Below are 133,410 nucleotides of genomic sequence, written 5' to 3'. Positions count from 1 at the left end.
CTGCATGTTTCATTTCCCTGTGAAAGCTCCTCTGGCCGTGAGGGCGTTGCGAAGTTGCGACATCTGAAGACCGTGCAGAGGTTCACTTATGACGTCATAGGTCGGTGACCTGACCTGACCTGAAAATGCGGTTGGTGTAAGAAGATCTGGCTTGAATTAAAGGTCAGCTATGCCAAGTTTCAGCTCTCTATCGCCAGCGTGTTCGGAGCTATCGCGAAAAAACCCTATGGGGGTGCGGCACCCGCACCCTCTCGGCCGGCGAGGGTTAACCTAAAAATATTTGACTTACCTTTGCCTGTACTCTCTCCTAAGGCATTGCCGTCGGCACTGCACTGCTTCGCCACGAGCAATTTGATATTTATTTCCACATGGTATTGGTGCTTTTAAACTTGCTTGTGCCATGAATAATTATTAGTTATGAAATCAGGAGGTCAAAGCAGGGCTACGGAGTCGGAGTTGGAGTCGGAGTCGGAGTCGGAGTCGGTTGGAGTCGACAGTGGTGACCGGAGTCGGAGTCGGAGTCGATTTTAGAAACCCGAGCCGGAGTCGGAGTCGGAGTCACCGAAAATCTGTCGACTCCGCAGCCCTGCTAGGTCTCCGGAGTCGGAGTCGGGAGTTGGAGTCGGTCGGAGTCGACAATTCTGCCCGGAGTCGGAGTCCGAGTCGGAGCTCGTTTTTGAAAGCCAGAGTCGGAGTCGGAGTCGGAGTCGCCGAAAATCCATCGACTCCGCAGCCCTGGGTCAAAGGATACCTATCATGTGATTTGCTTCTTACTTGGGGATTGCACCAAAAGTAAATTGGTGATCGGTGCTACATAAGTATATAAACACCACCTAACCTAACCTAAACCTAACCTAGGTTTGCAGATTGATATTTCGGTAAAGTTATATTTCAACTAATTGACATTTCGGCAAACTGTCAATTCGGCAGATTGACATTTTGGCAAATTTACATTTCGGCAAATTTACATTTCGGCAAATTTACATTTCGGCAAATTTACATTTCGGCAAAAGTACATTTCGACTAATTGACATTTCGACTAATCGAAATTTCGGCAAATCGCATTTCGGCAAATTTACATTTCGACTAATAAGCATTTCGGCAAATTGGCATTTCGGCAAAAAGGCTTGTCGGCAAATGGCATTTCGACTTTTAGCATTTCGACTTTTTGACACGTCGGCAAAAAGCACATCGGCAAAATGACATTCGGCGAAATGCATTCGGCAAAATGACATTCGGTAAATCGCCTTTCGGCAATTTGTCCGGACACCCTTATGAACTGGAAACTGCATCAACTATCACTATGTTTGCCAAAGCATAAAAGATATTAATTTAATATTTACCATAAAGCACAGGGAAATGATAGGACCCGGTTGGACCCGGCCAAATATTTTGGGGGACCCGGTCTGGACCCATCCGGGTCCAGACCGGTTCCATAGACCGGGTCCCCGGGTCCACATTTTGCCATTTTGCCATTTTGAGGTGGCAAAACTAGAAAATTTTGGGACCCGGACCCGGACCCGGTCTGCCTGGCACATTTCCGGAACCGGTCAGACCCGGTCTAAGTCAGCGTTGGAACCAGATGGACCCGTTCCCGAAATTCATTATGAAAATTGTGTACAGTTGTAGGTATAGCAAGAAGAAAATAGTTTCTTTCCAATTGGGCATACTTGTGTTGCAAAGTAAAAAACTCATGTCATGGTCATTTCATTTCGCTTCACAGTTCACAGTTTGTATTTTAGAACCAGATTCAGGTCATATTTAAGAATATAAGAAGTAAGTAGACCAATGAATTTCATGCTAACCTAAGCCACTTTTACTACAGCTGCTAAAAATGATGTGAACTGGGGATCCATGGAGCAGTGCCTTCACCAGAGTCAGAACTTAGAACCAAACATCAACATGGAACAAGATAACCATAGGTACTGATACATACCTTTCTAATATTCTTGGTAAAAGTTATTCGTTTTTAGAATTGAATTAATTAGTCCTTACAAATATTATCAACTATCCAAGGCCCCAAACGAGAAAACATTCAAAATCAAAATAGAAACATCAAAACTTTGTGAGGTCCGCCAGAAATGTCGACACGATAGCAATGCGAGGACAAAACAGGCGTTAAATCACTGCAAAATTTTGTTGGGGTTAAAGTACTGCAAAATCGTAATGGCAATAAACTTTTAAGCACTGCAAGGTTGCGATCATGACTTAAGTGCCAATTCATTAACGTAGAAAACAAACTACATTTTGTTGTTAGTTCTAGATAAAGAATAAATACCAAGGATTCTGAGACTTACCTGATTTCTTCCCGAACGTGTTCCAAAATTGTAACCTTTATGCAGTAGATTAGCGTGCGTAAGGCATAGCATATATGACGCTCAAATGCGCCATTTTCACATCAACACGGAATCATTGGCCTTGGAGAAGGGCATTGGTATTGACTCAGTTTTTGCCAGCTGCTGCCGTATGATGGCGCTAGTAGAATGCGCGTATAGTTGCATCATATTCACATTCAGATTCACATTCAGATTCGTTCCGAATATCGATCATTTTCATCGACATTCAGATTCGTCCCGAATATCGATCATTTTCATCGATATTCGCGGCGCGCATGCGCACTGCGAATATCGATGACCTTGAATGCACATTCACATTCGTTCCGAATATCGATAAGTTTCATTGACATTCACATTCGCGGCGCGCATGCGCACTGTGAATATCGATGACCTTGAATGCACATTCACATTCGTTCCGAATATCGATCAGTTTCATCGACATTCAGATTGGCGGCGCGCATGCGCACTGCGAATATCGATGACCTTGAATGCCTGGCAGCCAAGGTGTTTACGCCTGTGGTCGCCGGGCGCCCCTCCCCAGCACGGGGCCGTCATTATCCCTTCCCTTTTACCTCCTACACATTAGATTAAACAACTGTAGGGGTTTTTTCCCCGCGCTCTTTGGCTTCAGCGCGGGGTTTTCCCCTTTGCAATAGGCGTCAGGTTTTTTGTTATTTAGGACTTTTTCCCTGACCAATACACCCCACACCAGTACACTGACACCTTACACAAGTGTATGCATATGTGATGTAAATAAATGTTACCGTTTCTTCATCTGTGTTTTGTTCCGGCTTTTTCGGCACTTCGGCAAAAGTAAGTTCCCCCATTAGATTTGCTCACACACACTAAGGATAGGCTCCCACGTTGCTATTGCTTCCGGGTTCACATAAACCGGCTTAACGTAAAACTTTGTTCCTGGCCAAAATTGCCAGATGTAATGACCCCCGGCTCCAGACTGGCTTTAGGCTGGCGGAGCAAAAAAAAAAAAAACATTCAGGTTCGCTGGTCACTGCCTTTCATCAGTGACAGCCTGACCCGGAAAGTAGATGCGGCCAGTGGCGTAGACAGGGGGGGGCCATGGGGGCCATGGCCCCCCCTTTCCGCCCAGCCGCCCAAATGGCGCCCCAATTAGCGCCGACTAGGCTGATGCCGTTTTACAGAGAGAACATGAATTAAAAAGTGATGTGCAGGCAGGGATCGAACTCAATATCTTTTTGGGGGTGCCTGGACACCTAAATAATCTCCAGGGCACCCCCAAATACGACCTGAGCCCCCAAATGTTGAAGGGCGCCCCTCCGGAAACCAGAATATTCCGAACCCCCAGGGTCGATGGCGCCCCTGAAGAGCCGCTGGCACCCACCTAAACGGAACAGTCGCCCCATTAAAGCTTGATGGCGCCCCTCTAAAGCACCCGGCGCCCCTCTGAAGTTAACAGCTGCCCCAATCGGCCCATCCAAGATCGATCCCTGAAACCACTGGCGCCCCTCTAAAGCACCCGCATTCTTCTCAAGATCACAGTCGCCCTATCCGAGATCAATAGCGCCCTCAAGAGCCACTAGCGCCCCACCCCCTGGAGACTGAAGTCGTCCCGCTTGAGACTAAAGTCGCCCCATTCAAGCCCAATGACGCCCCTCCAGAGCGTCCGGCGCGCTTCTGAAGATCACGCCCATCTATGTAAACGAAGGTTACAGCTGCCCCATCTTAAGATCGATGGCAGCCCTCTGAAACCAATGGCGCCCTTCTAGACTACCCGGCACCCCTCTGAAAATCACATTCACCCCATTCGAGACAACGCCCCTGGAGACTACAGTCGGTCCACCCAAGCTCAGGCCCCTCCAGAGCCTCCCTGCGGCGCCCTGCTGAAGGCAACAGTGGCCCCATCCATGCCCAATGGCGCCCCTCAACGCTGTTCTAAAGATCACAGTCGCCCGAGGTCGCTGGCGCCCCTCAAGAGCCACTGGCGCCCACCTGAACCGGGGCTTCAGTCGGCCCATCCTTAATCAATGGCGCCCCTCTGAAACCACTGATACTACTCTGAAAATCCCAGTCAGACCATCCGAGATCAATGGCGCCCCTCCAGAGCGTCCGACGCCCTACTGAAGGCAGCAGTGACCCCATCCAAGCATTGCACCCCTCTAGAGCACCCGGTGCCCTTCTGAAGATCACATTCGCCCTATCCGAGGTCGTTGACGCCCTCCAGTAGTCACTGACGCGAAACTGCATGGGATACTTCGGTCGCCTCCCCCCCGAAACCACTGACACTAGGCAATGATTTGACAATGGGGCTTTCTCATCGACACCAAGGGCCCTTTTCAAGATGCAGCAGCTAGGCGGGGCGCCGAGCTGGGCTTGGACGTGCCAAGCGTTCCTTATTAGGCAGCCTTGTAAGTGCCACCCTCGTTGCGATACCGCCCCTCAACGCGACGCTGCCCCTTCACCGTACAATGCCACCCCTCAATGCAAGTTGCGCCCCTCAGCGCTGTGCCGCCCATTATTGCGATACCGACAGCGCCTAGCAGTGCGGTGCCGCCCCCAGCGAAAGCGTTTTTTATTGAACTTGCTGGGGGTGTTTGAACACCCACTTCTAACTCAGCTTGTGGGCCACGTCGAGACACGCAGTAGGCGGCGTTCGAAAGAACGTCAAAAACTATTACAAAACTACTAAGATCATTTTAAGGTTAGGTCGAACTGGTCGAAGGTCAGGTCACCAGCGACAACCGAAAATCAAATGTCGCCGATGTTGACATTTTTCGACAAAGCGGCGCATAAGTCAGGATTCAGAAAGAGATTGAGCTACAGCGCCGCAGCAAAGCGCATATTCGATGGCTCTTTTATGCTCTCTCTTATTGATTATCTCAGATTTGACCAAAGGTAAACGTTTGAGAATTTGACCTAAGGTAAAGGTCATAACCTAACCGGTAAAGGTCATATTGCATATTAGTCGATCCATATTTTCGAGAAGGAAAATGATTATATAGGGTGTTTCATTGCTCTACCATACCTCTATCAAAAGTTTTTGTCCAAAATCTACTGGAGACCTTTCATGACCTGAGATGACCTCAGTAACATAAAAGTGGTCACATCACGAGTGACATTTACCGATTAAATGTGTCATATTTACCTGCATCCCGATGGTTGAGGTTTTCGTTCAGAAGAAGAGCATTTTAATTGTCTCCCATTAATCCGCGCCGTGCTGGAAGGGGGGGGGGTTACGCCCCCCTTAGGTTTTTTCTCACGAATATCTCGAAAACGGCGTCGCGCAGCGCCTGCGCTGTCTTTGGTACACCTGTTCATACATCTTTTCTACACAGCTTGTTAAATTTCAGATGAGGGTCGTTCAAGGTCGGGTCACTAGGGCACGTCAAGTGACCTTGCCTAAAAAAAGTTAAAAGACCCGCTAGGCGCTATAGCTACACCGACTGAACGATCACTTTTGAAGATTTCAGAGGTTGATAAGACTAACAATATGCATAAAATGCTCATCTCGGACTTTTTATTTCTGTGACCTAAGGTCAGGTCAATTTTGGGACCTTAAGTCGGTGGGAGAAAAGTGAAATGCGCCTCTTTTGGACGAATGTGTTTAAAACCCCCTTAAACATCGGTTCATAGGTAAACATAACACACTGAATCGTAAAAATGCACCTGTGTCCTTTTATGCGCCCTTGAGGTCATCTCAAGTCATAAACGGTCACCTATTTTATCACCATAAACGGTTTTTTGGCTTCAACTTTTGATAGAGACGTGCTAGAGCGGTGAAAACACGTCAGATGTGGTCAGCTCGACGATACGGATCGACTGCTCTGCAGAATGACCCTTTCCGGTCAGGTCATGACCTTGACCTGCGGTCAAATTTTTAAAATAACCTTTCAAGGTCAACGTATAGTTCATTCGACGCGTCTCAACGAGAGGAACACGAGGCAGGCAAAATAAATATCGTCACTGTCTTGAACCAAATGTTATTGCAGACAAACGCTTTTCATAAAAACTGCTATTTTTGGAATTTTTGCCCTAGTGGAGGCTAAACCATTGACCTGAGATCAAATCCAAGAGCAATATTCAGAAAACCCTGTAAAAGGGCTATCGAATGCGCTTTTCCGCGGCGCTGTAGCTCTATTGGTTCCCGAGTTAGCCGTTGGCAGTTTCCAAAATTGTTGAAATGGACTAAATTTTACCTTTGATGACCTCTGGTGACCTGACCTTTGACCTGACCTAAAAATTGATACGAAGCCTTTCCGTCATTATTTTTGACGCTCTTTCGATTTTCCCTTACCGCGTGTCGCTACGTGGCCCAGGAGCCGAGTTAGAGGGGGGGGCGTGAAAACATCCCCCCCCCCAGCACGACACGGAAAGCACAGGCCACCAGCACGGCGCGGGTTAACTTATAGGTAATCGGTAACTTATAGGTACTTATAGAGAGGTCGCAAAATTGACCTGGCCCTCAATGAAGATATTAGGTCTGGGGATTACGCAAGGCGAATGTTCGGTGAGATCAGCAGGTTTCTATGGCACTTATTCAAAGTCGACCATGCACACTCACATCATCAAAAGTCGTCTTCTATACTACGCCGGCCGAAGACATTCTTAACCTTCGTGCCACTATATGGGACAGTCTTACGCCTCACCCATCTGGCACTCATGCAGTCATGAGTGTCTGAGATTCTAAGCACGGCCACCCCGGTTGACCAGAGGCTGCAGTTCACAGGTCACTTTGGTTCAGTGAGTGAACCTTAGGGTGGTCCACATTTACATGGTAAAAAATAAAGTTCGTCAGATTCATCGGGCCGGGTCGGAATTCTTGTCGATACTATAGCACAAGCTTCTGTGCAAAATTTCATTAAGATTGGATGATTTTATCCCGTCCCGCAAAGCGGTCAAAGTTTCCATTATATGTACCAGCCTTCAGTATAGGGCGAATACTTGTCTTTCAACATTGCCCAGTCGCGCCAGCGGCTATCTACCAAAGAGCTTGCATGCTCAACGCACCAACTCTCTCTAGCCTTCTCAATGATAGATCTAGTCTTCCTATCAGCCATAGGCAGGAACGATAATCCACAGTTCCTGTTGCAGTTCCTGTTCTCAGTGCCAGGAGCAAGGCCCTGTATGCCAGGAGGTGCGAATGCATTACGCTAGTTATGAATTTGCCTGCGTCTGGGATGGCCGCTGAAGCTGCAAAAGGCACACGCTCAATCACCGAAATGTAGCTTGTTTTGGCAGCCAGAAGCAAATCCTTGCTGGGTGAAACAGCCTCTTACGAAATGCATGACGAATCTTTTCACTTTTCACACCATCCGCCTTCCGGCCCGGGACTCCCGAGATCCCGTCCTTCAAGCGGTTTGTAAAGTGGTGGCAGCTCACGGACCGAGTGTCGTTCAAACCGCTCAATGACTTCATTGACTTCGCCGACAAGATGATCGTCACCTGACGCGCGTTGCTGATGAAGCAACGGCCCCGTGATGACTACCGCAATGTGGTGTACTTCACCACCGCCGTGATGGACGGTGACTTGGAAGCGAGCATCCTGAAACCGGTTGCCCTACAACGCGCTCGTTGGATGGCAAAGTTGATCAACACGTAAGATCTCTCAAGTTAAGAACACTCTCAAGAACACTCTTCTGTCAGCCTCAGCTTGCGCTCACCGAGCACGAAAAGAGGACAATGGTCCGGTTCACCACCTTCATCGTCACAAGGTAAGTAGCACCGTGGCTGTCTGCCCACTGATCGACCTCAGCATCGTGAACTGACATCGCCCTCCGCAAAGGCTCCTACCGCTTACCACAGAGATATCGGACGGTAACCGGGCAAGGTGATGGGCAAGGCCATCGGTCTCTCCTTCTTCAACGACGGGACGACGGTCGAGGAAAAGAGGCGATCGCCACCTCCATGCAGCAGCGGCTGAGAGAGAAGAACCCTGCCGCGCCAAAGTCGCCCTCGACGCAGTGGGGCAGCGCTCGCTGGCGTCGTTTGCATCTGTCGGTCGGTACATCCCTCGGGGCCAGCCACGATTTCCTCAAAGTCGACTCCGCCGAGTGGTCAGACAATGACGACTTGACCACTGCTCATCGGCGACCGGCACATATACGGGTGGTGAACGACTTTGCGAGAGCTGGGTATTGCACTGTTGCCCTCACCAGTGGGAAATTTTTAGCGCCATCGCGCACGGCAAGGAATAGTGATTAGTGAAAGCACTTCCTTCAGGTCGAGGAGCACCACTGCACCGGGCGTTGCATCCGAGAGGGATATTATTGGTGCTATTGGTCTCAAGATAGGGGCCCAGGCGACCTGTAGTTCGGATGCGGTGAATACCCTCACCCTCGCCACAATTCGAGTGGGGGTTGCGCTGGGTGGGAGGAGGGATGCACTCGGCCCGACCTGTGGGGAGGGTAAGGGTATTCACCGCATTAAAACTACAGGTCGCCTGGGCCCTTATATTGAGACCAATAGTACATGATGGCATGCACGGTGGATTTTGTTCTTTTATCTATACCAGATATGCTATTTTCACGGATGCCCATTCCACTCTGATGTGTTTCTCTCCTTTGCTGTTCTTTTTTAATGACTGCCAGTGCGTATTGAGCGAAAAATGTGGACTGAGTGCGAAAATTCGTATTATCGCTCATCCCGTTATTGATAACATAGGGAAAACTTTGGTCGCTTTGCGGGACGGGATAAATTTATCCGATCGGAATAAAATTTTGCACACAACCTTGTATCATGGTATCGACAAGAATTCCGACCCGGCCCGAAAGATCCTAGAAACTTTTGCAAAATGGACCACCCTAGTGAACCTGTATGTTTTTTTTTTTGCAAAGAATAAAGATTGTGCCTATCGATCAGCGCATATTTTACCGTTTCAAATTCGAATGGGTGTGTATTTTGAGAATAACATGTCCGTAGCCTGAGCTCGTTTTCTATATCGTGCTAAATATGCATAAAGATAAAGGCTTTTGATAAAAAACACTGGGCAGCAAATTGCATTAATTGGATTTTATGAAAAATCAGCGAAACCTGGTTCTGATACTCGTGCCGGTTCCGTAGTAACACCTAATAAATCATGCATGAATATATGACGTTACATTTTAGACTGACCCCCTGTCACTAGCTCACAATGGCGCCCCTTTCAAGAGAAAAAGTCGCCCCCTCGAGCACCATGGCCCCCCCTTTCGCTGATTTCTGGCTACGCCACTGGATGCGGCCCTGAAATCTGTTAACCCGCGCCCTGCTGGGGGGGGGGGCAGAATCTGCCCCCTCCCGTTTTTCGCCAATAACTTATAAACGCGTTATGACAGCGACGTCAAACTTTCGGTACCTTATCATACAATAATTTGACACGTTCCCTGAAAATTTGAGCGAAATCCGTTGGAAATTTTTTGAGAAATTGACGTTTTAGTGACGTCATGTTCGCCATTTTCGCCTCAAAAACGGCAAAATTTCAAACGCCGCTAACATCTCCATTTTTAAAGGAATCAAGACGTAACAAAAACGGTTATACGTGATTCTTCTTTGTCTATCAAATGGCTATCTCGTTTTTTGAAAATTTTGGATTTTGGCCAAATTTTTCCAAAAAACTGATTTTTTTCGGAAAATAATTTTAAAATCAAAAATTTTGAGTGTATCGAAAAAAAACCGGAATATAAGTCAGAGAAGTCGTCTATGTGCACCTACATACCAATTTTTAGAAGAATCGGTTAAAAAATGCGAGAATTATTCAAAATTTTATGACGTCACGACACACAAAATTTTTGAAAAATGATTTTTTTTTTAAGTTCTAGACCTGGAACGGAAACAAACATAGCACCATTCGATTCCCCGTGAAAAACTGCATCAGATAGACACCTTTTTAGGCCTTAACAACCAACTTCAAAATTTGACCTCACTTGACCTGACCTTGACCTGACCTCGACCTGAAATTCATCCAGAGGTGGTCCATATCACTTATTGAGTGTGCCTATTGAATTATATCAGTAAAATGACCCATAAAACATGTGTAGCACATGCCCTTTTCTATATTTTGTTTTTGGTGACCTGACCTGACCTGACCTGACCTTGACCTTGACCTTCGAATTACATTGTATGCAACGAATATTATCTTGGTAGTCTAAGAACACGTTTTGGGCAATCAGTCTCAGTCCATTCTTCGGCAACTACGGTGTAGGCCGATACTGTAGAAACTTGCATTTTGTACCCTTGACCTGACCTTGACCTGACCTCTGACCTACTTAAGCAAAAAAATTGGGCTCTTAAGATCCGCCTTGTTGAGAGCTTTCGATTGCCGTTTTCCCCGTCTTTCTACGACCATCGGTTCAGAAGTTAGACAGGGGGCAGAATCTGCCCCCCCCCCCCCCCAGCAAGGCGCGTATGGCTGAATAGCCCAGCGGGGTGCGGGTTAATCCCAGCTTAACAGCATCGTGGAAAAATGGCAACACCCTCGCCAAACGCCTGGTACATTCGGCTTTAGAGCCCCCACCCGTCGCGCAGGGAAACAGTTCTGCCGTACGTTTAACAATGGACTACTATGGACGTCAAACCCCTTGAGACCCCACTTTTTTGCGATAATTTTTAAATGCGTCAACTCTCGTTGACAATATTCTGGAAATGTGTGTTTCAGAACCTGCCGAAACTTTTATTACTAAGGTATTTTGACGCCAAACGATTATGAAAGGTACTTCTCATTCACTCGTAATGTTAAATTTTACGGAACAAATCTGCTGTTTGGGTAGAGGCTACGCGCTCATGGGGCGGAGCCACGTAATGACGTCAGCGCTAAGCTCCGCCCTACCCCTCCGGCGCTCCTTGCCCGGCGACCGGTCACTCGCGACTTTCGCTCTCATCAGGCTTGATGGTGGGCGGTAGCTGGTAGCGGTAGCGGGCGCTGGTAGCTGACATTAAGAGCAGATGGCGCTGGTGGCGGGGCTCGAGTGTGGCCGAGCGCAAGCCTCTACCCGGGCCTGAATTGACCTTAGCATTACGAGTGAATGAGAAGTACCTTTCATAATCGTTTGGCGTCAAAATACCTTAGTAATATGTAAAAGTTTCGGCAGGTTCTGAAACACACATTGCCAGAATATTGTCAACGAGAGTTGACGCATTTAACCCGCGCCCCGTTGGGCTCTGCCGAGCAACGCGCCCGGTTGGGGGGGGGGGCCATTTTGGCCCCCCCTAAGATCTCGAGAACCACGCAACATAGCGACAAGCGGTAAACGGCGTTGGATAGCCCCAACGGGGAACTACCTTGTGACCCAATTTTATTGACCTAGGTCAAACCGATGACGTCACAGGTCAGGTCAAAGGTTCAATTTTCACCGTTTACAGGCACTTCAAGAAATGCGTTGTAAAATCGAGTAAAATGCATTTCATTGAAAATCATCGATGGGGAAATGTTCTTCAAACACATATTTTGCTATTTGAGGTCACTGATACCAGGTCAGGTCACAGAGGTCAGGTCACGGGGGGGGGGTCACAATATGAAAGTGTCGTGTGATACATGTTTTATGGTCCATTTTACATGACAAATGCGATTATATGGGTCAGGCAGCCTTTGGGGCCAGCTTAGATCACGTTTTGGTCAAGGTCAGGTCAAGGTCAGGTCAAGGTCAGGTCAAATTAGGTCAAATTTCAAAGTTAATATTTTTGCATAAAATGGGTATCGAATCGATGCAGCTCGTCACGGGGAGTTCAATGGTGGTCTTTGTTTTGCCGTACGAGGTCTAGAATTGCTAAAAATTGAGTTCAAAAATTTGACGTCATCATTTTTGAACAGTTTTTTCGCTATAACTTGGCCAAAAAACGAGATATCGATCTGAAATTTGGTATGTATATAGAAGAGCGCTGAGACTATCACATATATTCCGGTTTTTTCGAAATTCGGAAAATTTTTGGATTTTTTCAAAGTTTTTCTAAAAAAATCAATTTTTTGACTTTTTTGGGGTCAAAAACCAAAAATTTTGAAAATCCGAGATAGCAGTTTTGTAGCGCCGCCTTTTGTCTACTAGACCATATAAAGAACTTTGAAATTGCTTGATAACTGTAGATTTGGTGAGCGTTTCAAGATTGCATGTTTTTTGCTCATTTTTGCTCGAACATGACCTCAGTTTGACCTCAATAACTCCTGACCTAAGGTGACCTAAGACTTGAAATTTGGTGTGAAGGTGTCAAATTGATGCCCGGGAAGGTACTGAAAATTTGGCGGCGCTGCGCGCCGCCGTTTTCTTGCTATTCAGGAAAAACCACAGGGGGGGGCCAAAATGGCCCCCCCCAACGGGGCGAGGGTTAAAAACCAGTAAAACGCCTTTTGGGGCGAAGAACGAGCGAGCGAGATAGTGAGCCCTGCACGTGCGGAAGGGCGAGAGGGTGCTTCCAACGGGCTTGCGCAAAACACCCTTCTAACCGGTCGCTAGCGGTGTGCCAAATTTGAACGTAATCGGCCCAGCCGTTCCTGAGATCTGGAAGCGGCATTCTGCACGTGCGCACGTGCAAACGGGGTCCAAAATGACTTTTGCACGGCACCCTACTAACTGCTCTCCAACCGTGTACCAAATTTGAGCGCAATCGGCCCAGCCGTTCTCGAGATATGGAAACGCCCCCTGCACGTGCGCACGTGCAGTAGCACCCTAACCGCAACACATGGGAATGCATTGCCTGGTGGGTGCCTACCTGTATGCCAAGTTTCAGCGAAATCGCCCCAGTAATTACCGAGTTACTGAAATGGGAACAAATTTGGCACCTCTTATTGTTGTATTTTGCACGTGCACTGGAGGTGACCCACATACATCGAGAGTATCCTATTTTGGGTAGAAGGGATGCTGCTACCCTACAAAAATTACCGCAAGTCAATCGCCCAAGCGGATGCTGAGATATGAGCCTCTCAAAATCACTACTTTTGCAAAACAGCTTGAACACCCTTGACTTTTCACGTGGCACGTGCCACGACGGTCACTGAGATGTATCAAAAGTAGTCAATTACGGGGTAGAAGGGATGGGGCTACCCAACAAAAAAAAACCGCAGGCCAATCGGTCCAGCGGTTGCTGAGATATAAGCCTCTCAAAAGCGTTACAGGCCGGGCCGGGCCGGGCCGGGCCGGGCCGCTCATACTGAGATTTTTCCGTTATATTGAAAAGACTCACTTCGCTCGCTGCGCTCGCTCGCTCGTAATTATCGCAAAAAAGTGGGGTCTCACGGGGTTTGACGTCCATAGTAGGTACATGGGCGATGCACAACGAAAAATGTCGTCTATCAGATCACATGTATGATGTGCGCAGCTGCCGACGGGCCTCCTCAGACGTACATTGGAGAAACAAAGCGCTGTGTCAGATACAGGTTCGATCTTGGGTTCGATGAGCATTTTAGAGACGGCACCAATCGTACGAGGCAGACTCCCTTTGGAGCGAGTTCATACTGAATTAAGGGAAAATCCTGAGTATGAGCGGCCGGCCGGCCGTGGGGACGCTATTCAAAAGCTAATATCTTAGGAACGGGACATCTGATTGACAAGCGGTCTTCTTCACTGAATGTCACTTGGACGTAAAAGTTCTGTGGTGTGATGGCCACCATGCGTTCTTGCCAACCACCGCACGTGGCGCGTGGTAAAGTTGGACATTTTTTAAGAACCCCAAAATTGCAACCTCAATAACGGCACAACGGTTGGGCCGATTGAATTGAAACTCGGTACACAGGTCTCCATCAGATAATTCATCTGCATGTGTTAAAGGGACCCTCCCACCTTAACATTAGTTTTGAGTTGAGATAGCCAAATTGGTGGCCATGGCCTGAAAATACCGGTTTGGGCACTCACAACATCGAAAAATGCTTTAATTCGGAGATATGGAATTTCAAACTTGCAGTTTTCGGATTCTAAGGGGCTAGTGCATTGGTATGCCCCCTTAGAATTTGTGACGTCAGCGGAGATCTAACGATTTTTAAATCTTTTACTAAAACGTTTGGTAGCACGCGGTGGTATATGCTGCTTTGCGCGCAACAAATGCCGCACTTTCAAATAAAGTCGCTAGGAACAGCGGAGATCCCAAAAAGTAAACAAAAGTAAAAGTCTAATATCTTGAAAACCGGTGAATATTTTTCGATGAAATTTGGTAGATATTCGTTTTCGCTCTTTCTGAACCGAGCGACATCACTTTCGTGCCAATTCATTAACTTTTTTGAAGGTGGGAGGGTCCCTTTAAGGTTGGGGTGCTACAGCACGTGCGCGCGTGTAGGGGGCGCTCCCAGATCTCGAGAACGGCTGGGCCGATTGCGCTCAAATTTGGTACACGGCTGGGGACCAGTTAGTAGGGTGCCGTGCAAAAGTCAGTTTGGACCCCGCTTGCACGTGCGCACGTGCAGAATGCCGCTTCCAGATCTCAGGAACGGCTGGGCCGATTGCGTTCAAATTTGGCACACCGCTAGCGACCGGTTAGAAGGGTGCTTTGCACAAGCCCGTTGGAAGTACCCTCTCGCCCTTGCGCACGTGCAGGGCTCACTATCTCGCTCGCTCGTTCTTCGCCCAAAAGGCGTTTTACTGGTTGTTATTTATGGTAGCAACAACTTATGATCGGTTTTTCAAAGAATATTATCCGCACGTTCGCCATCTCTGCTTCAAATAGAATGTTTTAAATGCTCAATCTGAAGAAGCCACAAGGGCGAAATATCAGTCTCTTTATATATATTTTGTTTTTTTCGTCATTTTTCGATTAAGTATGAGCAAAGGCTATTTCATCATCACTACAACTATAATACAAGCAATGCTCATCACAGCCATCAACCATATATGTTACCACCATCGTGTTCCTAAGCTCACACTGCATCTGATAAGCACATATTTTGTTGAAAAATTTCATTTTCAAAATTTGACCTTTTATGACCTGAAAGTGACCTGACCTCCGGTAAATTCAGCTGAAAATGACCTCAAATGACATAGACGACATTTTTTTTCGAAATCTACGAGTAAAATGGACCATAAACATGCGTCACGTGACCGATACATGATGTACAATTTTCGTGACCTAGGACGACCTGGCCTTGACCTGAGAAATTCCAAGTAAAAGTTCGGTACCCTCAGGTATATCTAAGGCATAAATCAAGGAGTGCGTAAACCAAAAATGAGCCTGATCGAACTTGTCAGCCGGCGGCCAGAGCCTAAATGGTGAACAAGCAAAAATGCCGATAATTTTTACTTTGACCTGACCTTTGACGTTATCGGTGACCTCGAGGTCAATGAAAATAGGTTTCACTCAACAGTTTCTCCAGGTCTATCAGGCAAATTTGACGATCGACCCAGTAGTTTCGGAGATAGGAGGGGGGCTCTGGAGAACCCCCCTCAGTCACTCGCGTTATGGAAAATACCCCAGTCATGCACGGGTTAAAGTTTAAACACCGGGATACTAACGATCTCTCTAGTGGGAATATACACGTACTTAGGTACTTTTGGTCAATGCGACTATTGGTATTTGGTAACGCAAACGCCACGCTATCAGCGACACGGCCGCTGGGAGCGCTGAGCTAGTTCCCGTCTTTTCTCATAGATGTCGCTAGTTGGTACTTAGCGGAGCGGCGACCTCGCTCGCCGGCCCCGGCGCGGCCACCGCGGAGCGACCTCACACGAGGCACCACCACATTTGAACAAATCAGCGAGCTCAGGGATTCGGCGGCCCAGCTGATAGCTGTGCTGCTTATTATCGACATTCTCCATACATCTATCCGCACAAACCATCGAACAATTTTTCCAGGTCATTCCAGGTCAGGTCACCAGAGGTCACACCTCACCAATATCTAACTACACGCTCGCCCTAGCCACACCGACTGAATGATTGCTTTAAAAGTTTCAGCGATTAAATAAGCTGGTAATCAACCCACGCCCCACTGGAGAGGGGGGGGGGGGGCGTACTATACTATACAGAGCCCCCTCCCGTTTTTCTGCAATACCTTCTAAACTACGAGGCGTAGCAACACGAAACTTTCAGTACCTTCGGCTGCATCAATTTAACACCTTAAACCTAAACAAAAATTTCGTACCTACCATAGGTCGGCCTGAAATGACGTCAGAGTGACGTCATGTTCGGCCTATTTTGCTGCAAACCATTGAGCTATAACGCCAATCGCTCTCAGCTCAGTTTTTAAGCTACATCCACTTTCTTTTCATGAGAGAACTCAACATACATTGGGCCTTCAAATTGTTATCTCGGATTTTTATTCTTTGAAATCTTTCCTATGAGTTTTTGACATTTCGAAAAATAAACGGAATAGGCACTTGACAAAGCTAGAACACATATCGATTAAAGGGACCCTCCCACCTTCAAAAAAGTTAATGAATTGGCATGAAAGTGATGTCCCTTGGTTCAGAAAGAGCGAAAACGAATATCTACCAAATTTCACCGAAAAATATTCACTGGTTTTCAAGATATTAGGCTTTTACTTTTGTTTACTTTTTGGGATCTCCCCTGTTACTAGCGACTTTATTTGGAAGCAATAATTTGGCAGCCTTAAAGTGCGGCAGACGTTGCGCGCAAAGCAGCGTATACCACCACGTGTTAACGATGGTTTTAGTCTAAGATTTAAAAATTGTTAGATCTCCGCTGACGTCACAAATTCTAAGGGGGCATTCCAATGCATTAGCCCCTTAGAATCCGAAAACTGCAAGTTTGAAATTCCATATCTTCGAATTAAAGCATTTTTCGATGTTGTGAGTGCCCAAACCGGCATTTGCAGGCCATGGCCACCAATTTGGCTATCTCAACTCAAAACTAATGTTAAGGTGGGAGTGTCCCTTTAACTAGTCTGGCACATTTTAGCTCGATATATAAAAAAGCTAAGTTATGCGCTTTGTGGTCAATATTTCAGCATTATCAGAAATCAAAATCCATTTTTCAGTACGTAGGTATTCGACATTGTATAAGACATTAAGTAGCATCATCGTGTTCCTGAGCTGAAACTGCTTCTATAGACACTTTTTTGTTGAAGTATCACGCGCCCCGTAGGGGGTGGGGCCGAAACGGCCCCCCTGTCCTTTTCCGTCGATATATCCTAAACGGCTAGAGATATCGCCACCAAACTTTCAGGACCCCTCCGGGCATCAGTTTGACACATTGTGGCCAAACATTTTTCCAGAGGCTATGATAGGTTGGCCACAAATGACGTCAGAATGACGTCATGTTCTGCCATTTTCGACCGAAAAAAGACCTTCGCGAGAAGAGCTGTCAGGCCTACAGCTTTGAAGATACAGAAAAATGATCAAGACATAAAAGGTGTAGAATTGACAGGGCTACAAAACTGCGATCTCGGATTTTTGAATTTTTTGAGTTTTGACCCCCAAAATCAAAAAAGCAATTTTTTGGATATATTTGCCAAAAAATCCAAAAAGTTTATTGAGTTTCGAAAAAACGGAATATATGTGTTAGTAACTATCATCTTATATCTACATACCAAATTTCATATCAATATCTTGTTTTTTGGCCAAGTTATAGCGAAAAAACTTCAAAAATGATGACGTTAAATTTTCAAACTCAATTTTTGGTAATTCTAGACCACGTAGAGCAAAACAAAGACCACCATTAGACTCCCCGTGACGATCTGCATCGAATTGATACCCATTTTATGCAAAAATATCAACTTTGAAATTTGACCTAATTTGACCTGACCTTGACCTGACCTTCACCAAAACGTGACCTAAGCTGTCCCCAAAGGCTGCCTGACCCACATAATCGCATTTGTCATGTAAAATGGACCATAAAACATGTATCACACGACACTTCCATATTGTGACCCCCAGGTGACCCCCAGTGACCTGACCTCTGTGACCTGACCTAGTATCAGTGACCTCAGATAGTGAAGTATGTGTTTGACGAACAATGTACCATCGATGGTTTTCAATAGCTTACCAATTTACTCGATTTCACAACACATTTCTTGAAATGCTTGTGAACGGTGAAAATCTGACCTTTGACATGACCTGTGACGTCATCGGTTTGACCTAGGTCAATGAAATTTGGTCACAAGGTAGTTCCCTTGTGGGGCTATCAAACACCGTTTGAATTTTGAAAACCGGCCGGTAAATTTCCGAGATCTTAGGGGGGGCCGTACCCCCCCCCCCCTACGGGTGGTGGTAGGGTCCGCCGATAGCCCTACGGGGCGCGGGTTAAAGTTCAAAATTGGACCATTCTGACCTGAAATTAGTGACCTGACCTCAGCTATATGCAGCTGAAAATGTCCTCAAATAACACAAACGACACTTATTCCAAAACATATGACAAAAATGGACCATAAAAACATGGGTCACGTGATCGATATATGCTATAGAATTTCTGTGACCTAGGATGACCTGGCCTTGACCTAAAAAATTCGAAGTACAAGTTCGGTATCCTCAGGGCATCTTTGCCATATATTCACGAGCGTGTAAAGCAAAACTGAGTCTGATCTGGCTCGTAATCTGACCGGTCAGAGCCAAACTTGTGAACAAGCCAAAACGTTGATAAGTTTTACTTTGACTTGACCTGTGACGTTGTTTGTGACCTCGAGGTCAATAAAATTAGATTTCCTTCGACAGTTTTTCAAGGGCTTTAGGACGCCTATCGAATTTTGAATATTAGTCAATGGTTTCTGAGTTAGAAGGGGGAGGGCCATGAATACCTTCCCCGTGGGGTGCGTTATATATAGAAATACCCTATATTATATATATCGCAATTTTTATATCGATGACCCTAAGTCAGTCCAACTGTGATTTCTCCATTATACGTCAACGGAGAAAATGAAAAAATGCGCCTACTTTTGACGAAAGCCATTGCCAATGCTCGAACATTAGCCGCGCTTACATAGGGATTGTTGCAAGCTTATAACTCCACCCGTAGGTAATGTTGCAATATATGCCAATGGTGCTTTACAATTTACAAAATGATGCTTTCTAAATCTACCAAGAGCACCGCATCGAAAATATCGCAAAATAAATGAGCTGAAGCCTCCTCAAAAATGCCATGTAACCAGGCATAATATTTTATGCGTTTCTTTTCGCTGCTGAATACGATTTTACCTGAATTTGCATTAACCCGCGCACCGACGGGGGTCTGCGCCAACTTCGCACCGACGGGGGGGGGGGGCGGATGACCGCCCCCCCTGAGATCTCGAGAACGAAGTAAGATAGCGACAAGCGGTAAACGGCATCGGATACGCACGGTCAAGATCTACAATTTTTACAAAGGTCATTTTCAGGTCAGGTCAAAGATGACGTCACATGGGTCGAAAAAGTCAAAATGGCGGCGCTAGATATGGAGAGTTTTTCTCGAATAACTTTCGAATTAGTCAAGCTAGGAACAAACTAAGGGCATACTCGTAATCCTCTCGTCAATCCGCATCGAATGATATATATGTTGACCTCGAAAGGTCAAGGTCAAAGGTTGACCTCATGTCACGTGACCTCGAGGTCATCATGTATATCATTCGATGCGTCTTGACGAGCTGAACACAATGAGACCATCCACGCGGCTGTATCTTGTTCCTGTACGGAGTTATTAGCCAAAAACCTTTGGTGACCTTTGATGACGTCACATGACCTCACAGCTGTCCAACAGCAAAACAGACCTCAAGGTAGTGAAGGTTGATCGTATATGAAGTCATGTATGGTATATGGGGCCAGTCCGACCCGTTTTAGTGGTAAAAACAGGGAGTTGATTTTCCCCAATTGACTTATAATGGGGAGGTCTCGAAATTGACCTGACCTTAGGTCACCGATATCAAAATTCCGAGATAAACAAATTGTAGCTACTAATGACCTTATAACATCCTGCGACTTTCAAAGGCCTCCGACATCTACTGTAGCTCTGGCACGGTGACAAAGTTGCAAAAAAGAGACTTGAGGTTGGGTCATTCAAAGTGACCTGGTGACCTCACCTTAAAAGGTAGGAGGTTCAAACTTGCACACCATGTGTAAAATTGATGAGGGAATAGTCATACCAAATTTCGCGGCGCGTAGCACCGCGGTTTTCCCGCTATTTGCGAAAAACCTCAGGGGGGGGGGGCGGATATCCGCCCCCCGTCGTTGCGCGTGTTGAACGTCTAAGGCGGTCATACGACATCATAAGGTTACCAGTATACGCCAGTAGTGATTACCAGGGTATCCTGGGCCCAGTTTCACCAAGTGCGGTAAACTCAATTTGGGGTAAAATACCAAACTACCCCACTCCATAACTACAAAAATACTGCCCCGAAATTAGTTAAACTAACGTGGTGAGGTTGGGCACTTGGCCCAATCTCACCAAGTTATGTAAATTTAATTTTGGGACAGTATTTTTGTAGTTACGGAGTGGGTTAGTTTGGTATTTTACCCCAAATTGAGTTTACCGCACTTGGTGAGATTGGGCCCTGAGGTGTGTCAAGCTCAGGAATACTGGTAATTCTGAGCTTACTGGTAATTCTGAGCTACTGGTAATTCTGAGCCAACGTCACGTTTATAAGTTTTTTTATGGCCGTTTCACAGTTCTGACGGGTCTTGACGTGGGCGAAACTATGTTGGTACCTTAAAGCAATTCCATGCAACGCGAAAATTTCATCAGAAGTTTTTGCAGAGCCTTTGCAGTCAAAGCGTCTGTTTTGACGTTGCTTGCCCTCTGTCTGGAGGCCAAATTGTTGGCATGGGGGCAAATCTGGGTACCTATTTTCAGTATTTTGTAACGAAAGAACTTTAACCCTCCTAGGCCGAGAGAGGACGGCTGCCACCCATTCCCCACTTTACCCAAAAGCCATACACTTTTTTCGCGATTGCGTGGAAAGGTCTGGCCGCAGAGAGCTGAAAGTTGGCGAGCCTGACCGTTGGCTCAAGCCGGATCTTGTGACACCAACCACATTTCAGGGCATATTAGGTCACTGCCAAACAAGCCATATGTAAGTGAAACTTTGCATTGTTCTGTTGTGTCGCAACTTCGGAACGCCTTCCGTGCCAGGATATCTTTCACAGAGAGATGAGACTTACATACATGACAATACAATACAATACAATACAATTTTACTTACTACTTAATTACTACTTACTACTTTACTTACTACTTTAATTTTACTTACTAGACTTAGTAAACTCCTGAGCCCTCACAACTTCTACCAGTATCTCCGATTTTCCATGTAGGTCACCTGAGTTCGGGTCAGTCACGTCACCTCACCTTTATGCCCAAACCATGCCTAAGCCAATGGGGAAAATATGGAAAGATTTATTTTGGCGCTAGCCGCTAGGATTTATCTAAGCATACTTAAGAGATATCAAACGGATGGAGTCGTGATTTTATTCACTCATTGCAATGCCAGATGCTTAATGTTTGCGTTGTTGAATATGAACGACGTCATATGTGACGGCAATAAGGTCAACGAAGCTTTTTATCAATTACTTCCAATCAAATTGAGCTAGTGAACTTTCTGTCATCTTTTACTCCACGAATTATGCTTTTGTAAGAAAATCTCGAAGCAGAACTAGACTTCGGTGATGCGAACGTTTAGTCGCCCTCCTCCGCGGCAGAACGTGAAAAGCTAGATGGCGCAGGTCAAACGCCCTTTCTCTAACTGGTTATGGAATATTTTCTCTCGATTTTGCTAACCCTCTCGTTATCGTTTGTCGCAGCCAGAAAAAAATGACATTCAACCGGCTTTGGACATGACGTACCCCTGGATCAGCCTTGTCGACAGTCAATCAATAATAAACAGGCAGTGGCACGCGATAGGGCTGCCTCCACTTTGCTTCGATTGTGTCAGCAGTTCGGCTCCCAGAGACAGCTTGTAGCCGGACAGTCGGCGCCCAAAAGTGACACTTGTCGCCAGCGCCCATAAGGCCAGTTTTCCAGCGGAGGCGGACGGCCGATCGCCTCTGTCGCCGTTGCGACACGGCCGTCGGTGAAAGCTCCACCGCCGGGGGAATGCAGCGATACGAGCAGCCCGGTCGTGACACGATCATTTGGAGGATGGTGGTCCCAACTGGCCGCGCTTGCACCACCGCGTTTGTACCGTTACCGTGCACCCAGTGACCTAATATCTTCTTGGGCGTAAATGCATGGCATAGTGATAGTTGCTAACCCTAAATTATTAATTCACCTCTGGCAAATAGCCAGGTGAAACATCGAGGATCATTGAAAACGAAGAGGAATGAATAAGTGAAGAGCAATGAGAATTTCAGTATGGAAATTTTTGAATGAAATGATTCAGCCGTGACACAATGATTAGTGGAATGTTTGGACTTGGAAACGTCCAGTTGCCTGCATCTGTAGTGGCTGAGCGAAGCTCCTGGACAAAGATAAAAAAACGTCGGGCTCCGGCTACTTGCTCCGTGGAGGGTCTTGCCGGGACTGGTCACTGCAGTGTGTAATTGAATAGGAGCCGTGCTGAGTTAATCTCCCATTGGTGCCGTGCTCGTTCAATTGAACCAACAAAAAGCCCGGTTCAAAATTACCGCGTCATCTAATGGGGAGCAATTAGACAAACTACCCTGTCAGACAAAAGCCCAATTAACTGGGGCGCCCTCACGACGCCGTCCTTGTGATAATTGTGAGTAATGTGAGAATCTAGCTTGGTGTGAGTAAGGGGAGTGCGCAAGGAATCGTTTTAAGGAGAAACTGCAGTTTCTGCTTAAGGAGAAACTGCTTCGATGTCGTTCAGCTATACCTAACGCGAAACTAAGGCGAGGACTGAAAACAGAGCATCAAGAATATATGGCTTTGGAATTGGGGACTTTCGTGACGTGCTCAGAGTCCGGCTCCCGCGGCGAGCACAGCCTATCCATGGTGTTTTGGCGGGGCTACCGTGTGACAACATGTGCATCAGAGCTGTACCAATAGACGGAACTTGCGCATAATCGATCTACCGCACGAATTCATTGAACGGACAAAGATTCGTAGATTTGCGAGTCAAAGAAATGCCAGGAGAAACTTTGTCCAGATACTAATTTGTTGGTTCTCGCTTTGGTTTCGGACCTTTTCACACGTCAATTCTGCATCAAGACTTGGGACTTTTGCCATAGCTTCATAAATTTTCTTTTAAACTGAAGCGCCACAAGGATTGTACGTCGAAATAAGGTGATAAGCTCGCATATTATATATTATATCGGCAATCTCGCAAGTTATCAAATAATTGTAATTTGTACTGGCTGCTAGTTATTGGTGACACCTTCTAAAGCCATAAAGATGACACATGACCTAAATCTGGCAGCTCAAGCCAACTTTTGTTGTGATGATTACTGCAATCAAGCAGGGAGAGCATTGACGCCCAAGATATGACTCAAGCTGTCACCCAGATTATACATGCCTAGAAAGTTCCTAAATCACCTCATTGTCTTTTACGTTCGGTGCTCTACATTTCATTAATAAATAAGCTTGCAATATTTATTTATTCCCATTTCCAGTGAACCATGGAACCATTCGCTGAGTTCAAACATTGATTAAGGGTCATTTGCCTCCAACACTAAGGTTGCTGTAGCAAGAACGGTCGCGTTACTTTACATTGAATCGTATTTCGACGTAATTCGCGGAGTAAATCAACTTAAAGTTCATTCAGCCAATTATGTAGTGAATCACCGTATTATCATCACAGCAATCTCACCCCCATCCCCACTTCAACCCTCATTCACAGCCATCCATTGACCTAAATACATTTCCCATACAAATCCCGCGCAGTATCCCAGCGGGCTCCTTCACCGGACAGTAACAGACGTAAACTGTAACATTCTCCCCCCGGTGAAATGACAATTTCACTCAATCCGTTCCGATAGAACACAGTGGCACGTCCTCCTAGAACCCATCCAAATATGGTTTCCCACGCCATCGGGCCACTCTCTCCGGTCTTCACCTGCCCGTTCACGACATCTTGATAGTGATCCATACCGATCAGTATGTCGATATCTCCTGATTGCCACCTAGACGGACAGTCGGCTAGGGTCAGGTGCTTCAGATGTGGATAGTCGTTCAAGTCCACTGACTTGACGTTGACGGGGCCACATATTTGCTCAGTTTCCGCCGCTGTCAGAGTCACAGACTTGGTCGGGTCACTGCAGTTCATCAGTTTGATGGAAACAGAGTTCATCGTTTTGTGGGTTATGCGATCACCACCGAATGTTGAGATCGTTCTGCGCTGGGTTCCAAGCCGCTGACATTTCAAATCCCGAGAGAGAGATGTTGATATAAATGACTGGTTTGAACCAGTATCAAGGATAATTCTTACGTTCCTTTTGCCAGCGGGTCCGACTGCCACCGCTCTAGCTGTTTGGAAAAGAACTTGTTCCTTCTCTTCAACCTGAGACTGAGCAGTCACGATGGGTGCAGCTTCCTCTTCGGTGCACAGCAGGCGGTGATGTCGCTTTCCGCACCTTTCGCAGCATTTCACGTTGTTACATGTTCGTGCAATGTGATGAGGACCTAAGCAGATGAAGCAAGCTCCGACAGCGAGAAGCCGACGGCGCCGCTCGTCCACCGAGAGTGCTTCTGCCTTTCTGCATTGTGCCGTCTCATGCCCGAGCGTGCAGAACGCGCATTTTTGCGCTCTTGCCGATACCTGAAGGGCCGCTGCAGAAGGCAGCATGGTCGTCGTTGGCTGTGTCGAAGTTTTCCAGCTGCGCTTCTGGATAGCCTCCTTTTCCGTTGCGCGCAGTCCGTGCAGGGTTTGTCCACTGGCCGTTAGATATTGTTCGGCAGCGCTGGATATTTCTTCTAGTGTTTTATGGCCGTTTCGTTTCAAGAACAGCTCGAGTTCCTTTGGGCAGCTCGATAGAAACTGTTCAATTAGGGTCAACTGTTTGAGACCATCGAAAGATGTCGGAAACTCACTCAGGGACATCCATTTATCCAAGTATGTCGACAAACGTGTTATGTACTGCTCCGGTGTCTCGTCTTCTTCCGGAGGCGATTCCCGCAGACGTCTGCGAAAACCGTCAGCAGTAAGACCATACCGCTTTAGCAGTGCTTCCTTGAGGATCTCATAGTCATCAGCCTCGTCTGCACTCAAACGATGATAGACTTCCAGAGCCTTTCCAGTGAGCAGAGCGCTCAATGATACCGCCCAATCCTCTCTGTTCCAGTTGTTAGACTGGGCGATTCTTTCAAATCTTGTCAGGTATATGTCCATGTCACCATTTTCTTCAAATGGAGGGAGCTTTGGAAGCTTCTTACTCGTTCTTGTACCATTGCTGGCCATCGAACCATCCAAAAGTCGCAGCTTTTCTATTTCAAACTGTCTTTCCTTCTCTCTTTCCTCACGCTCTAGTTCCTTTTCTTCACGCTCCCTTTCCCTTGTTAGCTTTCTTTCTTCCCGCTCCTGATCCTTCTCATATTGCTTCGATGCGAATTCTAGAGCTTCCAGTCCGGATAAGCCTTGTCTTGTCGCTAATTCTACGTATTTATCCATTTCGGTTTGCCCAGTGTCCTGTCACGGTCGCCAAATATGTAGCAAGAACGGTCGCGTTACTTTACATTGAATCGTATTTCGACGTAATTCGCGGAGTAAATCAACTTAAAGTTCATTCAGCCAATTATGTAGTGAATCACCGTATTATCATCACAGCAATCTCACCCCCATCCCCACTTCAACCCTCATTCACAGCCATCCATTGACCTAAATACATTTCCCATACAAATCCCGCGCAGTATCCCAGCGGGCTCCTTCACCGGACAGTAACAGACGTAAACTGTAACATTTGCAATAGACTACAAAGCCATTCTCCCACCAGGTTTATCAACTATGCGGTAAGGTGTTTCATTGATCAAATAACTAACCATAAACACCACGGGCTATCTTTGGTGTATATTTCGAATGTGGAGACATGGCTTAAATATGGATGCGTCATCGTGCACAGTTTTTGCGTTATACAAAGTATCTCGGCAAACTTCTTGCCGGAAACGCATTCAACACACACTACCCACATTCAATCGTTACAGCTACAAATCGCTTTGGCCATAAAGAGCGCTGAAGAATGCATCAACAGGACATCCGACATTGTGTTAACATTGTGTGTTTACCAAAAATGCCATTGCACAAGGTGTGCTCACCCGACATATTGGGTTGAAAATGTCAAGTGACCGAATATAGGCGATTTGTCAGACCAGAAAATACTTCGAGTGGCTTTAGACTATCAAGTGCATTGCGCAGTCAGAAATGGGACGTCAGCAAAATGTGCTTGGCACTATTTTCACTCGATGAATGTTTGGCAACACATTGAACACGCATTTGTCTCAACAGCGCACAAATGACTTCATCCGCACGGTAACATTAGAAACCGAAAATACGCATCTTGGGACACAGCCTTTTCAATGTCACATTCATGGGACCTGATAGGCATATTTCTAATTATTCTATGCATCATTCCTAGCACCGACGTCAGCCTTTAAAAGGTATCGGTGTAAGCGTGACCGAGTGTCTCTCAGAGTCCTTCCTCTTCCCAACGGTTCTGGTGAGGTCTTCCATGTGCTGGATTGAGGCCGACGTCAGTGCCGTCGGAGTCCGCAGCGGCGGTGCCGTGGTGCCCGCCGTCGGAGACGCCTTCTTGGCGGAGGCCCCCATCCTGGCCTCGGACTGACGCCGAAGCAGGGAAGGGTCCGACATCGGGTGGAACTCGTGACCCTTGTGCAGCGGAGGGAACATGGGATGCGTGGGGAACATGTGAGATGGCGGTCTGACCATGCCGCCCTGGGCCATGGCCATGTGGGAAAGCGTCAGGAGGTTCCGCATCGCCATGTCGTAGCTCAGGCGGCTGGCAAGGCTGGTGTCTACGTGCAGGGGAGGGCTGCAGAGACCACCTGGAGGGAAGCAGCAGGAGGCAGACTCCGGCATCGGAAGGGACATCGGCAGAGGTCGGTGCGGGGACATGGGCGACGAAACTGAGACCGGGGGTGTGGAAGGATAAGGAGGCTTTGTGACAGTCCCAGGATGTCTCCTTCCACTTTGCGGTGCCACCTTTCTCGGGATATTCGACGCCTTGGGGTAAGAGGGAATGGATTTCGTTGTTGTGGCACAAGTCTTCGCCTCAGAGGAATGCTTGGCTGGAGTTTGTGTTTGACCGGACGCTTTAGATGAAATCGCAGTGAGAGAGATGTGCTCCCGATTTGCGAGACTATCAACGATGGAATGAATGTCCTGGTTCTTCCCAGACTTCATTTTGAGCACACTTGACTTCGGTGATGCCACAGGCGAGCCGTACAGCATGGACGTTGAGTCGGCGGCGACAGTCTTCTTCGATGGATTGGAGAGATCCAGAGGAGTAGTCCCTCCCGCGGCATCTTGACTGACTTGAGCGCGCTTGAATTGCACGGCAGACCCCTCGTGGCTCCGCTTCAATGAAGCACTTGGCTTTGTTTCAGCGACATGAGCATTGAGAGTACGATTCCTTTGCTCGATCATAGCATGACCACGATGGTGACTCGGATTTGGGAGCTGGGTGAGCGACGGATTGGTTATGTTGTGAATAGTGTGCTGAACCTTTGGCACGTCCAACATCCTGTAGGACATTGTGTTGGATTGGAGTGGCGGCGAGGGGATGTGGAGCTTCAGTGAATAAGGCAAATTTGCCATACGTCCTGTTGAAGCCGGTCCTGCCTCCTTCCGCATGCCTTTGTCGCTGGCTTCTGAAGGCTTTGTGGAAGGTTCCGACAAAAACTCCTTTACGGTTGAAGTCGTTGACATCTTTGTGGCTGCTTGTAACTGTGCACCACTATGGATGTGTTTGCTCGGAACTTTTTGACCCGCACCATTTAACAACGAGGGCGCTTGACCAGAACCGATGACTGAAGGAGTGGGGATAGTCGGCGACTGTGGAGTGCTGCTGTTAGCCCTGGGAGTATTCAAGCTCGCTCTGGCATTGAGCTCCTTCTCAAGGCAACCTTTGGTCGTGTCGCACCGGCGTTCGTCTACTCCACTGTGGCATTGTGTCCGCCCCGATACCTCTCCATTGAATGGATGACGTGGAACGCTAAAGCTCATTGTGCCACTTGGGCTTGGGATCGAACCACCAACAGAGCTTTTGCTTGTAGCATGTCCATTGCATGGGACGCTTGGTTGATCTGTTTTCACGCTGACAGCATCGGCGATGGGTTTGCTGCCGTTATTTTTGTTTAGCACGTTAGACTCACTGTTAACTGGAGCTTGTTCAGTCAGTTTGCTTTTGACTGGTGTTGCTGTTGAGTTACCAGCAGTCTTTGTCGATTTTTTGTTTGGCACATCATACTTCGAACACGTCTGAATCTGGACCTCATCGTTATCGTTCCGTTTTCTCGGCAAGCCATCTTCTTTAATAGGTTCCTGTGGTTTTCCGTTCGAGATATTCGTTTCAACGTTCTGCACATTGGTCGTGTTCTTCTTTCCCTCTTCCACAGCCTGGTCCTCCGCCTCTTTGTCGGGTTTCCTCCTGGCGGCTTCCTCAGTCGAGCTCTGCGCTCCAGCTGCTCCCGACCTCGAACTCCCGTTCTGACATATTACCACTTCTGTGCGTCCGACTGACGGACCCTCCTCCTCAGCATCCAGGCTGGCGATGATGTCTTGGACCACCCCAGGGGAAGTCGGCTCCTCATCGTCAGGGTCAAACATCGCTTCTGGGCGGACCACAACTGAGAGTGCTGGTAAAGTGTTCGCTGATGTCAGTGAACCCGAAGAGGTGTGCTCGAGTGATGGCTTTACGGCGGCAGAAGTGAAGACCGGTGACGTGACTGCAGGCGGTAAAGGAACACTAGCCGCCGGCAGAGGAAGCTTGTCCGTAGGAGTTGGGGGAGGCATGGAACTGGACGCAGGTAATAACTGCTTGTTCGCTGATGGAGGAGATGGCAACATGATCTTTGTGTCAGCAGGTGTCGTCTCTGGCTGAATATTTGCGAGGCAAGTCACGCCTCTGAGCGTAATGTCATTGGTCAGTGAGGCTGGCGCTATTTGATGCTTGGTAACTGAGTCTAGCAGTCGGGCATCCTGGCATGCTGAACTCAGCGCAGTCGGATCTGGTGATGATGCTTCCAGTCGGGGACACTTCACTGAAAGCGTTTCGCTCGGCTCTGACGGCGCAGGGGGCCGTTTTCGTCCTCGAACCAGCCGGAACGATAAGTTCGTGATGTTCTGAAATGAGAAAAGACGACGTGGTTGTAACAGGATGGCAGCATCGCAACCGGATACGGCTGCACTATGATAAATATCGTTAGGCTGCGGTGCACAAACCTTTAATTAAAATAGCTGCCACTACTTTCCTCGTGATAGTATCCATACCGCCATCAATGTGGCGGTCATTAGCCGACAACACAAACCGGCTTCACCGCCTGCACGTTACCCATACCACTCACTGTCCAAACAAGAAACCTGCTAATCTACAACCACGGCTTTCCCAAAAAGACAGTAACAGCAGAAACGCTACATGATCAAACGTTGCTCAAATTGTTTCGCCCAGCTCCTATCACAACATGGAGTTGTTGATTACTTCAGGATAAGCTTCCGGGTTGGGAAAGTTACTCAAACTACCGCAATACTGCTATCAACAATGTCGGCTGCAGTTTTCCTTACCTGACCGAGGTAGCCCATGTATCCAAGGTCCAGCAGAGTGACGTCATCAGGTAGAACGTGCCGTCCACTGATCAGCTGCACCTGAAAAGGACAGAACATGCCAGTGACACCGGACGACCAGGGCGGGTCGACACGGGATGCGATCCTCGCCATGTGACGGTATCAGACGTGGTGATGCCATCAAACGGAAGGGGCGACCAAAGCTCTCATGGGAGATGACATATCCGCAACTTTCGACTATCCACAACTAATGCGGCCAGGATCTGAGCCGTCAGGTCCTCACTGCCGGTTGTAATCCACTCTAGGAACATGGGGCTGGTGTCTATCGGACACCTTAACCTACAGGGACGTACTACTGGCTGTCGCCACCGTCCATAAATTACTGCCGATCGTTGCTAATCGCTGTGATCGGCCGCGAAATTTAACTACTCAGCAGTGCAAAAGGTAGGCGATTACGGCCCGGAAGATTCAGCACTGCACCACTGCAGCTCGGCAGGATTATCATTCACACGGGCGATTGTCGGCGGCGTGACGTGGCATGGTCGTGCAGCGGCGGCCTTGGCAGCCGGCGCGTGCACACCCTATTAGCTACGTTAGATGGTGACCATTGCTCTGCTTTGTTGGAGACCGGACCCGGACGGCTATCCTTCCTCATGGCCACAAAACCTGACATCTGCGCCATTTCGCGAATGAATCACAGGGTGGATGGAGAAGTTTCTCGAGTTGGAGATATCCGTACCTGGATGCTAGGCGGCAGCTGATATTTGTTTCGGATGAGCTTCTGCAGCACGGTGAGGGGTGTTCCAGCCTGGCAGCGCAGGTACCGGACCGGAGGTACACCACCTGGTACGCCAGCGGTACTTGGGCTCTCCTCGTCGTCCCTGAAGAAAAGAAAGGTCATTGGAATTACCTGCGAACTTCACCGTTACAAATCAATGCTAGTTAGCGTCGCGAGGCCGTGCTTCCGCACGAGGCTCATGACACGGAACTTGTCCCAGAGTGACCTCAGGGCTGCGGCGGGGTGCTGCGGCGCGGAACAGAGCTGGCACGTCTCACGGTGAGGTCACGTACCGCGTGACGGGACGCACCAAGGACAGTGCAGCTCACGGCACGGCGCTGTACCGGGCCGAGTGGGGTGCCGACGGGTGACACGGTTTAGGTTGGCCCGCACCGCCCCGGCTGAGTGCAAGACATGGGTATATCGGCAAAGCTTTGTTGTGTTGGTGGATGCAGCTGGCTTACGGAGCTTTATACAATATACGCAATATATCCAAATAAACTCTTAGTCTAAATGTTGTTGCATGAAGTAGCATTGGAACGTTAAAAATCGGAACCTTTCCATTAACTTACTTATTTATTAAGCCACCGAAAGGATTACGTTTCTGACATATACACACTTCATAAAGTGCCACGAATAATCCCTTAAACACGGCCAAAATTAAATAATAACCGCCTCAAGAAGCTTTCCAATGTCAATGTGTCAACTTTTCTGAACCAGTTGGAGGCCTCCACCTCACATCAATGACGATCTAACCAGCTGCAGCGGAGACCGAACCCTACGACCCGGCCGTCTGCACGCCAACCGCACGGGTCGATAGGTCCGTAGTGTTTACCGTGACCGATGCGCAGCACCCAGAATGTCAGCTGTCACCGTGTGAACAGGACTCTGCGGAGCTAGAAAACTCGATACACGAAGCTACCATGGGACGGTAGCCAGGTCCAAGAGACGCCTCTGTTATAGTAGCTATAAGCTAACTAGCTGACGGTTGAAGGAGCCAAATGAAGGCATGCGGAAGTGTGGTGTACTTGTGAATGGCGTGCTTCATGGTCACGGTATAGCGTGATGTGTCGAATGAGGGCACTCGGGATTGTAGGGCTGCTCTGAGTTTATGTTTCGAAAAACGTTTCGATTAATATATACGGAATATTATGTCAGAGAGCTGTCGCAGGATATCGAAAACAAATTGCATATAGCTATCATTGGTGTATGATACTACGATAGCCGTCCCAATTAAATGACTGATTTAAAAAAAAAAATGTTTCCATTGGTGTAATCGCTCCCGACATCCACAAGGCTAAGTACTCGTTCAAATAGCATTCCTTGAACTGAGTCGTTTTCTGCTTCTGTATGGCATCAAAGCATATAGCGGCGGAACGGGGAGGGCACCGGGGCACCGTGCCCCCTTTGATTTTGGCATTTTAACATTAGCCCTATGGGCGTTGCATGGAAAGAATGGGACCAAAAGTCGGCAGTGCCCCCTTACTTGAAGGTGTTCCGCCGCTACTGCATCAAAGCACATCCATTCGTTTTATGCCGTACATTTGCTACATATTTTGTGTTACAAATGGTGTGTATTTTTTACTTTCTTCGAAAATTTAAAAAAAAACAGTCAAACTACTCACCTGTTAGCGTCGAACATGGCCAGTCGCAGCTGGAGGGGCTCGTCGGGGGTGAAGACGTGAGGCACGTAGGAGGAAACGTCTCCCTTGGCCCAGCTCGGCAGCTCCGGGTCTGGAAACACACACAAAACACACCACGGTAAAGGGCCTGAGACACATGAGAAAGTGCGAACGCTTGCAGCAGCTAAGAAACTTCGTGTGTGGTACAGTTTAGCAAGCCACTCAGCGAACAGAACACCATCATACAACATAGTTTTTGCAGTGGCGACCGTTTGTGGATGCACTGCCAGCTCCGTGGAGAGCAGTTCCTGATGGAACCAAATTTTCTTCAAAATATGATTTTAAAATCCAGCAAGTCGCGATGCATTAAGATGAAAAATGACAGTAGCGTACCCCTCTTCTCTCACTCCGGCTTGACACGTATTCTGTGCTCGCACAGCGATACGCATTTCGTATCGTGTATTCAATATTGCATCGCCTCTCCCCTCTTACGTGGCAGGGAGTTACTCGTTCCGTTCCGGCCGTGGCTATTTCACGGGTGAGTGGCCATTCGTTCAGCAGACCCTCGGGTGGACACGCCCATTCCTCCGTCGGAGGGGCGCGGCGCCACGCACACGCTATTATCGGCCCTGCTGCCAGTTATTGCTTATCGATCGGAACACCTCGCGTTCCCAGGAAGGCGAGGGGCAAGGACCGCCCAGGACGGGACTGCAATCAAAAGTGACGTGTTGTGGCGGCATCACAATCCAGGAGGTCTCTTCTCTACTATCCTACCGTCTGCGGCTTGTGTCAGTTCGAGCGCGGAGAAACATATACATACCAGAACATCGTGCTACATTGCAGGTTGATACATTTACTGCTGACTAAGCCGCTGCCGCCATCGGAGATAGACGTGTACACAGCGTCATCTCAGGCGGTTTATGCAAGACCACCGTCTACAGGACATGCCGGAGACCTCTCACAAATACCGCCCCTGTTCCCCGCTGTGCACGTGCGGTCTACTCAAGCAGCGGTGCCCCTGTATTTATTCTGAGCGCGGTCTTGCCGGTCTTGTTCACGTATCAGATCGACCGATAAGTGCGCGCTCAGCCGAGACATATGGTGTGGTCAGAGAGTTTAAATGACAGTTGTCGTTGGAAAGGGGGGTTAGCAGTATGTAGAGTGGGGTGCAACATTATGTAGTTCCAACAGACAATATCGGCGCATGTAGATGAAGGAACCATAGAAGGATCTCGCTGAGTATTGGGGCGATATTTGGATGCATAAGGAATTTGGGGACCTGGCGAAACGTGTTTGAGGAACTATGTATTTTTTAGATAATACCAATAACTTTATTTGTCAGAAGTTTTGGAACTGAGATCGAACGAGCTACTGAGTACTGAGCACCATCTATGAAGCTGTATTTTCCTCCCCCGAGTCAGCAAGCGCAGTGGATCTGTGCAGGAGGGCAATACGGCGAAGTCGTGTCAAGGGATGTCCATTGAAGGGATGGGATGCGCCAGGGATGCCCCTGGCGTCTCGTGAAGTTCGGTCCTATGTATACCCTCACAACAAGTCGCGCCAAGAAAGCGGCTAACGACATGCTCTCGAAGCTAAGAAGTGGAAAATCAACTAAGAAGTGGAAAATATCACATACACATAGAGGAGACCCCGATGAGCCAATTAGCACATGACAGTTACGAGAAATGCGCCACCGGAGAAAATGCGTCTTGGAGAAGGTGTGCCTAAGTTATTGACTGAATTGTCTGTACCGCAACATGACGGCTGTCTTGGCAGCACCTTCAACACAGACGGCAGCCCCCCGCAGCCGCCGGTCGCCATTCCGAGGCCTCAGTCGGCTCCGACAGCTCATAAATTGGCCATTGGTGAGATAGCCATCTGAAGGGTGTGAGTGCCAGAGGTCGTGGGTGGCCTCCCTGGACACGCGCGCGCCGCGCCTGCGCCTTTCACGCCGCGCCAGGCTCCTGCAGCGGCAGCGGGACGTGACCTCGACACGGACCCCAGCAGCCGTCACAAACGTACCGCTATCGCAGTTAGACCTATTGCCAGGCATGACGAGCGGATTGTGCGGTGACGGCAGACCTGCGGCGGACAGCCACCCCTTCATCCGGGCCGAACTCACCTGCGTAGGGCCTCTGCTCGTAGAAGTCCCTCCTCTGTTGCATCTCTTGGGTGAAGAGGTCCGGCACCATCTTGTAAACCAGCGTCTGCAGGATGCCGTCGGCCCTGGAATCCACAATACATAGAGTCAGTGGTCAGTGCAACCTGCTCAGGAACTGGTTTTGGGCTCACCGTGTTTGGCTGGTGCCCCAGTTTCCCGAACATGAAGGCTTCCATGAGTTTAAAGGCACATACGTCAACGACTTAACAAGCAAACATTGCAGCCAAAACTGGTATCGGTGAATGCACTGCGGCACAACGACGTCCTTCAGGGAATTCAGCAAAGGGTGCCTCGCTGACTTTACTGTGCTGATTGTATTTTCCGAGTAACTTGTGAACAGCTCATGATGAATGCACTACACAACCTCTAACAATCTCCATGCACATGTTGCATATGCATTTGAATTCCGGCTGTGGGCGGACTCCTCACGAGTTGCATGCAGTGGCACGCGCCTCGCTCTGCAGTCCGGCCGTACTCGGCCTGCCGCCGCCGCCCCGACCAGCCGCTTCCTAGACGAGCGTGACCCAGTCTCGTGAGACCGACTGTGGTATACGGACCGGCCGGCCCGTCACTCGGCCGCTAACCAGTCACCTCGACGGCTTTTTTTTTTTTTGCCTGTCACGCGAGCTGGGAGCACTGCGGCTGCCCGGAGAGGTATCGACGGCACATGTAGGTAATTCTCTCAGTAGTTGGACATGGTGTGAAGCAATTCGTTGTTGCTCATTATTAGACAACTGTTCCTGCTTTTAGATTCCTTATTTATCTTGATATGTTGCAGTCGTGGCGTTACGGTACCCCAACGTTAAATTAGCCGAAATAATGCGAGTGGTGATTCAATACGTATTGTGCAATGCATGACGACTAACGAGCGCCAGGAATCAGTTTAACCCTATTAGTGGCAGGCTCCTGGCTACCCCCTATTATAGTCTGTTCCATTCCAAGTTTGCAGCCGAAGCGCCGCACTCATAACAGCACGTGAACAACGCTAGTGCAACTTTTTATGCAAATGCGCCAACGGATTGGAAAGCTGCGCATTTGAGACTTGATTTGACGCTCTTCAACAGTCACAATGTCGTCAATTTTGTCGGCTATTATATTATCAATTAATATGTACTTAATTGTTAATATGTAAATTTTGTATTTAATATTTATTCTTTTCAAAATGTTCTAAAATCAGTACGCACTTCAGGGCGGTGCGGTCACCAGATAGCAAACAAGTCGGACAGGCACACAGGCACACGATGTGCTCGTATTTTTCCGCAAGAAGTGGAGGCGACGGGCGTCTGAAAATTGGCCTAGGTGCAAAGTCCGCCTAGGTATTGCCGTCGCCTATGCGCCACCGGACCGGAGCAGCGGAGCAATCAGAAGAAAAAAAATATTGAGATGGTGATGACATCTCCAAGAGAGCTGATAACCCGAGGTCGGTCTGCGGACGGATTGCAAGAAAACAAAAGCGGATGAAATAAAAATATCAGCACTAAATATTGTCAGTGGTGTGCTGTTTATGGCAAAGTGTTCAAACGACCTGATCTATCATAGCCGTAAACGAAATAAAAATGTTTACGCCAAGCAGAGGCTAGCACGTAATACAACTGGATTGGCAGATTTTAATGCTGCTCGACAGGATGATGCCTTGCGAGATCACTTTTTTGTTCAAATATACAGTTTCAATTTTGTTTTGCGTTTCAGGGTTAACCCGCGCCCAGATGGGGTCTGCCGAGCAACGCGGTCTGATGGGGGGGGGGCCATTTTGGCCCCCCCTCAGATCTCGAGAACCACGCAACATAGCGACAAGCGGTAAACGGTGTTGGATAGCCCCAACAGGGAACTACCTTGTGACCCAATTTCATTGACCTCGGTCAAACCGATGACGTCACAGGTCAGGTCAAAGGTCGAATTTTCACCGTTTACAGGCATTTCAAGAAATGCGTTGTAAAATCGTGTAAAATGCATTTCATTGAAAATCATCGATGGGGAAATGTTCTTCAAACACATATTTTGCTATTTGAGGTCACTGATACCAGGTCAGGTCACAGAGGTCAGGTCACTGGGGGGTCACAATATGAAAGTGTCGTGTGATACATGTTTTATGGTCCATTTTACATGACAAATGCGATTATGTGGGTCAGACAGACTTTAGGGCCAGCTTAGGTCATGTTTTGGTCAAGGTCAGGTCAAGGTCAGGTCAAGGTCAGGTCAAATTAGGTCAAATTTCAAAGTTGATATTTTTGCATAAAATGGGTATCGATTCGATGCAGCTCGTCACGGGGAGTTCAATGGTGGTCTCCGTTTTGCGCTACGAGGTCTAGAATTGCTAAAAATTGAGTTCAAAAATTTGACGTCATCAATTTTTAACAGTTTTTTCGCTATAACTTGGCCAAAAAAAGAGATATCGATCTAAAATTTGGTATGTATATCAAAGAGCGCAGGGACTATCACATATATTCCGGTTTTTTCGAAATTCGAAAATTTTTTGGAAATTTTTAGAGTTTTTCTAAAAAAATCAATTTTTTTGATTTTTGGGGGTCAAAATCCAAAAATTTCAAAAATCCGAGATAGCAGTTTTGTAGCGCCGTTTTTTCTCTACACAACCACATAAAGAACTTTAAAATTGCTTGTGAACTGTAGAATTGGTGAGCGTTTCAAGATGTCATGTTTTTTTGCTCATTTTTACTCGAACATGACCTCAGTTTGACCTCAATAACTCCTGACCTGAGGTGACCTGTGACTTGAAATTTTGTGTGAAGGTGTCAAATTGATGTCCGGTAAGGTACCCAAAATTTGGCGGCGCTGCGCGCCGCCGTTTTCTCGCTATTTAAGAAAAACCACAGGGGGGGGGGCAAAATGGCCCCCCCCATCAGGGCGCGGGTTAACACAAAATACGGAAAACGTTGGGCACACGTGTCTTCAAAATATTCTGGGGTAAGGCCCTGTAAATATCGCCGGGTATTTTCGCCGCAGGAACTCCGCAAAAGTCCTCCTTGATTTTTCATTGCTCCCCACGTGCGAATGGCGGGCAGCGCTTCGGCTGCAAACTTGGAATGGAACAGACTATAGTGGCAGGGGGGGGGGGCTGTTTACGACCCCCCCCCTTGATATCTCGAGATCTAACGGGCCGATTTTCAAAATTCAAACGGCATTCGAATTCGCTCAACGTGATCTACATTTCTAAAAAATAAAAATTAAAAATGTCAATAGGGGGGGGGGGGTAGAGGGGGGTAAAAACGGGCAAATTGCAGATACATTTTAGACTGTTTATCACGGCCAGGTTTCTGAACCAATCTTAACGCAACTTTTGCCGATCGATAGAGAATGAACCAAGAATTCACATGGATGCTAAAAATATGCATTTTCAAAAATCATAGGCGGATACAGATAATTGAGATTGGGGGTACACAAAAAGTATAGTAAATAAGGTTTTTGTTGGTACTGTTTCTAAAAAGGGTGGCAATGGTCTTGTTATGTTACAATTTTCTTATGAGAAAACGACTACAATTGTATTATTCATGCATAGGCGGTGTCAGGGCACCTATGCTGGGAGGTAAAACATAACCCCCCTTTTTGGACGCCTGGATCCGCCTATTATAGCAAAAACGTGTCAAAAAAGAGGATGCACAATAACTTTGTATATGTTATCACATGATACCTTTCATTCAATGTTCGTAAAAATGGTGTATACAGTTATAATACATCAGCATCGTGATCTTCGCCCTAAATGACTTGCTTCACGAATAGGACCCCCCAATTCCCAGTGCTCTGGAGCCGCCCCTGGTAAAGGTATGAACTTGAAACTTTCAGGGAATGTGCCCAATTTAGTTTTAGGAAAAGTCAGAAAATTTCAGCATCGTACGAGTAGCTTCAGCGGTTTCGGAGATATTCCCGAAAAACCTGAGGGGTGGATAAAAACAACCCCCCCCCCCTGCCACTGATAGGGTTAAACTTTACACCTGAGGTTGAGAACACATTTTGCAGCACCTCTGCTTATTGTCAAGACCGCTACAATTTTTCAGTAGCATCGAATTAATTGCAAATTCCATACACGCGGCTTTGTATGGAATTATATAAGGTCCTAACCAAGCGACTGGAGACATTAAGCAGCGTTTCTCAACTCATCCGGTTGTTTTTACTCAGTCCCATCACGGCCTTTCCCCTGCCGGGAGCCCTCTTTCCGCCAGACGCGCTGTCAGTCGAACGTCCAATCAACAGCGGCGCAAAAACTCTGCCCTCTGCTGATTGGTCGGTCGACGCTCGTGAAGATCCGGTGTCTGATAAAGGTTTCGTTTTAGAACAGATGTGTCACAGGACTGGTTGGTTGTGCACCGTTACGCGTAACGTGACTGTGAGGACACAACCCGTGACAGAATGTGAAACATGAGCCGTAACGTATAGGGCTTAATTTGGAACGAAAATTTCGAGGATTTAGCTACATCATTGTGTGCAACGAGAAGCAAATGAAACCTTCAAATCATAAATAGCATGTTTCGATGGTTGACTTAAACCGTGACTCATGAGCCAGGGCCCCACATCACTAACAATGCCGAAAAACTCAGATTCAACCTGTGAGTTTAAGCACCGCTTTCTTGAGCAGGGCCATTGCGACCGGATCAGATGATCGTGCATCACTGAGAGCTTAACGTGGGAAACGTTCCAAGGCCGCGTCTTTCTTCGCCTTTATCTCCTATAACATTAATGGCTTTGATGTAAGACACGGAAAGTAAGAACTATAAAAAAGAAAATTATCGCTTTAATCATGCGGAAAAACACCCTTTGTGAGAACCAACCGATTCATCGGTTCGCCGCTCGTATATCACGTACAGCGCTTCTAATAAAAAACTCGCCATGAACACTGGTCTCTTTCCAGTAATTATTTTTGTAATTATCAATTTTTGGCAAATCGTTATAAGAGGCGAGTGCTAAACCAATTTACCATTACCTCGTCAGCATCTGTCACATGCCTGCCAATGCTTCAACTGTTACTGAAACGGCATCCGTCACTTTTAAGTTTTATCCACCTTTCCGAGACCGCTACATTTTCAGCGTGATATCTCCTTTGCACCAGTCTGCAGACCTCACAACATATTTTGCGGTTATGTGAGGTGGCTTTCATAGTTCAGAAATGATAAACGGTCGTATGATACCGATCATCGGTCAGGAAAACAGCTCCTGTTGCTGAGTGGACCAATCTTTGTAACTGACAGTGAAATTGACAGTCGTGATGTCAGTTGTCAATCAGGCGTTGGTTTGACAGATCACCGACAATCAGGAATGATCACGGCAGCACTTAAACTGCCTCGGCGCGCGGGTCAGCGGAGCTTACAGCTGATCGATTGCGCAGCACGAGCCTATGCGCCAATTAACGACCCTGTCGGAAATGGCACCGGTGGCTCACGAACGCACATATTTCAGACTCGGCCGCGACGGCTCAATAGACAATGGCAAAACTTTGGAGACACCTCAGCTGAAAACTGAGAGGATTTTACGAAAGTCAGGCTCAACGGTTAGACAATGAAACAACTTTGAGGGCGATGTTTGAAAGTTAAAACTAAGATTAAGAAGATGGCTCAACAGGGTGGCGGAATGGCGGATGGTGCCTTTGACAGAAGCTGTTAGCTGTGCACTTATGCTGATACATTTTTTTTCGCCCCTTCTTCGACAAAGAGGCGAAGCTTTGCGATAGTAAATACTATTATTTACTCCATGTCTCTTTGTACTCATAGCTGGGGATTCCTGAGTAGGTAATCTACTTTTCGTATTTAGGCCAACCAATGTGGTCGAATTAGCCATCTGACGTTTTCTCAGCAAACGATAATTCAATCAACAAAGCTGTTCCGGTAAGCTCTAAGCCATGTCTGAAAGCCGTGTGTTTCGGTCCAATAGTCCGCCCACTCGCCCGCCTCTATAAGCTGTGCCAATTCAGTCGGTGATCCGGTTAGCCCCCCCCCCCCCCCCCCCGACAGCGGAGGGTGTGGGGGAGGCTTTTTCCCAACCGTCAGCCAGTGACGATCATAATAATCACCCTCCCTTCTCCCCACATACATCCCTTCCTGTCTGACCCATAGTAATCATGAGTGACGCCTACCACGTCGTTTTAAATGTAGCGGTCGGCCATGAAGACGAAGTGCTGGGGCAATAAAACGTCTTCTCTGTCGGTATTAGGGCGTTCTATGTCGCAATTTGTAAATCGTGATATGGACATTAAATGATCCTCATTCATAGCTAGTCTGTCGCCAAGAAGCTGGACAAAAAGAATAGTTGCATTGAATGCATTGCAATGCAAACCATAGGGGAAGTTGGGGCAATGCCGGAGTTGGGGCAAAGCCGAAATTCGAGATATTTCTAAAACCGTACGACATAGATGCCACGTCTCAGTGATGCTCTGAAGCTTAAGTGACTACAATTATCGCATGTTTGTTACGAGTCGTCATTTGGAATACTTCGGCTGTGAGGGCGCCAAAAGCGTTTTCAAGGTACGTTTCCCTTGTACTACATGCGCCTTTGAAGCTGCATTTCTTACTCATTATGCTACCGTTTGTCTGGCCAATTCGGTCAAGTAATCTTCAGCATGTCTTTGCATAAGTGTGCTGCCTATTTGAAATTTATACAGCACGTTTAGAAGTTATGGGCCTGCAAATGAAAGTATGGATGGCTGGGGTAATGCCGAAAACGTGCAATTACGCACGTTAAAGCACGCTACGTGGACTTCACTGCTGTAGAATAGCAACGCGTATTTTTAGTCAAACAAATTACACTTTCAGCCGGCACAACGGCCTGTTACCATTAAGGAATGATTTACCTGGCATTTTCTTATTATATCACACAATTATAACTTCCAGTGTGCACCAAGCGTCCTAAAGCTCTTAAAGGGACCCTCTCACCTTCAAAAAAGTTAATGAATTGGCATGAAAGTGATGTCGCTCGGTTCAGAAAGAGCAAAAACGAATATCTACCAAATTCCATCGAAAAATATTCACCGGTTTTCAAGATATTAGACTTTTACTTCTGTTTACTTTTTGGGATCTCCGCTGTTCCTAGCGACTTTATTTGAATGTGCGGCATTTGTTGCGCGCAAAGCAGCATATACCACCGCGTGCTACAAAACGTTTTAGTCAAACATTTAAAAATCGTTAGATATCTGCGATGACGTCACACATTCAGAGGGGTATTCCTATGCATTAGCCCCTCTGAATCAAAATGCTGCAATTTTGAAATTCAATATTTCCGATTTAAGGCATTTCTCGATGTTGTGAGTGCCGAAACCGGTAATTGTGAGCCAGGGACCCCATTTTGGCTATCTCAACTCAAATCTAATGTTAAGGTGGGAGGGTCCCTTTAAAACGCGTGTCAGCTTTGATGAATTTTGGATAAAGTTTGAGATAAATTGGCAAAACATCAATGTCGGCATTCCTCGTAGATCATTTATCCCATTTTCGGCTTTCCCGCAGTCCGGGGCAATGCCGAAAAAGTCAGTTCTTTGATATTTTTAGTTTTTGCGCTTAACGGTATGCGAATTCATCAAATGCGCCTGGTATGTTTGAAAGACAAAAGACTGGCCTCTCGAATGACGCCAACAAGAATAGCTTATGTTGTCTACCTTGCGTGCTATGGGCGTCAGAAAAAAAGTATTCGGCGTTCCCCCAACTTCCCCTAATTTGTAACCATTCCAGTGCCATGATCACTATCACCCGTCTTTTGTCCTTACCTGAGACTGGAGGCGCCTTTCGTCCTGTGAATCTTCACCTCGCAGATTGGACAGTACGCGCTGGCCTCCAGATGTCGCAGAATACACGATCGACAAACTGAAACCAGACACAGGCCGTCACATATCACCAGCTCAGCGCGCGTCAAAGTTCAGCCGGAGCTGAAAATAGAGCCTGGTGACCCAGACCCGCCCGGACATCAGCTATTTCCTGGTGGGTTGCGACATGCCGGAAAGTCCTTCAGTCGACCGCCGTGCTGCCGGGTGCACAGAGGAGGTCTCTATCCTCTCAGAGAGTGGGGCGGGATAATTGGTCGCAGCTAGCCACTGCAGCTGGAACGGCTAATCGGTCAGCAGACGCGCCGGTCTAACATTAGACGCGGCGCCCGGACCAAATTGATGGCGCGCCCCGCCTGCCACGTGCTAACACACGTGTCACCAGCACGTGCCTGAAGGTGAACCTACGGCAAACACGTGCCGCTGATGGCAGGCAGCCGGCGGCCATGGCGCTAACAGAGAGGAACATACGTGGCGAAGCCGTGTTTGACGAAATCCCTTGCTGATACACCTTAACGCGGTGTTTAAAAATGAGCGCCGATTTCATTAGAACTATGATTTGCTCGCATTAGGAATAAACTTTATCAGAGTCTTAACCAGTACATTTTGAAGCACCATCAAGCCCGATGAGGTACTCACATGTGTGTAGACATTCGACGATGGTGGTCGCATCGATGAAGTACCCGGCACAGAGGACACAGGTGATGTGTGACCTCAGGTCACCCAGACGGGGTCGATCACCCTCCTGCCGCTCCGAGCCGTCCTCTGACGAACCGAGCACCGATGACGTCATGGTGCCGTGACCTGCAACAACGGATAGACGTTATCAGCAACGGCACGACGTTTCTCATAATGAGGGTGCGTTTTAACAAGTGAGGAAATTCTACATGTATGAACAACAATGCAACGTAATTATAAATTGAGAGGGCGCTATTGAGCAGTGACCAATGACTACTGACCAGCAACTAGTGACGGAGCCATTCGTCCGTATGTACATGACATGTCACAGCGGCGCGTTGAGGGACAATCAATGGTCACCTACCCCGGACTCTCCGGTCAAGTCTGCCCCAAGTGAGTCGCGTGGGACACACCGACACCAAATGGAAGCAAATGCGTCGCAGTCGACGTGCCCAAATCGACGCAGCGTCGGCGCGGCCAGCCGGGAAGCTTCTGGCACGACCGACTCGGTCGAATGACGCCGTAAATGTTGCTACGGGCTGCGCTGCGCAAAAGCGTGGCAAAACGAACGACGCAGCTCTGAACAATCTAGAGCTTCGCTCGACGGGTGATGGAAGATTTTATGGTCCGAGTCCAGCCAGAAAAAAAGTCGCATCAGAAGTCTTACCGCCAGAGACTCGAGAGGGAGACCATCAGTCATCAGTCATGGGTTCTGTGACAGGTGGCGGTGATAGCGCGGCGCGTGTGTTGTCTGATCTGTCAACCAGAGGCTGACATACGCGGCAGGTGATCCGTCAACAGACGAGGTGGGCGGGGGGGGGGGGCACTCGAGGTGAATCTCACACACTACCCAGATACGGGAGAGAGCCGATCCAGCCACCGCCGTCATCTCGCAGACTTCTAACGCCTTTTCTCGATTGCATAAGAGCATCTGCATTTGCCTAAGCCCTACGATGAGAGTACGTTTAGCTCATTGAGGCTTCAATAATGGACGAACAATTCCCAATCTGATTTAGTCCGCTTCTATCGGGCCATTTTTTCGCTTCGGCAGAGTCGATCTGATCCGTGAGGAAATGTATCAAACATGTATGAAAGCCTAGTTTATTTATAACATAACACCACCCTGCCGGTACGGCACCGACCAACACAAATTGGCAGTGTGTACGGCTGCAATTAAAGTCGGTCCGTGCCGCCAGTAATGGCGCCGTCAACCCATAAACGCCGCCGTATCGAGCGCCAGCAGTCGCGGCGGCGGCCGCTTTACGGCGAGGTAACGGTTCGGTCCGCCGTCAACGGCTCGCACGTGACGGCTCCGACGGGGATAGGCGAGGTGCCTCGTAGGTGGTTACTGGAGATATGACCGACGACGAGCGGTGTCATCAGTTCGTTTGGCCCGATCGAGAGGACGACGATGGCAGCAGAGTGTGATGTCATGGTTTGTTGATGTTGCAACTGTTGCCCACGAACAGTTTGTTAGGCCTGTGTTTCATGAAACGGTCGGCGCGCAGTCAATGCCGTGATGTCAAAAGTAAGAGGGAGAGAGAAAGAGGGCAGAGAAAGAGGGCAGGTAAAGAGAAAGAGACAGACAGACTGACAGACAGACAGACAGACAGACAGACAGACAGACAGACAGACAGACAGACAGACAGACAGACAGACAGACAGACAGACAGACAGACGGTCGGGCAGTCAGACAATGAAATTATGGCATACCACGGAGTTGACCCGGCGATTGGTTCGATAGCCGGCCGAGACATGAAACTCCTATTGACCTTATGACTGACACACTGCTGTCTTGCTACATCTGCCACTTAGAGAGGCAGGCGCACCTCCGACAACTGACCACTGCACGGCAGATGGCCAGCGGACCACACATCCAAAGTACTTGATTGAGATTCAAATGTATGTAGAACGGGAGGCGGAAGTCGTTTGTTTCACGGCGCCCGCCGCTGTTTAAACGGAGGCCCATTGTCGACATTGTGTTCGGTGGCGTGGACACGGGTGGAGCTTTTTGTTCCGCCCTGTGTCCGTCTTTATGGGGCGGTGCTGTGATTTATCATATCGTTTGTGTATCTTGCCAGCCAAATGAAAGCCGCTCGATCCTAGAGCTAATTGTTAATGGGATCCATAACTGCATTCTCCTATCGCTATCGCCGTCCGACAAATATCTACGAATCTGTTAAATTAATATATGTTAAATATATCGCAACATCTCTAAAAGGAAGCTGATGTTTACATCTGCTCGGAAACAGCCTCGACAGATGTCCCTTCTTCTCTGCGAGGCCACCGTAAAACTCAGCGAGCTCCTCTCGTGAAGATGAGTTGAGCGTCCCTCTCAGCCCCGCCGCGGTTGCCACACTGCGCGCTCTCTGGGCCACGTGGGGTCATTCGTCTGTCAGCACACCTGTCTTTAGTGGCGCAACACGACTGCGGCTAACGGGTCAGCGGCGGCCGGCGCTGCGCACCACACTGCGTCGCTGTGCGGCATTACGCACTGCGCTGCGATCGCCGCAGAGCGTCAACAGAGTGACGCAGTCCGGAGTGACGTGACCCAGGGACGTGAGGCAGTCCCGCCGAAGCTAGACGCATTACACCACACGGCACGCAGTCGACAGTAACCATCACACATAACATCCGCCAGTCGCCACCCCAAGACGCAGTTCTGTCGTGTCACTAGCAAAACACACGAAGCTTGACTTCGTTACTCCTAACCAGTTGTATCCAGAAAGAGACATTGATGGCTGGGTGGTGGCCAGTGCAGCTTGTTCACCAAGGATGATAATCACCTATAATGTGGAGCAGTCACATTATGGTGGAGAGTCATGGATCAGCTGGCTGCTGGTGAGTGCTGTGAGAGTTTGATCGGGGAGTGACCAGGCGACGCGATATGAATATTGGCTACATAGAAAAATGATATAGCAGGACAATGCCGTGGAAAGTTGGAATTAACCATGTAGATGACATATGTAATGTGAGTCATAGATAACGTAATAGTGAACCGCCAAGTTGTTACCTCGTCCTCGTCACACCCAGACGCCGCAGTTCGACCCTGACCCAACGGGTGCTAACTACTGGGATGTCCTCGCGGCGAGAACCGAAACCCATTGAAGCCAGTCTGCACGAGTTCGCTTCGCCCCCACCAGCCCGTCGTTCCGCCTTCGCCAGCCTTGACTGGAGCGTCACGACCTCTAAGCCGGAGCTGGTGAATGGAGAATGGAGACTATAAGGTTCCCCAGGAGGGTGGGAGGTGCCTCTGAAAGAAGGGGATGGTGTCCCCAGGGTGGCGAGATCCGCCAGCACCGATCGCCACGACCCGACCAGAGATCACGAAGAGCGAGAAAGAAAAGCTGCAAACCGTGAAGACTTCGCGTGGGTGGAGGCGAGACTCCGCCAAAGCCGTGACGAGTGTTCCGGACTCCGGATCCATGTCGATTGTCCCAGAACCTTGGGAGTATCCCGGAGCTAGTGCCGCTCCCCGGGTGTGTCGCCTGGGGTGTGGGCAGGCCCGGACACTCTCAGAGACATGCGACCTGTCTGTATTCATAACAGCACGGCCGCATCATCTGTTACGCCGCCGAGGCGTGGCAATTTACATGCGACCGGGCCCGCCAGCCGGGCGTGCCATTATTTATGATATCGCCCCGACGCGGCGGCGTGAGGCTGTCCCTGTCGCGGTGACTGCTGCCATGACACATTGTTCGTCGCTCGACTGCCGACGTCAGCAGTTGGGGGACGTCGCCAGCACTCACAGCTAGGCAATGCCTGCCCTCGGCTCGGCCGACAGACAAACACAGAGGCCGTGATGGGGAAGATACGGTGTGTCGGGACTCAAGAGTCTTGAGCAGTGAAAGGAGATTGTGTGAGGAGCTCACGTTGAGCGTATACGATAACTCATTTCACAACCCGAACACGGAGCGTATACAATAACTCAGTTCACTACCTGAACGTGAACACCCGCAGAGGAGGACCAACCAAATATCCATTGCTCAACCAGAATCATCAGTGGTAGCACCAATAGGATACCAACTGTAGATGCCGTTTCTATGTCGGCGGCGTCATTCGTGACGGGCACGAGCTACACCAAATAAAATTTTGCTGAAGTAGAAAAGTAGGACAGAAATAATTTTGAACAAGTAAAATAGGTTTAGAACAAAGGTTTTGAAAATAAGTATCGAAACCGCAAGGCAAGGAAGGAAGAAGTTAAGTGATATTGAAGTTTAATTAGTGTAGAATAAGATAAGCCTTTCATGTAGCCGCGGACCAAAAATCGCTTTTGACGGTGGTTGTGGTTGAGAATGTGTGCGTAAAAGAAGAACCTGTGAGAAAGACGGTGATAAGAACCGGTGTGAAGTGTGCTATTTTGTGCCTGAGTTTATATTTTATTTTAATGCCGAAATATTACGACATCCCGATCAACTTTAGTTTGAAATAAATCAGAGTAAAATCACTCAGCTCAAGCCACCCGTAAAGCATTATCCAGCGCCTACATTTAGTCAAAAGCGGTTTTGCATCATTTAACGTAAACGACGCAAGTGTAAGTCAAAGTACATAAGAAGATGGGAGCTGACTCTCCAAACGACCTGCCGTTACGTACGGCAAAGTCCCTACGGGAAGAACTCAGAAAAAGAGGCCTGTCGACAAGCGGCAACAAGGCTGTTCTGATAGAAAGACTGGAGAAAGCTCTAGCTGCCGAAGAGCCAGCGGAGGCAATTGAATGCAGAAGCTCAGTGTCACATACGTCTCTCCTTTCAAGTTCCTCTACCTCAAGCCAAAGAGCCCAAGAAACTCTTAAGAGGGCAGAGCTAGAGGCCAAAGTAGCTCTACTCGAAGAAAAAGAACGACTTCTTCGTGAAGAAATGGAGCTTAAGATGAAACGAGAGAGGCTACAGCTGCGAGAAGAAATTGCGCTTGCTGAAGCAAGAGAAAAGGCACTTGAGATGAGCGCGAGTGTCTTCAATGAAGAGACAATGCCAAGACAAGGCTCAGCTGCGAACGCCGATGACGATTCGCAACGAGAACTGACAGCTATTCAAGCACTGTTAACTCAACAGAAGAGAACTCTGCTACCCCAGTCGCAGATTCAGACTTTCCGAGGCGATCCTTTGGAGTATAAAGGATTCATCCGCGCATTTGAAAGCAGGATAGTCAAAAGGACAGAAGACTGCGCGGAGCACCTGCACTTTCTGGATCAATACACAGACGGAAAGCCCAACACCATAGTGCGGAGCTACATGCACATTGATCCAGTAAAGGGCTACGCTGAGGCTTGGAAGGCTCTCGACCGAAAATACGGCGATGACTACAAAATATCTAAGGCGTACGTGGAGACGCTGCTCACCTGGCCCGCGATCAGAGCCACAGATACAGACGGTCTGGAAGACTTCGCTATCAAACTGAGAGGCTGTTTGAATGCTATGGAAGACATCAGCAGTCTAACTGAGGTAAACCACCCAAAGAACCTGCAGAAGATTGTTGGCAAGCTGCCAGCCGCCCTTCAAGAGGGCTGGCGCCGGTTAGCCTTCTCTTTGACAAGACAGGACGCGAAGCCCAGCTTTCAAGATGTCGTGGAGTTCGTGGAGAAGGAAGTGGAAGTGGCGGCCGATCCCGTGTTTGGAACCGCTGAGATGGCTGCTATCTCCAGTGGAACAAAGTCATCACCTGTAAACAAAAGAGAAGAAGCTGTAAAAGTAAAGAAATCGAAAATTCATGTGACGAAAACAACGGAAGATGCAGCAAACGGCGAACTCTGTCCGTGTTGCAAGGAAGGTCACGACCTGGAAGCGTGCCAGAAGATGCTGCATAAAAGTACCAGCGAGAGACTGGAGCTGGTCAAGAAAAGTGGCCTATGCTTTGGATGCCTCCGATACGGGCACAGCTCTAGACAGTGTCGCAAAAGGAAGACATGCTCGAAGTGCGGCTCTCGTCACCCAACTCTGCTTCACATGGACCCAAGAAATTCAGAAGAAGGAAGACTCGGTCCGTTGCCCGAGCCAAGAAGTGAAGTATGCGGCGGAACGACGACGGACCGAGCCGGACCTGTCATGTCCATACTACCCGTGCTGGTCACGGGCCGGAACGGAAAAACAAGCCAAACGTACGCCTTTCTTGACAGTGGCAGCTCGGCAACATTCATCACCAACGCTCTCGCTGAGAAGCTGAAGCTAAAGGGAGAAGAAACGTCACTGGCGATAACGACCGTGGAGCAAGACGAGCTAAAAATCAGCAGCCAAGCCCTAACCGGACTTCAAGTATCAAGCCTGGACGGGAGCGGCAGCGTAAAACTGCCGTGTACATACACAATCAAGAAGATCCCTGTCACGAGCAGCGATATACCGGACGCATCTGTCGTGCAGCAGTGGCCTCACCTCGCTGGCATCAAGATTCCGGTCGTGGAAGCAGAAGACGTCGGCCTGCTGATCGGATGTAACTGTCCTCTGGCCATGGAGCCCTGGGACGTCGTACACTGCAAAGACGGCGGACCATACGCCATCAAGACCCGCCTCGGCTGGACCATAGTGGGCCCCAGCGACCAAAGAACCAACATCACCAGCAGCAGCTCCGTCAAACTGAACCGAGTCGGCGCCAGCGCTAAAGAAGATATAGCTAAAATGCTGACTGATATGTACAACAGTGACTTCACGGAGAAGGTAGGCAGCGAACCAAGTCTGTCAGTCGAAGATAAGCTTTGGCAAAAACAAGTGAATGACAGCATCACACTGCGCGACGGAAAGTATGAAATAGCTCTACCACTGAAGTACGAAGACACTAGCCTACCGAATAATCGCAAGATGGCTGAAAGACGAGCCGAAGGGCTCAAGAAAAGACTCGAGAGGGACGAAGGTCTACATCAGCGCTACACTGAGTGTGTGGAAGAACTCATCCGAGAAGGTCACGCTGAAGTTGTCCCTCCCGACCAGCTCCATCGACTTAGCAAGACATGGTATCTGCCCCACCATGCCGTCAGCCATCCTGCAAAGCCAGAAAAGACACGAGTCGTCTTCGATTGCTCAGCAAAGTACGGCGGCGTGTCACTGAACGATCAGCTGCTACAAGGACCTGATCTGACAAACAGTCTGCTCGGTGTACTGATAAGATTCCGACACGAAGAAGTCGGATTCGCCGCTGACATCAGAAGCATGTTTCACATGGTCAGAGTGCCTGAGAAAGATGCAGATTTACTGCGGTTCCTGTGGTGGCCCAAAGGTGACACATCCCAGGAGCCACAGGACTACCGGATGAGGGTGCATCTTTTTGGAGCCAAGTCATCGCCAGCGTGCTCAAACTTTGCCCTCAAGAAAACTGCAGAAGACATAGGTACCGAAGACCACTCGGAAGTGAAGAACACGATAGAACGTAACTTCTACGTAGACGACTGCTTGAAGTCCGTGCCAGACGTAGATTCAGCTGTGAAGCTAACCGAGTCGCTCCGCTCAGCATGCCAGAAGGGGGGTTTTCACCTCACGAAGTTCGTTTCGAATGACAAGTCAGTCATGGAACACATCCCAGAAGAAGACAGAGCAGTAGAAGCAGCCAGTAAAAGCTTACTGGAGACGGACTCAGCCGAAAAACGTGTTCTGGGTATCCTCTGGAACGTCTCATCAGACACGATCGGAGTTCAAGTTCAGGACATGAGAAAACGTGCAACAAGAAGAGGCATCTTATCGGCAACCAGCTCGCTCTTTGACCCTTTGGGGTTCGTAGCACCCGTTCTGATGGCTCCGAAGATCCTGTTACAGCAGCTCTGTCAGCTGGACCTGGGATGGGACGACCCCATTCCTCAGCACCTGGAACAGAAGTGGATAGAGTGGACGCAGGCTCTTCATCACCTTCAGGACTTCAAGATAAGACGGTGTTACAAGCCCCCAGGCTTCAAGTCCATCACTTCCTGCCAGGCTCACTATTTTGCCGATGCAAGTGAGACAGGATACGGCGCAGTAGCCTACTTGCGGATGACAGATATCGAAGGGAAGACCCACTGCTCATTCTTGGCTGGAAAGGCAAGAGTAGCACCCTTGAAGACTGTCACGATTCCGCGCCTCGAGCTGACAGCTGCCACGGTAGCAGTACGCCTAGACGCAGAGCTCAAGAGGGAGCTAGAAGTAGCTGTAGACAGCACTACATTCTGGACGGACAGCTCGACCGTTCTCCGTTACATCAAGAACAGAACTAGCCGTTTTCATACATACGTGGCCAACAGAGTCCAGGTCATACAGCAGCACTCAGACCCAAGTCAGTGGCGATTCGTCGATGGCAAGTCGAATCCGGCTGATGAAGCCTCCCGTGGGGTTTCTGTGGAGAAGTTTCTCCATCGTTCGAGATGGACATCAGCACCGGAGTTCCTGTGGAAAAAAGAAGAGCACTGGCCTGTGGATCTGAACTTACCTGTCCAACTGGACCAGAATGACGCAGAAGTGAAGCGACCTGCGATAGTTTCGGTCACAAGCACCTCAGAGAAGAACCCCACAGACAGACTTCTACTGCAGTACTCATCATGGTACCGACTGAAGCGAGCGGTGGCGTTCTTCCTGCGGCTGAGACGCCTCCTGAAGGCCAAGGCAGAGCGGGCGCTCTCGGCTCTGCAGACGAGGACAGCAGCACACGACGGGAGCAGATCGAGTGCCTCGAGTACATCGGCCAACGAAAAGAAGAAGCCGAACAAGAAGGGGACAGCTGCTCGCGCTGATCAGCCGACCACACCAGCTCTCCTGTCTGTGGAAGAAACTGACGACGCAGAGACGGCCGTGATCAGCTATGTTCAATCACAAAGCTACAAAGAAGACATAAGCAGACTGAGAGGGATGCAAAATGTCAAGCGCTCCAGCCCGATAAGCCGCCTCGATCCCGTTCTAGACCAGAACGTGTTACGAGTCGGAGGGCGTCTCGGTCGGTCTACACAAGCATTTGAAAGCAAGCATCCGGCTATTATGCCGGCCAAGTCACACGTAACGGATCTCATCATTCAAGACGTGCATCAATCAGTGGGTCATCAAGGCCGTCAGCATGTCCTAGCTTCACTCAGAGAGAAGTTCTGGGTGGTGCGTGCAAACGCAGCTGTTCGGCGGGTCCTATCCCGCTGTCTCACATGCCGACGACTTCAAGGAAGACCGCTGACGCAAAAGATGGCCGACCTGCCGGTGGATCGCGTTACGCCCGACCGGCCGCCGTTCACGTTCTCGGCGGTAGACCTGTTTGGCCCCCTGCTCGTGAAGAAGGGAAGAAGTATGGTCAAACGGTATGGCGTGCTGTTCACCTGTCTAACGACCCGAGCGGTTCACATTGAAGTGGCTCACACCCTCTCAACGGACTCGTTCATTAATGCCTTGCGCCGATTCGTATCCAGGAGAGGTCAAGCTGAAGAGATACGGTCGGACAATGGAACGAACCTCGTCGGGGCCGAAAGAGAGCTGCGTGAAGAGATAGACAAGTGGAACCTGCAGCAGATCCATGAAGCAATGCTTCAGCATCACGTGAAGTGGAAGTTTAACCCACCTGGCGCTTCTCACCATGGTGGAGTATGGGAGCGACAGATTCGCTCTGTCAGGAAGATACTGAGCTCACTACTGCTCAGTCAAGTCGTGGACGAAGAAGGCCTATCGACACTGCTATGTGAAGTTGAGTCGATTCTCAATAGCCGTCCACTGACACCAGCGTCTGACGATCCACTGGATCTCGACCCTCTGACAGCGACAACTACACCAGAAGAAGATGGCGGCAGGTTCAGCACCTGGCAACAGAGTTCTGGAGAAGATGGAGCCAAGAATATCTGCAGACTCTGCAGCACAGGCAGAAGTGGACGAGGGAAGAAAGAAACCTACAAGTCGGAGACGTAGTTATCATCGCAGACAAGAACGCTCCTAGGAGCACATGGAGCATCGGGCGCGTGACACGCGTCTTTCCAGATGCGGGCGGAGCCGTTCGTGCGGCGGACGTGCAGACGAAAAGCACAGTGCTGAAGCGTCCGGTGACTAAGCTGGTTCTCCTCGCGGAAGCAGGAGAATAACAACCGTCGAAGCGAACACTAAGTGACGCTCGGGCTAACGTGCGCCGACGGGGGCGGGGGTGTAGATGCCGTTTCTATGTCGGCGGCGTCATTCGTGACGGGCACGAGCTACACCAAATAAAATTTTGCTGAAGTAGAAAAGTAGGACAGAAATAATTTTGAACAAGTAAAATAGGTTTAGAACAAAGGTTTTGAAAATAAGTATCGAAACCGCAAGGCAAGGAAGGAAGAAGTTAAGTGATATTGAAGTTTAATTAGTGTAGAATAAGATAAGCCTTTCATGTAGCCGCGGACCAAAAATCGCTTTTGACGGTGGTTGTGGTTGAGAATGTGTGCGTAAAAGAAGAACCTGTGAGAAAGACGGTGATAAGAACCGGTGTGAAGTGTGCTATTTTGTGCCTGAGTTTATATTTTATTTTAATGCCGAAATATTACGACATCCCGATCAACTTTAGTTTGAAATAAATCAGATTAATACATACTTTACGGTGCGTTCACTGGAGATTAACCGTGCGTTAATTCGAAGGTAGCCGTGCACCAATTTAAATTGGTGCACGCGCGTGCAGTGATGACTTTCTCAACTGAAGTTTTCCGAAGGGTCATTGACTTTGTTCTAAGAATTCCCATAAAAGACCCTTTTAGTGTCATGGACTAAGTTTAATTTTAATTCAAACTCGCACCGTTAAGCATGTATTAATTAGTTTAACACATGGTTTCCGTGCATAAATGGTTTTAACGCACTCGTGGATGGAATGGAGCACTTGTGCGTTAATGCACTCGTTTCACTCGTGCATTAACACACTCGTGCTCCAATCCATCCACGTCGTGCGTTAAAACCATTTACACACGGGAAACCATGTGTTAATATTATGTAAAATCACTCAGCTCAAGCCACCCGTAAAGCATTATCCAGCGCCTACACCAACATTTTTCATCGTACCGGATTGCTAACTCAATCACGCAGACATGTTTATCAACTCACTTGACAGCGAAACAGCCCGTGCAAATGCACTTGACTGACATAAGAGGATCTGTATCAAACGTTCAAAGTACAGCGAGCTATCCCAGCAAAGGGGAATATTTGTTTCTGGTCCCTAAAAAGCTGTTTCTGGCACCTAATTGCTGATCAGCCCCAAAATGCTTATTCGACTCTAACCTTCGCCCTGGTGGGGGGGGGGCCATTTTGGCCCCCCCCTGTGGTTTTTCAGCGATAACTCAGAAACCACTTGAGTTAGCGCCCTGAAACTTTGTATAGCTGTTTATTCAACATTTTTACATCATGTCCTTTTTTGGGGGGTTCGGGTCAGGTCAGGTCAGGTCACAAGGTCACCAAAACTGACACCACCTCTAAAAAAGTTCAAAGCTCTCTCAAAGGCACAGCTTTTATCCGATCGATGTAAAATTTACAGTACTTGAAGATGTCACCCAGCTCTACAAAATGGCTATCTCGGATTTTTTATAAATGTGACCTAAGGTCAGGTCAGGTCATCGCTGCTCCCCATTATAAGTCAATGGGAGAATCGAAAAGTAGTTGTTTTTCAGCTAAATCGGGCGTGATTGTTCCTATATTTCGTTATTGAAGTGTCTTGGGTCAGCAAATCACAGCCCATGTGAAACCATTTGCTTGTGACCTCGCTGAGGTCACGCTAGGTCATCTCCCTGGTCACCAGAGGTCACCAGCGGTTTTTCTGCACTTACTTGTTATTGAATAGAGATAGAGACTCCGTTCGACGTTTATCGTGTTTGTCTCGTCAATGCGGATCGAATGATATGCAGCATGACCTATTTCGGTAAGGTCATGACCTTGACCTGAGGTCAAATTTTCAAAATGACCTTTCGAGGTCAAACTATATATCATTCGACGCGTCTCGACGAGCCAAGCACGATGGTGCATGAATCGTTTCTCTATTTTCTCGTGAATGCATGCTATAGTTAAAAACATTTTCAACGAAATTTGCCAAGTTGACCTTGCATGACCTCTGTGGGCCAAACCGTTGAGCTGAGGTCAAATCTGACGAACCTTGGCGAAAGAGCTTGAAAAGAGCTATCGATTGCTTTTTTCCGCGGCTCTCTAGCTCTTCTAGTTTCCGAGCTACAGCGGAATATGTCCGGCAACACCGAAAACACTGAAATTTGACCTATGATGACCTCTAGCGACCTCAATATTGACCTTAGCGAAAAAATGACTGAAATACTTTCGAACGTACTTGTTATGGGCTTTCGTTTGCTTTTTTCCGCGTCTTCCTAGCCCTCTTCGTTTTCGAGTTAGACGGGGGGGGGTCATTTTGGCCCCCCCCCACCAGGGCGAAGGTGGCTCAGACCCACACCAGGGCGCGGGCTAATATCTGAATCTGGCACCTAATTGCTTCCACACAGCCTAAAGTTGCCAGATCGTCTAGTTGAACTCCGTATTTGCTGTTTGCTGATTCAGCACCAAAACCAAAACATCCAGCACCTATTTTATTCCACGTTTGCCTACCTAATTCGCGTAATCTTCCTGATTTTATGTATCCTAACAAACATGAACGTTGCATTCTGTGATGTCAAGTGCCATTTTCGCCAGTGGAGATAATGATTAATGCCATTTCTAGCCAGAAGAGAATCACTAGCCAGCTATGGTGCAGCATAGCAAGACGCTCCTATACCAGCCCGCTATGTATAGAAGACTAGAGATTATTGCACCCTCAGCCATTTTAACGTGAAAAGTTTGGATCCGTCACTTCCAGCCAGGCTCTCAGGTCATAAACTGGAGTAAAGCAAAATGTCAACTCTGAACAGACATGCCACGCAACCGGCTCTCTTTTCAATATTATTAGCTTTCTGCAATCATCGTCTGACTCCATCTCTATCAAACGCAGCATCCGGTTTCTACAGGGGCGTTTGACTGACCGGCCACACAATAACCAAAAACAAAATCAAAGCTTCATGCACACATATGACATAAGTAAGAAACGGATGAAAAAGGCACAACCACGGCACAACTCTGCGCGGCAAACAACGGACAATGTCCCACGCAAGATCCCGCGTTTCTTCAGCGGCCTTGAACGGAATGAAAACATTACATTTCTTTTTTGGAGCTATTTGATGACGTCAAAAAATACAATACCCGTTTTAATGGTCAAAATCGAGACAATTACTCACAAAAATGTTTGCCTTTAAGTATTACAAATAAATGCTTTTAAATATTTAAATGACATTGTATTTTTTCAAACAAATCAATATTATTTGCTTACTTAAACGTCATATACAATGCTGAGATCACTACGGGGCTGTCTTAGAGTGTAGCTGCACTGGCAACCTTTAGGCTAGACTCCAGGGGTCATTATACCAGAACAACATGATTCTACCAGCCAGTAGTTCATTTTTCTGCTAGATTGGTGCTACGTTCAGCAGTTAGGTGCCAGATTCAGAAAAAAGAGTAAGGCGTACCGATGAATAGGTGCCAGAAACAGCTAATTAAGGTCATTTTCCATGATTGGTGCTGGTATCCACCAAATAGGTGCTGAGGACCAATTTTGGGGCGAGTCAGCTTTTAGGTGCCAGAAATAGCTTCTCTGGGACGCATTTAAATGGCGTCCCCCAGCAAATACGGCCCGGAGTTCCGACTTTGTAACATAATACAGACATAGAAAGGTGTGAAGTTCAGGTGAAAACGACCCGACAGTAAATGGTCGAAGATGACGGGAAGAGGCAGTTTAACGACGATTGGGTGATGGTGGGCGCCGCCGAGCCGGTGGCCGGGCGGGTCGTTTGCGGTCAGCCGCGAACGACCGGCCGACTGCGTGGGTCATTACGGGCTGACTGAGAGAGCGCCCGGCTCAGTGACGAGACAAGGCGCCGTGATGGGGATGGCGTAGTAATGGGGCAAGACTCTGTGGCGGCGACGTGGTACAGTGATGGGGTACGGCGCCGCAGCTAGCCTTGGAGGCCGCCAACCGCGCCGCGCCACTGGTATTAGACACAGGAGATTGTGACATACTATGTGACCCTCCGCCATGCTCCTAAGCGCCCGAGCTCCGCTACAACGCGCTGCCCCCTCTACGTGTGACGAGGAGACCTTTCTGCGACGTGAAGCTGCGAGTGGAAATCAGAGTAGAAATCAGAGCTAGCGTGGTGACGTGCTGGGAGAAACAGCGGGCGAAAACAGCGACGGCAACCGCAGAAATAACGTGTATCCTTAAATGCCGAGTCTCGTCAACCAACAGAGAATGTCACATCTATCTAACTTATGAGAAAGCTGGATGGAAATAAAACATTCCGCAGCGTAGAAACAGGCATGGATCAAATGTATAGTTAAACATATCTGGATCCAGTGAGTGTGTGTTCAACATTGAACGCCTTCGTGCATGGGCAGTTTGATGCTCAAACAAAACGTTGTCACTACTCGAAAGTCACACAGGCTGCGATACGACACATTTTCACCGATTGTGAGAGTGACAGTATCCAACGTTACGAAAGTGACGCCCCGATGATTGATTGGACAGCGAAAGGCGACAATGACTAATGCTCCGAGAGCATTGTCGTTCCGCCAGCCTGATGAGCGATGCATGAGCTACTTTCAGGGTGCGCTAGCGCCCGCGCACGCGTGGGCGCTACTTTGGGCTCATCAGCTGCTGCGTGGCTGCTGTCATTTGAAAGGTAGTTGAGGGTAGTAAAAATTCCTGAATGAAAAAAGAACTCCATAAAAAGTGACTGCATAACCAAGGTTTCTTAAGAGCTACCTCCATAAGAATGACGATCACATTTCACGCTTCCGCAGCAAAACATACAAAACTGGAAGTCAGCATCAGCCTCAGACCTTCCCATCCTTGCTGTCCTGCGTTCCCATGATTGTGTCACATTTCATCCTCCGCCCACTTCAGACTGCTTTATTTTGTAGTAGTGCGTCGATTAGGATCTTTCATACCTAACCTGAGGCGATGGTGGCGGCGGCGGCGGCGGCGGCGGTGCCGGTGGCGGCGTTGACCACAGCGGCGGTGGCGATGCCGGTGGTGGACATCCGTCACCATTACTCGAGCCGCCTTCAGTTGCCGGACAGCGGCCGGCGCCGGTTCAGTGGGGGAGGGCGAGTGTAAAGGACCGCCGCCACCGCCCCGGGCGCAGCCGTGATGAATCGCCGCGCTGAGGAGCGCGGCGCTGAGCGTTATGGGACTGCGGGAGGGATGGCACCAACCGCGCCGCTGTCGGATAAATAAAACATGACATGGTCGATCGAGCGGAGAGCCAGCGGCGGCGGCGGCTCTGACCAGCCCTACAGCGTGGGCGGACGGACTACCGGTCCACAGTAGGCCGGCCGGCCGCCAGGAGCGCTAGAAATGCCGAAAAATGAAACGTGCTCAGGGTGCAAAAAATTAATACCCACAGACTCGAAATTGATCATAGGATACGATGCCGTGCCGTGAATAAGTATGAGTCCGATGTCACGGCCAATATTCAGCTCCGAACACAGTCTAACTGACGGTTAGGGAATGAAGCGGCTATCTGAACGATTTCGACTAGATTTTGAATTGCTCTTTTCTCATGAATGAACATCTTATTGGTGAAAATAAACGACTGCACATGATGCACACGGTTATTGTGATCATGTTCATAACCAATTTCATTGGGCTCACTCATCTGATTGCACTCTAAATAGTGAGTTTGCAACATGTTGCAGACATCTACATAAGCTTATATTCAATTAGACTTATATAAAAACGTTATTTTTGGCACCTAATTCAGACGGCATAATAAGATTGGGCAAGTGTTGTACTTTCGAACCGTTGTCGATTTTTTCTGCTTTTCGCTGCTAGTTTAGGAGCTATACTGGCATTTGCTGGGGTATTTTTATACCATCTGGTTGGGAGAGGGGTAGTGAACGTCCTTAGCCTATAACTTGCGAACAAATGGTCGCAGCGAGATGCGCATGGCAGCGATCGAAAGGTCTCAACAAGATGTGTTCGATTAGCATTTAAAACTTGTTTTAACCCGGCATTTGCTGGGGTATTTTCATAACACCACTTGCTGGGGGGGGGGGGGGGGGCCGTCAGACGTCCCCAGCCCATAACTCGAGAACGGTTAGTCGCAGCGGGACAGGCGAGGCGGCAAACGAAAGCTCTAAACAAGACGCATCTGATGAGTACTTAAAATTGGTTCTCAGGTCAAACTTAAGGTCAAGGTCAGGTCAAAGGTAAAAAATAGGGGTTTTCATTTTGGGCCCCAGAGACCGAACTACCGACAGCAGCGAGCTCAAAATTTCTTGGCATGTGCCCAAAAGATGTAAGAAAAGTCTCATTGTGTCTAAAGCGAATTGGAGCACAGGTCAAGGTCAAGGTCAGGTCACCAAAGGTCACACAAAGTCGAATTTTCAAAATAACATTTAAATACCGTGTGACACATGTTTTTGGGGTAGTTTTGGACGTAGAACACGATGGTGGCAAGAATTTGGAGATTTGACCCCCGCAAAATGGTGAAAAAGTGAAAAAAGGGGTTAAAAATTCGAAATTTTCAAAATTCAAAATTTTGAATTCAAAACATGCTATCTGATGCAGTTTTATCTCAGGATTCCAAAAATGTCTTTTGTTTTGCTCTACGACCCCTATAAGTACCAAAAATTTGAGTTTGAAAAATAAAATTGGATATTTTGTTACTTTTTGCGCCCTCTATAGCAACCAAATATTGAGCTACGGACTTGAAATTTTGCATGCTGATTCTTCTTTTGATGCCCGAGGACAACTTGTCTCATTTTTTTGAAAAAATTCAAATTTTTGAAAAAATCAAATTTTTCTCAAAATTTGGTTTGACATTTTGGACCCCTAAAACTCAAAATTTTGAAAATCCGAGATAGCCATCTTGTAGAAAATTCAATTTTCTATCGTTTGAGCCCTGAAAATTGCAAATTGCTTCATTTATATATCCTACAATAGGCAGGGGAGGGTCGATGCGAAGCCTTATATTCGCGATGGTGCAAAAACGGGGATGCGCATCGCGCTGAACTTTACAATAGCTTCTACAGGGGCATATTGTGATCGTATTCATAACCAAATTCATTGGGATCACTCACTTGATCCTATATATAGTAAGCTTGCAGCTTGCAGCATGTTTCAAAAATATTAGAGGAAATATTAAAGATGTATTAAATTGTACGTTTATAAAAATGTAACTTCGGGCACCTAATTTTGACGGTATAAAAAGATTGGGCTAGTGTTGCACTTTCCAACCGTAGTCGATTTTGTATTCTTTTCCCTGCTAGTTTAAGAAATATAGCCTTCAATATGAGAGGTTCTATATCCTACAACAGGCAGGGGAGGGTCGATGCGAAGCCTTATTTTCGCGATAGTGCAAAAACGGGGATGCGCAGCGCGCTAAACTTTACAATAGTTTCTACAGGGGCATATTGTGATCGTATTCATAACCGAATTCATTGGGATCACTCACTTGATCCTATATATAGTAAGCTTGCAGCATGTTTCAAAAATATCAGAGGACATATTAAGGATACATTGAATTATATTTTTTTCAAACATGTGATTTCGTGCACCTAATTCTGACGGCATAATAAGATTGCGCTGGTGTTGTAGTTTCCAACCGTAGTCGATTTCTTCTGCTTTTCCCTGCTAGTTTAAGAAATATAGCCTTCAATTTGAGGGGTTCTATATCCTACAACAGGCAGGGGAGGGTCGATGCGAAACCTTATTTTCGCGACAGTGCAAAAACGGGGTTGCCCAGCGCGCTGAACTTTACAATAGCTTCTACAGGGGCATGTTGTGATCGTATTCATAAACGAATTCATTGGGATCACTCACTTGATCCTATAAAAAGTGAGCTTGCAGCATTTTTCAAAAATATTAGAGGAAATACTAAGGATACATTGAGTTACATTTCTTTCAAACATGTGATTTCGGGCACCTAATTATGACGGCATAGTAAGATTGGGCTAGTGTTGTACTTTCCAACCGTAGTCGATTTTTTCTGCTTTTCCCTGCTAGTTTAAGAAATATAGCCTTCAATATTAGGGTTTCTATATCCTACAACAGGCAGGGGAGGGTCGATGCGAAACCTTATTTTCGCGACAGTGCAAAAACGGGATGCCCAGCGCTCTGAACTTTACAATACCTTCTACAGGGGCATATTGTGATCGTATTCATAACCGAATTCATTGGGATCACTCACTTGATCCTATATATAGTAAGCTTGCAGCAGGTTTCAAAAATATTAGAGGAAATATTAAAGATGTATTAAATTATACGTTTATAAAAATGTAACTTCGGGCACCTAATTTTGACGGTATAAAAAGATTGGGCTAGTGTTACACTTTCCAACCGTAGTCGATTTTGTATGCTTTTCCCTGCTAGTTTAAGAAAGATATCCTTCAATATGAGGGGTTCTATATCCTACAACAGGCAGGGGAGAGACAGAGAGACAGAGAGACAGAGAGACAGAGAGACAGAGAGACAGAGAGACAGAGAGACAGAGAGACAGAGAGACAGAGAGGCAGAGAGACAGAGAGACAGAGAGACAGAGAGACAGAGAGACAGAGAGACAGAGAGACAGAGAGACAGACAGAGAGACAGAGAGAGAGAGAGAGAGAGAGAGAGAGAGAGAGAGAGAGAGAGAGAGAGAGAGAGAGAGAGAGAGAAAGAGAGAGAGAGAGAGAGAGAGAGAGAGAGAGAGAGAGAGAGAGAGAGAAGATTGTATCCTTGACCAATTCATGTGTCGGTCATTAATGGAGAAACTGTGAGTGCCGGGAAGTGTGTTAAAATCTTACCAGGAATGACGCCTTTTGAACTCCTCAGTAAACTAAGTGCAGTGTATGCAAATTGCAACATGCATGCATGCATGGTATTAGAAGTCTTGAATTTACATCTTATTGGTGTGGTATCTCGCTAAACGTTGTAAATGAAATGTTTTCACAGTCAGTTGAACGATAACTCGAGCGCAAATAATTTCCAGCGCTCCTGGCGGCCGCCCGGCCCACTGTGCGGTCCCGCGGACAGGTCTGCCGACGCTCACCACCCATCGGTCACCGCTCATCGGCCAAGTGGCACACCGGGTCAGACGACCGGTCCGGTGACCCGACCGGCCGCCACCGGTAGCCAGGGAGCGTCAACAATGCACCATGAGTGCCGCGCCGCCCTGCACAGCGTGTGTGAAAACTGAGAGGCCACCGCTGCAGGTTACGCCTCCGGTTATGTGCCGAGGTAACGCCAGCCGGCGGTTCCGCGGTCTTCACAATGGACGATAAGCGCGCGTCACATTTACCGTCATGTGAGCTCGTCACGCGCCCAGGCACACTGCCGGCTCCTTTTCACCAGCGCACGCGGCGCGGCAAATGAGCTCACTGCCGCATGAAAGCGTATCCTCATCCTTGGCGGCGTCATCTACCCTTCCCATCTTCCTTCCCGAATGGCTTAATAACCGGCTGCAGATTAAAAATCGCCAAATTATACGGGGGCGCACGGCGAGGCCGGCCTGGCCGGCAGCCAGCGGCCGGTGATGGAGAGCTCTGAACGCGTCCCGACTGCCGACACTGTGACCTCGCCAGGCCTCAGAGTCGGTCACGACAGAGAAGCGCCCCCGGCGACCGCTGTCTGCGGGGCCGCGGCGCTTCGGGCGAGAGGGAGATAGGAGGAGAGGGTGCAGCGTGGTGCGGAAGGGTGCAGTAAGGGTGGAGGAAGCAGCGCCTCCGTCGGCCAAGTCACGCCACAGTCATCAGTCTCCCCTTTCCCCGGTCAGAAACTTGGTGACCTCGAAGTGTTCAAGGCTCGATCAGCTCATAGGCAGCGTCAGCCCTTTCGCCATTAGCCAAGCATGAAGGGAGCAGCCGTTCCACTTGTATCCCTGTAAGGACCTTTCAACTTCATGAATAAGGAGATGCTCAGCTCCCAGGAGAGACCGTCTTGCTTCCTATGCTGCTTTGTAGAGAGGCCATGGTCATTGGTCATTACTCCCTGAAGCAAGTTGGCCATCTTCCTCCCGCTTCGGTCCATGTCTAAAGCGGACTCCGCGGTCCGTTCCTGCCCCAACCTCACGGCACTTCCCAGTGCCCGGTCCGATCGCATGGCAATCAATCAGCGGTATCGGCCGCGTGGGACCCTTTCCTCCTCGGCCCCCGGCCGCCGTAATCACTATCATCACAGCGATCTACTATCGCCGGCTCTAAAACCATCAACTATAATGGCGCACGTAAGCGAACCGTGCCCACTTTCGGTCGAACCGCGCGCCCGGTGCCGTATGCTCCTTCGTCGGGCTTTCGCCCCTGCCATGTTGTCGTAAACGCTGTTCGGGGTCACGAGCCGTTGCATCCGCATTGTTTGAGCTGACGATCACATCGTAAGCGTACTGGAGCAATTCGCTCCACAAATCGTGGAATATCAACTCGTTTATGCATTTTGTAATTGAAACGATAAACTCTATATTTCACTGGAGCGAATAACGACCACTCGCATGCTTTCATTGGCAACACATTATTCATATTTCTGGCAAAACACGGTTTCAGTTCCGAGGCCTCATGCCAAGTTTTGACATCGTCCGGTTGAGTCCCAGGCGCGCAGGACTGCCCCAGACGTCTCAGAACCAGCCGGTGAGGATAAACAGTAGGACAGGCGGGCGGACACTGAAGGCATGCCGCCTGTATACCGTGTGCCGTAACCAGGCCTGCAGCGCGTGGCGAGGTCTCATGGCCAGACGGGGTCGGCGCCAGTCACAACCAGCCTTGGAGCCGACACGAGCGACCATGGCCGCTCTCCACGGCTGGGGTGTGTTGTGTGTCGCCAGTCCCGTCTGCTCAACCCGTACCAGGCAGACAGGACTCCATGGCCAGTTCGACCTCTGCACTGTGTGTGCTACCCATCCAGGCCGCTAAACACTCCTGCCTTGCCGACGGGTGACTGCAATCCTGCTGGCAAGCTCAGTGGAGACCGCAGACGGACCGAGATGCAACCTTCACAATCGACCTCGTCGCTGAGCCGCACCCCGGCCGGGATGGGTCGGGACGGCCGTTTGGTAGTGCAGTCGTGCCGTTCCCCTGCCCGTCCCCCGGCCGGGCTTTGACAGCCCACTTCCGTGCCGCCCACTGCACCGGCCAGGATGCGACGGCTGTCGGCCTCACGGCAATATCGTTCCACCCTGCCTGTTCTGGAAAAGTCTGCTACCAGTATAAGTATGATTTTCGTCGAAATAACGTGAGACATTCACTGATCAATGATCATATGCTTCCAGCCCTGCTGCAGTCCCTTTCGTTACGGTTACGGGAGAACAAGGACCATTTGATGCGGATATGGGGGCATTTAATGTGTATAATCTAATGTAATCCGGGGCGCCATATCTGCTGCCCCCAGAACTTGGCCCATGAACTAACGGGCCGGCACTGACGGACCGAATGTTCACCATGATGGAGAGAATGGTTCCCTGAAGGCTGCAGCAGCTTCCGCGAGCTGCCACGGCTACTGGGGGGGGGGGGGGTATAAACACGGCGAGGGACGGGCAACGGGCACGGCCAAGGCTGCCAGCTGAGTCATCGCTTCCACGAGGCCGGGCGTCATGGTTCCTGAAGGGCGTCGGCTGATTATCAGGGTTAATGAACGCCGGTTCGCCGCCCACAATAGTTTCCCGTCCATTTGTTTGTTGTGGTTTTTAGTTCACAGAGTTTCCCGGTGACAGTTATGGAGTTTATTTCTCCACACCAGGGCGCCACTCGAGGGCTCTCATCAGTGAAATGGTCTGGAATCGGGCCGAGCGGCCGAGTAAACACCTTCTTCTCGGTCTGCCTCCTCCGACCCACATCTCGCGGCACTCCAGCGGCACCCAGCTGCTGAGCCGCTCCGCATGGCTGGGTCCGGCACGGAATCCCCGGCATTTAATTAAACCTCCGCGCCGCCGCCGCCGCCGCCGCCCTGCCGCTGCCGCTGCGATACCGCCGCGCCGCCGCCGCCGCCGCCGCCCCGCTGCCGCCGCCACCGCCGGGGGTTGAGTCGCTGTTGTCAGCGCTGGGTTCCGGCCCCGCGGCGCATGTGGGAGTTACAGCAATCGTGGTGCTGATGAGACTGTCAACCACAATGACGGTGACGAAAGAGAAGCCCGCGCTTTGTGCACTTATGCGCCTACCAGCGATGACGCAGAGAAAACGGCAGCTAAAATTTAACCCGATAGTGTTGAACAGAAGCCGGGACCGGTCCTGCCGTTGGTATGTGCATAGATGCATAGCAAGAGCCCACGCTGGGCGACGAACAGAAGAATTGGCATGCGAACAGTTTTCACCGGCACCATGACAGGACTCTGAGCAGGCGATTGGGGACGCGTTTGGTGTGAAAGCTGCCGAGAAGGGGCTTAATGAGTTCGTCCAGCACCGGTTTCTCAGAGAGCTGACGAGGTAGGCGATTTTATTTCATGAATATATCAATGTTCATATCAGTTTCGTTGCTAAATCGTACACGTGCACACATATTCTGAAAGTCGTATTCAGGCATGCTGAATCGGCGTACGGGTTATTGGGTTTGCTGGCAACGGAGAGGTCCAGGCATTCTACGCCGAGGAATATGAAAAATAGCAAGGATTGAAAGTCCAAAAAACGTACCGACCGGGTTCACTTTTGTGCTAAAAGTCGCTCTTAACCTTGTGTTAATCGAGCTTTTCAGTAAAAGCTGCGTCCTGCGAACCAGTTCATTCGTAGCCCATTGAACACGGTACACGGACACGGCCCATAACAGTCATCCCATTGAAAGTCTGCTTGCCAAGTTATCACTCCATTTCCAGCGTTATCTGCAAAACAAAACGAAAACCCACCGAACCTGACCCAGACTAATATTTCAGCCCGCACGTCGGGATTGTGACACTAACGGGCTAAGCCATGATTGGAAAACGCTAATACCAGAGGGAAACGGGACCATCTCATCCATCATCAGAGAATAGGAAAGAAGCGTGCCGAAGGTTGACTCTGAAAGCACCGCACCCATAAATCACGGGGTGAGCCGCGGAATGGCGCCGTCTCTTTCGGGCTACAGGCGCGGCCGAGCTCATTTACAGACAGCCGAGAATTTATTGAGCCGGCGATTGGACACCGTCACTTGCGAGGGAATGGGGAATGTCATCGTCCCACTGATACAAAGCGCTTGCCACTCACTACGCCAATAAAGGCCGGGGTGGCGGCGCGCTCCTGCTTGTGAAACCAAAGAGCTGAGCGACTGCAAGATTGAGCCGGCCCGAAATTGATGGTCGTATTATTCGACTAGCCGACACCACCTGGTCGATGTTCGCTGAAGAGCGCAGAATAATTACCATATCTGTGGGTCCACGAAACCATCTGTGCGTGGTGTATAACTGATCTTCGGAGGTGGATCTTCTAGAATGACCTTCCAGCTTCTGTCTCTTTCAAGTTCATTACGCGCCTCCGACTACATTGGAATATTCTGCCTTTGTCGCTAGTTCTTGGAATCGGAACTTGACAATCGATTGCATTATCTGCTAGGTTACAGCTCCCTTGGCATAGGAATGCATACTGCATAGTTACGTTATGTACTTATACGGGCAAAGGACTAAGGGAGCTCTTTTCAACAGGTATGCAGATTGTACGGAGCTCCTCTCAAAACAGCTTTTTGCCGCTGTTCCTTCGAACGAAAGTCGACGAGATAGGCAGGCGACTTGAACCGTCGGCGCCGACATTCTCTATCTCAGAACGCCGACGCAAAGCAGCTCTGCGTTACAGGCTACAGCACGCCGACGCTCGACTCTGCCGTACCCTCCGACCGACATCCGACGAGTGGCGACGGCTGGGCAGATTAAATCAGGGCCCTGGGGCGTCAGTCGAGCCGACAGCGGCGAGTGAAGGGTGCAGGGGAGCGCCGCAGGGTATAAATGAGGGACCAATGGCAGCAGAGGGGCGGTATGACTCTCCGCAGTGGCTCCGAGCGGGGAGTGCCGCGGGGAGTCGGGAGGGAGCGGGGAGGGAGCGGACGCAGAGGGACCACCGGCCAGATAACAATGCCACTGATGAGCACAGCCACCTACGGGTGCACGTCGGTACAAAGTGGCCCTGTCACGGACAGCCACAGCCATTTGCATGTAATTAGCGTGAAGGACATCAATGGGCACGGCCGGGTGCGTCCAGCGGCAGCGGCGGCCCTGGATCAGGTGGCCGAGGTCGGGGGCCGTAGGCAGGTGAAATGTGGAAACGGCCCAGCTGTGGTGCGCTTCACATTGCCACCTGGAAATCAGGTGTAATGAATGGCGTACGTGACGATATAAACGTGGCATTAGCATAACTACGGCCTAATCGAAGTGTCGGGCTCGGTAACTATTCTGCCTCCGGTGAAATTACGCCGAGATGGCATGCCAGTCTGCCTCCAGACACAGGTCTGGAATTGCGGCGACCTGTTTCCACAGTCCTGGAGCCCAATGGTGCTGACGCAACGCCGGCTTTGGTGCCCAGGGTGCGGGAAACAGCTCCACACATTACAGCACCGCAGTACCTCACTAATGAACCGCGTGACCTCCCGTGAGATCGCCCCCCCCCCCCCCCGCGGCCGACTGGCTACACACTGCACAGCCCCGACCGGCCGCCTCATTACTGGAGAGTCTCGCGGTGCGCGGTGCACCAGAAGGCGGGGCTGGTCCGGCAATCAACGAGAAAAACGACAGCCTTATCGAAGGACGACTGTCTGAGGCCTATATATGGCCTTGATCTGAGGCCGGTATTTCCGCTGAGAATTGTGGATGTTTATGTTGGGGGAATCGTCTCGAGAACAGATTGCCGGCGCGTCCAGATTGCATCAAATTAAAACATAAGCGATTATGTTGATCAAAGGGATGTCAAGTTTTTGTAGCATGCGGCATGCTTTTGCGTCAGATAATAAAGCTTCTAAAGCATTTCAATCAATGAGGACATAACCGACATAACAGTCATTCAGCTGAGACGATTCAGTCCGTATAGAATTGATAAACATTATACAACCTATAATAAAGTGAGCCTTTGATTCTTCAGAACGAAGCAAACCACGTCCAACGACTGTCCACAGACATCTTTTACAGCTCGCCATAATACCAGTGAAGGGTGTGGAAGACCCGCTCATCAGGGCTGAGGACACCCGCGGGAGCCCCTCACAGTCCGCCGTCTATAAACTCGCCGAAATCAGCTGTTTTACGGTCGCGCGCCGGCTCCGACACGTCCGCCGCGCCGTCCCGTGCAGTGCCGGCACACGATGAGCGGCGCGCTCTCATTGGCGCGGCGCCATGTAACAACGCGTCCGATTGGACGGCTGATGATGACAAACGAGCCCTAATGACGCTCATTACCGCCAATATACAGTCACGAACGAAGCGACGGTCGGCGGTGACGATGCCACTCTATCGACGTACGACATGTGCGCTCGTACGGCGCCGTCGGTTACGACAGAGCGCGATCGATCGATGGAGAAACGCCCGGTGGACGGGGAGGGACGGGTGAGACCGAGCTCGAATCGCTCAGCTGGTGGTCATTTTTGAGAGACTGCCGATTGTCTCAGTTGACGACAGATGGACGCTGTACAGAGACTGATGAGTTGCAGGCGCCGCGCCGTGCCCGGCGTTGCGTCACGGTTTGAGCTGAACACTTAACAGCGAAGACGACTCGCAAAAATGCCACCGGAATATATTGTGCAAATGAAATGGAAATGTGCAATCGTATGTCAGTACCAGGGAATGGATGATAGAATGTGGACAGCGTGCCGCATTAACATAGTCGCTGGAACAGAAGCTGTCCAATCAAAGGATTCGGGATGTATTTGAAACATCAATTCGGGGAAATCGTAGACACGTGTGCTGACTGAGCTGCACAAAGGCCAAGTGAATCGCCAGATAGAACTAAATGTTGGTGGCAAAGACAGCACATGCGCCGCTTTAGAACAGCATGCAACAATAAAACAATCAACTGTGGTGTTAGTGTTTAACGACACAACACAGCGGATACAGCAACCACAGACACAGAGAATAAGAATCATGATTACTTGCAGGTAGTTCGAAGCTTTTATTATAGGCGAGCGATGAGGACGCGAGGCGGCTTGCGAATTGCGGCCCATGCGAAGTGTCCAACAAACATTGTTGTTCATTTTCGCGAACTTGGAATGCCATAACAATGTGATGTGATTCCGTTTTCTACGGCAATTTCATGCATCTCTATTCTTATAGCATGGCTATTTCCTCTAATTTACCTACCCGATTGTCACCGTGTTATTTCCATCACGTTCCGCGTGCTCGCGACTTCCTGCCCTTTCTCACCGTTCGCCTCTTCCCGTCCCGGCCAACGTCGACCTTAGCATTTCATAAATGTTCCGACAGCAATAAATCATCCGAGGGCATATTTGTCCGGCTACTTTCTAATTCAATCGCCGCGTCGGACTGGGGGCCCCGGGCGGTCACTGTTGGACACTAATTGTAGCGTGTGGGATCCGCGGTGAGCGCATTGTGCTGCCCGTGCGCCCGGCCAGACATGCGATGATGCCGTGAATTCCTCCGTAATTGTGGGAGATATAAATGGCCAACAAAAGAGGAATTCCTCTAAGATAGTAGAGGATCTGCAGTGTACGTTGGAAGAAGGACTACCCACGTGGGAAAATAGAGGGCGCAATCAGGAAGCTAAATAACTACCAGAGCGGCCGCGCAGGCCTGTATCTGCTGACATATTTACGTGGGCCGCTCGGTGGTTTGCAGCCCGTGGGAACGTTAAATGCTGCTTGTGGCGATAAGCGGCTGCTAAATAAACATCAGACGACCGTTAGTAAGTCGAAACGACCGGCCAACACACGGCTGGCCATGTCGGCACACAAGGCGGAACGACATGCCTGGCCATTCATCCACGCAAACACCAGTTTTGGAGCGAAGGGCCGAATTCCATAAAATCCCAGCAGTATGAAAGCTTTGATTTATATAAGCTGGTAATTAAAGTTGAACTAATATATTGCCAAATAACTCATGTTTGCCACAAGTATTATTGCGTTGGATCATGAACTAAACACAAATGTCTACACCATATCAATTACATATAACTCGCTGCTGCAGTTACGCCGTAGCCCGTTGCGGGGCTCGTTGTGGCACCATCAGTACCATTAGAAGAGGTGAACTTCTCCTCTGCAGTCGAAGCAGCGCACCTGTCAACAGTCATTCACTGCTGACCAATCACGCTCATCAAAACCACCTCGGCGGTGCACGTTTCGTGAGGTGTCCCCTCTGTGGCTGACACGGTTCGACACGGTAGTCTATCACAATACTCAGCGGTACCAACCGGTCCTGTCAGCTGGATGCCGGCTGGGTCGTCGGGTCCTTCGCGTGCCTTCTCAGGAAGCCAGAGAACCGCTGACACCTTGGGACCACTCGGTCAGAGCCACACGGGTGTGCCCTGCCGCTTCCGACGCTTTTACAGCCGGTGGACCGACGTCGCCTCCTCGGTAAGACTATACGAAGGACCGACCACCGACCCACTGTCAACTTTTACCGACAAATCATCGGCTGATCACTGACTGACCATCGACCAATCACCGGCTAATCGCCCTGCAACGGACTATCGATCAGGATAGTAACCACTCGCCAGCTTTGCGCCTAGCAACATCGACGATGAGACGCGCCTACGACGACGATAGCGGCGGCGGGGTCGGGGCGGCGGCGGTCGTGGGGGGGGGGGGGGGTGTGGTCCGCCAACGCTGCGACGTGGGCAGTGAACGGCCGACGAGTCAACGACGGCGACGACGATCAATTCCAGCATCGACGCGAGGGACTTGCGGTCGAAATGAGTATCGCGGATGCTTTTGAGTGACATGGGTAATTAACTCTGAGAAATGTCTGGCGTGAGTTGTAATGAAGAGGGAGAGATGGAAGAAGAATGAGAGCACCAATAGTGACAGACGGTTGATGATGGCCTGTGGTGGCAGACGTTAAACACACAGTGACTAGCCATGGAACACGGTGATATAAAGCAGTTTTGTGCAAGGTATGCGTCACCACACCCAGTGGCGTATCCAGGATCTTGGAAAGGGGGAGGCCAAACCTGCTCGAGGGGCCCCATCCTTACCTTAGGGGCCCCAGTAGTATAGCGTACTTAACTCACGCCCAGGTGAGGTTCTTTGCCACTTTTGCCATGTGAGGGAGCCTTTTTAGGCACACTCGGCAATCTAAAAAATAAAATGTTGAAACGTGAAAAATGCATAGATATCGATAGCTCTGTAGCGTACAATTTATTTCAGCAGTAGGCATAAAGTTTTTTTTTTTGCTTTGGTCGTCGCTAGGGTCGCTAAAGATCATCAAAAGCAAAATGTCTTTGTCATTTTTTTTAAGATTGTAGCATTTTTCAAAGGGCAGATGTCAGTCTCTTAGTGTCTTGCGCTGGTTGAGGGCTGGTACCCTTAACTCTAGAAGGGCCCGACTCGGTTTGAGCTCTGCTCTAGACTCTGATGGCTCTATGTCGCCCACATTGGCCTCACTCCGACCTCTGAAGGCTCATTCTGGCCTCTGAAAGCCCCACACCGGCAACAGAGTGAACCACGCTGGCCTCCGGGCCCCATAATGGCCTCAGGAGACCCATGCTATGGCTGACCTCACAGGGCCCCCGCTGGCTCTTGGGAGCCTTTGAGTCAGGCTCTGATGTCCCTATGCCGCTCTCGAACCCACGCCGGTCTCTAGAAGCCCACGATGTCCCCTGAGGGTCCCACGCATGCCTTTAAGGGCCACCCCTACCTTAGGGCCTCAGGGGTCCCAAACATGCATAAGGTCTGAAGAGTGGCTGCCGAGGCCCTCGAGGTGGTCTCTAATGGCCCGACGCCTGCCTATGAAGACCCGCGCTGGCTTCTGAGGGTTCACGCTGGTCACAGAGGGCCCCACACTTGCCTAAAAGGGCTCCACATTGTCTTCAGAGGGCCCCAAGCTGGTCTCCGTGGCCAATGGACCTCAATCTGACCTAAGAAGGTCCCATGTCTCTGGGCTTAAAAGACCCAATGCTGGACATCAACGGCCCCACGCTGGACATAGAGGGTCCCACACTGGCCTTAGAAGGCCCCACAATGGCCTTAGAGGGTCCCACGCTGGCCTTAGGGGGCTGAGTGCTGGCTCCTTAGGGCTCTACGCCAGCGTCAAAGGGTCCCACGCTCAAGTCTAAGCTTTTTTATGGCCGCCAAAGCGACCTCTGAGGGCTCCACGCTAGCCTCTGGGGGCTCAGCCTTGGCCTCGGGCCCTACGCTGGCCTATGAGGGCCATCAAATGGCATTTTAAGATAGTTTGACGCAGTTTGACCCTGAAAGTTACTGGTGGCCCTTCATAGGCCGGCAAGGGACCCTCAGAGGCCGGGAGACCCTCAGAGTCGCTGGTAAGTGGTCGTCAGATGCGCTGGCCTAGGGCCCTCGGAGGCGCCAGAGGCGCCTCAGAGCCACCGAAGTAGGCCCTTAAGAGGCACTGGTGTGGTACCCTTAGAGGTGGCAGTGAAGGCCATCAGAAACTGGTGTGGACCGTGGAGCCATAACAAACGGGTATGGGGCCCTTACAGCTGATCCCCGATTGGCCGGCAACGGCCCTCAGAGGCCGGCAAGGTCCCTCAGAACCCGGCGTGGGGCCCTTCTGGAGATAAGTGTGACTACACAAGAGACCATGGGGTGTTCTCACAAGCCCTGTGGTATCCTTTCCAGTTGAAGCGTGGCCAGCGCGAACCCTCTGCTGCCAATTAGCACCGCAGGGTCCCTCGGGCCCGAGGGGACCCTAAACCTTATAACGGACATGTGCCCCTCGCCCCTGGCTATGCCGTTGAATCCAAGTGATCAGGGGCTGTTCAGGTGATCAGGGGCCTCTCAGGTGACCAGGGGCCTTTCAGTTGACCAGGGGCCCACCAGGTGACCAGGGGACCTTCTGATAACCGGGGGCCGGTTACACCAGGGGCTCCACGGGTACCTAAATGCCTTCATGTGACTGCAGGGGCCCTTCATATAACCAGGTAGTCCCCGGGTAAACATGGCCCCTTGGGCGACCAGGGTTTCTTCAGGACACTGGCCAGGGGCCACCCAAGGGATCAGAGACCCCTCAGGTAGCTGGGGGTCCCTTAGATAACCAGGGGCCCCTCAGGTAACCAGGGGGCCCTCAGATAACCAGGGGCCCCTTAGGTAACGCAGGGGCCCCTCAGATAGCCAGGGCCCCTCAGGTAACCAGGACTCCTTCAGATAACCACGGGCCCCTCAGGTAACCAGGGCCCCCTCAGACAACCAGGGGCCTGTCAGATAACCAGGGGCCCCTTAGGTAGCCAAGGGCCCCTCAGATAACCAGGGGCCCCTCAAGTGACCAGGGGCCCCTCGGGGCCCCCGTGGCCCCCCTTGGGTACCTACGTCACTGCACTCAAGTGACCCAAAGGGCCCACTTGCATGTTTGATGCCAAAGGGGGAGGCCATGGCCTCTTGGCCTCCCCCCTGGATACGCCACTGACCACACCTGACACCCTGACATCGGCCATAACTGGCTTAGTGGAGCGTCACCTGTAAGCTCCAACATTGCAACAACCTTCCACATATCATGCACGACAAAATTTGGCGTTATGCGGAACATTTGAGGCATAAGTCTGCTATCAGAGCATCGACATTCTGCAGCCCTGCAACCTTCATTCATGGCAAGCACAACACCCGCTCTCCCCAAAACAACAGAGTGCCCACACAGCATCACGCTACACCGCCCACCATGCAAGTGAGTAGCGTCCCTCCCGTGTGTTTTCGATGTCTCGGTGTTTGGTGCGGGCTCACAGCACCTGATCTGACCGGTCGCGTACCACCACTGCTCACTGCTCACCTCATTGATAGTCGACGCCAGGCCGGTGTAGGTACTGCGCTAAAAGGGTCGCCGTCGCTGGGTATCCGAGTGGCGGACGGGATGCCGATTCGATATCAGCTGACTCGGACATCACACAAACGTCACACGAGCGTTCAAGTGACGTCACACGGATGTCAGCACGGGCTGACGTCCCTCAACATGTTGCAGTGGTGCAATGTCTCTGTTGCGGCGGAACGTCACTGGCACCGTGACACATGTCAACATGTCTGACTCCGGACTTAGGTGGGTGGGAGGAGCTGTGCAGGTGCTCACTTACGTACGGGTCTGACAAAGCTGCAAATGGAATCGGCTGCTTCCTACTACATAACATCGTGCAAGCTCTGTTATTGAAATCCTTTTCGCGATGCACATTGATAATGTTTTTTGTTTCGAAATAAGAAGCCATGTTAGAAACCAGAAAAGGCAACAAACGTGTTTTTTTTCGATGCGCTGCAAAAGCATAAACTGCACTTACCTAAGCTCGACATTTGACAATCATCATAGCTGTTTTTATGCTAAAACATAGGTAGGTTCCCTTGGCACTTCCCACGCATCGATTTAAAGGGACCCTCCCACCTTCAAAAAAGTTAATGAATTGGCATAAAAGTGATGTCCCTTGGTTCAGAAAGAGCGGAAACGAATATCTACCAAATTTCACCGAAAAATATTCACTGGTTTTAAAGTGTTGCGTACTGCGCTATTGATTTAGTGTTGTGTACTGCGCCATTGATTTAGTGGCCGATTTCACTGGTCGGGTTTTTACACGTCAGCGGAGTCGATGCCGGGAGGTTTGCTCGTGTGCGCGCCATTCGTGTCTGGGCTGGCGACTGGGTGGAGTTCGTGGCGGTGTGACAATATATGAAGACTACGAGGCACAGTTGAGTGTTCGGTGGACAAGGACAGAACACTTTTTGGCGACGAGGATCAGCATTAGGACTGCACCAAGACTGCACTATGGCGGCGCTTCAACCTCCTGCGCAGTTCACGCCGGGTGAGAATTTCGAACGATGGCTGCGAGGGGTGGAATTTTATTTGGTGGCAGTAGACATCACATCGCCGGAGAGAAAGGCAGCTGTTTTACAAACGCTCATGGGGCTGGAAGTGCAAGAGATAGTTCGCACCCTCCCACAACCTTCTGGTCTGCCCCGCTCTGCAGACGAGTATAAGCTCCTAACTGAGAAGTTGAAGGCTCATTTTCAACCAATGGTGAACGTCACCTATGAAAAGGCAATCTTGCATGATTTGTTCCGGAAGGAGGGGGAGAAGTTTGATGCGTTTATAACTCGCTTGCGTTTGCAAGCAGATCGATGTGGGTATGATTTGGTGGCGAGAGAGACTGTCGTGCTGGAATGTGCTGTTGCCAGGTGCAAGGACCCAGAGCTGCAGAAGAAGTTTTTTGCAGATCCACACCTGACGCTACAAAAGGCTGTGGAAATGGCCCAACACCTGGAGGTAACCAGAACCCAGCTGGAGGACCTCAACCAACAGGCCAGGACTTCACTTCAGCCAGGTGGCACCACAGCAGCTGCATCTCGCCCGGTCTACATCCACGGTGAGGTGTCAAAGGTGTAACAGTCGGAGGCACCAGGCCAGTCAGTGTCCTTTCAGGACCCAAAGCTGCTTCAATTGTTTTAAGGTGGGACATACTCAGTCTGTCTGTCAGTCTAAGCAGTTGCCAAAGAAGTCTGCGGTTGTGTCTGGCCAGCCAACCAAGTGCAGTAGATGTCTGGGAACATCCCACCAGCCGACTCACTGTCCCTTCAAGAAGTCGGCTTGCTTTGCGTGTGGGAGGATTGGTCATACTCGAGCTGCTTGTAGGATCAACCATCCACAAACCACCCAGACGTCTCATTTTGTGGAACCCGACACTGAAGTGTATGAATTGTTTGGACTTGCCCATGTTGGCCAGGAGATGCGTGTCTCTGAACCTGCCTCCGGCCTGCCCGGCACCGCCATGAATCTGCCCAGCCCAGCAGTGAGCCTGCCCAGCCCAGCCGTGAGCCCGCCCAGCCCAGCCGTGAGCCCGCCCAGCCCAGCCGTGAGCCCGCCCAGCCCAGCCGTGAGCCCGCCCAGCCCAGCGGTGAGCCCGCCCAGCCCAGCGGTGAGACCGCCCAGCACAGAGGTGAGCCTGCCTTGCCCTGCCGCCGCCACTGTCAGCCCGCCCTGCCCTGCCACTGCTGCCAGCCCGCCCTGCCCTGCCGCCGCCGCCGCCAGGCCGCCCTGCCCTGCTGCTGCCGCCTGCCCGCCGCCCTGCCCTGCCGCCGCCGCCAGGCCGCCCTGCCCTGCCGCCTGCCCGCCCTGCCCTGCCGCCTGCCCGCCCTGCCCTGCCGCCGCCGCCGCCGCCAGCCCGCCCGGCTCTGCCACTGCTGCCAGCCCGCCCTGCCCTGCCGCCGCTGCCAGTCCGCCTGGTGCTGTTGCATCTGCTGGCCTATCCGATTGTGCAGCCACCGCCTTCAGCCTGCCCCGCCAAGCCCCAGCTGCTGCTGTTGCCAGGCCGTATAAAGTGGATGTATGTGTCAATGGTGTTCCACTGACCATGGAGGTGGACACTGGAGCTTCTTGTAGTCTCATCAGTCATGATCAGTACTGTGCGCTGTGGCCTGACCTGTCTGCCCGACCGCCCCTGGTGTGCTCTGGCCGTCGCCTGTTGACGTACATGAGAGAGGAGGTCCCTATTGAGGGAGTGGCTGAGGTCCAGGTGTCTTACCAGGGTCAGACAGCTCAGGTGCAGCTGTTGGTTGTGGGACAACCTGGGCCCGCCCTGTTGGGACGTGATTGGTTACAAGTGATTCGTCTTGACTGGCAGTCCCTGTGCATGATTGGCTCTGAGGAGTGCCTCCCCGGGGATGCCCAGTCGCTGTTACATAGTCTGAAGAAGATGGAGCTGGAGTTCCCAGATGTGTTTAGCCCTGGTTTGGGTTGCTACAAACCTCGTAAGGTCTCGCTTCAGGTGGACCCGTCAGCGCCAGCCAAGTTCTACAAGCACCGCCCGCCTCCGCTGGCGTTGAAGAAGGACATCGAAGATGAGCTGGACCGTCAGGTGCAGCTGGGTATTCTGCGCCCTGTTCCGACTTCCGAGTGGGCGGCACCCGTCGTCCCAGTGAAGAAGTCTGACGGTAGTATACGCCTGTGCGGTAGTTATGATTTGACGGTTAATACTGCCACGTCTCTGGAGTCGTACCCACTGCCCCGGACAGAGGAGCTGTTTGCGGTTTTGTCAGGAGGCCGTTACTTTACCAAGATTGATTTGCGCGAGGCTTATCTACAGTTGGAACTTGATAGCCAGAGTCAGATGTATACTACCATTAACACACACAAGGGCCTGTTCTGTGTCACTCGCCTGGCTTTTGGTATCAAATCTGCAGTCGCCATTTTTCAAAGGGAAATGGAAACTTTGTTGGCGGGTGTGCCTCATACTGCAGTGTTTTTGGATGACCTTTGTGTCACAGGAAAGACGCCGGCTGAGCACCTGTCGAACGTGAGGGAGGTGCTGCAACGTCTCTCTGATGCCGGCCTCAAGATCAACGTGAGGAAGACGACCTGGTTGGCGCGTGAGGTGTGCTACCTGGGTCACCGCATCTCGTCCGCCGGAATTCAGCCGTCCGACGACAAAGTGAGCGCCGTCATGTCTGCTCCTGAGCCCAAGAACCTGCCAGAGTTGAGAGCCTACCTCGGCCTACTGCAATACTACAGCCGATTCCTGCCGCGCCTAAGTACAGTTGCTGCTCCGCTGTACAATTTAGGTAAGAAAGATGCCCCTTGGGTATGGGGTCCAAGTCAACAGTCGAGCTTTCAAGAGACCAAACGCCTGCTCTGCTCTGCCCCAGTTTTGTGCCACTATCAGCAGAGTCTCCCGCTAGTGCTTACTACTGATGCCAGCCCGGAGGGTGTTGCGGCTGTTCTGAGCCACCCAGATGCCAGATCAGGAGCTGACCGTCCCATAGCGTATGCTAGCCGCCGTTTGTCTGCCGCCGAACGCAATTACAGCCAGCTAGACAAGGAAGCTTTGGGTGTAGTTTTTGGCATTGTGAAGTTTCACCAATATTTGTATGGCCGCCGATTTGTTGTGAAAACTGACCACAAGCCGTTGTTGGGATTGTTGAGCCCACACAAGTCTCTGCCGCAGGTGGTGTCGCCGAGGATGGTCCGCTGGAAGCTGACCCTGACCGGCTACGATTTCGATCTGAAGTACGTTCCAGGGAAGGAGATCAGCAACGCGGATGGCCTCAGTCGCCTGCCGGCTCCGTTCTGCCCGCCGGACCCGCCGCCGCCGGCCGAGGTTGTACAGATGCTGGACGCCGCGGAGAGTCTGGTCTCGGTCGCTCAGCTTCAGGCCGCCACCCGTCGGGACCCCGCTGTTTCCGCCGCGTACATCTTTACTCGTGATGGATGGCCCGAGGTCTGTCCCAGAGATGAGTTATCATTCTTTTTCAACCACCGTCATGAGTTGAGTGTCGAGAATGGTTGTTTGTTGTGGGGTTTACGAGTTGTCGTGCCTACTCAGCTGAGAAGTCGCGTCCTGTCTCTGTTGCACAGTGGCCATCCTGGAATGACGGCGATGAAGCAGCTCGCCCGGAGCATCGTCTGGTGGCCGGGACTGGACGGCCAGATTGAGGACCGAGTAAGGGCGTGTCAGGCGTGTCAGGCGGACAAAGGTAAGGTACCAGTGGTACCTTTGAAACCCTGGATATTCCCCACCGAGCCGTGGAGCAGAATTCATGTTGATTTTGCCGGCCCCGTGGAGGGGAAGATGCTTTTAATAGTTGTGGATTCGTTCACCAAATGGCTTGAAGTGTTTGTTACGAGCTCAACAAGTTCAACATGTGTGATTGAAAACCTTCGCAAGTGTTTTTCTGTTTTTGGATTACCATTAGTCCTTGTGTCAGACAATGGCACCTGCTTTACGAGTGAACAGTTTAAGTTGTTCTTGTCTGAGAATGGTATCCGGCACGTTTGTAGCCCGCCGCGTCATCCCGCCTCCAATGGCCAGGCTGAGGCTTTGGTGAAAGTCGTAAAATCGGCGTTGAAGAGGAGGACTGAAGGAAGTCTCCAGACAAAACTGTCGCGTTTTCTTTTCACCTACAGGAATTCGCCACAGTCGACAACGGGGCGAGCTCCGGCTGAGCTGATGTTCGGCCGAGCGCTGCGTACTCCACTGCAGTCGCTGCGCCCGAGTCTGCGCTCCACCGTGGCGGCCCGTCAGTCAGCCATGAAGGACGTCCACGACCGCCGCGCCCGACCGCGCGATTTCCGCGTCGGGGACGCCGTCTGGGTTGAAGAGTGTCAGGGCTTCGCCCGCCGATGGGTCCCCGCGGTGGTCTCGAACAGCAGTGGTGTAATGGTGGACGTTCGCCTCGAGGACGGCCGCGCCTTCACCCGTCATGCTGACCAAATTCGTCCGGCCCATGTCGTCGCGGGTCACCCCTAAACCGCTGCAGTGGTGCCCCCTACCGAGTTACGGTGTTGAATCGTGGCATGGGTATACTTCTTGCCTGTGGGGAGGAGTGTTGCGTACTGCGCTATTGATTTAGTGTTGTGTACTGCGCCATTGATTTAGTGGCCGATTTCACTGGTCGGGTTTTTACACGTCAGCGGAGTCGATGCCGGGAGGTTTGCTCGTGTGCGCGCCATTCGTGTCTGGGCTGGCGACTGGGTGGAGTTCGTGGCGGTGTGACAATATAGGAAGACTACGAGGCACAGTTGAGTGTTCGGTGGACAAGGACAGAACAAAAGATATTAGGCTTTTACTTTTGTTTACTTTTTGGGATCTCCCCTGTTACTAGCGACTTTATTTGGAAGCAATAATTTGGCAGCATTAAAATGCGGCAGACGTTGCGCGCAAAGCAGCGTATACCACCACGTGTTAACGATGGTTTTAGTCTAAGATTTAAAAATAGTTAGATCTCCGCTGACGTCACAAATTCTAAGGGGGCATTCCAATGCATTAGCCCCTTAGAATCCGAAAACTGCAAGTTTGAAATTCCATATCTTCGAATTAAAGCATTTTTTGATGTTGTGAGTGCCCAAACCGGTATTTGCAGGCCATGGCCACCAATTTGGCTATCTCAACTCAAAAATAATGTTAAGGTGGGAGGTAGAGATGCCACAAATTTGCAATTTCATTACCCGCCCCGCCCCGCAGCTACCCTTTGCCCAACCACAACTACCCGCAAGCTGATTTTGGCTGAGCCGAACCCGCAAAAAACCCGCAATTTCAAAAACCTGCTTTTGCAAGAAAAAATACAGCTGGGTCAATGCTAGAGCTATATAAACCTTACTTGCTTCATTGCTGTGCAGAAAAAGACAGCCAATCAAATAGTAAGGACTTGAAATTGCTATGCTAAGTCCTCAGGAAGTGCACACTAGATAGTGGAAAATGAATAATGCATCAATACATTTGAAATTCCTTTCTGAAAAGAGTTCAGTAAAATCTTTCTCTCACCTTACCCTTCAGCATTGGCTGAGGATCAAAATTTCACTCTGGCTTGGGCTCCCTCTCAATGTTAGGCTTCTGGAATGATATTGTTATCAAAATGAATGTTGATATAAAAAGATATGCGATTTCCAGTTAAAAATAAATAGTGACACGGTCAATAATGAGTATCCAGTCAATCTACACATAAATCATGCAAAATCCCAGCAAAACCAACTAACCACCAATGAACCACGCATTTCTGGAAACATGCGTCAGAAGCGTCACCAACAGCTGATTGCAAGGAATGTTACAGCGACTAAATTATTGCGGCCGTAGTTAGTGCGAACTTGTTGCGAAAACACCGTTGTATAATGCATATTCATGTGCCATTCTGATAAAAAATTATTTTACACAACAGCTAAAGTTTTACAATTCAGAGGTTAATCACCGGTTAAGAAATAAAGAGACAGTAAATACTAAATTAAATGTAATAATTTTATAGATGGTCTTGGTAATGCTCTCCGCCTGGTCCTCTCTCGGCATACAAATAATAAGGACGTAAAAAGACAGAAGAAATAAATGCGACCAGCTACGTGGTTTTGTAACATGTATAACTGCTATCTTGAGGCATTCAAAAACCAAGACAGAAAAATTGATTGTAAAATTATTATTGCGTCATCAATGACAGCTTTCCTTCGCCTCAGAGACCAAAATTGACGCAGTCAAATGTCAATCCTTGTCAGAATGTCGGAAGTGCGCCAGTATTGTATTGCGTTATGTTTGGGCCGCATGCCAGCCAATATTTTGATTTTTTTTTGTAACAGTAAGGGTAATTGGTGTGCTATTTTCGTAATATAGGGTGGGACAGAACATAGAGTAGGATAGGTAATCAATAAATTTGCATCAAATTTTGCTTAGCTGATAGCTCTTTTTTATGCCGACCAGACGCAAATAGAGTAACATGTGGTATTTGCTCTGATTTTCAACATCTCATTTTAGTCTGGTTTCTTCCATAATGTATATCTAGTGCACACTGCACATAGGCTTCAGTTCAGCTTCCTATAAGTTTGCTTTCAGGTTCTTTTATGTTTTATGGAATGCTTTCATCAGCATTTATTTATGCTTTGTAGTTTGTTGCTTGTACCCTGGTTTGGTCATTGCTAGACTGTGGATGCTATTGCTGGTTGTTTTCAGTTTTGCATTTGAAATGTGCTTCCATGATATATTTTCATATTCGGTTCTGTTTTAAAAGTTGTTTTGATCAATATTGTATTGTTAACCTGAGCCACAGACTTCTCTATATATGGACTGTGCGCTGATTTGGGAAATCAGCATTGGAGGCCCAAATTTCTGAAGCCGTAATATGAACCCATATGTTGTAACACAATACCCTTTTATTGTTTCCTGTCGACAGGCTGAATTTTATGTAATATATTTTGTTTTTGTACTATCTATTGCTCGTAGCTCAGAATAAGAAAGGCTTCTGGTCGATATGAATCTGTATTGGAACATCATTTCACGTTCATCGACACCCATTGATGTCCTCATGTCAAGTTCATCTCACATTGCACCAGTGGGCTTGAAAATGGCGTTAGTCCATTTTCACCGCGGGATCCAGCGAGAAAGGGTGGCTATCATCCCTTTCTTCTTCCCCCGTGTGCTGGATTGTTCACATCTCTGACATGGCTGGCTACAAACTCGCGCGACAGTGCACCGACCGCGCTGGTGGTAAAGGTTGGCGGTAATGCCGATGGGGGACATTACGGGAAAATGTGTGTCTGCTGCAACGGTGTCTTCACTGTTCTTCTCTGCTACCCACTTTTTCGCACCACGCATCTACACATAGTCGCACTTTCACACATTCGCACATGCGCATCACCAATTGCAACGTATCCCTCCGTCTGCTCGTTTTCCACTCGCTGCTGAATGATAAGGCGATAGCTCTTGTGACGGTCGTTCCCATCACGTTGTCATGCTGTAGCTATTGTTGCTTTTATTGTGTCCCTTCGTCCCATGGAGACGTAGCCGAGCAGCTCTGAAGGGACCTGTGGGCGGCCCCCAGGGCCACCACGATGCTGCCGCTCCGCACCTCCTCCATGTTGGGGTTGATGGTCGCCATCAGGCGATGTCGGGGGCCCATCAGAGCCGGGCACCGCAGGAGGACATGCTTGGGCTGTCCGCCTCCTCTCAGCAGACGGGTAGAGTGCGGCTCTGCATTGTCGGTCGTCGCACTGGTTGCACCCCGACAGCCAGGAGGGCGCCAACCCGACTCTGTGGCGCCATTGGGAGGAGCTTGTCCAGTGGCCGGCGCGGAGCTGGTGGATGTCCACCGCCGCTGGCCGGTCGCCGCCGGCAACGGTAGGCGGGAGTCGATCCCCGTCAGCTGGTGGAACCAGCCGGCTGGCCAGGCCCCGACGGTGCGAGCCCTCGCCACTCTGGCGGCGGCCCAGTGGGCCTTCTGGACGTCTATAAGGATTTGTTTTTAGCCGAGTATGTTTGCCTTCTTGGCGATGGTGTCGGCCCTCTCGTTGCCTTCCAACCTGCATTGTGAGGGCACCCACTGTAGGTAGACCAACAGGCCTCCAGCTGTCAGTCCCCAGAGGGCTCTCCAGATGTCCACTCCGAGCGAGGAGTGCTGGGCGGCCCAGCCACCTCGGATGGCGGCGAGGGCGGACTGCGAGTCGGTGCAGGCTATGATGGTGTCTTCGGCGTGCGGCGGGTTCTCCAGCAGCTAGGAGAGAGCAGCTCGGAGGGCGACCATCTCAGCTCGGAAGCTGGAGCACAGGTAACCTGCCGGGGCGCGGATCGAGTGCTCTTCCCCGTTCGGCCAAACGATTAGTGCCCCCGGCGCCTCCGTCATATTCTGTAGCTCGTTAGTTACAGTATGCTCTTCGCCCTTGGTACATTTCTTGGCTTCTCCATAAAAAATGTCCACAGCTGGCCTAGAAATGGTGACCTGCCAGTTTCCTGAGATATTCAAAGTAGAAGTTCCTGTAATAACAGGCCACCACCGGCACAGATGTTTGTCCCAGCTACTTATACTCCAATCAGTCCTATGCATCTTGTTTCTGCTCCACCGCTATTTTTCCGTCCGTTCTTCGCAGACTGGCGTAATCTTGAGCTTCCCGATCCCGATGCAAGTTTTGCGGTAACATTTAAGAGCGGCGACCTTCATCGTTTAACATTGATGCGAAGGGTACGAATTCCATCATTTCATCGAGCATTCTTCCGAGATGATTTGATCCAGACCATAATGAACTACAACCCCATACGAGACACTGGATAAACTTCATTGTTTGATTGAATAAGCTTACTTCTTTTGGATGTAGTGGCGTATCACTGCCATGGGTATGGCATTATTTAGCGCGGCGTAGCTTCGAACTGCGATGGCGAGTTGTTCTTTTCACATTAACTGCTGGTCAAGTTAAGTCTTTGTAGCTCCTTTCAGTGAGTCTTTTTTTTTCTCCAGAATAAAATAAGGCACTAGGCATTATAGGCAGTATGCTGAGACTGGCGCCGTCGATAGCGTCCTGTTTTTCTTCTTGCTTTGTGAGTCTCACAGGAGTCAGTGTTTGCAAAAGTAAACTTGCAAATCTGATTGTCCTCCGCGTTATCTCTTATCTCGATTGATGGTTTCGTCTGTGAACATTTTTTCCTTTTAGTTATACGGGAGGCTAAAAAGTTGCCTTTTTGCTAGAAATTATGTTTCGTTTCACATTTCTCTTGCCCTGACTCTGGCCAAGGCCCTAAAACATAACTCTGGCTTGATACCCGGAATGACATCTTCGCACCACACGTTTTCTGATCCGGTCGTGATGAGGTAGTGATCGATAATATTCTTTCCTTTTTTGACCATTTTTTCGAGCTATTTCTTACTTATTTTTACTGCTTCTTGTGGCCCTATATAATGTATCGTTATTTCTCAAAACCCTTTTCAAAACCAACGTAAATGACTAGTTCCGACAAATTAGAAACGACAACCAACGAACAATGCAACCAACATTCAAAAGCAAGAAAATGCGCGCAAAGTACGGCTGCATTTGTGAAGTATATACCTCCAGCGTGAACAAATGGCTAACTGAACGAGAAAACATATTCTCATTTATATACATTTATTTCTTATTTATTTTGAATTCAACAAAAAAATGTAATCCGACAGGTAGATAAAAGTATGGGCTATCCTATATCCAAATTTGTAAATATTCTGACACCCTTTTCATTGTAAAAAGATGGATAAAAGTGCACTTATTTTTGGGCCTCCAATGCTGATTTCCTCGGATCAGCGCACAGTCCATATATAGAGAAGTCTGTGCCTGAGCAAATGCACTTGGCATTGTGTTTTGCATCTAAAAAATAAAAAAATGAAATTTAAAGGTTCTTAAGTCTGACCGCCAAATACCCGCCACACGACAAGTTTTGCTTCTCGAACCCGCCAAAAACCCTGCGGGTTTTGAAAACCCGCAGAAAGCGGGTTCGCGGGCTCAAAAGTGGCATCTCTAGTGGGAGGGTCCCTTTAAGGGAGATAGCGCGCTATTTGTAACGTTTTTTTTATATAGAATTGGGCGCCCGGCCTCCACTTCCGACGTTACTGTGCAATTCCTCATTCTGTCTGACAAACTAATTAGTCCATTATGTATTTTAGCCATACATTCTCGTGTTTGGCATTCACCGCATTCCTAGGAAAACAAACTGATTTGGCCCAACTTAAGATAAAACTAAAACCGCTCTTTAGGGTCACAATTATTAGGATCATTATTATCTATGACATTTCTGTTCAACAAACAAACCAACAAACTAAACTGTACAACAAACCAAACTGAGCTCAGGCCTGAGGAATAGTAAAACAACATTCCGTCAATGGTATTAACTGCTAAAAACCAAATAAATCCACTTATCTAGGAAACCGACACCTTGAATTTGTATTCCCTTGAGAGTCCAGCCAGCTTCGTTATCTCTCATTGCCCCTGATGCGGATATCACACCATCGGTTTCATGCAGACGGTGTCGACAAGCCGGGCCCCTTCCGACTTCACCAGCCAAAGCAGGCTGATAGGGGAGATAGGCGCCGCCCCATTAAAATGCATTAGCTAGTACACCGAACGCGCCTCTTCCATTTCGGGAGGTCAGGGAGACACAGGGAACGGAGAGGGAGACAGATAGTCTGGGGATTGAGGGAGAAAGAGAGGCTGGAAGGAGGTAGAGGGGATAGGGGGACAGAAGGGATGGAAGACAGAAGGGATTGAGGAGACAGAGGGAATGAAGAGAGATGGGGGGACGCAGGAAGACAAGAATGGCCCGGGCCGAGGCTGACAAACCCTCGCCGCTCCGTGTCGACCACCGGCACGCCACCGACGCCGGTATCCGTCGCACGCGACTCCCGCCAGGCCCGTGACGTCACGACCACCCCCGGTGACGTCATCGGGAGCCGATAGTGTCGGCGCGGTCGGCGCGTCGAAGGGGGAGCCGCCACCGTCGCCACCGCGCCGCCGCCCGCCCGAGCGGCGTGCTATCGGATGTTGGTTCAGCCCACAGTCGGTATCGGGCGGACCATTAGTGCCACCTGATAGGATTGTCTCCTGCTTGGCGGCGGCGGCGGCGGCGGCGGTTTAGATTACACCCCGGCTCCGGCGGAAGTGGGAGCGTCCCACGCGTCGGAATCGACGCGGCCGACGATCGGCGATCGTAGCCCCGTCGATCGGTCAGTTGAACACCCCAGAAAGCCCGGAGAGGTTTGTTTGTTATTAGTTGTTACCAAGCGCTGTATACACCTGTCATGCCTCTCTCTCTCTCTCTCTCTCTCTCTCTCTCTCTCTCTCTCTCTCTCTCTCTCTCTCTCTCTCTCTCTCCTCTCTCTCTCTCCTCCTCCTCCTCCTCCTCCTCCTCCTCCTCCTCCTCCTCCTCCTCCTTCCAGCGTCTGACGGCTCGTGGCGGTCACAGCGAGGCCGCGCCGCGATTTGTGCGGGTCATTGCCATTCGGAATCGGAGTTGTGCCAAATGCGGGCGGGGCGTGTAAGCGCTAGTTCTTTACATTACCGATCACCTTGCCTGCTGGTTCACACATACACTGTTATTATCTAATCCCATTGTTATTAGAGCTACAATAAAAGGCGACAAAATCATATGCGGGTTAATTATGTCATTTTGCATCACAACACATTTAGCAAAATATCTTGCTGGTGGTATTTAGGTAGATGTACTTAGCCGGAATTGAGCCTCACAGTTTAGACGAGAACACTGCATGATGTGGAAGTTGCATGCAATGCGCGTATGCCACGATTCATTCAGCAATCAATATGTCATCACCCCCACCGCTGTGCAGTTTACGTCTTGTGGGAGCTCTGTCGGTGTCTGGCCGACTGAGGCGGACAGCAGGCCTCGCGGCACAGCAGCCACACTGGCTGTTTATTTGTGTTCGGTGAGTCTCTCTGCAGTCCCAGAACAGCAGTCACCAGACCAGGCGGTCGGCTTATAGGCCAACAGTGCCGAACCGGCACAACTGCAAACCTAATCTGCCGGCCGGGCATGTCTAGCTGCTTTATATCTGCTGCTTCTTGTGATGGGATTTCAGAGTTGTCTTCTGACGGACAACCACTAACATCGTAATCACTATCAAACATTTTATTTGCTCCAGCAACGAAGATTTGTCCCAACATGGGGCCAGTTATTCCGGAACAGACTCGTTCCTCATATGGCCAAGGCTTTGTAACGGCCATTCTGACCACAACACAAACAAAACATTACTAATCCGGCCGATACTTAGCCATGAGGATATGTTTGTGCTTATTCAATATTCAGTTCTCAGCCCCCACAACCGGCCCCTAGAGCTAGCAGGTAGTACGTCGGTATTCCCGTGTCGGCGGGTTCGTGGTAACGTCCTCATTCTCGAAGTTTCCGCGTATCACGAAAGTCGGTTTGGCGGCCGTCACTGTGGGACAAAATCACAATCTTCCTTCTTAGTGACCACAGTGATGCAGTTCCGAGCCCGAGGTTCAGCCTTGCATGTTCTCGGCGGACATTTTCGATGGTATCATGACACGAAAACAAGGTTGTGTGACTGTCACTAAGACCTATATCTCCTCTTACTCAGGCGACCAATTGTCTGAGAAGCTTACTGGTGATTTTTGCTGGGCGCCTTGTTTAGGCGGCACAGAATGCGACCAACGGCCCGGTTTTTGTGCCAAGGCTGCGGTGGTGAGCACGGCGCGGCGGGCGGCACGGAGGCGGGTCACAGAGCCGGTACCGGTCGAGTTATGGGAGGGAGTGGAGGGGCCTCGTGTGAGGTGCGGGCCGGGTCGGGGACCACCGGTCGGTGACGGCGGCGGCGATGGTCGTGTCAGATACAGCAGCCGCTGATGGATGAACGGCTCCCGGCGCACCGACGGACCGAGCGACGCCCCTCCGCCGCCCCGCCGCCGCCACGTCGTGCCACCCGTTCCCCAACCCTTCCTTCACCGCCACCCCTTCGCTGCCGCCGGCGTCTCCTCGCCGGCGTCTCCTCCGCCCAGCCGTGACTGTCACGGGAGTAGGACAGAGGTGTGTCTGGTGGATCTACGCCGCCACCCAGCCGCTGCACCCCTTCGGCCGCCAAGAGGTGTGACTGGCGGAACATGAGTACCCCACACTCACCGTCCCACTTTGTTGCATGAAGCTTAAACTGGGTAGCTATGTCATTCTAGGCGGAAACCGAAGCAAAGCACTGCTAGTATCCTAAGACACCGAACTGCGAGAGTTCTGGGAGACCACCCTCTCCGACACTTCCACCACAGCTTCTGTACTGGGTAGGAGTGCTCAACTGAGCAAGAGGTGCAATGCTTCACCGGGCCCCATGGAGCGGCTCCTGCAGGCGCTCTCCGCCACTTCATCAGACCATACACCCGGACCCGGGACCGGACAGCCGGACCCGGAGCTAGTCTAGCCCCCGAAACACCGTGGCCTTCTCTGGCAGCCTGACGCCCAAGGTCCCGGGCGTTACGTGAGATCCGTGACGAGCGCCGTGACGTGACGGCCGCCGTGAAAACTAGGGGTGTGAGTGGTGACGATAGACCATCCGAAGGTACTGCTGAATAGAGTCGGCACAACGAGACATGGAGGGACACAATGCGATGTCCATCAACAACACGGTAACAGATGTCCATCAAAGAGAAAATATTGAGAACTAACACATCCTGGGGCTGGGACTGGATGAGAACAAAGTTCGGGGACTGGAAAGGATCTTGATGAAGGCGAGCATATACTCAGAGCAGAACCGCGATGAGAACGGATGAGGATGAGGATGGAGACACGAAGATAGCGAACACATATCGGGGAAAAGTTAAGGCGATATGCCGTTGGTGCGAGTTCTTCAAAAGCCACGCACGGCACGCTGTCTTCGTGATGGAGGACGTGACGAGAAGCGAGTATGAGGCAATAACCATGCACCAACCAAAGGAAGAAAAGGTCATCATTCATTGGTCATTGCAACTTGTATTTTTACCAGCACACTATTATGAATTATGATCAGCTCTTGGGTTAATGATCATAGCCTAACCCTGGTCGCTCACGGGTTACCGCCATTGTCATTACGGACCCATTAGTCTGGTAATTTGTTTATGTCATTCTGTGTCATTTATATCCCTATAGAAGGCGATGAGGCCCTGATGCTTCAGTGACGATGTTTTGCAACATATGTGAGTCACGTTTGTCACATTCAATGAAAACTATAGCAAATTGGACAAAATCTATTGCCTAACCACGCAACAGCCTGTGACTTTGCAAGTGTTTACAAAGCCCTCGACCCATTTTACCATATATACCGACTACGGACTACTGTCGGTGACTTGGTGCTGGGGCCCTGATGAGGGCAGCCATAACCATCATCGTAAAAATTACATAGCAGAATATACAACCATAATAACGATCATAATAAGGGTCGTAAATGCCACTAAAACTAAAAGCATCACCATGAAAATATGGTTAGCCGACAGCTCAAAGGTCCATCATTATCATGCAGCTCGGTGGGTGGAAAATAATTCGCTTCAATGCCGCTTCAGTGCCTCCCCTCACCCGAGTAACAAATGGTGGTGCAACTAGGTCAGGGATAGATTTGCCGATGCATGTTGAATGGTAAGTCACAAAACCGGCATGGACGGTAGTCAATGTCCCCATACATGAAAATGAAAAATAAATCAAATAGTACCAAGGGGGTCAGGGTAACAATGCTCAACTTTTTGGGTCACTGATTTGGGTAGTTTCGAATCTGATTGAATCGCACAGATTTATGTGGAAAATTTCATAACGACAATGCAGGCAGCTCAGCTTCACTAGGACTGTGGCTGCTTCCAACATAATGTCGAAGCAGCCTAAAACCCCAGTGAAACATATCGCGTTCACCAGGAATCCAGCACGCTCGCCGACGCTCGGGCCCGCTATCTGCACTCGCCTGATAAATTGGCTTCCGGTCTCGGGACTCTGCGGCAGATTAGGAGCGACCGGGAGGCGGAAACCGTGGCGAATCCGGCGCAGCGGAAACTGCGGCGAATCCAGCGCGGCGCGCCGGAGCCAGCTCGCCTCTCTGTTCCAGGGATTGCGCCCTGATCCCCGCTAAATGAGGGCGGCGGCTGTGGCGGCTGTCCCGCACGGTTCGGAGGGGACGGAGCCGCGATATTACAGACAGCCGCTACCGCCGTGGAGGGCCGGCTGGACGGGATATGAAACGCTGCCAACCCTCATCCGTCATTGCCCCAGACTGATCATCTCTTGACCGTTACGCCCCATACCATCCGTCTCACGTAAGCCAATTTTCTATCGTCCGTTTCTCGACTGTTGAGTTCTCATCGGCCACGTCAAGATTGTTAACCCCTGGACTGTCAAGTGAAGCCCCCCACACCTTAGGCTGGCAAGTTGCACGGTAAGCGGTAGCGCACACACTGCACACTGCACACCTTGCAATCCAAGAGAAGAAGCGCCCTGGCATTGCTGGAACTTCTTACAGCGCGCTGACAGGACCGTCTACCACGCGACTCCACTCGGTAGTTTGATAAGTCTGTATGGCGCCGGGGGTTTTGTCGGGACTGAAGCGTGCCGCTTTTTGTCGTTTCCGCGGCCTGAGAGCAGCCAACTCGTCATTCACTCGAGCCACTGAGCTGAGGGGCGGAATCGGATTGAGACTGCTCTCAATCACCGGAACACCGACGCTGTCGATTGGCGGCGACAAAAACGACGCGGCTCCGTCGAAATCGATGGTGTGGAAAGCGCCCGTCTAATCAACCGGAACTGGAACCAGTTACGAGACTCCCAGCCGGCCCCAGCGACTCCAAGGCGGCGAGACGGCCATTGGCTTTTCCTTATAGGGCAAGGGATAGGGTGAATCAGCTGGTTCTGTGGCCGTGCCAGTTGCCACAGAACTTGACATCGGAGATACCGCACAACGCAGTCCGCCACCACTCACGGTAACCAGACACTTCGAAGTCATCCCAGGATGCCAAACACAATCTGCGTCATCTGCAGACATTCTAAGGTCGCCAAATCGCGCCACCATTTCTTTGTCAGGTGACCAGACGGGGCCTATAACTACTCCAAGACACCAGATACGATCCATCACTTGTTCAGGTCACCAGACATACTGTCAGGTCACCACAGGCTACCAGACGCAGTCTGTCGCCACCCCAGGTCATTGGCCGGCCGGGCCAGTCGCGCCGACAGTAGGTAGGTGTCTGCCGTCTGGTGAAAGCTCTCCTCCGTCTAGCCAGCTGTGTACCAGGGGCTCCAAACGGGCTCCGGCTAACTTGGGGGCATTTCTGATGTTCTGCGATAGTTTTGTGGTGCGACTAGTAAAGTTTGTAGGCATTTGAGAAAGCGGCTTTCAAACGGTAAATAGCTCTCTAGAGACAAGTGGGCCCCGAAGGAGATCTTAGATTTAATTGACAAACTGAGAGCCTTTCAACTTCCAGACGTCTGACTTCAGTTCGTACAGATGACGAAATGTTTCAAATTTCTTTATAGTAATTCGCTGTCGGCAAATGCTGACGAGGAACAAGAAGGTGTATATCATTGGCCTAACTACAACCTGACTCCACTCCCCGGGTGCTAGTCGATTCAGCTTTTCAGCCTCAGCCTTCAGGCGTGTGTAAGCTTCAGCTGATATCAACTCATGACAAATGGCAGACGTTCGGCCCGCCACAGCACGAGCCACACGGTAGGGTCTGACCACCTCTTGACCTCACAATACCGCGCTGGGATCGGGGCTAACCGCATGAGAGCACACTAGCTGCCGCCACTAGCGCGTCAGTCTCCACGCGTTTCAGTTTCGCCTCTCGTCTCTCCTCAAGTCAGTTTTAGCGCACGTCACTCTCTTCGCCTCCAGGCGACACGACCTCGCGCCCTCGGCCTCTCGGCAGCTCGGGGGCCTCCGAAGGAGCGCGGCGCCTCTCCTGACCTCGGCCGGGCCTCGCGCGTGACCTCGCAGCGGTTTACTCGCGCGGCGAGCACCGAGCCTGGCTCATGGCGGCGGCGGCGGCGGCGGCGGCGGCGCGCGGTTGCATGCCTGACCTCCATCGGCACAGTGCGACCGAGGACGGACGATCCGGGCTGGCGGCGAGCACCTCTAATCCCTGATTATAGCATACATGAGAGGGCTGCGGTCAGGTGTTTTTGGGCGGTCGACCGGCACGCTGTACTGCGGTGAAAGTTGGCCATTGCGGAGCGGCGCGGCGCGGCGCGGCGCGGCTGTGAGGCGGCAGCGGCAGCGCGGCGAGCCTGGCAGTGACTGCTTTTTAGCGCCCAGATACGTTGTCAGTTAACCGGGCCAACCCCCCATTGCAACGTCGCTGGCAACACTGAGCCGGGCCGACACGCAACGCTTTCTCCACACAATGCGCTGGCTTTTGTCCGACCTCTCTCGGTATACATATGTGTCGCCACATCAGGGTGGGGCAGCCGGGCCAAGCCTATACCTCGCCCTCCCGCCCCCAGCCCGGGAGTCCGCTATTGGTCATGACACCGTTCGTGAAAGGACTCGCCAACGAGACGTCGCTTCGGATCGGGGTGGCATGGATGCTCGGGAAGGAGTGGCTGCAAGGTTCTTATTTTGAGTTGAAAGAAAATGAATCTATCAATCCATGTAGACATGCTTCAATGTTCTCTCCTTTGGTAGCGCAATGATTGAATAAATTTTCCTAGCATTTCCTAGAAGCATAGGTAGTTGTTTTTTTTTTCTTTCGCAAAAAAGCGTATAGGTACTTGCAGACACGCTGGTTGAAAAGGATCTAATTCATTTGGTGCAGTGCAATGACAGTGCGCACCCGTCTGTTCTCACAAGCTTGCAGCACCTCCTGGCTGGCCTGACCCACCCTCACAGAACAACTGAACGTCCTTGAGGCGCCGTTGGGCGCATGGCACACATTGTTGGGGCCGGCATAATCTGATTTCCCGCCGCGCATTGTATGGACGGACCTGTCTCAGGCTGGTCGCCGGCGACTGAGTGAACTGGTGAGACTAGACTGAAGACTGGTGGTACGGATTAATGGTAAGGGGCTGATGACAAGTGGTTAGTTAGGGACTTATGGATGATGGCACGGGCTGGCGACTGACGGCACGAACTGGTCATGATAGTGTCATACTTATCGACATGATGTCACGCAGCCTACACCCGATCGGATACGTCACACAAGTCACACTGCAGCATCGATTCTCCCCCTAGTCATAATCCACTACCCCAGTTTTTCGCCTCGAGCCTGGAGCAAACAAACAACATCATTCCGGGCCTGATCTACATAGTTCAATCCCGTTTCAATCCAATCCTGCTCCACTTCCATCCGCTCGTAATTCCACCCTGAGTCCGCCTCATCCAATGCCTCAGCAGACCACCGTTCCTCGCCCAAATGTCGGCCATCTGTTTGTGTATCTCTCCTAAAGCGCCTCTCACGCCGCCTGGCAACACCATCTGACCGCATTGGGCAACACCTGGCAACCGGCAGGCGACGTGGGCAGCCGCCGAGTTGGTTTCGCAGCTCGTGTGTCGAGGCTTTAGCAGAGGTAGAGCCGTCTGTATCATCAAAGGTGGCGAGTGACTGACGGGCGGCGGTGACTGGGGCGAGTGCGACAGGGAAGTGGTGAGTGGTGCCACAGGCTCCTGCCCAGTGTGGTGTAAGGCGGCGAGTCTCGCTATATCGTACCGGCCACTCCATATGTATGGGCTGGAAAGTCTCACATTGGGAGAGGGCGAGCCACATTGAACAGTCGACTCGGGTCGACTAAATCTCCCACAGACCGCCGCAGGCACTGGGGTCAACGAAGTCGAGGCGAGGCGAGACGGGAGGAGACGACACGAGACGACGAGAGAGAGAGAGAGAGAGAGAGAGAGAGAGAGAGAGAGAGAGAGAGAGAGAGAGAGAGAGAGAGAGAGAAACTCATGAGAATGATTAGCTTACCTCGAGCCTGTGGGGTCAACATTGCGTCATCATTCCTAACAAGTACCTAACAGCTGATCATTATGCCTGGCCAGACTCTTCACATCACTGCGGATTTATACACACATCAATCGCTGTCCATGTTTTTATACAAGCCAAGCGAAAGCCGTCTTAATGGGTATCATTTAAGCTTCTTCAGTCGGTGAAAAATGAGACGGGTTCGGTGACTGCGTCAGATTTGCTGTGTTACACCACAGGGTGGTATGGATCCTGTGCTGGTGGTAGTTCTTTTAGTAGCGGTGATGCTACCTGAATAACCGTCATTAGCATAAGCGGCAGTGGTAACAGCAGGAGCTGTGCTGATACCACTGAGGTTACTGGAGAAGAACTGCTGACGATTGAGCGCAGAATCGTAGACAGACTGACATCAGTTGGCTGACTGTTGACTGATTGAGTGCAGCATAGTTGACAGACTGACGGCGGTAGACTAACTGCCAACTGTTGACTATCGAACGGACAACGTTCAAATGAAGCGCCAACGGTGTGCAGCGCGTGATTGGTGCGATGCAGCGATAACATGTTGATTATTGATAATTGATAAGGACAATTGATAGCGGGGTGAGGTGGACCGCCACGTGACAGCTCCAGGCAAGGACTAGCACGAATCAAGCATGGACGTACGCTTGCGCTGTTAGGTCGATGTCATGGCTTAAAAGCGAATCATTTATTTTAGGGAACAATTAATTTTTGGGAGGGTTTTAGCGTATGGGCTCTCGGTCATTCACGGGCAAGCATAATATTTTTACACATTTTGTTTACAGTTCCCGTAAATGTGAAACAAATCAGCGTTACCTTTGAAAATCTAAGAAGTATCATGTTTGAGACGCGCTTGCCAACACTGTTGCCCGTTGCTTGGTAAGAACAAGCTATGCCAAATCGCCAGGGACCAGAGGTATGCTGATTGTCCAATTACCGCCAATGACGGACCATTTCTGCAGTACGTTCTACTGCCGGCGGAAGATGCTAGCCTCTGCTCACTTCATGGTCAGCTGATTGATCATCATCTCTGCCCCCATCCCCAGCCTTTCCCCGCGGCTGCTTTCCGGCCATTGACGTGACGGCCTGTGACCCGTCATTCAAACTGTCACGGCCGACCGTACTCACCCGTCTGGGGCGGCTGGAATCGATGACCGGTCGGCAGGACCCGTGTCGGCAGAGAGACCGAGCCGGCCGACGGCAGTGGCTCCCTGGTGTCGTCCACGTGTCGAGAGAGGTCTTCGGTTCGGTACGGAGACGGCAAGAGACGAGGCGGAGACGGGAGACGCTCCTCCGGCTGTGTGCACGACACCGGGCACTCACGGGGCACCGGCAGACACTCTGACGCTGTGTCACTAACACACTGACACGGCTTGACACGCTGTTTCACTACCACGGGGCTCGACTGGCGCACGGCCCGTATCACTGGCACTCACAGCAGGGACTGGTGGCTGGAGAGCCACTCGCTGCCTGCTGACAGCTGCACACACACGGCCCCTCTGGGACACACAGACACACCAACACACCTGGGACCGACACCAGCGATTCTCCCACCGGGCCGGTCGGAATCCTTCGCCTCTTGAGAGCGATCACCGCCGTGTCGCTATAAATCGGCCGCGATCACACCGCTATTGTTGGAGCCGCCACCGGTCGGAATGGGCCCGGCACGGGATCCCAGAAGCAGCGGCCCTCCACAGGGGACGGGCGACACCGTATCCTCAGACGACAGCCACACAGAGCGGAACGTGACAGCGACCTCCCGGCGCGGCCGCCCGCGCGCGACTGAGCTGCAGCCGCCCCGCCACCGCCGCCGCCGCGGCCGTCCGGCAGCGCGCCGCCCGGGCGCCTGCCGCCCGCCACCACCGACCGCTAACCGCGCAGCAAAGCCGTCGCCCCACCGTCACCCGTTTCCACAACTCTGCAGTCCAGTCAAGTGTCCTGACAAGTCCACACCTCCCCGCACCCCTCTGCATGGACTCGCCAACAGATCCTGCCCTTTCCCCTCCCCCTCCAGCTATGAGCTTTGTGAAGTTAGGAGTCCCCCGATCGACCCGTGTCGTGCCGCGGTCCGGTCCGCGGCCGGCGGCGGCCGGCTCTCCTCCGATTGCATGAGTGGTCGGCGTTCTATCGCGGCCGCCGGTCTTGATTACACGGCCGCCGGTCCTGATTTATGGACCGCCTATTCAGCGCGGCCCAGAAGGCCAGCCAGCACCGGCGGCCGCGAGCGCCCGGCGGCCGGCGCCGGGTCCGGTCCGGTGCTGGGTGACGGCGCGGCGGCCGGCCGGGCAGGTGGCGGCCCTCCCTGCCAGGGTGCGTCCCTCCCTCCGCCATTTTCCTAATGAGACGGGAGCCGGCGGCGGGCCGCGGCTCAGGGGAGGGAGGGGCCGTCGATTCCCGGTCGATACAGTAATATAATGAGCAGGACAGTAAACGGATTACAGAGTTCCTCTTCGGAGCTTAATCGCATCCTGGAAACAGCCCATGAATATCGCATTAGGTCCGGGTTTCACTCTATCCCCACGCGACAGCCGGCAGGTGAATTCATTCGATGGACGCTTGGGTGAGGAATGGTGTCAAATGAATCCTTTGAAGCGAGCCCCGCATAGCGACCCAATTTGAAACGCTTAGCTTAGGCCACGAGAGTTTGACCCGTCTGTTTTACTCAAAGCCAGTATGAATAGTCCGAGTTTGAACCCCGCGTTGAATAAGGTCGCTGCCGTTTATTGGACATTGGAGTGGAGCTGCTGCCTGCTGCAACTTGTTGCACTTTTGACCTTTGAGCATGCCTGCTGAAGAACATTATTGTGTCGCAACTATAAAATCCAGAAGTTCCGCGAATCTTGTAACGATTAGCCACGAATCGTGACGACCAAATTTCCTGTCGGTAGTTGAGCGAAATGTGACGGTCCTTTTGTAACGGATTTGGGTGCAGACGGAGGAACAATAGCACTGCAAGGACGGCATGACGATGCAATTCCACAAGGCGAGCAATCTAATGGAATATACGTGGCCAATGGCCATTGGCATTTGAAATCACATTCCCCCTTTACACCTTGAAGGCATATACGCTATCCGTCCACCAAAAAAGGTGATGCACTGCTTAGTGGTTAGCAAGGAGCACGGAGGTACGGTACGATCGCAATTCTTTACTTAAGTAATTTAGCACTGCATTGGACTTGGTGTTGTCAATGTATTCTTCCTTATATGCATTGCGATCAATCTCGACATGCATGATGCATTATCAAACAAATGAACACATGGCTCAGGAATCTGGCATTCCGAAATGACGCTATCAGTCTATGGAAGTCTCGGAACACTCAGGATGTGTTGTTTCTCAGGATGTCAGTGATTATGTTGATGATACCATTCTTTGCTATGTCCTGTGTCGGTTTGGAAAGGAGGGAAGTTTCTGGGATGTCCCTGTGGAGTTCCTGCAGTCCTGTGGCGTATTTCCCCTCATCTTCCACCCAACACAGAGGCCAGAGCAGCCACAGTGAATGACACCACTGTCTATATATCTGCTCTGCGGTGTGTGGAACGAATGTCTCCGATCCATCAGTGACAGGTCTCGGACCGAATCGGCCACACCATCCCGCCTCTCACTGAACTCTAACACAACTCTCACCACTCTCTATACCCACACCCCCACTCCCACCCCCACACGGCACACGTCTCGCGCAAGATGAACGACCATCCGCTAATGGTCTAGTGGAGGTGTGACCACTAACGTCCCAGCCGGCGCGGCGCCGCGGCGGCCCCTGACCCGGCGCCCCATTAACCGGTGGGCCGACGGGCGTCGCGACGGTGACACGATGGCATGGCTCTGCACGCAATCCCGACATCAGCGTTTGCAGCAGGTCGCCGTCGACAGCCGGTGTGACAGTTGGTATAGGGTAGTGGCATAATGGACAGTTGGACTGTCATAATAAATGATGTCATGATGGATGACCCATGCAGGTGTGGAAGTGCGCGGTACTCATGCGATAGCGCCGGTGGACGCTCGTCTATGAAGCTATGAAAACCAAGAAACAATACCTAGCATTTTTCGTTGATTAGTATGATGAATAATGCTCGCTCATGGAATTCGCACTCTTCATTCGCCACCACAAATTCATTCATTTGGGCACGCCACTGAGTTTTTGCATAATGCATTAACTGTTTTCGTTTTTCCTTTTGATTCATAATTATCATCGCTTAATTCGCTAAATGCCTCACATGTTCTGGAGCCTCTACACACTTTTCCCAGAACCATGTAATCATCAATGCAGCACCAGCATGGCTGAAATCATTACCACCAGTACCAAAATCACTAGCATCACCATTGGCCTCACCTCGACATGTCTGCGATACGGAAACTCCGCGATTCAGACCCTCCCCAATCACCGCCACCTTTACTGCCCCGCAGAACACCCACAGTAAATCAACACCACTGTCGGGTGTTATTTATTTACAGATTTCGACCTATGTGTTAACAACGGTGTCGGCAGTGTCACACGGAGCCTACAAAAGCGTCTGAAATGACCTCGTCAAGACAACATCAATTTACGTTCCTTCCCGTGATTAATTAGTTAGCGACTGTAATTTTGTTGTCTCATTCGCAGGGTTTGCAACTGAAAACATGTCATGCAATTCCATTGCAATTTTGTTGGAAACACGACTGCCGCCTTATCGCTCACCATCGCCACTAATAGCGAAAGGAAACACGCCGCTTTTAGGCATTATTAACCAGCGCCGCTGAAGTCTGAAGTCTTTTCACAAATGAGGTTGTGAAATGAACTCATGAAACGCTGTATTTCGCATCTTATAGTATAGAGTATTTCTCAGATTTTAACCCGCGCCCCGCTGGGGGGGGGGGGCAGAATCTGCCCCCTCACGTTTTCGCCAATAACTTCTAAACGCTTGAAGCCAGTGACGTCAAATTTTCAGTACCTTATCATACATCGATTTAGCACGTTTCTTGAACATTTGAGCGAAATCCATCGATTTTTTAGATGACGTTTAAGTGACGTCATATCCGCCATTTTCGCCTCAAAAACGGCAAAATTTCAAAACGCCGCAAAATTTAAAAATCCTCATTTTTAAAGGAAACAAGACATAACAAAAAACGTTATACGTGATTCTACTTTGTCTATCAAATGGCTATCTCGGTTTGTGAGAATTTTGGATTTTGGACCAAATATTCTTATAAAAAACTGACATTTTTGGGAAAATAACTATAACTCCAAAATTTTGAGTGTATCGTAAAAACCGGAATATATGTCAGAGAAGTGGTCTATGTGCACCTACATACCAATTTTTAAAAGACTAAGTGTGGGAGTTATTCAAAATTTTACGACGTCACGACACACAAGTTTTTTTTTTGAAAAAATGACTTTTTTTTGGAAGTTCTAGAACTCGTATGGGAACAAAAATAGCACCATTTGATTTGCAGTGAAAAGCTGCATCAGATTGACACTTTTTAGGTCTTAACAACCAACTTCAAAATTTGACCTCACTTGACCTGTTTTTGACCTGACCTCGACCTAAAGTTCATCCAGATGTGCTCCATATCACCTATTGAGTGTGCCTATTGCATTCTATGAATAAAATGACTCATAAAACATGTGTTGCACATGCCCTTTTCTATATTTCGTTTTTGGTGACCTGACCTTGACCTTGACCTTTGCATGATATTGTATGCAGCGAATATTGTCTTGGTAGCCTAAGAACACGTTTTGGGCAATCAGTCTCAGTCCATTCTTCGGCAACTACGGTGCAAGGCCGATACTGTAGAAACTTGCATTTTGTACCCTTGACCTGACCTTGACCTGACTTCTGACCTACTTTAGCAAAAAAAAATGGCTTTTAAGATACGCCTTGTTGAGAGCTTTCGATTGCCGTTTTCTTCGTCTTTCTACGACCATCGGTTCGGAAGTTATACAGGGGGGGGGGCAGAATCTGCCCCCCCCCCCCAGCAGGGCGCGTATGACTGAATAGCCCAGCGGGGGGCGGGTTAAGAAAAGTACATGGTTCTGGCTCATATTCATGGTTGAGTTCAATGGATTGGCAATATACGTGTAGTTTCCCCTTCATTTGGCTGTCGTTTCCATATTTGTCTTACTGAAATCTTAAAAAAACTCCCTCAGAATAAAGGTAGAATGATGTTCGCAGCCGCCCCCCCCCCCCCCCTCCCACGCCGATTTGCTTCCGTTCATTGAAAGGATGACCTCTGAGTAACTTAGAAGCACCGAGAGTCACCGAGGGGTCCTGTCGGTGACCTCATATTCTACCAAGGGTCACCACGGCCACGGGGCAGACATAAGCTACCGTGGAGCTTTTGAGCGGGTGACGGGTCCCCCTAGTCTGCTAGAGTGTTTCCTGAACCCTTGAGTTATCGAGGGGCCCCATAACCTACCGAGGACCACTAAGCTACCGAGGGACCATCTGCACTCTCGAGGTGCCTTTGAGCATTGACATGTAACAGATCTCCATGAGCTGAAGAGGCTTCTAAGCTACCAGGGACCACAAAGCTGTCGAAGAACCTTTGAGTGTGTGGCAGAGACCCTGAGCTACCACGGGATCTCTTGATTATTTCAAGGAGGGACTCAAATGCGTGCTCAATATCATATTACTCCAATGCAGGCTCAGGGACCAGACGGAAACATCGTAGAATTGACTTTCGTTTGGTGCCACGCGGGCCATCGTTGATTTTTGAATGACTGGCGCGTTTGATTCAGTGAGCCGTGTGACCCATCGTGACCCGACTGTTACCCAGGCCGGTCCCAGGACTATGACCCAGGTCACACTGATGACCTATGCGTGGCCCGCGTGTGACCAGTGTGTGACCCGTGCCTGACACATCTGTGACCTGTGACCACGCCGCCGCCGACGCCGCCTGATTGATAGTTCCATTGTTGTCCTTTGTTCCGGCGGCGCTTGTGGGAACTTTCCGCCCGGGCCGCGACGCGCGCTCGGGCCGAAAAGGCGCGCTGTATGGTGGCGCCATCTGCACTCCCGCGGCGCGTCAGCTGGCGCGTTCCAAGCGATAGCGGGCCGCGGCGGCCGCTCCTCCGCCGCCCGGGCCAGGGCCCCTGGCCGCCTGCCGCACTCAGCATCCGCGCGGCCGGCCGCTCCCAGCTCCGTTCCTGACGGACACCACTGCAACAGGGCGGCGGAGGCCACCGGATACGGCCAGCCGCTACGGTTGCAGATAAACAGGGCTTGGCATTGAGCCGGGGGCTCATGAAAGCCATCCGGAAACGGCGTAACATGTGCCACAAATAACCACAATTTGTGCCAGGTCATGCGCTGGCTCATTTATGCAAAGACTTGACCCGTAAAAGGAAGTGAGAACACACAAAATATACCGAAGACCCGAGACGTGATGCAGCGCATGTGCTATGGCTATTAAAATTATCGACAGCCAATCAAGCCAATCAATGAAGAAAATTTGGATTGAGTGGTCTGAGGTATGTAGATGGCAATAGATAAACAAATTGCTATTTTCTAAAACGAAATCCAAACCAACCTGCCGATGACCGACCTAGGACACCCTCAAACTCTGCACTGTCACCTGCCCCCTCCCCCTCTCCAAGCCCCCTCGGTCACTGGGCGCGCGCTGTACACTTGTTTACAGATCTGACACGACCGACATTACCATACTCGACGGCCGCGCCCGCTTTTTGTATGCAAACAAAGCATTTCGTCCGGCGCCGGAGCGCATTACGGAACAATGCGCCGATATTGCCTCTCGGCCGGCGTATGGTAATAGTCGGCGTGTTCGATTCGGCGGCATGTCGAGATGTGCAAATGTGCCGTGCCATTTGCAGCGGCGGCGGCGGCGGCGGCGGTGGGCGCCGGCGGGCGCGGCGGGCGCTGATTGCAGGCCGTGATTGGCGCCTTGGTCGGACGCCAATCGTGAGCCGGCTCGACTGATAGCGGCCGGTAACACGGGCCGGTACACAGAGGGACGAGAGTGGCGACTGGCCAGCTGCCGACGCTGAGTTGAGCTTGTGATCCATGCTGATGATTGAATGAATAAGTAATTAGTTTCTTTATAGTACAGCTGCGGTTTCAATGCAGTTGCGGTTTTACTTAGTTAAGCGATACAAATATTTTATTCCGCCGTAATGAAACAATTGCTCTCTCTCTCTCTCTCTCTCTCTCTCTCTCTCTCTCTCTCTCTCTCTCTCTCTCTCTATCTCCCTCTATCCCTCCCTCCCTCCTTCCCTCCCTCTCTCTCTCTCTCTCTCTCTCTCTCTCTCTCTCTCTCTCTCTCTCACTCTCTCTCCCATTCACCACCACCGTCGCCACCGCTCTCTCCCCCTTCTTTAGCTTTCTCTTTGAACAGTTGACTCCGACAATCATAACCATGATGCAGCAAGAGCCAATTGCCGCTAATGGGCTCTCCACTCCCATATGAAGCATTCTCTGGGCCTTTGAACGGCCCTCAACGACTCCGACAAATATAGAACGAGCCCAGCGGCGGGCCGCTCTCGAAGGGCGCCCGTCGGCTCTCTGTGGCGGCGCGCCCGCGCCGACCGACCCCGTTCGTCGAGTTCGTCGGGACCGACGCCCCTCGTGTCGGTGTCGACGTTGGCCGCGTGCCACGCGCAGGCGGCGGCGGCGGTGGCACGAGACAAAACATGCGGGAGGCGGTGAGGGGTGACGACTGGGGGGGGGGGGGGATGGAACCGACTCCAGCGGCTGACTGGGCGCCGAAACGGGAGTGAAGGCAGACGAAAATGGAGTCAGCCGTAGGAGGGTGGGGGGAGGGCGCTAACATGACCTTGATGGTCAGTTCTCGCCGTTTAGTATCCTTATAGACGGCTATGGTAAAAAGTGCACTATTATTTCGTATTCCTCTAGGATTATTCATTTTCATATCCTATCTTGTATAACTTGCCGGTTAAATATTTTCTTGCGTGCCGTCAAGCTTCGCACTTCACGCTGACCCTTGCAAGGCAGCTGCCAGCAGTATGCATTTTCTTACCATGTTCCATGTTTTGGTAAATTGCAAATGTTATAAACTGCAAATCCCTATCAGAAGCGCAATGCCACCCAAAACCCTTAAATTCCATTGTCTACAATACGATTAGTTAAAAAAAACAGCTGATAAAATGAAAAACCGCCTCAGGACTTTTTGGAAAAGCGTTGCTGACCTAGACCCGCGTTTTGTCTTCCTGCTTTCCCTGATCACATAGCGTACTGATATCTCTCTCATCGCTCCCCTCGAGAACTATGGAACACTCTATCGTCTCGCATTCGCCCGGGACGCCTTGTCTGAGATGAGATCTGTTCATTGGACGCTTTTTACCGTCGCCTCTCAACGCTCCGCATTGCGACGAATGCCGCTAACGAACCGTGGCCTTCACTGGAGCAGCCGACGAGCGCCATTCAACCGGAAACGGTTCATTTCCGGCGAAGGCGTGCAGACGATCGAGTCGTCGACAGCGACGGAGCGGCGGGAGAGAGAGGAATAGAGGAGAGAGAGGGAGAGAGGGAGAGAGGCAGAGACCGATGGATTAGAGGAAAGTGAAATGTAGGAGATCGCAGAAGCCTTTGTTGGGGTCCAAACTCCAAACCATGGATCCCCGTTTTGGATCTGGAATGTACGTTTTCAAATTAATGACGCTTTGAAAAAAAATCCCAAAAGAACGGTAGCGAAAAAGCCTAATGGCATACAGCTGCTAAAGAAATACATTGGTATGTCAGTCTCATAAATTAGGCACTCTCAACTTCGAAGCCTCATTTTTCAAATCTGGTAGCGATGAAGGAGATAATGCTCTACCAAACCTCAGACGGCCATCTCTGACGGGCGCTCATTGATATTCTCCGTGCGTTGAGTCCGACCGCAGACCAATTGTCTCGTACAAATCGCATCTAATCACACAAATATGTCCTCCCGGCGCCGACAGGCCCGTCTCATGAATAAGTACAGCGCCGGTCCGTAGACGGGGACTGGTTTCGGTTTATGACACAGCCCCAGCTATCTGCATTCTGGGGTGGTTTAGGACTTAAGAGGCTGTGGCTGGCTCATGGCTTCGGAAGCGGTATCTTGGAGAACCCCTAAAACCAATGAGGGCACTCTAGTGCATACATATTGAGTAAAACCTCACAACATTGGGTGAGTGGAGGAGAAAGTGCATTGAATTCAGTTTGGGCTGTGTTTCCTGTTGTCACCGTTCAAGCTATCTATGTATATCGTTCCATGATTTACATGACACCGTTAGCTTGCACAAGAGAAACTAACTGCAACACTAGTTTCGGATCAAGAGAAGGGCATTTCTAGCACGTGTCGTAACACTCATGACTTGTTGATGAAGGCTGAATTGCGATACGATCGTGACTTCGACGGTGATCTCGATAAACCAGTTGTACGCTGTTTTAGCGATGCCTGGTGTATGTATAATACTTTCTACATATGTTGCTTTTGGTAATTAAATTGTTCAATGCAGCATGAAATAAGATGTGGTTGCAAGTTAATGTTCAAATGTCATAGCTCAGAGAAAGTTTCATGATTAATTGCGCGCTTGCATGGTCTGCTCTGTTTCCCGTCCCCTCGCCCCACTCCTGATCGGGTCACTTAATTATCCTGCTATGCGCCACTTCTCAGCACTCTGTTCCACTGTTGGTGGCGGCGAATGCCTGCGCTGCTATGCGCCACTTCCCGTCACCATGCGCTACCGGTCGCCGCGGCGCCTGTGGTTGTTCTTCGGGCGTGGCTCAGCCCGTACAGTTCAGACGCAGCAATTATGTGCTCGTCAAACAATGATGGCTCGGGCGTGGGTTGGGGTGCAGGACAGGGTGGGGGAGGGAGGGGGTGACGGGACAGGAACTCCACCCAGCGCCGCCGCCGCGTCATCATCGCCGCCGCCATCGGCGCCCCTCGATGGAGTCGCTCACAAAGGGGCGTCATCAGGGGACAATGGGTCGAGCTGTATGACAACATTACAATCAGCACAGGGCGTGGTACTCACTGGGGATGTCTGTGGACGCCACTGTGACCAGGGTGGTGTCGACAGGGTCAAGGACGACGAAACTCAGAGGTGTGATTATCCTAACATCAGTAGCCGCGCATAACGCAGTAGAAACAGAAAAATGTTGAAACGATAAGTCGTACACAGAATTGCAAGCCACACAGATATTCGAAATATTAATGCTAGGAATAGAAGTGCAGGACAAACATTCAAACAGCGGTAAAGACAATCAAAGTGCAGCACAAGCAATCAAAAGGCCATGGGTAGCTAATAAGTATAGGCAAGTTCAAGTTCAAGTTCAAGTTCAATTTGGTGTATTTGCACGTTCAAAGGAATCAAGGAATCGAAGGCCGTAAAATAAGGTAATGCAATCACATAATGCGTTCTAAGCCTGTTTTCAATGAAGTGCCGAAGGAATTTCAAACCCTATAGTGCCGGAAATAATGGCAGTTCGGTTGCTACTTGCAAACATGCTCAAGCGAAACCGATGCTTCCGCTACTTACCTTCAATTCTATCGGCCCGAATGGAGCAGCAACAGGACAGACACACGAGCCCTAGGTACAGGCCGAGTTTTCCTCGCGTGCTACAGAGGCGTGCTGCACGCCCGTTACATGCCACTGCGAAAAGGATGATCATTGATCACTCCGGCGATGTTTGCTCAGTGTCAGCAACATACACAACTAAATTGACGTCAAAGCGTAAAAATGTATCGAAATTTTCAGCAAAGGGCAGTGTCATAAGATTCGTTCCTGCTTCTGTTTACGTAAGTTTGGCATAAGCCGTGTGCAAGCATTTGTTAGGCGCGAAATGCGACATAGACCTTTGACAGTGGACACTGCTCACTTAGTCACTTGAGCAACAATATGCGATAAGGACATTGATTTGACACCACCTCTCGGTTTGAACTGCACACTTTACCGGTATCGATGTGTGCAGTCACTAGACTCTCAGTCACTTAGCTCATCGGTAAATAGACTTATGTTAAGTCCATTGACAATATCGGCAAGGGCACTCGTGGGAAATGTGAGTGCTCCTTCAAGCTGCAGTGTGCCTGCATGACGAATACCGGTGACGACAGAATACCTGGTTTAGCGACATGGCAACAGGCATCATTCAGGTATTTATATCGGGAATGATGAGGCTTTGCTGTAGGTGCTTGGTATGCATGGAAACACAAGCTGCCTTGGTTACGCATACTTTTCAATTTTTCACTCTCTAAAAAAAGAACTTAAAAGGAAGCAAAGTTACTGCAAGCTGCAATTATCACTTGGCCATGAGAATTGAGAACGCATGTAATGAGGTGACACTATCAGAAACATTTGACGTCACGATATGGAAGACCATTTATACTGTCAGTCAGAATTAGTATTCATAAGAGATGAAGTTAACTTAAGTTCTCCCATTAAACATTCTCAGAACACCACAGGAAACGAAACAGTTCTAACAACTCAATGTTTATTAATGCAGCTTGGCTCCATTTCCAAATTTTAAACGTCCTTCGTTTTTTTTTCTGAAGAGTTGGCCTCCTTAAAAACTATACGAAGATCTATTCCACGTTTTTTTCGGATGCACACGGTCTCCGGGCGCCTTACATTACAATCCGTTAAGCATGATTTATGTCGTCATTTTCCTGCGGTCGTCGCAAGACGTGCCGGCCGGCCGACCGCAGGTAAAAACGCCAGACGGCAGGAGTCGCCGTCAAGAACGGCGTACAACGGCGTCCCGTCGGCCCAAAGTCGACCGTTGTATGCCGTTCTTGCCCGCGGCAGCGGCGTTCAGATGACAGCTCGTGCAGCTCAGCGTCTGCGTCTGGGGCGGCTGCAGGGCCGGCCAGTGGTCCACAAATTACCCGCCGGCCCAGGGCGGGGGCGCCGTGAGAAACCGGCGGAAGAATGCCGGTGCTGGGGGCGCGGGAAGGGTCGCCCGGCGGCGCGGCGGGCAGGGACGGCTCGCGGACCGCGCCCCATCTGCTCGATGGGACGCAGAGCGCGCCCCGCGGCCCGCGGCCCGCGCCCGGCTGAGGCGCCCGCAGTTCGCGTGGCGCCCCGACAGATGGCAGGCAGCGCTCCGAAACGGGCCACCGAAACGCGACCCACACGGCTAAACACGGGCTGTCGGACCCGGCCAAGCGAGGGCCACTTCTGAAACACTAATTAGCTGGCGCCGTAAGCTGACTCGGGAAATACGAGCACAATTATTAACAGGGCTAATTGGGACAAGGGAGAATCGATGAGAAATTGTTAGATAGGTAGCAGTGGCCAGTGAAAGCAATGCATCATAACGCATACCTCGCATTTTTTCAATCGTTGGCCTGAGGTCAGGTCAGTTTACGACCTCTCCATTATATCCAAGTAAATGGGAGAAGATCGAACTGCGACTGTTTCGCTCGAACATCATTACAAACACCCCATCGAAAACATAATTTAACATTGTTATATTGCATATTTAACCGAAAATTGCACACATGACCCTATAATAGAGATCTGAGGCCCCTTAGGTCATAAATGTAAATGGCAGTTTCCCGATAATAGCTTTTGATTGACATTTTAGAATGATAAAATGCATTGGACGTGTTTAGCTCTACAAAACGGATCGATTGGTATGTAACATGACCTTTCCGGCAAGGTCATAAAATTGATCTTGGGTCAAATTTTCAAATTATCATTTTTTAAAGGTCAAGCTATAGTTCATTCAGCGCGTCTTGACGAGACAAAGCGCGGTAAAATAAAAGAAGTTAGGCGTCAAAAGTTATCATAGAAAAACATGTTACGTAAAAACGACGATCTTAAGGGTTTTGACCTATAAGCCGTTCATCTTAGGTCATACCTGAGACTTGAGAGCAAATATTTGAGAGAGCATTGAAGGAGCTATCGAATGTACATACTTTTTCGGGGTGCTGTAGCTCTTCTCGTTCCTTGGTTATGCGCTGATTTGTCAAAAGTTGCTGAATTAGGCGATATTTGACCTCAGATGACTTTTGGTGACCTGACCTTCAGCCAGACCAAAAATTACCAGACTTTTCCTGTGTGTGTTTTTACGCTCTTTCGAATGCCCCTTCCGCGTGTTGCCTCGTGGCCCTTGCGGGGGTGTTAACCCTCGCCGGCCGAGGGGGGGGGGCGGGTGCCGCCCCCCCCATAGGGTTTTTTTCGCGATAGCTCCGAACACGCTGGCGATAGAGAGCTGAAACTTGGCATACCTGACCTTTGATCCAAGCCGCATCTTTTGACACCAACCGCATTTTTGGGTCAGGTCAGGTCACTGACCTATGACGTCATAAGTGAACCTCTGCACGGTCTTCAGATGTCGCAACTTTACAACGCCCTCACTGCCAGAGGAGATGTCACAGGGAAATGAAACTTGCAGGATCTAGTATCCATTATGAGTCCCACAACTTGTATATCTCGGATTTTTCCTAAAGGTCATATGAGGTCAGGTCATTTTCGTGACCTCACCATTATAAGTCAATGGGGAAAAATGAAAACTGCTATTCTGGCGCCGGGAACGATCTCCAACTATCTCAAGCACACAGAATCGTGATTTGATGCACTCCTTGCAAGGTTAGATGCGTCACTTTTGCAATGTTGACCTTGCGTGACGTCATTTATGACGTCATCAAGGTCAAATTAGTTTTTCGTCAATAACTCTTGATCAAATTGAGCTAGCGAGTCGGGGAAGGCACCAATGGACTCAGGAAGGCCTGCCGAATCGAATGATATGCGACATGACCTCTTTCGACCAACTTCGTGACCTGGGGGTGCTGACCTGACCTTGACCTGAGGTCAACACCCCAAGTTGACCTGACCCGGACAAAAAGTATATCATTCGACGCGCCTGAGCAAGGCGAACACGATGCTGCCAAAATCGGCGCTCTGCGGCCGTTGTTTGCGAAGTTATTCACCAAAAACTGAACCGTACCTTGGGGCACTTGACCTCACCTCAGAGGTCACCGGTTGACCTAGGACCTTAAAATCGGGTACCAATCTCTGCGTCTCGTAACGGCGCACACGCTCGTTTTTTCCGCGACGCGCTAGCTCCACCAGGGGCGAAACGGCGAGGGGGGGGGGGGGGTCGTACCCGCCCCCCCCCCCCCTCGGCCGGCGCGTATGTAGAAAACCAATAGGTCCGGCGAGGGTTAAGACTTCAAACATCCCGGCTCCCACAACAAGTTGACCGTTTATAGTTTATGCAGTTAATAAACTAACTATTGCACGCGAAAACGTGACTTGATTCAGGCCAACGCACTGAGGTCAAATGAGACGAATCTAAGAAAAGAAAGCGTTTTAACTTTCCCCGTGGCAGTTCTTCTCATTCAGTTGGGCAGGTGGGTATACAGGCTGCAGGATTCTGGCTCAATGTTTAGGCTGTAGAATGCGGACCAGCAGGAAAACTGGATAACCGGTCGACCGCGCCACAACATCGAAATCATTAATCACACTCGGTGGGGTCGCGTGTTTAGGGCTTGACAATGTCCTCAGCTTACCGCTCAGGCTGTGGTAATAAAACATCTGGTCGACCCCTGATTTGCTCTTAATCTCTCGCTCTCTCGCATTAGAAATAGAACATAAAACGTGTGAGGATCAGGAATCCTTTAGTTTTTCGTAGTAATAATATCTATATTAGCACGGAACTGAAGCAGTCAGTTTAGAGGCAACCAGTGGCGTATCTAGGATCTTGAAAAGGGGGAGGCCAAACCTGCTCGAGGGGCCCCACCCTTACCTTAGGGGCCCCAGTAGTAGTGTACTTAACTCACGCCCAAGTGCGGTTCTTTGCCACTTTCGCCATGTGAGGGAGCCTTTTTAGGCACACTCGGCAATCTAAAAAAGAATGCTGAAACGTGAAAAAGTCATCGATATCGATAGCTCTGTAACGTACAATTTATTTCAGCAGTAGGCATATTGTTTTTTTTTGCTTTGGTCGTCGCTAGGGTCACTAAAGATTATCAAAAGAAAAATGTCTTTGTCATTTTTTTAAGATTGTAACATTTTTTTTCAAAGGGCAGATGTCAGCCTCTTAGTGTCTCGCGCTGGTTGAGGGCTGATACCCTTAACTTTAGAAGGGCCCGACTCGGGTTGAGCTCTGATTTAGACTCTGATGGCTCTATGTCGCTCACATTGACCTCACTCCGACCTCTGAAGGCTCATTCTGGCCTCTGAAAGCCCCACACCGGCAACAGAGTAAACCACGCTGGCCTCCGGGCCCCATAATGGCCTCAGGAGACCCACGCTATGGCTGACCTCACAGGGCCCCCCGCTAGCTCTTGGGAGCCTTTGCTTCAGTCTCTGATGTCCCTATGCCGCTCTCGAACCCACGCCGGTCTCTAGAAACCCATGATGCCCCCTGAGGGTCTCACGCATGCCTTTAAGGGCCACTCCTACCTTAGGGCCTCAGGGGGCCCAAACATGCATTAGGTCTGAAGAGTGGCTGCCGAGGCCCTCAAGGTGGTCTCTAATGGCCCGACGCCAGCCTATGAAGGTCCGCGCTGGCTTCTGAGGGCCCAGCACCAGCCTCTGAAGTCTGGAGTCAGATGACAGATGGTCCCACGCTGGCCTCAAAGGGTTCACGCTGGTCACAGAGGGCCCCACACTTGCCTAAAAGGGCTCCACATTGTCTTCAGAGTGCCCCAAGCTGGTCTCCTTGGCCAATGGACCTCAACCTGACCTAAGAAGGTCCCATGTCTCTGGGCTTATAAGACCCAATGCTGGACATAGACGGCCCCACGCTGGACATAGAGGGTCCGACACTGGCCTTAGAAGGCCCCACAATGGCCTTAGAAGGCCCCCACAATGGCCTTAGAGGGTCCCACGCTGGCCTTAGAGGGCTGAGCGCTGGCTCCTTAGGGCTCTACGCCAGCGTAAAAGGGTCCCACGCTCAAGTCTAAGCTTCTTTATGGCCGCCAAAGCGACCTCTGAGGGCTCCACGCTAGCCTCTGGGGGCTCGGCCTTGGCCTCTAAGGGCCCTGCGCTGGCCTATGAGGGTCATCAAATGGCATTTTAAGATAGTTTGACGCAGTTTGACTTTATTTATGCTTGGACCAGTGCTTCGGGTGAGGCCCTTGAGGTCATTTCTCCTGGGACACTCAAGCAGGCACGTACCCAGGATTTCGCCCAGGAGGGGGCCACCTGCTCTCGAAGGGGCCCACGGGTCACCCGGGGCCACTGTCAACCCAGGCACGGGCGTATCCAGAACCTTTCGATGAGGGGATTGGGCACAATGGGTCCGGTCCCCCTTGCAGACGGGCCCCGCTGTCTGTCTGTCTGTCTGTCTTGTCTGTCTGTCTAAGCCCTGAGAAAATGTGGAAAATTGGCAGGTTAAAATATATATATATATATATATTTTTTGCATGAGAAGTGTGCATAAAATGTACGGTATTTTATCAGGAAGTGAAGCGAGCGAGCGCCTCAGAGTCACCAGTGTTGGTCCCTCAGAGGTATCGCGGTAAAAGGCCGTCATATGCGCTGGTGTGGGGTCCTCATAGGCGCCGTTGTGGGGGCCTTAGGGCTTAGAGACACTGGTGGGGGCCATCACTTAGGCGTGTGTGGGGCCCTTAAAGTTACTGGTGGCCCTTCATAGGCCGGCAAGGGACCCTCAGAGGCCGGTAAGAGGCCTTCAGAGTCGCTGGTAAGTGGTCGTCAGATGCGCTGGCATAGGGCCCTCGGAGGCGCCGGTGTGGGGGCTCTCAGAGCCACCGAAGTAGGCCCTTAGGAGGCACTGGTGTGGGGCCCTTAGAGGTGGCAGTGAAGGCCCTCAGAAACACTGGGGTGGGCCGTGGGACCATAGCAAACGGGTATGGGGCCCTTACAGCTGATCCCTTATTGGCCGGCAACGGCTCTCAGAGGCCGGCAAGGTCCCTCAGAACCCGTCGTGGGGCCCTTCTGGAGATAAGTGTGACTACACAAGAGCCCATGTGGTGTTATCACAAGCCCTGTGGTGTCCTTTCCAGTTGAAGCGTGGCCAGCGCGAACCCTCTGCTGCAAATTAGCACCGCAGGGTTCCTCGGGCCCGAGGGGGCCCTAAACCTTATAACGGACATGTGCCCCTCGCCCCTGGCTATACCGTTGAATCCAAGTGATCAGGGGTCGTTCAGGTGATCAAGGGCCGCTCAGGTGACCAGGGACCTTTCAATTGACCAAGGGCCCACTAGGTGACCAGGGGACCCTCCGATAACCAGGGGCCGGTTATACCAGGGGCTCCACGGGTAGCTAAATACCTTCATGTGACTGCAGGGGCCCTTCATATAACCAGGTACTCTCCGGGTAAACATGGGCCCCTTAGGTGACCAAGGTTTCTTCAAGACACTGGCCAGGGGCCACCCATGGGATCAGAGGCCTCTCAGGTAACTGGGGGTCCCTTAGATAACCAGGGGCCCCTCAGGTAACCAGTGACTCCTCAGATAACCAGGGCCCCTCATATACCCAGAGGCCCCTCTGGTAACGAGGGACCTCTCAGATAACCAGGGGTCTCAGGCAATTACGGCCCCTTAGGTAATCAGGGGCCCCTCAGATAGCCAGGGCCCCACAGGTAGCCAGGGCCCCCGTAGCAAGGGGCCTCTCAGGTAACCAGGACTCCTTCAGATAACCAGGGGTCCCTCAGGTAACCAGGGCCCCCTCAGATAACCAGGGGCCACTCAGACAACCGGGGGCCTCTCAGATAACCAGGGGCCTCTTTGGTAGCCAAGGGCCCCTCAGATAACCAGGGGCCCCTCAGGTGACTAGGGGCCCCTCGGGGCCCCCGTGTCCCCTCTTGGGTACGTCACTGCACTCAAGTGGCCCAAAGGGCCCACTTGCATGCTTGATGCCAAAGGGGGAGGCCATGGCCTCTTGGCCTCCCCCCTGGATACGCCACTGGAGGCAACGAATAAAACGTCACAACATAAAGTATGGCATGGATGATAATCAAAATTCAAAAATATTTATTTGGGGAAAATGTATCTATAAGCGATCTGCCAAGGAAACTCCGACCGCAAGCTTGATATGGAACAGACTATAGAAACAAATCTAATAATGGCTTAAGCCGAAAGCTCCTTGGACATTTTCTAGATGCATTTTTCAAAACAAATATTTTGACATCGTTATGATCATACATGCTTAAAGAGACTATCCCACCTTTAAAAAAGTACCATTTAGGATTCGGAAATGTTACTCATGATATTGTGACGAATTCTGCAAGTTTTTACGCGTTTTCATTGTATACTTTTTGAGATATTGCGACTTTTATATTTCATCGTGACGTCATTTAGATCGGATCTGTGACGTAATGAAGGATTTACTTCATGTCAATAGGGGGAAATTTGGCAGCAAATATAGGTATTTGCTCTCAAATATGACGGGCTCATACAATAACAAGTGTCTCTGATTAGCATATTCGTAAATCAAGTGAAACTTCACATGCGTGACAGGCGTTCAAAATGCAAATGACGTCATCAAATGGCCGTTAATAGTTAAGAGATAGGGCCTTAGCTAAGGCTCACTTTACAAATGAAGGGAACGAATTTCTTTAACACCACGAAACTGAGGATATTGCGACCATAGTGGTTTCTGAACCTGGCCGCCAACTTGGCTATCTCAACTCAGAACTAATGCAAAGGTGGGACAGTCCCTTTAACACGATTTATCACCAAGTCATCCCATCTTCAAACACAAGACATCACCACTTTTTAACACTGGATGGCATAATACGCTGAATAGAAATTTAACCCGCGCCCCACTGGGGTCTGCGTATAACACGCCCTACTGGGGGGGGGGCTATTCATAGCCCCCCCCCCCCTCCTAACTCCGAAACTACTGGGTCGATCGTCAAAATTCAAACGGCGTCTGATAGCCCCAGAAAAAACTGTCGAACGAAACCTAATTTCATTGACCTCAAGATCACCGATGACGTCACAGGTCAGGTCAAAGTAAAAATTATTAGCATTTTGGCTTATTCACGTTTTGGGCTCTGGCCACCGTCTTACAAGTCAAATCAGGCTCATTTTTGGTTCACACACTCGTGAACAGATGCTTTAGATACTCTGAGGGTACCAAACTTATACTTTGATTTTCAGGTCAAGGTCAGGTCATCACAGGTCACGAAAATATTATATCATCCGTCGGTCACATGACACATGTTTTATGGTCCATTTAGACCAAAAATTTCGAATTTGATGTCGTCTGTGTCATTCGAGGTCATTTTGAGTCAAATTCAGCTTAGGTCAGGTCACTTTCAGGTCAAAAAAGGTCAAATTTTGAAGTTAAAATTTTTCAACAAAAAAGGTGTCTATTGGATGCAGTTTGAGCTCAGGAACACGATGGTGCTATTTATATTGCCGTACAATGTCAAATTCGTGCTGAAAAATTGATTTGAAAAATTAATAATTGCGAATTTTTTGCAATAATACGTATAACTTGGCCATTTTTGAAGATATTTAGCTAAAACTTGCTAGAGTTAGTCATAATAATGCATTCTATCACATTTATTCCGTTTTTTTGAAAAGTCAAAAAAATTGAAAAAAATGTAAAAATATAAATTTTGAATTTCATTATATTAAATTTTTGAAATTTTCAAAATTTCGAAAATCCGAGATAGCAGTTTGATAGCGCAGTCTATTCTGAGTCCTCTCATGCAAAGAAATAGGATCTAGCTTAAAAACTGAGCTCTTGGGAGCGATTGCCGTGGTTCAATGTTTTGCGTCGAAATCGGCCGAACATGACGTCACTCTGACGTCATTTCCGTCCGACCTATGGTAGGTACGAAGTTTAAATTTTGACACAAGGTGTCAAATCGATGCAGCCGAAGGTACTGAAAGTTTGGCGTCGATACGTCAAGCGGTTTGGAAGTTATTGCAGAAAAACGGGAGGGGGGCTATAAATAGCCCCCCAGTGGGGCGCGGGTTAATACATGAGGGGGATGAAAATGCAACATTATTCGTTTTTATTTTATATATATATATATATATATATATATATATATATATTTATTTATATATATATATATATATATATATATATATATATATATATATATATATATGTATATATATATTTATATATTTATTGATGTTTTTTCTTTGCTCATGTTTAGAGATTGAACCAATGTTTCGAAATATATTCAACACCTCAATGAAGCTCTGTGAATAGGCGTCATTCAAACTTCTGCAAGCCTAAACACTCCCTAAAAGCTATATATAGCACATTCTGTAATCCACCCCTGCAAGCAACAATACACTAAGCCAACTATTTGATCGATTATAATTCAAATCGCGATGAACCGCTACGCGCGAGCGGCGAATGGCTGTCTCCGGGCGGATGCTGCCACCGGCCGCCACGTGCTGCCAAACAGCGGGAAAGTCTTAAGATTTTTCCATTTTCCCCCATAACTTTTAAGTTTTAAGTGCGCTATAGGGCGCTAGATTGGCATGCGGGGCGCTAGTTTGGTACAATCAATGTCTCTATAGAGTACTTATCTAGCTAAATTAAACACATGGACCAATAGGGAAATTATCTGCATAGGCTGGTATAATATGGAATTGCTGGTATTTGACTCGAACTTTGAAGGGCCACCATTTGAAAATTAGGCCATCTTGAGCAGACTGACTTCGGATTGGGCCTCAGCCCCCTTCTACACGTACGCTAAATAACTCCGAAATTTTGGGAAAGAGCCCAATAATAACTAATGATGCTACAGTCGCTCAACGAATATTGACATTTTGATGCTTTATCCGCACACTGACCTGTCAGCTTAGGAGGAAATATTCCACCTTTTAGCGTGCTGCTCAGGACGCTCAATTGCTTCCAAATGAAAGGGAGGCTCTGCTCTGTATAGATGAGTAAGAACCAGCGCCGCCAGTCTTTCTAGTCCGGCATTGTTAAGCGAATCGCAGACTGTGTCTTCTCTAGAAAACGTGCGCTCTACAAGTCGGGCAGCACAGCCAGTATCTTTCATAAGTGTTGAGATCGCTCGGATGTCTCCGCGATGCATCACTGCAGGGAGCTCAATGCAGCTTTTGGTCGGTCTTCAGTGTCGTTCGCATCCACAGCGAGCGCCAGACCGCGAATCCTCATCCCCTTGTCTTCGCCTCACGCTTGCCAGGTGTCCTTACTTCTTCCATGCATGCAAGATGTCATCCCATGTGGCAGAAGATGGCACACAGCCGGCGATGAGGCAGCTGAGTGCCATCGGAACTATTACGCTAGTGGCTGCCAAAGCGGCTTGCAGATCTCCTAGCAAGTAGTCCAGCGCAGGAGCAAGCAAACCGATGCGGTGTGCTTCAACCTTCACTCAATATACCCTGGCTTCAACCATCTCGTCTGCAAGGACGGAAGGCATAGCGGCGGTGCGGTGCGTACTGCGGCCCGATGCAACGCGCGAGCGGCTCAGCGCCCAGCGGTGTGCCACTGCACTCTTCCGCTTCATCGAAAATGCTGACGAAGGTTGGACCCAAGGCCATCTAAAGAAGGTACAGTCACTCCCCCGCCGACCAATCAGAGACAGATCCTGAGTGACGTCACCCCTGATGCTCGCAAGGGGTACTCCATTCCTTTACAACGTAAAAATGACTAACTTCATTTGAAGATTGTTGGTGACACTCGACACATATTGCTCAACCGTTGATGTCATTGGAAAGTCCAACTAATTTTCTAGCGGTAAAAAAGAGCAGCGATATGCTAAGAAATGGCCGGTTTTGAAGATATAGACGATTTACAAATCCTCTGTAGTTGCAGGAAAGCAGCGTAAAAACGCATCGAGCTTATATTTTTACTATGAATAAATCATTTTTCAGTACGTTTTTAGATATGGTATTGATTTAATCAACAACTTTATTACAATATTTTTATTACTTGTAACTTTATTTCAAAATAACATTTTCAAAAATGGCAACTATTGGCAAGTAGCTTTGAAGCGATTGTGGCGCACCGCGCCATTATTGTCCTGAGGCCCCCTTATGATGTCATCAAAAGTGGAGTGACATGGGCCTGGTTGGACCGTTGGTTGGGCCTTTGTAGAACCTTGGGCGAAGGCGATGTCTTCTGCTCTCAGCTTTTGCACCACCGCAGTGACCCCTCGATGAGCTGTATGGATGCCATGAGCTTCGCTCCTTTTCCTGTAAGGCTCTGCGAAGTGGCAGGAGAATTCCCGGCAGCTTCAGAAGAATGTGTAGGCTAACCAGTATCTCCGACTACTCCAGTGCAGCGCCCCGGAGCCAAGGCCATCTATAGAAGGTACAGTCACTCCCCCGCCGACCAATCAGAGACAGATCCTGAGTGACGTCACCCCTGATGCTCGCAAAGGGTACTCCATTCCTTTGTAACGTAAAAATGACTAACTTCATTTGAAGATTATTGATGGCACTCTGACATACCGCTCAGCCGTTGATGTCAATGGAAAGCCCAACTCATTTTCTAGCGACAAAAAAGGGGAGCAATATGCTAAGAAATGGCCGGTTTTGAAGATATAGACGATTTAAAAACCCTCTGCAGCGGCATGAAAGCAACGTAAAAACGCATCGAGCTTATATTTTTACTATGGATAAATCATTTTTCAGTAAGGTATATAGATTTAGTAAGGTATATATGGTATAGATTTAACTTACAACTTTATTACAATATTTTCATTACTTGAAACTTTATTTCAAAATAATATTTTCAAAAATGGCAGCTGTTGGCAAGTAGCTTGGGAGCGATTGTGGCGCACCGCGCCATTAATTGTCCTGAGGCCCCCTTATGATGTCATCAAAAGTGGAGTGACATGGGCCTGCCCGGAGCTTGCTTTGCCATCTGCTCACTCCGTCATGTCTTGCAAGGCAGCAGCGACAGCTGGAATCTGTTCCACAAAACGCTCGATGGTAGTATACCAAGAATATTATCGGGCACATATTGAGTTTGTGACAAAGCATATCGAGCTTATCTTAGGTAGGGGAGAGTGGGGCAAAGCGGCCACCCATCGTTTTAGCCCTTCATAGCTGGCGTCAGTTCCAATTTATGGTTTTCAATTATACTTCTCTCCACGGTCGTTCGAATGAGCCAGACCGGGGTTTCAGGCCCATCACCATTGTTCTGTGAAACACGGAAAAGCATTTCTTGCCAGGTTACCAACTATGTTTACAATTTTTAAATGTTATTACGGAGCGAGCGAAGCGAGCGGAGTCTCATACTGAATTAAGGGAAAATCCTGAGTATGAGCGGCCGGCCGGCCGGCCGGCCGGCCGTGGGGACGCTCTTCAAAAGCTAATATCTTAGGAACGGGACATCCGATTGACAAGCGGTCTTCTTTACTGAATGTCACTTGGACGTAAAAGTTCTGTGGTGTGATGGCCACCATGCGTTCTTGCCAACCACCGCACGTGGCGCGTGCTAAAGTTGGACATTTTTTAAGAACCCTCAAAATTGCAACCTCAATAACGGCACAACGGTTGGGCCGATTGAATTGAAACTCGGTACACAGTTAGGTCTCCATCAGATAATTCATCTGCATGTGTTAAGGTTGGGGTGCTACAGCACGTGCGCACGTGCAGGGGGCGCTCCCAGATCTCGAGAACGGCTGGGCCGATTGCACTCAAATTTGGTACACGGCTGGGGACCAGTTAGTAGGGTGCCGTGCAAAAGTCAGTTTGGACCCCGCTTGCACGTGCGCACGTGCAGTGTGCCGCTTCCAGATCTCGAGAACGGCTAGGCCGATTGCGTTGAAATTTGGCACATCGCTAAAGACCGGTTAGTAGGGTGCAGTGCACAAGTTAGTTGGAGGTACCCCCTCGCAATTTCGCACGTGCAAGGCCCATCCTCTCGCTCGCTCCGTTGGTCGCCCAAAAGGCGTTTTACTGGTGTTATTCCATAACCGTTTGGAATTTTTATAAGCGTTCTTGCCCATGCATTGCATGGTTATCGTACATGTATTCTACCAATTTTAATGATTTTTTACCCCACTAATAGCTAAGCTGGAATATTTTTGTCTTGGACGGTATGCGCGGGGCAAAGTGGCCGGGGCAAAGTGGCCACCCCCCAATTGGCCATGAGTTGCTTCCATCTGGATAAAAAAAAAACATTATTTATATTCAAATGTGTCGTCATGCATTCATCTTGGCCACTTTTCAGTTGCATTGCATGAGTTACCAAATAATGCAATTAAATGTTTATTTTCATGAAAATCCTTTCATTGTTTACCTACAGGTGGAAGATGATAAAGTAAACATCCATCCTCGCTTAACCTTGTCACCATCAAATACCCTAGTCGTACACGAGGCAACTATTTTGTTTCTCACATCGGGACTTGAAAAGACGCCGCTGGCCGCTTTGCCCCAGGGTATGGGGCAAAGTGGCCAATATGCATAGGTTTAAAGTTTTGTCAATATCTTTCATATGTGAACGCCTTTGGAAATAAAACGCAGTTGAAATAAAAGGCAACTTAATAGGGATCACATTGGTATAGAAAGAATCTTTCCAAGTTTAAAAATCAAGCGTTGGCATCGTGAGAAGCGTTAGGGTGGCCGCTTTGCCCCACTCTCCCCTACGCCAAAGGGCCTCATGGCTCACACCGCTTACGGCATCATCTCTGACAAATGCTAGAACCAGTATAACGCCTTTTGGGGGCGACTAACGGAGCGAGCGAGAGGGTGGGCATTGCACGTGCGAAATTGCGAGGGGGTACCTCCAACTGACTTGTGCACGGCACCCTACTAACCGGTCTCTAACGATGTGCCAAATTTGGGCACAATCGGCCCAGCCGTTCTCGAGATCTGGAAGCGGCACCCTGCACGTGCGCACGTGCAAAATGGGTCCCAACTGACTTGTGCACGGCACCCTACTAACCGGTCCCTAACTGTGTACCAAATTTGAGCGCAATCGGTCGAGCCGTTCTCGAGATCTGGAAACGACCCCTGCACGTGCGCACGTGCAGCAGCACCCCAACTCTGGCACATGGATATGCAGTGCCTAGTGGGTGCCTACCTACATGCCAACTTTCAGCGCAATCAGCCAAGTAGTTACCGAGATATTGCAACAATTACAAAAGTGACACCTCTTCGTTTTGCACGTGGCACGTGCATAAGGGGTCACCCACATGCATCGGGAATAGTCCAATACTTGGTAGAAGGAATGAAGCTACCCTACAAAATTTACCGCATGTAAATCGGTCAAGTGGTTGCTGAGATATAAGCCTCGCAAAAGCGTGACCACGGCCGGCCGGCCGGCCGGCCGGCCGCTCATACTCAGAAATTTCCGTTATGCCGCGTTCCCACTACGACCGTTCAACATCGTAAAGTGAAATAACGGGAGAAAACCGGCAAGATCGGCAAAATCACAGCATGCATTTTTACGATCTCTGCCGGTGGTGGTGGGAACCGGGTATTTGACACGTGTTTTCGGATGGAGACGTTTGTAAGGTATTGAAAGTTTGCTCCCCATCATAACCCTGTTCACAAGGGACAGTTTGGGACATTAGCACCTCTTGGCCATTTCTAGTATCTCCCGCATAGCCATTTTCAGTCGGAACTAGGTGTGTCCGAAAATTAATTATTGGACCATATAATATGAATTTTTAAACAAGCATTCAATACAAAAAAGCCTTAGAAGCTCATTCCGGTATATTTTTATTTCAACATAAGTAAATTTTTCCCTATGAAACAATATACCATATTAACAACTACTTTCTCTACTAGTTATATACCAACCGGCCCGGCGGCGCTCCAGCGGCTCCAGCGGTAGAGCTGCAGAAATTCAGAGACGCAGTGCGAGTGATCGTCTGACCACTAATCATAACGAAATACGTTTCGATTGATGCTTATAATGCAAAAACATGAAAGAGTTTTTAAACTTCATGTAATAGGGCGAGTACGATTATGTAATTATGGCGAGTTATCGAGAAGGGATTTTAGAGGGGACAGATTTCCTAATAAGCGTAGTGCGCACCACTGCGAGAGCCACACGAGAACCACAGGTCACAACTACCAACGTCGGTTGATATCCATGACTGATGTATGAGATTTTATTAGGCTTAATGCTTAATGATCGTGTTGTTTCTGGTTCGGAAACAGCGTCGTGCCCTGCGTCGTGCCGGGTTGCGGCCAAAAGTGCGCAATACGAATCGCAAAGTACGTAGGTATGGCTAATATTGTTGCCGATATATGGCAAAGACGGTATTAACAAATAATTTGCCGGAAGCCGGAGCGGCAGATCAACGGATTAGAGCTAATAAGCACGGGTTGCGCTCCACTAACGGTTCGGTCATTGGGACTGCGGCGGGCGGTGGTGAATGGCGCCGCCGCTGCTGCACGAGAACGACACAGCATTCCGTCGGAGAACGAGGTGGACGAAGACGAGCGGCAGATAATCGTCGAGGGGGACCCCGGGGACGAGGGGCCTGTCGCGGCGGTCACCAGCATCAAACAGTCCATGCTGACATCCGCGCGCCAAGACGGCATGGGGCTTTTCGGGGCGGGCAGCCAGGGGCGCAGTGGAAGGTGCACTGGGAAGGGGAGAGCAAAAGCAAAATTCCTAGGCCAAACTGAATTAGGCAATCAGTTACGGCTGCCATAATGTCCAGTAAACTGACCAAGGCAACAGGACAGCTATCATGCCGCGACCCCTAAAGCTCTGTAACTCATCACAGCAGTCAGTACTCACTCACAGTACCCATTCATCGGCAGCTACACACGTGTGCAGATCGGGGCGAACGAAACTTCTGGGTGAAAACTAATCAGATTTGACTTTATATTTGACCAATATCGCATATCACTGTACACTAATACGCAAAAAAAAGCTCCGTCAGCTCCGACGCAACGGCCCTCTCGCCCGCAGAGCACGAACAGCAGACACTCAAACGGCCCATTGACGTACCGCGGCATTCCGACAGGTGGGTTATCTACACTCAAAGTCGCGCATTCAACCAGTCAGGAAACCACAAACATCTAAGCGGTGCACCGTCACACACGGCTGTAACACGTGTGTGTAATGCTCACGTGTAATGATCGTCTGCATACAGCAGCTCGGCACGGGCACTTACGCCGAAGAACAGGTTAAATGACTCATACAGCTGTGCTTATAAGCCACGTGACACGGGACTACTACCTGCGCCTTTCGGTCGCCCAAAGTTCATCTGTCACCGGTGGAACAACGATAGTCGCTTCCCCTTCAACGACCAGGACCGTTGCCTCTCGTTATCATCCATCCCGTGCAGCAGTGACGGCTGATTCGTCGCCGATTGGCAGGCAGCCTGCCATTTCTTCGTGATTCTACCACTCGGCAGCTACAGCGTCCGCCGCCTGCTGGATCATTTAACTGAAATCAGAAATGCAAAAGATTTATTAGATAAATCATTGAGTGGAAAATGGGACAAATATATGGGAATGTGACAATTGAGCGGGCTATGTGACAAATGCCAGAAATCTGGGGCTATGATTGCTATGAACAATTGTGGCTGTTATTTCACTCCAAAAGTTTCATGCCCTGGAATTATATCCACTTGGATAGTAAATCCCTCTCTGAAATTTGTTGTGCAATGAAACGAGATTATGTAAAGATATAAAAATATTTTCAACAATTGATAAAATGAAGCAATAAGAACCTAATTTTCAATTTCATTTCAGATGAGATCCTAATGACTATGATTCATGCACATGTCTGATTGCCAAACCTGATGAATAAGCTTTGTCATGTCATGGATGGCTGGGTGCATTTTGTCAATAACACTTAGGTTTGACATTATCAATAGAATAGTTACATATAAGTCATGTATGGTTGTCAGTCACAAATAACAGGCAAAGGTTCATGAAGATAATAATTTAAGCTAAAAAATGTTGTGCATAGCCCATTTTATGTCATGAACCCCTCATGCCACAAATGACAAGTCAAGCTTTCAAAGTTTACTTATGTGATAACAATATTTGACCTGAGAAGACATGAATATGATCTGGGAAAAACTGAGTGAAAGTACAGTGACAAAATACTATGAGAAATACTCTGGCATAATAATGCATAATACATTGTATTAGAGCTTCACAGATTTGACCATCTGAGTTGCCCTAGGTGCAGCATAACCAATTGATTTTTTTAAAACAAATAATTACTCTTAGGTATTTAATACATACAATATTAATGAAGACAAAAATATATTTGTTTCTATATGAGATATATGTATGATAACTGCGCTCCTAGTCTTCACTTTCTGCCCTGACGCCCCCTGGTAGACAGCAACAGTGTTCGTCGGCAAGGTATTTGTCAGAAATTATACCAATGCATTTGCCTGGCTTTAATAAAAATCATTGCAGGAGCTGGGAAAACATAGTGAAATACTTAATACCTAGGTAGCATATTCATGACATTTCATGTAAGCAATCCTAAATATTGGTATCGGCACATAGCAACACCCAGAAGTTGAAATGGTTTTAAGTAGGATTTTTCAAGCCTGTCTAATCGTTTAAAGAGCACAAATCAATACAGCAAAAATTGAGCAGCAGGTGCAACAGAAAGTCAGAAGTAAAAATTGGGAGGTGATTTCTTTTGCTTTTATGGCTGGTCAGTATCTAAGGTATCGTGACTTCACATGCGCTTTTAACTTAAGCTTTAAATGATGAGACTGAGACGGGTTAAAACTTTAAACATCCTTCTTTGGTTATCATAAATTGTATTTTTTATAAATTTAGTCCGAATGGTTGAATGGGTGGATTTGAGGAATCAGAGCCCGCACTAAACATAGCTTGTTGTGCTGACCCTGACCCCACCACCCGATCGCGCAATTCCAATTGTATGGCAGAATTTTGTCCGAACGTATGTTAATGAATGTAAAAAAAATAATCTGTATGTGCCATATTTAATTAAATTTTCACTTAACAGCAACTTGAGTAGGCTTTACCTGGGTTTAACATATGTTAATACTTGTGTATCCCCCGTGCCATCAAATTGCGGCAAATGCGCATGCACTCAATCGATGAAATATCAACAAATATGAGATAAACCATCAAAAAGTGTGGCTGCAATAATTTTCGCCATGCTGACTTACCTGCAACACCTCATCTTAATTGAAATAGGCGTATCTGCAATCTTTTCTCACTAAATTCGCAAACGTCGACGAGTCGAAAACTCGAAATCAACTGCGGAGCGCGGAGCCTGCGGGGCGACGACTACGGTAAATGAGAAAAACGATAGGATGTTGCCAAGTGCGCATGCGCAGACGCCTCTGCCGAGGAACCGACGGCCGCCGATTAGCACAAGACTGCTTCTTAGCACCGCTAAGCCATCTCCGAGGGAGATGGCCAGAGGCTGCCATATGTGGGCTGCCATAGGCCATCGAGATGGCCAACAGAGGCGAGCCCAGGAATATACCCGTTAACCCGGCAGGCGGTGGGCCTACCAGCCACCTTCCACGCGGTGGGGGGGGGGGGCACTTTTTTGCCCCCCCCCCCGTATCTCCGAAACTACTGGACGGATCCGAAAAATTCAAACGGCGTTCGATAGCCCTGTCAAATTTGTCGAGGGAAACCAAATTTCATTGACCTCGGGGTCACCGATGACGTCACAGGTCAGGTCAAAGATAAAATGTTTCACCGTTCACAGGGCTTCTAGGGAAAGCGCTATAACACAGAGTAAAACGCATTTTGTCGAAAATCAGCGATAAGGCGTCAGTCGTCTAGTACATATGTTGCTATTAGAGGTCACTGGTCATACCAGGTCAGGTCACAGGTCAGGTCACCAAAGGTCACCAAGGGTCACCACATGAGCCCAACTTTACTAAGGTTATGTGATGCATGTTTTATGGCCAGTTTTTCATTTCCAACTCAATGGTGTTGGTTATAAGAGCATCAGGTAGGGTTTAGGTCACTTTCTGGTGGAGGTCAGGTCAAGGTCAGTGTAATGAATTCAACACACACAAACGATCTTCTCCTGCTTTCCCTTCTATTCCGTTCAAACCGAGTTCAAACGAGAACGAACGAGCGAATAACGAAATAGGCAACGAGACACGTGCCAGGGAACGAATAAAGCGAATGATTACTTATGCGGCGCACAGCGAAGCTTCTCGAGACTTTACGACACGAGGCGAGACTACGATCAGCTGATCGCCCGCGCACCGCACACTGCGACGAGCGCACTTAGTACTTAGCGCCCGCCCGACGGGGAAATAATTAACAACATCTTCCCCCCTGTTGGAGTAGGCAACCCCTGTTGGATACATGCCACTCCAACCCAAGTACACTCGATATGCAACACAGCTTATCACTAAACGATCACTAACTATGATCACTGATACACACGAACACAGTCACAGAGCTCGATCGCGCGCGCCCTACCTACCTACACCTCTAGATCATGGAGCCTCTGTACGGCTCTTGTACGGACACCCTTGGCCGTACGGAGGTCCACCGCACGCACAACCCCGTCAGACCCCGGGTGTAGCCGGGTAACCACGCCCAGCGGCCACATCAGCCTGGGAACGTTATCCCCTCTGATCAGAGCTACTGATCCGACCTTCAACTGTCCCTGCTGACGGAACTTACGGACCGTCACCGGAAGCTGCCGCAAATACTCTGCCGACCAGATGTCCCAGAACCGATCCAGACGCTCTCTCCGGAGCCTGGCACGAATCGAGAGCGAGTCACGTGACACTCCGGTCGGCTGCTCCACCGGCTCGGACTGGAATCCCGAGGCACGTCCGATCAGGAAGTGACTGGGTGTGAGCGGAGACGACGAGTCAGCGTCATCACCAGAGTACATGAGAGGACGCGAATTGACACACGATTCGATTTCTAGCAACAAAGTCTCGAGCTCTGTCTTACCCAGGCAGCGCCTGCCAAGGGACTTCTTTAGTCCCGATTTGACCGTCCGAACGAGACGCTCCCACCAGCCACCCCACCAAGGCGACTGTGGAGCGATGTACCGCCAAACAGGAGCGAGGTGACCGAGCTGAGCCTGAAGGTAGCTGTCTGCACCCTTCAGAGTGGCGGCATTGTCCGAAAATATCTCTGACGGCATCCCTCTCCGAGCTGCGAACCGCCTCAGAGCCAAGAGAAAGTCAGAGAGCGACATCGAATCCATCAGCTCTAAATGGACAGCACGAGTTACTGCACACGTGAACAGACAGATGTACAGTTTTTTACGGGGCTGGTCGAGACAAAACACCGGCCCAGCAAAGTCGAGCCCCGTCACAGCGAATGGCGGAGCCTGCGTCACTCGCGATCGGGGCAGAGGCGCCACAGGCGCGTTGCAGGACCGAGCGTCCTGCTTCTGGCACGAGACACACTGACGTTTCACCCTTTTCGCGAGCCGTCTGACACCAACGATCCAAAACGAGCCTCTTAAAGCAGTGACCAGAGTCGGAACTCCGGCATGCTTCATCAGCAAGTGTTGCTCACGCACGAGAAGCTCACACACATGACAGCTCGGAAGCAGCACAGGATGAACCTCATCATCAGACAGGTCTGCCAACTGCAGCCTGGTTCTCACTCGAACAAGTCCGTCGTCACCCACAAAGGGGTTCAGACGGCACAGCGGTGAACCCTTGGGGACAGGCCGTCCCGACTGCAAAGCTCTCACCTCCTCAGGGTAGGCGTCCCGCTGTGTCAGCGCCCATAGCTGTCGCCTGGCCTCCGAGAGTTCCTCAGACGTCAGCTCACCTCGGAGACAGCTCGCAGTAGACTGTCTCGTCCTCCGACCGCGCGTCCCACTAGCGCGGCGCGCATTGTAGATGAAACGCCGCACCCAGCCAAGCACTCGTACAGCACGTGAAAGAGAGCTGTACCGCTCCAAGTCCAGCGGGCTCTCTGTAACAGACAAGGTCGTGGTGAGAGCAACTGCGACCTCCTCGGCAGCTGCTTCAGAGTCAGCTCTGTCGGGTGCGTTTGGCTCGTCAGATACGACAGGCCGTCCAGCTTGCTCAGACAGCCAGACCGGGCCCGACCTCCACAGACGAGAGGTCACCAACTCCTGTGCAGACAGCCCCCTGGTGGTCAGGTCTGCGGGGTTATCAGCACTGGGCACATGCGACCAGCTCGACGGGCTAGTCAGCGACTGAATTTCTTCGACTCGATTTGCCACAAACTGTTTCCACTTCCGTGGACTGGCTCTGATCCATGCTAAGGCTATCATCGAGTCACTCCAGCAAAGGCACGGAGTGACGTCAGACAGGCGGAGTGCCTTCCTCACAAAGACAACCAGCCGAGCAGCGAGCATACAACCCAGCAGCTCCAATCTCGGCAGACTTATCTGCTTGAGAGGAGCGACACGACCCTTCGCCATGACCAGCGACACAGTGTACGCACCATCGGGCTGGAGAACGCGGAGGTAGACTGCCGCACCATACCCTTTGGGTGAGGCGTCGCTGAAGGCGTGAAGTTCGACGGCATCTGAGCTCTGCCACGCCCTCTCCGAGTAGCGGCGCGGAAAGTGGAGGTCCTTTAGGATCTCCAGTCCCTCCAGCCACAGGCCGAAGACCTCAGCGCTCTCAGCAGGCAGAGGGTCATCCCACTGCAGCCCCATCTGCCACAGTTCCTGGAACAGGCATTTAGACGTCATCACAAACGGCGTGAGAAATCCCATCGGATCGAAGAGACGAGCCATAACACTCAGCACGACTCTCTTTGTCGGCACAATATTCGATGGGAGCGTCACACCCTGGAAGGAGAAAACATCCTCGTTTGGAAGCCACGTGACTCCCAACACCTTCACGCTCTCTCCCTCTCCACTGATTGAGGCAGAGTGTGCCTTGTCAAAGAGCACACAGCTGTTCGACTGACACTTGGTCAGTGCCATGCCAGCTTCTGACATCACGGATTGTGACTGAGACAACAAAGCCCTAGCCTCCTCCTCTGAGTTGGCTCCCGACAAGAAATCGTCCACGTAGAAATTCTCCCTCATCTCGGTAATGAGTGGGGAGTCCGGGTACTGCGACAAGTGGTAACGAATGGTCGCGTTCAGTAGGAACGGCGAGCTACACACTCCGAACATCACCCTCTGTGACCGCATCACTCGCGTCTGATCCCCACACGCCCACAAAAACCTGTGAGAGTCCTGGTCCTCTCTGCTCAGTCTAATCTGAAGAAACGCCTTTGTCACATCTGCGGTAACCGCGACAGGCCATCGTCTAAATCTAAGGAGTACCTCGACTAAGTTCGGCAGCAAACAAGGCCCTACATCTAAACAGTCATTTAGTGACACACCGTTTGGTCCGCGCGCAGAAGCATCGAAAACAGGTCTAACCTTCGTCGTTGTACTGCTCTCTCTGACCACAGGCCTATGTGGCAGATAGAAAGTCGGGTACGGACTAACTAGCTCCTCTGCAGGAACCTCGACAACAATCCCTGCGTCCTCCATCTCACGGAGAGCGGCATTGTACCTCTCTCGCAGGTCGGGCTCATTGTCCAGTTTACGAACCAGTCCAGACAAGCGCGACTCAGCTGCCTCTCGGTTGTCCATGAGGTCGGAGGCGGCACCCTCCTTCCACGGCAGCTTCACCTCGTACCGGCCATCCACCATGCGCACAGAGTCGTCAAAGTCAGTCAGGACCGTCGAATCAGTGCTTTCATCCTGACTAATACCTATACCCTCGAGAGACCACAGATTCCTCACCACTGACTCATGCAGATCCCCCAGTGTGAGCAGTTGGCAGCCCACTGTACAGCCGCTTCCCTGCACCAGACCCGACAGAACCCACCCGAACACGCTCAGCTGGGCCACAAGCCCCCCAGCGTTCTGCACTCGACCTGGAACTGTCAGTGCCCAGAACTGATCCAAACCTATCAGTATGTCCACAGACACCTGGCGGTCAGAACCATAGCTGTCCGCCAGCTCCAAACCACTGAAGAATTCCAGTACATGAAGGGGAACCCTCGGTCGCTGTAGCGGCGCACACAAAATGGGAACCTCCATCGCGGTCACCTGGTGCATGGCAGAACCAGTAGTCATTGCCCCTGTCAGCCTAAGTTCGTACACATCACGGCTACAGGCACCAGATTTTCCACCCCCAAACGCCACATAAGAACTATCTTGGGAACCCACCCACTTGGCTCCTACTTTCCGCACTAGGGATGAGCTCACATAGCTCTTGTCCGAGCCACTGTCAAAAAGAACAGTGGCCTCCACAGGCCCATTGGAGCCGTGTACCACCACACGTGCTGTGGGCAGCACGGTACACTCCTTCCCCAGAACACATGACAGAGAGGCTCCTATCGCCACTGCATCCTTGGCCCCCACACTGTCAGCTTGAGCCTTATCACAGTTCACAGGGGTAGCGAAACCATGTTCTCTGAAGCACACAAGTTTATGATGCCTCCCTTGGCACACTGAACACCGAGCAGAACAAGTTTTGGCAACATGACCTCTTTTCAAGCAAATGAAACAAAGGCCAGCGGCCTTTATCCGCTGATGGCGGTCACTCACGGTCATTGAGTCCATGCTGGAACACTTCCCTGCTGGGTGTGGTCCTGCGCAGAAGCCGCAGCTCTCGGCCACAGCCTGAAGAGCAGCTGCTGACGGCTGGCGTCTCTTGAAGCGCTGCAGCCTCTGCTCCTTTTGAGATGGTCCAGCGTCCGGACCAGCCAGAGCTCCAGACCGCTCACGGCGGTCCACCTCCTTCGACAGGAACTCCAGCAGGTAGCTGAGGTCAGCCTCCTTTCCTGCTCCTTCTCTTGCCCACTCAAGTCGAACACCAGCAGGCAGCTTGGACAAGATCAGTGGGGTGAGGAACAGTCCATACTTGTCCCCACCATAACCAAGTCCTTCGAGACTGCGGACATGCACTAGCAGCTTATCCTGCAGCCTTCTCAGGTCAGAACAGTCAGCACTTCCAAATGCCAAGAGACTTTGAACATGTGCAAACACTATCTGTTCTGTTCTTCCGAATCGTGCTTTCAGAAGCTCACAGGCAACTGAATAATTTGCACTGGTCAGGGGTAAGCCTTCGATACATCGCTTGGCATCACCAGATAGCAGAGATCTCAGGTACGTTAGCTTTGATATCTCAGGGAGATCAGAGTTGTGCACAGAAGCCGTGAATGACTCCCAAAACTCAGGCCAAGAAGTCACATTACCTGAGAATCTGGGAAGATCCAGTTTCGGCAGCTTGATACACTGGCTCAGCTGAGAGCAATCACTCTGCGGTGGTGCAGCTTGGCCCAACCCAGTCAGACGTAGGCGGGCTGCTCTGTCTTTCACTGCCACACAGCTGTCTCTGAACTCACCAGCAGCTACAATGTCATCTTGCAACTCTGCCTCACCGAGTTCGAGCTCAACTGCCTCCTGCGCTGCGTCCCAACCGTCAAGCCTCTTTTGAAGCTCACTCACTGCTCGCTCGACAACAAACAAATCTGGCTCCTTGTCATCCAGCAAGCTCTGGAGCTTGGTAACCTCCCTCTGTAGCCAGCTTCTACAAGAGGCTCTGGAGCGTTTGAGCTTGACGAGGTCCGCCATAATCAGTCACAAACAAAATCAACAAAACGAACGATCTTCGGCAGTTCAATGATCTTTCCCGAGTTTCGGCACCATGTAATGAATTCAACACACACAAACGATCTTCTCCTGCTTTCCCTTCTATTCCGTTCAAACCGAGTTCAAACGAGAACGAACGAGCGAATAACGAAATAGGCAACGAGACACGTGCCAGGGAACGAATAAAGCGAATGATTACTTATGCGGCGCACAGCGAAGCTTCTCGAGACTTTACGACACGAGGCGAGACTACGATCAGCTGATCGCCCGCGCACCGCACACTGCGACGAGCGCACTTAGTACTTAGCGCCCGCCCGACGGGGAAATAATTAACAACAGTCAGGTCAAAAAAGGTCAAATTTCAAAGTTGATATTTTTGCACAAAATGGGTATCGATTCGATGCAGCTCGTCACGGGGAGTCTAATGGTGGTCTTTGTTTTGCGCTACGAGGTCTAGAATTGCTAAAAATTGAGTTTGAAAATTTGACGTCATCAATTTTGAACAGTTTTTTCGCTATAACTTGGCCAAAAAACGAGGTATCGATCTCAAATTTGGTATGTAGATAGAAGGCGGTAGGGACTATCACATATATTCCGTTTTTTTTCGAAATTCAAAAAACTTTTTGGATTTTTTGGCTATTATATTCAAAAAATCTATTTTTTGATTTTTGGGGGTCAAAATCCAAAAAACTCGAAAAACCGAAATAGCAGTTTTGTAGCCCTTTTGATTCCACACCTTTTATGTCTAAAACATTTTTCTGTATCTCTAAAGCTGTAGGTCTGACAGCTCTTCCCGCGAAACCTTTTTTGGGTCGAAAATGGCAAAAATGACGTCACTCTTACGTCATTAGCGGCCAACCTATCATAGCCTTTGGAAAAATTTTTGGTCACCATGTGCGCTAGCTGCTCCCGGGAGGGTACTGAAAGTTTGGTGACGATCGGCGCAGCGGTTCTCGAGATATATCGAAAAAAGTAAAGGGGGGGCAAAAAATTGCCCCCCCCCCACCGCCTGGAAGGTTAACACAGTGCTGAACTGGCACCGACTGTGGAGTGCCTGAGACCGCCATTGCCCAGGCCATCTAGATGGCTTAGCTGGCGGCCGACAACCGCCCGTGTGAACAGCTATCATGTTGGTTGGTTGGTGAGGTCGCCAAAAAGTTAAACAATGTTCAACTTTTTGAACGTTCTTGAAGGTTTGTGCAGATATTAAATGACACTAATAAGCATTTTTAAGCAGTGCATAGAGCAGGAAGCCCTCTTTGGGAAGTTTCTTGATATTCAAAGTGAGAAGACAAGCAGCAAGGCATGAAAGGTGGTGCATTTTTGCGGATAAAGGCTATATAACTCTAATTATATGCATATGTAGATGTAGGCGAGCGCTAAGTGGCGATGAATAACAACTTTTCGGCAGGTTTACCGTAGGTCTAGTGCAATTTATTCATTTACCTACCATCAGCGCCTGGAAAATAATAATCTTAAAATAATGTCATGCCACTGCAAATGCGGCGCAAATAACAAACGTTTATTTACATCATCTAACAGTGATACATAGCTGTAGCAGCACTTGCTCTTATGAAACTTAAGGCAGAGTTTCCGACAATCGTGGCCACCGGCGTCGTCGCTCACTTATGACCTCAAAAGGGCGGCCACTCCTCGTTCAACACACGCAGCTTCCGCCGTCGGATCGTCACTGAGGGCCTCATTCGAGGCTCAAACAATCACAGTGTCTTCTGGATCAAGGCCATCTGGACCGCGCCATGTGATTGGGACGACCACATGCGAAGCATGTGATTGTCATTGGGCTGTCTGGTCCTTGTTATGCACATCGCATGCCTGCGACTCTTGAGCGAATGATCCTCGCTATGTCAGAACAGGTGCGACTTGCACTTCATCTCCCTCTTTTCGTAGCACCGCTCCGGAACTCAGAATCTCGGAGATAGATAAAGTAGCCACCCAGTTGCGCGCCAGCTACCAAGAGTTGCATCGTAGATTCAGGTAGACAGGCTTGGGATCTCAAACGCTTAGACCAAGCTCTCCTCTGGAAGACCGCTGCATTGTAATGCCACGCCACACTGCAGAGCTGTCAGACAAACATCGACAGTTGCCACCATCTGCTGTGAACCGTTGTGCTCGAATACACTCGTTTATCTTCATTGAGCACACGGCGTCAGTTTCCTTGCTGAACTCATAAGTGTTTCTCGTCTGTTCAGTTGATATTAGTATAATTGCCTTTATACAATTCTAGCATCGCCTGACGAGATGGCGTAGTCACATGATGATGGTGACATGAGCTGTGACACTGCTGTAAGTTGGAATGCCGGCTCCATATACTTGTACTCGTAAACCTAAATCGCTGAACCTGTGTCGACGAATTCAGTTGCATTGCAGCCTGCTTCAACTTGCTAGATGTTTTATCGAGGATTGCCACAATAAACTGTTAACCCGCGCCCTGCTGGGGGGGTGTTTGAACACCCCCCCCCCCTTGTGGTTTTTCGCGAATATCTCAAAAACGGCGGCGCGGAGCGCCGCCGTTTTTGGTACACCTTATCATACATCAATTCTACACATGTTGTGAAAATTTCAAACCAAGGTCATTCAAGGTCAGGTCACCAGGTCACTTGAAGTGACCTCACCTCATAAAAAGTTTCAATGTCTGTCATAGCTACACCGAGTGACCGATCGCTTTGAAACTTTCAGCGATTGCTAAGAGCAATAGCATGTACAAAATGTATATCTCAGAATTTTGACATCGATGACCTAATGTCAGGTCAATTTTGCGACCTCCCCATTATAAGTCAATGGGAGAAAATTGAAATGCGCTTCTTTTGGACGAAAGACATTATAAACGCTCCCAAACACCGAATTACAAGTGGTTTAGACACACTGAACATGAAAATGGTGTCCGTGACCCCTGTTTATGCCCTGAGGTCATCTTTGGTCACGAATGGTATCTAACAGTTTTTCGCAAATAACTTTTGATAGAGGCATGCTAGAGCGATGAAAACGCCTTAGATGTGTTCAGCTCGACGATACGGATCGACTGATATGCAACATGACCCTTTCCGGTCAGGTCATGACCTTGACCTGAGGTCAAATTTTCAAGTTGACCTTTCAAGGTCAAGTTATAGTTCATTCAATGCGTCTTGACGAGAGGAACACGATGCCGGTAAAAGTAAGCTCGTACAAGGCTTGGGTCAAAAGTTATTGCAGAAAAAACTGTTTCCGAAAAAATCGGTTTTTTTGCAGTTTTTGCCCCCTGCAGGCAAAACCGTTGACGTTAGGTCAAATCTGAGAAACTTATTCAGAAAGGGCGCTATTAGGGCTATCGAATGCGCTTTTCCGCGGCGCTGTAGCTCTATTGGTTCCCGAGTTATGCGTTGGCTTCTTGGAAATTGTCGACATTCGACCTGGAAATCGGCGAAATTTTGCCTTCAATGACCTCTGGTGACCTGACCTTTGACCTGACCAAAAAATTGACCGAAGTGATTTCCTCATTATTTTTGACGCTCTTTCGAACGCCGCCTTCCGCGTATCGCTACGTGGCCCAGGAGCCGAGTTAGAAGGGGGGGGTGTTCAAACACCCCCCCCCCCCCAGCAGGGCGTGGAAATCCAGGACCCCCAGCCGGGCGCGGGTTAAGAAATCATCGGAACTTGCAATTTA

The 133,410-nt window shown here is 49.9% G+C and overlaps 2 protein-coding genes and 1 long non-coding RNA gene across 4 annotated transcripts; 1 reads left to right on the top strand and 2 right to left on the bottom strand.

Moving 5' to 3' along the window:
- Positions 1 to 26,061: 26,061 nt before the first annotated feature.
- Positions 26,062 to 95,189, bottom strand: LOC122387281 (mucin-17-like). Its single transcript, XM_043377354.1, has 8 exons — positions 94,540 to 95,189; positions 42,759 to 42,923; positions 42,066 to 42,162; positions 34,328 to 34,431; positions 32,209 to 32,317; positions 30,545 to 30,686; positions 29,806 to 29,886; positions 26,062 to 29,367 (listed from the first exon to the last, which is right to left on the bottom strand). The coding sequence occupies exons 2-8, from the start codon at positions 42,910 to 42,912 to the stop codon at positions 26,650 to 26,652; spliced, it is 3,405 nt and encodes a 1,134-aa protein (XP_043233289.1). The 5' UTR covers positions 42,913 to 42,923; positions 94,540 to 95,189; the 3' UTR covers positions 26,062 to 26,649.
- On the top strand, positions 75,914 to 78,761 carry LOC122387282 (uncharacterized protein K02A2.6-like). 2 transcript variants are annotated; one of them, XM_043377356.1, is made up of 2 exons: positions 75,914 to 77,318; positions 77,702 to 78,761. In XM_043377356.1, the coding sequence occupies exons 1-2, from the start codon at positions 76,112 to 76,114 to the stop codon at positions 77,959 to 77,961; spliced, it is 1,467 nt and encodes a 488-aa protein (XP_043233291.1). In that variant the 5' UTR covers positions 75,914 to 76,111; the 3' UTR covers positions 77,962 to 78,761. The 2 variants fall into 2 exon arrangements, with proteins under 2 accessions (XP_043233291.1, XP_043233290.1); XM_043377355.1 differs by having other exon boundaries at positions 75,914 to 78,230; positions 78,661 to 78,761.
- Positions 95,190 to 121,022: 25,833 nt separating the features above from the next.
- LOC122387280 lies at positions 121,023 to 123,650 on the bottom strand. The gene is made up of 2 exons (XR_006257545.1): positions 123,334 to 123,650; positions 121,023 to 121,613 (listed from the first exon to the last, which is right to left on the bottom strand). It is a non-coding gene; the product is annotated as an uncharacterized LOC122387280 (long non-coding RNA).
- Between the last annotated feature and the right edge of the window lie 9,760 nt (positions 123,651 to 133,410).

Source organism: Amphibalanus amphitrite, unplaced genomic scaffold, assembly GCF_019059575.1.
Source record: "Amphibalanus amphitrite isolate SeventyFive unplaced genomic scaffold, NRLGWU_Aamphi_draft 000280F_arrow, whole genome shotgun sequence".
NCBI lineage: Eukaryota > Metazoa > Arthropoda > Thecostraca > Balanomorpha > Balanidae > Amphibalanus > Amphibalanus amphitrite.
Note: the sequence above shows the minus strand (reverse complement) of the source record. Positions and strands in the feature narration are given on the sequence as shown.

Excerpts from the sequence above, each read along its gene's own strand:
- LOC122387281 (XM_043377354.1), bottom strand. The coding sequence starts at position 42,912 with ATGACGTCATCGGTGCTCGGTTCGTCAGAGGACGGCTCGGAGCGGCAG. Across the intron at positions 42,163-42,758 it reads CGTCGAATGTCTACACACAT|TTTGTCGATCGTGTATTCTG; the intron begins GTGAGTACCTCA and ends GTCTGGTTTCAG. Across the intron at positions 34,432-42,065 it reads AAAGGCGCCTCCAGTCTCAG|GGCCGACGGCATCCTGCAGA; the intron begins GTAAGGACAAAA and ends TGTGGATTCCAG.
- LOC122387282 (XM_043377355.1), top strand. The coding sequence starts at position 76,112 with ATGGAGGTGGACACTGGAGCTTCTTGTAGTCTCATCAGTCATGATCAG. Across the intron at positions 78,231-78,660 it reads GGCGTGTCAGGCGGACAAAG|GAATTCGCCACAGTCGACAA; the intron begins GTAAGGTACCAG and ends TTTCACCTACAG.